Source organism: Gobio gobio (genome assembly GCF_949357685.1).
Source record: "Gobio gobio genome assembly, chromosome: 24".
Classification (NCBI taxonomy): Eukaryota; Metazoa; Chordata; class Actinopteri; order Cypriniformes; family Gobionidae; genus Gobio; species Gobio gobio.
This window is the reverse complement of record NC_137120.1, coordinates 35,781,130-35,911,129: the sequence shown is the minus strand read 5'-3', so window position 1 is coordinate 35,911,129 and position 130,000 is coordinate 35,781,130. Positions and strand designations below refer to the sequence as shown.

Genomic DNA, 130,000 nt, shown 5'->3' with positions numbered 1-130,000 from the left:
ATGAGTTGATTCTTGTATAACTTATTTTGATGAGTTAAAGCAATGTAAAAAAATATGTTGTCATAACTTAGGATCACTTCAGCTTGCGTAAACCGTAGTGCCAGAGCAATCACCTTCAATTTCATATCTTTCCGAGAACGTTTTCTAAATGCGTGTGTAAATCGAGTATAAATATTAGGCCTATACACATGTAATCAAAGAGTATAAATGTTTAGCGCACAGGAGTGTGTTTATAAGGGGAACGTGCTTGTGTTTTTCATGCATTTATTTTTAGCATTTATCCCAAATACTGAGTAACATGTATTTGTTTAGCACTATCATCCAGATGAAATGTCGCAACAAGATGTTTCAGAATTGCTTGTAGTACTGAGATATATAGGTGAAGACCTGTATATTTCTTCTCAAAACTAGTGATTTTTCTTTGACAAAACGTTTTAAAGACTTGGCTGTCTGTCTGCTCACCGCTGTCTGGCCAATGAGATGCAAGGTGGCCAACAACACCCATTGACCGTCTCCCGGAATGGAAATCACACTGATATTTGTGACCTGCCAAGAACAAACGTGATTGGCACAGAGGATGTTGTTGGTTTTCAAGTTGGCAAATAATCACACAGGTGTGTTTTAGTTCCGCGCGGGAGATATTCTGTGTGAACATAGTGTTCAATGTTTACATTTAAAGTAACATTTTAATTTGTTGCAAAGCACTGAGCAAACAATGATTTAGACTATGTGGGCTGTTTTATCAGATGCTTGTGATGACCTTGAGTGGACTGTGATGATCAGAAAGGAATTATTTATGAACGTAAATTAGATTCAAAAGTTTTAAATGTTTTTAGAAGAAGTCTCTTATGCTCACCAACGCTGCATTTATTTGATTAAACATACAAAAATGACAGTAATATTGTGAAATATATTATTAAAATGTAAAATAACTGTTTTCTATTTGAATATATTTTAAAATGTAATTTATTCCTGTGATGCAAAGCTGAATTTTCAGCATCATTCCTCCAGTCTTCAGTCACATGATCCTTCAGAAATCATTCTAATATGATTATTTGCAGCTCCTGAAACATTTATGATTATTATCAATGTTGAAAACAGTTGTGTAAAACATATATATATATATTTTTTAGGATTCTTTGATTAATAGAAAGTTCAAAAGAACTGAAATAGAAAGCTTTTGCAACATTGTACTACCGTACAAACATTTTGGTTCAGTAAGAACTTATTTATTTATTTATTTTTGGGAAATAACTTTAAAAAATTGATTCAGCAAGAATGCATTAAAGTGATCAAAAGTGACAGTAAAGGCATTTATAATGTGACAAAAGATTCTATCTAAAATAAATGAGGTTCTTTTGAACTTTCTGTTCATCAAAGAATCCTAAAATAATATTTTATTTCAACATTGATAAATCAGCATATTAGAATGATTTCTGAAGGATCATGTGACACTGAAGACTGGAGGAATGATGCTGAAAATTCAGCTTTGCATCCCAGAAATAAATTATATTTTAAAATATATTCAAATAGAAAACAGTTATTTTACATTTTAATAATATTTCACAATATTACTGTTTTTTGTTAGTATTTTAATCAAATAAATGCAGCCTTGGTGAGCATGAGACTTCTAAAAACATTAAAAAACTAATATTTAACATATTTTAAAAAATATTATAACAAAACATGTTCATTTTTAACATTTAAGGGCGTCATGAATTTGACCCCCCCTCCCCTAAAAAAAGAAAGAAAAGAAAAACGGCAAAGAAAGACCTTGAGAAATTGATTTTCTAGACTCTCAGGGGCCTCACAAGATTTGTAATTGTAAGTGATGAGTCAGTGTGGGGGTTCCTGGCCTGTTATTGGTCACATTAGTTCTTACCCCGCCTCTCTCGACCAATAGAATGTCGCTGATTTGCATAAGGTCCCGCACTGCAGGATAAAGACACGCTTGTAGCGGTACTGATTTAAACTCTTGAGAGAAACTCTGGACATAACACATCTAAAGCAGCTGGCTACCCCCAACTGGAATATTAATATACTGTAACACTGTAAATACCCGGAGCTCAACGGCTTTCAATTCTGTTAAATAAGTTGCTCCAGCGTGATTATTAATACCTAAATTAATATGGGCAGAGTAAGCAGCGCTTGTTTTATACTTTGGATGCATTTCGTCTACTTTTCCTCCGGTTTTGAAACCACAATTGAGCCAACGAGTGAATTTACCGATTTTAGTAAGTATAACGTTTATTTGTTTTATGAAACTTGAATGAAATGCATGTTTTTATAAAGTTGAAAAAGTGTTAAAGGTTCACCTTTCCTCCGACGGACTTTTGATAAATATTAATATACACAAATAACGGAAAGCGATTTTATTGGACCAATAACCGCATGTGTTTATTTTTTCTGCACGAGTTGATCTTTTTGCGTTTTATTGTATTTTTATTTAGTATCATTATTGATTCTTTGTATCAATGTATACCTTTGTATTTTATTGTACTTATTATCTTGGAAAATATTGGATAATGTGCAAAATATTAAGATTTTACAAAACATATATATATATATATATATATATATATATATATATATATATATATATATATATATATATATATATATATATATATATATATATATATATATATATATATATAAACAAAAAAATGTGTTTTATATAATCTTATAAAAACATATCTCACAAAACATGGTCTATATATATATATATATATATATATATATATATATATATATATATATATATATATATATATATATATATATATATATATATATATATATATAAACAAAAAAATGTGTTTTATATAATCTTATAAAAACATATCTCACAAAACATGGTCTATATATATATATATATATATATATATATATATATATATATATATATATATATATATATATATATATATATATATATATATATATATATATATATATAAACAAAAAAATGTGTTTTATATAATCTTATAAAAACATATCTCACAAAACATGGTCTATATATATATATATATATATATATATATATATATATATATATATATATATATATAAACAAAAAAATGTGTTTTATATAATCTTATAAAAACATATCTCACAAAACATGGTATATATATATATAAACAAAAAAATGTGTTTTATATAATCTTATAAAAACATCTCACAAAACATGGTCTATATATATATATATATATATATATATATATATATATATATATATATATATATATATATATATATATATATAGACCATGTTTTGTGAGATGTTTTTATAAGATTCTATAAAACACTTTTTTGTTGTTTTTATTAAACTTTTGTATTTTTAACTACCATTTATTGTTAATATGACACTTGTAAATGTCATATAAATCCCCTAAATGTCTTTTTAAATGGTCGGTCTGTTTTGTTTTAATGGTGATTTGTCTGATTTCATCGATGTTTACCTTCCAAATTAATTTTTTTTTAAATTAGGCTTTTGGGGAAAACTCATAATTATCTGTTACATAATGGTAAAATGTTTGTTTGCGTACATGTATTTGACATGCTAGAACGGTCAGTTATGGAGATATACTGAAGGACATTATAGCAAAAAAAAAAGTTTTATGTAAAGTCAGTCAAACACTGGGAAAGGATCCAAGCTGGCCATTTGGAAATAATTCCTCGTATACAAAATAAGGGGAAAGTATAAGCACATGCGAGATAAGCTTCTTTTAAACGTTAATTTGCAGAATTATAAGCAGATTACAAGTAAAGGCAGTGTTGTATATTGTTGTCTGGAAAACTTATTGTCGATCTGGTTTTGCACAGGTAACTTTATGGAAAATGCCACAGAATGGATGATGGACTTCACCGACATCGAGTCCAAGTTTTCCTTTAGGACTAGCGAGGAACCCGAAGAAGATCTGTGCTACATCGTTCCAGGTCAATCCGAAACCATCAAAGAGTGTAACTTCAATCCAGACTTCAAGACTTTCATAGTTATTCATGGATGGACGGTAAGTGCTCCTACTACACTTGTTGAAGACATTAAATGAATGTGCGAAGCATGACGCCGATGATTTCGCCTCAGGTCACCGGTATGTTTGAGAGCTGGGTTCCCAAACTGGTAACAGCCCTGTATGATCGAGAGCCAACAGCCAATGTGATTGTGGTGGACTGGTTGTCCCGAGCGCAACAACATTACCCAACGTCAGCCGCCTACACCAAACTGGTGGGCAAGGATGTGGCCAAGTTTGTCAATTGGTTACAGGTACGAGATGTTTTGTGCTAGGTCAAGGTGACAAGAAAGAGTTTGTTTTCTGCAGGAAACTTTATCTTGCATGTCTCGTTTCTTCATCCAGGCTGAGATTAACTATCCTTGGGAGAAACTGCATCTGTTGGGCTATAGTCTTGGCGCTCATGTTGCAGGAATCGCTGGCCTTCTCACCAGACATAAGGTTAACAGAATCACAGGTAACTTGATTTTTTTCCCTAAGGCCCCAATATACTCACGGCAAAGTTCTTTTTCTCTCTTTGCTTAGGGGTCGGAAGTAATTCAAAATACGAATAGAGACGTAGATATGTTTGCACCAGCTCTGCAATTCGGCTCTCCAATCAAGTCAGGTTTATACAACAGATTGCTTAAAATCAAGCAGTTTAGAGTATTAAACATGAAAAATTAGTGTCTGTCACTTTCAATTAGAATTACAACTTTAATTTCTGCTATAAAGCGGCTCTCCGGTGTGTTCATGTTTTACTTGCGTCTGACCTCGACGGACCAAACAGGAGAAATGAACCAGAGAAAATGTCCACGTCAAAGAAGGCGGAGCCTCAGAGCCACGCCTACCTATTTCGTAATCGCTACGGACCAATGGTAGTTCAGAGGTGTTTACCAGCCGGAGTACACACTTCCTTGAAAGTTTGCTTTGGAAATGTTTAGAAATCGCGAAATTTCATTTTGCCATGATTTTGTTCGAAGCGACGCCACACCAGTTAGTTCTTCGATTTAGCTTGAAGTATATTGAGGACTTTAGGGTGTCAACCTTCTATTTGACCATTCAAACCCTTAAAAATGCATTAAAACGGGTCAATCTTCTCGGATTTTCAGGCATGGATCCTGCTGGCCCTAGCTTTGAGTACGCAGACGCCCAAAGCACTCTTTCCCCAGATGATGCCCTTTTCGTGGACGTTCTTCACACCAACACTCGCGGTTCTCCGGATCGCAGTATTGGGATTCAGAGGCCGGTGGGCCACATAGACATCTACCCCAATGGTGGAACCTTCCAACCTGGCTGTGACCTCCAGAACACTATGTTGATGGTGGCCACAACTGGCTTAAGAAGTACGTATGTCCTCCATTGCCCTCCTCAGACGTTCTTAGATCGAAGCTTACATTGTTTCCCTCTGTTCTCCGCAGACATGGATCAGATCGTGAAATGCTCCCACGAGCGCTCCATCCATCTGTTCATCGACTCGCTGGTGAACCAGGAGCAACAAAGCTTGGCTTACCACTGCAGCTCCAAAGACACCTTCAACAAAGGCATGTGCCTCAGCTGCCGCAAGAATCGCTGCAACAACGTGGGCTACGGCGTCAACAAAATTCGCACACGCAGGAGCAGCAAAATGTACATGAAGACCAGAGACATGATGCCATATAAAGGTGAGGAGCGTCAAAGTTTAAGATTAGTATTGTTAATTTATATATATCCTTTCTTAATATAACCATCTTCCCACAGTTTTCCATTATCAAGTGAAGATCCACTTCTTCAGCAATAAGAAAATAAGCTACAACGACCAGCCCATGAAGATCTCATTGTACGGAATCCACGGCGAGAAGGAGAATATCCCTTATATTATGTAAGTTAATCGCATTTCCTGATCTGGACAGGTTCTGAATTCACTCCCAAAAGCCTAAAAATGCAATGTTAAGATGTTCACTAGGATCGAGAGCTTCCTTGGTTTCAGTGATTATGACCTTAACCCTCTGGTGCGCTTCCCTTTTATTTCAATGAAATGAATGGACTATATTTTAGTTCAATAATGTTTATTAATTAATATTTTGTATGTTTAGGGGATTGTATGGTACTAAATTATATTTATGCTTTAGTTATAATCCATTTATTCACTTTTTCAGCGTAGACCGGAAAATTAAATCTCCAACTTGAACTGTTGTAAATATAGACGCACCCCAGCGGCAGCAAATGTAATTTGCAGCCAGGGGCATCTAGCAACTCTCCGTTGGCTTGCGAGCTGGAAAAACCAAACTCTGGTCAGGCCAATCACATTGTGTATAGAGTCGGTGGGCGGGGTTAACATAATGACGGCAGAGTTGCGGCGGTTTCGCGTGCTACTTGAAAACAAAGAAGCTGACGAACAGCGGTCTTTCGAATCGGCTTTGGCCCGCTTCACCTTCTTCGTTGCTCTGGTTGGTTGTAGCGCTACAACCGTTTATCCCACCCCTCGGATTGAGCCCTGCCAAGAGCCCAGATCTTGATGCGGGTCTGGCTTGTCAGGCTAATGCTTTAGAGCACAAACTTAAAGGGTTAGTTCACCCAAAAATGACAATTCTGTCATTAATTAATTACCCGCATGTCGTTGGACACCCGTAAGACCTCCGTTCATCTTCGGAACACAAATGAAGATATTTTAGTTGAAATCTGATGGCTCTGAAAAGCCTCCATTGGCACAATGCACGGTTCACTCTCAAGACCCTTAAAAGTTACTAAAGACGTCGTTACAAAGTCCATCTCACTACAGTGGTTCTACAATAACTTTATGGAGTGATGAGAATAGTTTTTGTGTGCAAAAAAACCCTAAATAACGACTTATATAGTGATGACGATTTCAAAACAAGGCATCATGAAGCTTCGAAGCGTTATGAATCAGTGAGTCGATTCAGCAGTTTGGATCGCCAAAGTCAGCAGTTTTGCGGTTTGACACGCGATCCGAATCATGATTCGACTCACTGATTCATAACGCTTCGAAGCTTCATGATGCCGTGTTTTGAAATCGTCATCACTATATAAGTCGTTATTTAGGGTTTTTTTGCGCACAAAAACTATTCTCGTCACTCCATAAAGTTATTTTAGAACCACTGTAGTGAGATGGACTTTGTAACGACGTCTTTAGTACCTTTTATGGGTCTTGAGAGTGAACCGTGCATTGTGCCAATGGAGGCCTTTCAGAGCCATCAGATTTCAACTAAAATATCTTCATTTGTGTTCTGAAGATGAACGGAGGTCTTACGGGTGTCCAACGACATGAGGGTAAGTAATTAATGACAGAATTTTCATTTTTGGGTGAACTAACCCTTTAAGTTTGGTCTCTTTTCAAAGAAGACACGTAGCAGATTATTGCTGAAGTGAAAAAAGTTTTAGAAAGTGACAATTTTATGTTTATTGTTATGAAAATTCACAAAAATACTATTTTCAATTTTTATATGAAAAATATATTTTCAAAAACACATTTTACTCTAAAACTGCTAGGAAATCACAGCCATATATCTAAACAAGTTGTGTTCCAAATTTAAGCTTGACATCTTAAAAAATGAGCTTTCAGTAAGAATTTGTTTGTGCGCAAGTTTCCACTAGATGAAATTCACCTCCGATTAATTTCCAATGCGGTCATTTTTGACCGCGAGGAGTATAAGTGTGACAATTTTTTTTTTTCAGGATCATTTAACCTTTTCGAATCATGTCCATGATTTTTCGTGTGTTCACATAGAAAGTGCCAAAACCTTCACCATAAATGTTTTTGTTTTTTTTAATATTTTGGCCAAAACTGACCGAAGAACACCAGAGGGTTAAGTAAAAAAGATCATGCAAGTATTTTAGAGTGTGTTTTACCTTAGATTGTGGAGATATCTGTACAGTTTTGACAAAGATGATAGAGATGTTTTTGTTCCACAGGCCAGCTTTAGACACAAACACCACCGTGTCCTTCCTTTTGACCACGGATACGGACATCGGAGAGCTGCTGATGGTGAAACTTCTCTGGGAGAAGGACTCACTCCTCAGCTGGCCCTGGTGGAACCCTGATATCTTTCACATTCGCAAATTACGCATCAAATCAGGAGAGACACAGTCCAAGTAAGCAGAGAGAATTATTCGTTTTTTTCACATATATATGCACATTTTATTGCATTTTTAGATTACCTTAAAATGTATGTCTTTTTTTTCGATCCAGGGTCATCTTCAGTGCAAAAGAAGGTGAATTTTCCTACCTTTCACGTGGAGGCGAGGCCGCCATCTTCGTGAAAGACAAAGAAGCCCAGTCGAGCCGCAAAAACCAGAGGTAAATTTCCATCCGCCGTCCTCTTGATAAAGCTCCATGAAATGACCTTCCATGTTCAGTTATGTTCTTTTTTTTATTTGTTGTGTCGAGTTTTGTTTGACTAAACCCTCTGCACTTTACTCTCGCAGATTGCACAAGTTGAAAATGCATGGAAGTCTGTTCAAACAGGACACCGAGTAAAGAAGCACGTCGAAATCCACCTCTGCTGGGATCTGGCACTGAATCTGCCGGGGGAAACTGGAATGGTAGAAATGGACTTCTCCCGTATATATTTGGACTAGTAGCCTTCACCCGACCCAAATCCAGAAACACATCCTGCAAGAAACCGCATCTTGAAAATGTTACTGCTGTGCAGTTTTAAAACCAAAAACATCCCTTTGGATACTGCTCAAGAAACATCGCAGGTCTTGTGAGACAATCTTTAATGAATATCCGTAAAATGATAATCACGTCTCTATGCAATATATTTATACAAGTAATCAGTTCTAGTCTGAAAGGACTTGCACTTAGTTAACAGGGTTTGCTAGTTGACCACCAAAGAGACTTTCCTTTCTGGAGAAAGATGCCGTTCGAAACATGTTACTGTTCGTTTGGTTTATCAGTATTACTCTTGAAATTCCACTTAAAGACTAAACAGGTTATTAAGTTTGTTTGGTTGTACTGTGAATTAGGTTGTACCGAAGCGGTTTTCTAATCCTCTTTGCCTCAGTTCCAAAAGCGAAACGTTCAGATTTGCCTTTGCCTTCAGTCAGTCTCAATGAAATGCTTTAGCAAAGAATATGACCAAATGCTCGCTCTACTGAATGAAGATGAAATGATTACTGTAAATATTTGTAATTGTCATTATATATACACTTACAAACAGCTCTTCAGATGTCTACCTTTCTTTCATTTTTTGGGGTTATTGTGTCCGGCACAGGTCACTTTAAAGGCTTTGCCTCCATTTGATTCAGTTTTATTTGGTAATTCTGCCACATCACCCCTTTCAAAGCACCTCAAAGGTCGTTTCATCTGGATTTTGTAAAAAAAAAAAAAAAAAGTAACGACGCTTTCGTTCACGCGGCCAAGAAGTAATCTCAAGAAATAACGGTAACAGTTTTTTCTCTCAGGCCTGACAGGGTTGACTGTCCCACATAATAGCCACACACACATCAAAAATGTGCCTTTTTCCTATTTATTGAATGTATATATTTGTATATTAAGCACATAATATATGTATTCCATGTTACTGAAGTGCTCTTTTCTTTTGAGTCGTGTAGGCTCTCTATTTTTATATTTACAAACATTGAGTGAATGAAGTTACTGGAACTGATCGTTTATTTGGTCGCCTGTTGTGATCATTATGAATCTATAAGCCGTGCACTGTATGATGTCATTTTAATAAACATTATGTTACGCTATGTGAGCACTTAAGATTTTATTTTATGTGCAAATTCCATGTCTTTATTAAAGGGATAGGTCACCCAAAAATGAAAACTCTGTCATTAATTATTCCTCTTCGTGTCGTTCCAAACCTGTAAGACTTTCGTTCATCTCGGAAGTCGGAACATAAAGATCTTTAAAAAAATCTAAATCTGAGAGCTTTCTGCCCCTCCATTGACAGCTACGCAACTACCATTTTCAAGCCCCAGAAAGGTAGTTTACTAGCCTAGTAAAGTTAGGCCCCGTCCACACGAACACGGGTATTTTCAAAACCGCAGCAGTTTGGCCATTCGTCCTCGCGCAAACGCAGTATCCGGACACTGAACCCGAACTTTTTGGAAAACTCCTGCCAGGGTGAGCATTTTTAGAAACTCTGCTTGCAGTGTTGTCGTGTGGACAGTGAAACCAGAGATTTTGGCTTGTTGCGTCAGAACCGGAACCGGTAATTTCCAGGCTTCTGATTAGCCAGCATGGCTTTACGTTTAGGGTTATACACTCTAAAAAAAAAGGTTCTATATGGCACCAAAAATGGTTCTTGGCTCTTCTTGGGAACCATTTTAAGTGCTATATAGCACCAATTTTGGTGCTTCAGTGGTTCTTCAGAGGTGCTATATAGCACCTTAGTCAAAGAACTGGTGAAGAACCTCTGAAGCACCAAAATTGGTGCTATATAGCACTAAAAAAGGTTACCCTATGATTACGAGCCAAGAACCATTTTTGGTGCCATATAGAACCTTTTTTTTTTAGAGTGTATTGACACCTGTTGGTTTGGCATGCTCTTGACGGTTCTTCATAGCGTGTTTTGCGTTTTCATGTGGACGCAATTTTTTGGGGGAAAAACTACCCGTGTACGTGTGGACTAGGCCTAAACGCAATCCATGCGACTCCAGTAGTTTAACCTCAGATTTATAAAATGCAGAAGTTAAATATTTTGTAAATAAAGTGGTAAATTATTAGCCTGGTCTTACTAGACTCTCATACATTTCATTTGTACAGAGAGTCTGGCCACTCTCCATTGACAAGCGTTAAAGGATTAGTTCACTTTTAAATAAACTTTTGCTGATAATTTACTCACCCCCATGTCATCCAAGAAGTCCATGTCTTTCTTTCTAAAGTCGAAAAGAAATTAAGTTTTTTGATGAAAACATTCCAGGATTGTTCTCCATATAATGGACTTCAATGGGCTCCAAACGGTTCAAGGTTCAAATGACAGTTTCAGTGCAGCTTCAGAGGGCTTTAAACGATACCAGACGATGAATAAGGGTCTTATCTAGCGAAACGATCAGTTTCTGCGAGAAACCAACAATGAATAAAATCATATAGAGTGTATAGATGCTGTTTAAATATATATAATCTTACACATTCAATCTAATCTAATAAAAACTACCTGCCATTGTTTTGTTTACCTTAGCTCCATTCATATAAGATGTTATGTGAATGGAGCGTCATCCATTCAAATAACAACACGTGTGTGTAAAACACTCAAATGACTCGCATTGTTTAGTGAGAGAGCGACTCACGTGGAGTAGCCTCGAATCAAAACACAAGGAGCTTGTTTTTCCATATACCCACCCCTTTTTCGTGGAATGGAGTTCTTGGAATGAAAATAAAACATTCCGATTCTTTCATTAGTCCTTCTGCAAGGAGACTGTTGTGAAATTTCACTGTTTAATATTTGATATATACCCTACTTCTGGCCACATGTCACGTATAGGGATTCAAATGTTAGATATGGAGATTTAAATTTGATCTTGGCTTATCACACTCCTCTGAGAAACTGTATGGTGGCCAATGATTTCTAGAACAGTTTCCATCTGCTAAATAGCATGTGACAGGTCATTAGTTATGTTTTTGTCCTTGAAGAACATTTCGGACGATAGAGGCGGCAAAAAATGGTCCTTGTTACGTTATTACAGACGGAAGGAATGAGCACAGCACAGTTGTCATTGAGAGTTTTGGCAGGGTCCAAGTGTTATGGTACGACTATGACACAATGTGTGCAAAGAGCGTTTAGGGTACTGGCACATGATGAGTTATACATTTTTATGGTCTCGAATGGCAAGGAAAGACAACATTTGAAGTAGAAGGTATATGTTCTTTATTCACTCTTCTCCATAATAATTTACATGAATATTGACATCACCTGTTATGTCAATGTCAATATTCATGACATAACAGATTGTTGTCACAAAAGGTCAGTTTGAAGTTGTCTGACCCATTTGGTTATTTAATCTAAGCTTATATTCATACTGTCTGTGCAGTTTCTGGGACGTTCCCGTTTATAGATACATTACTGGTCAAAGACTTTGGGATAAGTAAGATTTTTTTGATCTAAAATACAGTAAAAATTGAAATATTGTGATTTTTTTCTCTGATGGCAAAGTGCTTTTTTAGATAGATAGACAGACAGACAGACAGACAGACAGACAGACAGACAGACAGACAGACAGACAGACAGACAGACAGACAGACAGACAGACAGACAGATAGATAGATAGATAGATAGATAGATAGATAGATAGATAGATAGATAGATAGATAGATAGATAGATAGATAGATAGATAGATAGATAGATAGATAGATAGATAGATAGATAGATAGATAGATAGACAAACAGATGATAGATAGATAGACAAACAGATGATAGATAGATAGATAGATAGATAGATAGATAGATAGATAGACAGACAGACAGACAGACAGACAGACAGACAGACAGACAGACAGACAGACAGACAGACAGACAGACAGACAGACAGACAGATAGATAGATAGATAGATAGATAGATAGATAGATAGATAGATAGATAGATAGATAGATAGATAGATAGATAGATAGATAGATAGACAAACAAACAGATGATAGATAGATAGATAGATAGATAGATAGATAGATAGATAGATAGATAGATAGATAGATAGATAGATAGATAGATAGATAGATAGATAGATAGATAGATAGATAGATAGATAGATAGATAGATAGATAGATAGATAGATAGACAAACAAACAGATGATAGATAGATAGATAGATAGATAGATAGATAGATAGATAGATAGATAGATAGATAGATAGATAGATAGATAGATAGATAGATAGATAGATAGATAGATAGATAGATAGATAGATAGATAGATAGATAGATAGATAGATAGATAGATAGATCAGGTGACAACTGTATGTTTTATTATGGTAAAGAAACCTTGTGAGACTCGATATCTCCTGACCGATAACAAATGTGTGACCGTATCACCCCGCCTGTGTGTGGGCTGAGACCAATGGCGCTCTTAGTAGTGCTATTTAGGAACTTAACTGAAGTCTGAGGCTCAGATTTCATTAGCCAGGTTTTCAAACAACAGGAGTTTGGCAGTATTTTATTTTCTCGGTATATTTTATAGCAGCCGATAGGAATTGGTGAAGGTCACAGGTGCACAAAGTTTACGCAGAAAAGACATGAACATTTTCTCATTCCAGTGCGTTTCGTGGCTCGTATTAGCTTCACTGGTCTGCTACTCGTCGCTGCTCTGGAGGAAGAAAACTTCTCCAACGGACTCTTTGGTAAGATGTTTGTTGATGCTCCGTGAGAAGGGACTCGGATTACCTGAGGCGTTATTTTATTTGGGTGCGGTGCGATTCTTTCATTTTGTTTCAACTCCTACCGCGAAATCCTGCGTTTTTATGGGCAATCTTTAATATCCGGCATCTGTCTGAGGTTTTAAATCCTCGAATTAGCATGTAGAAGACGAGTCGACCAGACGTAGTTGAGGTTTTATGCTGTTTTAATTAGAGGATTTCTTGAAAGTACGTTTCAAATTCATAATTACATGACATAAGTAGTATTTACATTGCAATTTGATATCGCAAAGGTGTGATAATAGTGTAGTAAAGATATTATGGCTCCACCTACCTTGTATCAACTGAGTTTAACTATTTGGAAATATTTACTGTCCTTTTGTAACCTATTTCATAAAGCATGCCAAGTATGTCACATCTGACAGCATATTTAATATTTGTTTACCTCATAAATAAAAAAAATTAAATGTAAAATACAATTCAAATGACATTGCCAATTACTAATGCCTTAGTAATATATATAATAGTAACTGTATATATAATTTTATAATGATAAAAAATGATATTTGATATTACACTTTTCATTTGACTTTTGAACTGTTATATTTCACTATTTTTATGTATTTTTTTAATGGCTATTACCTTTACATAGATAATTTCCTGGAGGATCTAAGGGACCTGTCAGATGTCAACAAAGCCAATGTCAAGTTTTCTCTGAGAAACCCGTCCCAACCGGACGATGATGTGTGTTACATTGTACGAGGCAAACCAGAGACTCTCAACAGCTGCGACTTCAACAACACTTCAAAAACCTTTCTGGTCATTCACGGGTGGACGGTGACTCAACACTTTCACATACATTTAATAATTTCAACTCGTCCCATGTGCTAGTGTTAATTTAGCTGTTTCCCTTTAGGTAAGTGGATTATTCGAGAGCTGGGTTGAGAAACTGGTTGCTGCCCTTTATGACAGGGAGAAAAACGCTAATGTCATTGTCGTGGACTGGTTGGACACGGCGCAGAACCATTATGTGGTGGCAGCCCAAAACACAAAGATGGTGGGACAAGAGATCGGACTCTTCATAGACTGGCTGGAGGTTTGTGTTTGCAAACCAAATATGTTGCGCAAGTTGTCGTTGCAGATTGCTAACTTGTATTATTGTGCTTGAATTATAAGGAGACTGCCAAAGTTCCTCTGGAGACGTTGCACCTCATTGGCTACAGTCTTGGCGCCCACGTTGCGGGTTTTGCAGGAAGTCATGCAACGAACAAAGTTGGAAGAATCACAGGTAGGTTCACTGGCTTTCTTTTGGAAATGAATCGTCTTAAATGCGTCGTATATGTGACAACACATTTTTGTTTTGTTGTTGCAGGTCTAGACCCTGCTGGGCCGGACTTTGAAGGGGTCCACGCCCACAGGCGGCTGTCCCCAGATGATGCCCATTTTGTTGATGTCCTCCACACATTCACCCGAGGTTCCCTGGGTCTCAGTATCGGTATCGAGCAGCCGGTCGGCCATGTAGATATATACCCCAATGGAGGAAGCTTCCAGCCTGGCTGCAATTTGAGAGGGGCGCTGGAGAAAATTGCCAGTTATGGAATACTTGGTAAAGACCTTGATCATCTAAATGTGTGATTTACCTTAATATTTCACCAAAATTGATTGAAAATATATAGGAAGAGTAAGCATACATACACATGGGGCCACGGGTTCTTGAATTGTTTGTTGGTGTAAGTTTGACAATTTGACATATACAAATATAATTATTTAAAAATATTAATATTTTTTAATTGTAATAATTTTTAAATATTAAACATTTTATGATATCTTTTTATATAAAATACTTAAAAAATGGACAATATATTTTCTTATTTTTAATAAATAAATGTTTAATAAAATATATAAAAAATAATACAATTAATATAATAAAGTCTCATTTTTAATAAATAAATAATGTTGGCCATGAATCCTAATAACACAAAATAAAATATAATTTTGTATTATTCTTTTTAAATGTAAAATACAATTTTAATGACACTGCCAATTACTAATGCCTTAGTAATATATATAATAGTAACTCTATATATATTTTTATAATTATAGAAAATTATATTTGATATTACATTTTTATTTGGACTTTTTAACTGTTATATTTCACTATTTTTATGTATTTTTTTAATGGCTATTACCTGTACAAATGAATTTTCTGGAGGATCTAAGGGACCTGTCAGATGTCAACAAATAAAAATAAAATAAAAATATAATTATTTAAAAATATACATTTTTAAAATTGTAATAATTTTTTAAATATTAAACATTTTATGATATCTTTTTATATAAAATACTTAAAAACAGGACAATACATTTTCTTATTTTTAATAAAAAAAATGTTTAATAAATAAATAATGCTAGCCATAAATCCTAATAACGCAAAATAAAATATAATTTTGTAAAATATTCACACACAGACAAATGATGTAAAATACTAAATTTTAATATATATATAAATTACTTTTTTATTTATTAGGAATTACAGTTTTAATTAATAATAAATGCAGATTTTTCATAGCAATTCTATGCATTTTTCCCCAAATAAAATGTTGCGTTTTGAACCATGACACAAATTTTCTAGAAATGGCTGTTTTTTGTAACTTTCCCAAAGATGGAAAGAGATTATATATCAGGAGGTTGTGACAGCGTTTCATAATCACATTTTTCATAATCTGGCTTTCTGATCTGTTTTGGCATCTTACAACAAACCTTTGCTTCAACTGATTCAACCTTTCGACAATGGGATCATTCATCTAAGAGCCGAGATATTTACTCGTGTGACTATAAAGTTCAAAATCATATCGGTTATGTTTCATTAATACCCTCAGCCATGAATAACGCCATCAGATGCGAGCACGAGAGGTCCATCCACCTGTTCATCGACTCCCTGCTGAACGAGGAAGAAGCTAGCAGGGCGTACAGCTGCGGGAGCAAAGACATGTTCGACCGCGGCATGTGCCTCCAGTGTCGCAAGAACCGCTGCAACAGCGTGGGCTACAGCGTCAGCAAAGTCCGCAAGACACGAAACGTCAAGATGTTCACCAAGACACGAGGCTCCATGCCGTACAGAGGTCAGTGTCAAGTTAGATTCAAAATTTTATTTTTCTATTTACATTTTTTTATTATTATTGTTTTTTTTAGTTTATTAAGTTTTGGATATTTTAGTACTTCAACTTAATGAGAACTGTTCAAAGTGTTCAAATGTTTTATATTTTATTTTAGTAAAGTTTTATTTCAAGTAATTCATGTTTTTTGTTAAAGTGCCCCAATTATGCTTTTTCGAATATTGCCTTTCATGTTGAGTGTAATAGCGATAGATACAAAGCAGTTTGTGAATGTAAAAGGTCTGCAAAAAAGCTTTTAAAAAACAAAGTGCACGAAAAAAAGAACCAATTCTGAACTGCCTGAAACGAGTCTCACATCCTGTTACAAAGCTACGTAGGACTAGATTGTGTTCACCTACGTAGGTTTGTAACAGGATGTGAGTTACAAACCTAACAATGTATTACAAATGTTACAAACCTATGTGGACACATTTACAGTGTTCTTTACACAGGTACCTACACAAACCTGTAACACTGCAAATGTGTTACAAACCTTCATACACTCTCAGACAAAAAGGTACAGTGGATGGATGTACAATTTTGTTCCTTGGGGAACAAAACGTATAACTGTACCTTTGAAGGTACACAATTAGTCCTTAGGGTACAATTATACCATTGTTTTCCTCTCCTTAGAGCAGGGCAAGTTTTCCAAGTCCTAGTGAGCCGCTGATTTGCAAGAGACGCTGTTTAGATGTTGATGGTTTATTGAAAATGTTACCATTATGGTGATCAGTGTTTCCTTTAGTTGGGCAGTTTAACTCTTGGCTTATTTGGTTTGTGGTTTTTGTTAGTGTTAACAAAACATATAATCTGTTCAAATCAAAAGAAGCCATAAACTAAGGGCCCATCCACACGGAGACGTGTATCACTGTATACGTATAAATTTTTTATCGTATTGGCGTTTCGTCCACACGAATCTGGCGTTTTGGGAGACTGAAACCGCTATTTTTTTAAACCGGTTCCTAAAGTGGATAAATCTGAAAACGACACCCTTGCGGTTTCGTGTATACAGCCAATCCGTATATTTTGTGAAACGGTGATGTCATCACACCACGTCCTGCGCGGGGAAGACTAGAAGGGATACAACTACGGGCACTGGGCATGCGCACATCAATACTGCATTGTTTAATTACTGTATTTGCATTATTGTAAGGGTATGTTTAGGGTTAGGGTAGGTGTATGCGTTAATAAAACACATCTGGTAAGTAGCAAATTTATTTATTGTTATTTTATTGTGAGATTTTACCTCACCTCCGACTGTTGCCGTACCCCTTCTAGCCACAACTCTTCTTCTCCGTTTTTAGTGTATTTCTGTGGCAGAATTACAGTGCCACATACTGGCCTGGCATGTATACTACATCGTTTTGAGCCGTTTTCATGCGGAAAAAAAAGATTGGATAGGGAAAGTTCTGGCTACGTGTGGACGGGGCCTAAAATGATCATGAAAAAAACATTTCACCTCACTCATCACTGACTACAACTATTAATAAATAATATTCACCAACAATACTTTCTTGCTACAATGGTGGCATACTTAAAGGGTTAGTTCACCCAAAAATGAAAATTCTGTCATTAATTACTTACCCTCATGTCGTTCGACACCCGTAAGACCTCCGTTCATCTTCAGAACACAAATGAAGATATTTTAGTTGAAATCTGATGGCTCTGAAAGGCCTCCATTGGCACAATGCACGGTTCACTCTCAAGACCCTTAAAAGGTACTAAAGACGTCGTTACAAAGTCCATCTCACTACAGTGGTTCTACAATAACTTTATGGAGTGACGAGAATAGTTTTTGTGCGCAAAAAAACCCTAAATAATGACTTATATAGTGATGACGATTTCAAAACACGGCCTCATGAAGCTTCGAAGCGTTATGAATCAGTGAGTCGATTCAGCAGTTTGGATCGCCAAAGTCAGCAGTTTGGCGGTTTGACACGCGATCCGAATCATCATTCGACTCACTGATTCATAACGCTTCGAAGCTTCATGAGGCCGTGTTTTGAAATGCAATGCAATTTGCAATGCATGCTGGGGGCCATGAGTTTTATACTATGGTGGCTTAGTAGGGATGGGTCTAAACTCTGCAGGACATCAGCTCTCTAGGACCGAACTTGCCTACCCCTGACTTAGACCCTGTGCCAAATGGCACCCTAAACCCTCGCTTTCTTCCTCTGAGTCCGCACTTTCATGACGTAACGCCGCTTTGACTGTCGGGAAGAAGTCCGCTGCGGAACCCGCACCAGTGCGGACTCGGCAGAAGTGCGCATCGAGGGCGCATATTTTGACCGCAAAAGGGGCGCTCGCGAGCACCCTTCTGAGACCAAAAATGACAAATGGGACACCCTGCGATCTCGTGGACTTAACGGATACACGGATACACCATTGTACTCACACTTGAATTGATGCAGTAAAACGGACGCCATCGCTACAGTTCTTATCGCTGTGTTTACAAGCACTAAGGAAGATCCGGTGCTGATATTCAAATTTGGCAATAGGCGTTTTGTTTCCGACATGCACATCACAACAGACTGAGCTGTCTGACCAATCAGAGCAGAGTATGCTCTCGGAAAGGAGGAGTTTAGAGAGGCCGATTCCTTTATCGGACCGTTTCAGACACTGCGAGAAAAGAGCTGATGCTGCATATTAAAAGTGATTTTTGACCTGGGATGCATGTGAATCTGTCGTAGGAGACCTACAAGACAAAATAAGGAACCTTTAAAATAGCATATTAGGTGCACTTTAGTTAACGATAATAACCCTGGTTGTGTGTGCTGAAACATTTTGTCTTTTTTTAGTTTTTCACTATCAGCTGAAAATCAACTTCCTTGGAAAAATAAATCAATTAGAGATGGAACCAGCCCTGACCGTCTCACTTTACGGTACCAATGGTGAAGCAGAAGATCTCAAGTTGAACGTGTGAGTAATCAATAGTTATATCTTCTAAAGATGACTATATTGTGTTCCAGTCATATATGTCAATGCTAACTATCTTTAAATGATTTTAACAAGCAGACAGGAGAAGATCACCGCCAATAAGACGCATTCATTCCTCATGGTAACCGAGAAGGACATTGGAGATCTTCTCACACTGAAGTTTAAATGGGAGGAGTCCACCTCCTCTTTACTCACTCTGCTCTCCTCGTGGTGGTTTGGAGATTCCACAAATTCTGACGTACAGATCCATAAAGTCCGAGTCAGAGCTGGGGAGACACAAAAAAAGTATGTTCTTACCAGTTTAGCTAGATATAATGAACCTAAAAAGCTTAAATTTCACATTTTTGCTCAATGACTTGAATGATTTGGTCTCAAGGATCACTTTTCCTCAGGTTCACACAGGTGTTCTATTAACATAGTAACTCCACTAACATTTCACAACTAGAAAATGTTACAATATGTCTTCATTTTTAACTTATCTACTGTTTTATTGTTTCAAACCTAACAAAATTCTATTTTGCTAAATGCTTTTGCTTTCTTTACAACTGCCACCTAATGCGATGTTATATCAAACGCAGTGATATTCATCCAGTTTTAAGTGTCTGACAGCTTTCATTCTTCGTTTTTTTTTAGGATTGTGTTGTGTTTGAAAGATCACCGAACAGGAAATTCGGTTCAGGAAGCTGTATTTGTGAAATGCAGGGAACCATGGAGGTCTTTATCTAAAAGGTTATAATAGCATACTATAATGAATATCTTCACATTTAATCTAAAATAATTCTAATGCAATTGTCTTTGTTCCAACAGGCCTAAGTTGAAGAGCCAATGAAATGATTTGCAAGAGATTTTGATGAAGCACTTCAACAAATGTATTTATACAGATGTTATTTATTAAGATTGCAACTGCACTGAGACTGGAATGTATTGAATAATGTATTGCTATGAATATGATTCATGCAAATGAATTGAGGACTTTTGTACTATCATATGGAATAGGCTTAAAAAGCCTTGAAATGTGATTGATTCCATTGAATACCGGTGGATTTCTATTTGAATGAGGTCATTAGTTCATTCAGTTTATCATATGTGATGCTGATTCTTCTGGCTTACAAACACTGTCCAAGAAACATTGTATTACATTACTTATCGATCTGTTCTGTTTTAAACATTAACCCCCGGTTTCACAAACAAGGATTAAGCCTAGTCCCGTACTAAAATGCAAGTTTGAGCTGTTTTAACAAACAGCAACTTGCCGGAAATATCTTCAAATATGACAGTGCCATTGTTTTGTCTCAAGGTACTCCAGTAATGCTTTTTCTCTAAGGCGCGTTTTAAAAAATGCCCGAATTTTGAACCTTAATCCAAGCCCTGTCTGTGAAAAACCAGGCCTAAGTGTTTTGTAATAAATTATGCTCTAACGTTACGAGTTTCGTGTTAAAGGTGCGGTCACATTTACCGTTGTCATTTCCAAATCCAGTCATTTTCAGTAGGAATCACGCGACGGAGAATATCGCCTGAGGCGAAAGATTTCCACGCACAGATTTCGTTCAAACTGGTCACGCGAATTCACCGCCTTAAAAACAGAAAGATGCTTGGTTAGATAGTGACTTCTGTGATGCTTCATACGGTATAGCCTACTTTTGACAATAAACCTTTCTTCCCGCAGAATTTCGCTAATATGACTGCACCTTATTAATTCCAGTGGTTCTTGAGCCCTTCCGGTAAATATTATTAGATAAAATCATAAAGAAACAACTCTAGAAGCAATTTTGGTTTACCTTTGACTAAATTGTCTGTAAACATGGATAACTTTTCGATGGTACGTTTCCACTGAGGAAAATGTATACAGCGAGGAAAATAAGTATTTGAACACCCTGCTATTTTGCAAGTTCTCCCACTTAGAAATCATGGAGTCTGACATTGTCATCGTAGGTGCATGTCCACTGTGAGAGACATAATCTAAAAAAAAAAAAATCCAGATATCACAATGTATGATTTTTTAACTATTTATTTGTATGATACAGCTGCAAATAAGTATATGACCACCTGAGAAAATCAATGTTAATATTTGGTACAGTAGCCTTTGTTTGCAATTACAGAGGTCAAACGTTTCCTGTAGTTTTTTACCAGGTTTGCACTGCAGGAGGGATTTTGGCCCACTCCTCCAGATCTTCTCTAGATCAGTCAGGTTTCTGGCCTGTCGCTGAGAAACACGGAGTTTGAGCTCCCTCCAAAGATTCTCTATTGGGTTTAGGTCTGGAGACTGGCTAGGCCACGCCAGAACCTTGATATGCTTCTTACAGAGCCTCTCCTTGGTTATCCTGGCTGTGTGCTTCGGGTCATTGTCATGTTGGAAGACCCAGCCTCGACCCATCTTCAATGCTCTAACTGAGGGAAGGAGATTGTTCCCCAAAATCTCGCAATACATGGCCCCGGTCATCCTCTCCTTAATACAGTGCAGTCGCCCTGTCCCATGTGCAGAAAAACAGCCCCAAAGCATGATGCTACCACCCCCATGCTTCACAGTAGGGATGGTGTTCTTGGGATGGTACTCATCATTCTTCTTCCTCCAAACACGTTTAGTGGAATTATGACCAAAAAGTTATATTTTGGTCTCATCTGACCACATGACTTTCTCCCATGACTCCTCTGGATCATCCAAATGGTCATTGGCAAACTTAAGACGGGCCTGGACATGTGCTGGTTTAAGCAGGGGAACCTTCCGTGCCATGCATGATTTCAAACCATGACGTCTTAGTGTATTACCAACAGTAACCTTGGAAACGGTGGTCCCAGCTCTTTTCAGGTCATTGACCAGCTCCTCCCGTGTAGTTCTGGGCTGATTTCTCACCTTATTTAGGATCATTGAGACCCCACGAGGTGAGATCTTGCATGGAGCCCCAGTCCGAGGGAGATTGACAGTCATGTTTAGCTTCTTCCATTTTCTAATGATTGCTCCAACAGTGGACCTTTTTTCACCAAGCTGCTTGGCAATTTCCCCGTAGACCTTTCCAGCCTTGTGGAGGTGTACAATTTTGTCTCTAGTGTCTTTGAACAGCCCTTTTGGTCTTGGCCATGTTAGTAGTTGGTTTCTTACTGATTGTATGGGGTGGACAGGTGTCTTTATGCAGCTAATGACCTCAAACAGGTGCATCTAATTTAGGATAATAAATGGAGTGGAGGTGGAATTTTTAAAGGCAGACTAACAGGTACTTAATACTTATTTGCCACTGTATCATACAAATAAATAGTTAAAAAATCATATATTGTGATTTCTGGATTTTTTTTTTTTTTAGATCATGTCTCTCACAGTGGACATGAACCTACGATGACAATTTCAGACCCCTCCATGATTTCCAAGTGGGAGAACTTGCAAAATAGCACGGTGTTCAAATACTTATCTTCCTCACTGTATGTACATTAATATCACTTGAAATATTAAATGTTTAGTGTGTTATTTGAGCAAAAGCAACAATTACATCCACAAAACACCTTTTAAAGTCCAAATGAAATATGATATTCATTATGAGTCATAATGAGATGAAAACATAAATGAAACATCTAGTGTGTGTTGAAAGCGTTTTTATTAATGGTACATTATATTATTTTGTACTTGTTTAGTTAATCGACATTCATAAGCAGGAAAAAAAAACAGCAACTGACATTTAATCTGTCTACAACCAACTGCAATAACATTTTATACATTTTTTATGAAAATAATGTGATGTACATCAATGAAACGAACTGTACTTAACTGTAAATGTGTAAAAATTAAATTAAATTCTATCTTTGAGCTAAATGTGTGCCTTTTTTGTCTCGAGATTTCAACTTGAAATGTTTTATACATCCATTTTGCTTTTTAGAATTTCTTAGATCACATAATACAAATTATTTACACATTTATATCAACTCTAATTAAATCGTTTTTGACCTTTTTTTACACCATGCACGCTTACATGTCACTTAGTTCTCTGTGCTTATCATGTGGTAACAACCCCAAGGACGACACGAAGAGATAAAATCGTGAAAGCAAATCCAGCCACTCAAACAAAGTGGTGTCGCGACATCACTCATCATAGCCAAAAGTTTTGTTGGCTGATATTGCTTTGAACCTGTGATTTCCGGAGGAACCAAATATGCAGAGTATATTATGCCGAATATATATATTTTTATCGTAGCATTCCCAAAAACCTGTTGTTTATTCTAGCTTTCAATGAAACTACAGCCATCTGTTGTGTATGTTGAGATTATCAGAATGTCATGTTCTTGGATTTCTCTGAAATAAACGTAGGCGACAAAGTTATCCAAATCTAAAAGTGTCCAAAGTTATTGAGAGCAATGATTTACAGTTGAAAATCTGGACAGTATTCAATCCTCAAATCAACATTGGAGTTAAAATAACTTTGTAAAGACTAATGGTGTGAGACACATGGAGGCGAAGTAAACTCATGTTTGGACAGATGTGGTGCATGACTCTCAGCTGTGCATCAGTCAGATGTTTTGAACATTCATAAGTTGCCTCAGAAGCAATGTTTTCTTGCTTGCGGGGGTTTCTTGCCAGTTGGAAGGCCCCAAGTGGAGAGATGTTTACCTGTCGTCATTAATCTCAAGGGCCTGTCCAAAAACACAGATAGTCCCAGCCATTACTGCTGAAATGGCGAGAATAGCCAGAAGAATTGCCCACCAATGTGCCTACAAAACAAGAGTTTTTAAGGTAAATGAAGGAAATACAACAACAAAAAACAGCCGATGCTACATCCGACCGTTTTCAAATGCTAACAAACCTTCATCCAACCGGCCAGGTCATCGAACTCATCCAATTTGAGGAAAGAATTTTTGAGCCTTGCAATTGGGCCGTCCGCATCTAAAATTCGGCAGGCTTTAAACTTGTCGCAGTAGCCTCTGTTTCCAGAGCAGGGCGATCCAGGAACCAAAGCCACACGTTTCCCGCTAAAGTAGTGCAGAAGAACCGAAGAAGTGGTGCTGGCGCAGGTATTGGGTTTATCTACGTAGAAAAAAAGTTGGATACAAGAACATATGTGCTTCATTTATGTTTTTATGAAGCAGTAATGTCAGCACAAACGGTCCAATAAAACAAACTAATTTATTTGGAGCAGTAAACACGTTCTGTTGCGGCGGAACATTGCGGTTACCTCTTTGCTGGCAGCACATGTGGCACTTTTCCATCTTGTTCTCTCCCGGACAGTCACATTGCACCATGTCGTGCAATGCGCAGAGAGAAAGGCCACATTCCTGTGACATCAAGCCACAAGACATTGGTTATAGGGGACGTCACATTGTATAATAGAAGAAAAAGCTATCTTTTGGATTTCTCTTGTCTTCTTATTCCCTAATCTCTACCCAATCTTCTTCATCCAAACAGATATTATTTATGACAATATGATGTTTTTTATGACTTTGGCCAAAGAAAAAGAGATGTTTTCAATTATATCACAAATTGGATGTCCTCAAGGCTATGTGAGTATCCAACTTAAATACACCGTTTTTTGTATTCTGAATGGCTAGAAAATGCATTAAATCTGATGTCAACAATATCAAATGTGATCCAAACTACATCCGTATGTGTTTTGAAACCGGATAAACGTGTTTCAGTCTGAATGGTCTAACCAGATATCAATGTAAATATGCAGATACACTGAATATGGACTACATTGAAGATTTTATCACTTTTCTAAAGATTGAACTTAAAATCGGATTAGTACAGTGTGAGCACAGCCAAAAAGATATAAGAATAGGCATATTCTGTTGAACGTACCCCGTTGAAACAGACACGTGTGTCATCACTGCATATTGTCATGTCAGGCTTGGCGGCAGGTTCTGGACATACAGCAGAGGAACCGGAGCATACACTTTGGTTGCGACACTCAGTGTCTCGTTCACACATCAGCCCAGCTTCCTTGAAGACACAATGGGAGCTGCAGCACAGACCCTGGCTAGGACTGAGATAGATAAAACTGTAAGGTAGACTTCAAGAAGGTAGGTTTGGTGGACCTGAAAACCTATGATAAGTTCAGGCATTCTTAGTGCCTGTCCCAAATGGTGCTGTTGATGTAGCCTTTGCTTGTTTCCATGTAGTCCACAAGACCCTTCGAAAGTGGTGTCCAACCCAGCTCCTGGAGCGCCACCTTCCTGAAGAGTTTAGCTCCAACCCTCTCCAAAACACCTGTCAAGACGTTTCAAGTAATTCTGAACACCTTGATTAGGTGGTCCAGGAATGTTTATCTAGAGTTGGAGCTGAACTTAACAAGAAGGTAGTCTGTCAAAAGCATGATGGCAGGGATGTCCAGGGATGGCCAACTCACCTGTCTGGAAGTTTCAAATAACCCTGAAGACCTCCATTAGCTGGTTCAGCTGTCAAATTAAGATTGGAGCTAAACTCTCCAGGAAGGTGGCAACTCCAGGAGCAGGACTGGACACTCCTGGCGTAAGGTCTCCCATTTGTCATTTTATCAAAAGGGATCTTACCATTACCCCCAGCACCATTGATACATCCTTTTGGAAAGTTCCCTCTGTCCTTTTAACAGTGGTCTGCTATCCAACAGTCGATGTGACTTTACATGACCAAGGTAGGGTCTTGTGGACCGCAAGGGTTGACGGCACTACTTGGGACCTTAGAGTAAAGACGTTTAATTTGTCCAAAAAGTCCACAGCTCATCCTACTAACACAAAATTGACTGGTGCAAACCTGCATTGTTTTTCGGGCTTCAGTCGACATTCAACGCCTGAAGGTTCCTTCGAGCTGTAGCAGCATGGATCTCTTTCATCGTGACCCACATCGCACTCCTCGCCCTCTTCTACGATGCGGTTTCCACAAATGGGCTGCTCACTATCTGTCAAGACAAAACATGTACATCTCCAGTCAGTTAGGTTTACCTCACGCCATTGAGATAAGCCCCACTGCAGGAATGATTTAGGCCTGAGATAAGCTAACATTCATTAGGATATCCATCCCATCCCAGAATTTAGTCAGGGGTCTTACCTACAAAGCATCTGTCCTTCTTGATATTCAGAATGCGACTCGTGTGGCTCAGGCTGCAAGGGGAGAACTTGTCACTGTTCTCCTCGATCTTGCTAGTGGCTTGAGGGAACATCAAGAACCTTCCTTTGCCACCAGTGATCTCCAGGCCTCCACAGTCAGTACCCTCATCGTGCTGCCACAGACAAAGTAAAGTAAAATGTAAACGTTGGAGATTTCGGACTTGCACACAAACGTCACTGCAATCATTTCCCAAAATGTCATTTGTGTGGAAATATGAGAAGTCTGTAAACAGGCCAGAGATGGGACATGCTGAAGACGGATGCAAAGAAGAGAACACAGCAGAGCAAATACTGTACAAGCTCACTGCTCGTAATGATCGAAATATAGGAAGAAAAATATAAAAATTGAATTATAGGAATCTATCTCTGAAGGGAACTGACTGTCGATGGACTTTTCTTTTCCTCTTACCTTTGAAGTAGTGTTTATAACTTCATATAATGCATCGCTGCTACCCAAAGAAATCGCTGCTGTTCTATAAGCGCCACCTACTGTCTAAAGCCACACTACACACCGTGCGATTTTGGCCACAATTTTTGGCCAAATCTTGCAAGTCAAGTCAAGTCAACCTTATTTATATAGCTCTTTTAACAATGCAGATTGTTTCAAAGCAGCTTTACAGTGTTAAACATGAAAATAATGCAACAGAATTTTATTCTGCCGTCTAGCCATTCTGGAAAAATCGGTTATGTCATCAGTTCATTTCAATTATCATACAGTGACAGTGTGGGCTTTAGATCAGTAATTTAGTTTATATGGTTCATTTAGTTTAATAATTAAATTTATTTGGATATTTAGTTGAAAAATTTAGAAAAATTGAGTGTCCCCAACTGAGCACGCCAAGCCAGAGGCAACAGTGGCAAGGAAACCAAAACCCCATCAGGTGACCTAATGGAGAAAAATAAACCTTGGGAGAAACCAGGCTCAGTCTGGAAATCCTCAGTTGCAAAACCTGAAAGATTCCTCTGATCCTAGGCTAAAATCTGACATCTTTGATTGTTAGTAGTCAGCCGATTAATGACCGTTGCGATAAAATTTTACCTCAATCGAAATTCTGCCAGTGTCAGAAGATTTGTGACTTCTCCTACGACGACTGTCAAAATGTCTTCATTTTTCAAGACAAACTATGACCAAAATGAGCGCTAGAGATTTCTTTGTAGCCACCATTTCAGTCCATTGATTGATGATATAAAACATCGGACGAGTTTTCTTGCATGTATCCGTTTTCAACGCGCCTTGACTATCGTACAGTCTGACATAATGACAACTGAGATCTTACCGTGTGACATGGCTTACAGCAGGAATCATGTTCGTACAGTCTGACAAGCAACAATCGTAAAGTACTATTATAAATCGCACAGTGTGCACCCGGCTTAAGAGTGAATTTGCATTTTCCTTCAGTACATCTGCTGTTTTTTTTTTTAAATGAAGCGGTTGCCTCTAATTTCAGATGTTTAACCCCATGATGTGGATTTTTACTTTATGTTTCCTGAGGTGTACTTATATTGTTAGCATGATTTTTACATCATAAAATGTCATAATTTAGAAATACCAGGCATTTTTCTATCCTGATTTTAGTCCTCTGGCTTGAATGCTCTGTTTGAAGGGGCGTGTCTGCTGTGAGACTTCAGTGTAAACGCCCACTGTTGTGACTGGCTGACATCTTTGCATTTGAAATGCGTATTACATGTGGAACCCCTCTCAAATACTTTTACTAGTTTTTTTTTACTATTACAGCTGTTGAGATTAACAAATCGTCAAAGTGGCAGTTTGGGCAAGTGTGCAGATAGTACTCGCGACGTGTGATTGACAGATCCGAACATTATAAAGAGGGTGTTCTTTGATCGCTCTCTGTAGTTTAATCACAATTTATATCAACAGATTTGTTTCATGCTACTAAGAGAAACAATGTGAAGTTTAACGTTAGTCACTGGCTTGATTCACTAATGCATAAACAGTATTAAACGATTTAGAAAGAAAGTCTGTGTGAACTTGAATAATTAGCTACACATCAGAAATCACTGATCACAGATCAGGCATTAATGAACACTGTTACTCACTGTTTGTGGCGGTGCTGTCGAATCTATATCGTTAAAGTAATTTTGTCAAGCCTGTGCTGACATTGCGACTGAATTAAATCTAAAAAATACACTGAATCCATTTTCTCCAAATTCTCTGGGCGGGCAGAGCAGAGAAAGGGGAGGTAACCTTTCCCCGTATGAAAACATATAGGGAAGATTCCAGATTGGCCCATCCGAGTTTTAATTTTCTCAAAGGCAGAGCAGGACACCCAGGGCTTGGTCTACACCTATCTCCATTTCTAGCCACTGGGGGACCATATAGAGACTAGGGGAACTCTAGGGGAATATTAATGTTAAAAAACCTCATAAAGGGAAAGGTTCATGTCATGGGACCTTTAAGGCCAGTTTGGCCTGAGCAAATTAACAACAAATAAATTTGCTTTAAAAAAAAAATCAGAATCGGACATGAAAAATCATGATCGGTGCATCACTGGTAAAACATTCTAGATCAGGAGTCTCAAACCTAAAATGACCTACTAGTTATTTGCCATTCTCCATTGGAGAACAGTCGCAACAACAGATTTACAAGCATTATTTTTTAATACTATATAGTTATTGGTCCGTTATACAGTTTTCTATACATATTTGACCTCAGTCAATACTTATAAACTAGCATAAAATTGTGTATTTACATGATTTTCAGTCCTGTAAATAAATGTACATTGTCTTATCTAAAAAAATATACATCATTATTATTTATAATTATTAAAAAACATAAACATATAAAATATTACCATGGCTATAAAGTAGTTTCAGGTATTTTTTAAATAATATCAAATATATAATATTAATTTTGGTTTTACTTGATTGGTGTTGATAATATCTATTTCCATGGCTATGAAGCACTTACACAACTACTTCCAGGTATACAAATTAAGCTTTTCATTCACACAAGCTCTGTGGCTCCAGGAATGAAATGAGATAACTGGGCCAAAGGCCATTGGCCCCTTGCCCAGGCCTCACTATGAATCACAGGTGATGTGGATCCACTGATCTGTTCTGCATCCCAAATTCAGTCTGGAAACAATGAGCCATGCTTGTCAGCCCTCTTCTGTCAAACATGACTGAACATGTAAAGAGAACATGGACAGCCGGAAAAGGGCAGAACTAATCTGCCAAAGAGTCCTAGGAAGTGTGAAGAACATGGCTACTACAGGTGGAAAGGCTCAAAAGATCACTGAAAGCATTTAGATATGCAACACGCATAGTGGTCTATAGTGTGGCTATGGTAAAGCCTGCAATCAAACAAAAATAAGCTAGCATTTGGCAGCAGAAGTAGGAGCATGCATTTTCACAACAAAACAAATGAAGCTAATGAAGATTGCAGCCATATTTGATTCGCAAACCCAGAGTGGAGGCAGACATAGGACTCACAGGGGCTCCAAGACTATGGCCCAACTCATGGGCAAAGGTCAGGTGCACGTGTTTGGGAGAAAGGTAGTGGCCGTAGTTCTGAATGGTGATTAGACCCGTGTTATGGCTGGAATTGCTATCATCCTTCACAATCATCTCAGAGCAGATTCCTCCCCAGTCATCTGAGAATCAGACAAAGGAGAGAGAGGGATTCAACCTAAAAACATCCATCCACAATCTTGAAAATGCTAACTCCAGGCATGTGTTAAACAGGGTACCTGCAGGTTTCGCCAAGTCAAATTCAAGACTTTTTGACCACTTTTTCAAGACCATTATGAATTAAAGGGTTAGTTCACCCAAAAATGAAAATTCTGTCATTAATTACTTACCCTCATGTCGTTCGGCACCCGTAAGACCTCCGTTCATCTTCGGAACACAAATGAAGATATTTTAGTTGAAATCTGATGGCTCTGAAAGGCCTCCATTGGCACAATGCACGGTTCACTCTCAAGACCCTTAAAAGGTACTAAAGACGTCGTTACAAAGTCCATCTCACTACAGTGGTTCTACAATAACTTTATGGAGTGACGACAATAGTTTTTGTGCGCAAAAAAAAACTAAATAACGACTTATATAGTGATGACGATTTCAAAACACGGCATCATGAAGCTTCGAAGCGTTATGAATCAGTGAGTCGAATCAGCAGTTTGGATCGCCAAATTTCAGCAGTTTATAAGTCGTTATTTAGGGTTTTTTTGCGCACAAAAACTATTCTCGCCGATTCATAAAGTTATTGTAGAACCACTGTAGTGAGATGGACTTTGTAACGACGTCTTTAGTACCTTTTAAGGGTCTTGAGAGTGAACCGTGCATTGTGCCAATGGAGGCCTTTCAGAGCCATCAGATTTCAACTAAAATATCTTCATTTGTGTTCTGAAGATGAACGGAGGTCTTACGGGTGTCCAACGACATGAGGGTAAGTAATTACTGACAGAATTTTCATTTTTGGGTGAACTAACCCTTTAAATTTAAGGCCTATAGCACGCAATAAAAAAACACACACACACACGCACACATCTTTTGTGGGGTTTTTTTATCAAAATGACTGATTTTGTGGTGGTCATTTCCAGAAATGTGTGAATTTTTTTGTTTTTTTGTTTCATAATTAGGATGCCACATTTACCATATTATGTTAGATGCACATTAGTCATACATGGCAATATAACCAAAAAAAAATGCAAGAATCTTGTTTGGTGTTATAAAAAAGGTTGGTCCAGTGGTGTGCTATAGCTTTAATAACATGATTGCTTAAGTGAAGTGAGTGAGTGAGTGAAGTGACGTGTGGCCAAGTATGGTGACCCATACTTGAAATTTGTGCTCTGCATTTAACCCATCCAAGTGCACACACACATTAGTGAACACACACACCGTGAACACACACCCGGAGCAGTGGGCAGCCATATTGCTGCTGCGCCTGGGGAGCAGTTGGGGGTTCGGTGCCTTGCTCAAGGGTCTCACCTCAGTCGTGGTATTGAGGGTGGAGGAGAGCGCTGGTATTCACTCCCCCCACCGACAATTCCTACCGGACCTGAGACTCCAACCCGCAACCTTTGGGTTGAAAGTCCGACTCTCTAACCATTAGGCCACGACTGCCCCAAAAAATATGACCAAAATTATGTGGGAAATATGACCAAAATCCTATACTGACACACGTCCCAAACTTTTTTACACACGACATAACCACCAATATGGACATAAGCATAATAATGTGTGTGTTTGATCGATCAAGGGCAATAAGCCTAGAAATAGACACATTCGTATACTCGCGCAAACGCATGCACAGAATCCACGGTCCGTGTGTCAGTAACGAACTGAGCTCGTGGTTTATAGCGCTTTTATTAACTCTTTTTTAGTGCTATCAGGCATATCATACTTTTATTTGGTCATTATGCGAGATGACAGGTGAGAAAGATTCGCCTTCGCTTTCACGATCGCGGAACTGGAGCTGAAAAAAATAAAATGTGTTTTATGTGTCTGTGGTACAACCCGAAAGAGACCCGCGCCAATAACACGAAAGCTGATTGGCTGCAATAGAAGATGCATGTTGGTCTCATTAGTAGTAGTAATACAGCGAACTACAGTTGGACTGGTGAAAGAAAGAACTAGAACACCCCGGAATAAAACACACACACACTCTGCTGGAGCATTTCAATGAGCAATAGAGGTAACGTTAGCGTTACATGCACGTAGGAAAATTAAGACCTGTTTAAAATTATTTCAGACCTAGAACTCAATACTTCAGCGAAGGCCTAAAAACGTAAAACTTTTTTAAGGCCTAAAATTTTGATTTTAAAATGTAAGACTTTAAGACCCCGCAAGAACCCTGGTTAAAGTAGGGGTGTCCAATCCTGCTCCTGGAGGGCCACTGTCCTGTAGAGTTTAGTGCAAACTCTACATTTACATGTTTCTTGGAAATCGATGTGGTGGTGAGGTTTAGGTTGGCTAAAATATCTTCTGTCATGATTTACACACTGTAGAGAATGAAAAGAAACCCCTAGCAGAGTTGCTTACTTTTCTCAAATGATCTCCCCTGTGTTTCGAGCTTATATAAATGCAAACAGACAACTTTACTGCTGATCACAAACAGCTGGTCTTTTTCGCACAGCCCTGACCGCTTACATCATCGCTGACTAAAGTCTGCTGGTGGGAGGTCAGAGGGGTTAGACTTTGGTTAGACTGGTCCATCAAAGTCCTGGATTGTTTTAAACCAGGCTGTGAACTTTTAGTCAAGCAAAATCAAAGGTCAAGCTTAAGACTTCCTCAGATGTTGTCAGATTTGTGCTCGCAACCAGGCTGCTGGATTTTTTTTCTTCTGTGCCTGTCGGAGGGAAATTTACAAGAACCATACATTGTGGCTGGATAAACTGTTAAACATAAAAACATGTGAATTGTGGGTTTGTAGAGGTTTTTACGACCGTCATCTGTATCTCATGTACGCCACACTACTCACAGGAGGAATGGGTCTTCATTTTTGAAATTGCTGAGTCACTTGTCATTGGTTCTAATTAACAGAAACGTAGGAGTTTTAAAATAAATCTTTCAAATGTAATGTCTAAAAATGCCAAATGGCAGCTAAATCAACCAACTAAAGGCTGATTTATACTCCTGCGTCGGACCTGCGGCGTAGCCTCTATGCCATGGGCTACACGTCAATTTTCACTTATACTTCTGCGTCCTTGTCCGTGTCAACTTGCGTAACCCTGAGGGAGGGGTTCTGGCAGACCAATCACAGCGCTTGCGGTCTGCATAGAATTGAGGCGTTGTTAAATTTTTGGAGAGGTGCACGTCAGGGTACGTCGTAGGCTACGTGTGCAACACACAGCTACGGCGTACACTCGACGCAGAAGTATAAATTGGGCTTAAGAATAGGATGTAGTTTATTAAACATTATACACTCACCTAAAGGATTATTAGGAACACCTGTTCAATTTCTCATTAATGCAATTATCTAATCAACCAATCACATGGCAGTTGCTTCAATGCATTTAGGGGTGTGGTCCTGGTCAAGACAATCTCCTGAACTCCAAACTGAATGTCAGAATGGGAAAGAAAGGTGATTTAAGCAATTTTGAGCGTGGCATGGTTGTTGGTGCCAGACGGGCCGGTCTGAGTATTTCACAATCTGCTCAGTTACTGGGATTTTCACGCACAACCATTACAAAGAATGGTGTGAAAAGGGAAAAACATCCAGTATGCGGCAGTCCTGTGGGCGAAAATGCCTTGTTGATGCTAGAGGTCAGAGGAGAATGGGCCGACTGATTCAAGCTGATAGAAGAGCAACTTTGACTGAAATAACCACTCGTTACAACCGAGGTATGCAGCAAAGCATTTGTGAAGCCACAACACGCACAACCTTGAGGCGGATTGGCTACAACAGCAGAAGACCCCATCGGGTACCACTCATCTCCACTACAAATAGGAAAAAGAGGCTACAATTTGCACAAGCTCACCAAAATTGGACAGTTGAAGACTGGAAAAATGTTGCCTGGTCTGATGAGTCTCGATTTCTGTTGAGACATTCAGATGGTAGAGTCAGAATTTGGTGTAAACAGAATGAGAACATGGATCCATCATGCCTTGTTACCACTGTGCAGGCTGGTGGTGGTGGTGTAATGGTGTGGGGGATGTTTTCTTGGCACACTTTAGGCCCCTTAGTGCCAATTGGGCATCGTTTAAATGCCACGGCATACCTGAGCATTGTTTCTGACCATGTCCATCCCTTTATGACCACCATGTACCCATCCTCTGATGGCTACTTCCAGCAGGATAATGCACCATGTCACAAAGCTCGAATCATTTCAAATTGGTTTCTTGAACATGACAATGAGTTCACTGTACTAAAATGGCCCCACAGTCACCAGATCTCAACCCAATAGAGCATCTTTGGGATGTGGTGGAACGGGAGCTTCGTGCCCTGGATGTGCATCCCACAAATCTCCATCAACTGCAAGATGCTATCCTATCAATATTGGCCAACATTTCTAAAGAATGCTTTCAGCACCTTGTTGAATCAATGCCACGTAGAATTAAGGCAGTTCTGAAGGCGAAAGGGGGTCAAACACAATATTAGTATGGTGTTCCTAATAATCCTTTAGGTGAGTGTATGTTATTACTATAAGAAATAATCTTCGCATTGAAATTTTAAGGTCATGCAGACCATGTCTATCCAGCGATAATGCTATTAGTAGGAGAATGGTGTGGTCCAGATTAACACATTAAACCAACTATGTGAGCTATATTGAATTATGCAATGGGATATAGATGCAGTGCATGGTTGCAGAGCTTACTCATCCCAACTGACTAGGAACAGGGCCAAATGGAAGGAAGGTGAACCATTTACTCCAGTATACTCTAGTTCACAGGCATCTTAACAGAATGTTGAGCTCATTCAACAACATGTAAGGTGACCAGGATGGTGCCTTAAGGACGTCACTGCCTTTCACAGTTGCTATATCAGGCTCTTTTTCCACTGGACTTGCATGGAGCCATTTTTATCACAAGGTTTTTAGGACACAAGGCTGTTGATTGGCACCACAACAGTCACTTGAGATCTAGGTTTATACTCTGCGAAACAATCCAAACCAAAAGTCCAAACCAACCACAAAGTAGTATTTAGGAAATGCAAATGCAAGTCGGACTTGATTCCTGAGGACTATGGGAATATTTATATCTTTAGGGTTTGTTGTACCAGTGCTGCAAGAGATGCTATGCTATCACTATGGTTCCACTGACAAAAACCAATAGGATTTTTCCATTGGCATTATTGCATAAAATAAACTCCCATGGCCAACAAAACTTTACGATTCGTAAGGTATGGTCACATTTACCTTTGTATGGTGAAATTCCGCAGGCGAAAATTTACAAAATTTCCAAGCGGATTTCACATCGGAACTCTTAAAGGAACGCTCATTTTCCGACTCCCCTAGAGTTAAACAGTTGAGTTTGACTGTTTTCGAATCCATTCGGTCGATCTCCGGGTCTGGCGGTAGCACTTTTAGCATAGCTTAGCATAGATCATTGAATCTGATTAGACCGTTAGCAACTCGCTCAAATGACCGAAGTGTTTTGATACTTTTAACCTTTTTAAAACTTGACTCTTCTGTAGTTACATCAGTAGTTTACTACGTAATGATATTACGCAGCGCCTGAAAATAGTCCCCAGCACGCTCCCTGTGCAAGCAGGTTTTCACGTTGGTTATGTTGACGGAAGTTAGCCTATTTTTAGGTGCTATGTAATATCATTGCGCTGCTGCACCCATGGTACGGCTGCAAAGTTCCTTGATTATTACGCAGGAATGAGAGTATAGTTCCTAGACATATAGACAATCTCAACTTTTCATTTTCCGTCGGAAAGTACACAATGTAATTAAAGAAGAGTCAAGGAAAAATATTGAAACTCTCTGGTCGTTTTTGAGCGAGATGCTAACGGATTCAATGATCTATGCTAAGCTATGCTAAAAGTGCTACCGCCAGACCTTCTTTGCGCATGAAGTTCTGCTGAATCTTCGCTAATGTGACCACACCATTAAACATTTAGTTTTTCTTCGCAAATGAACACAACTTTGATGAAATCTATTTCCCGGAACTATCCTCGGGCCGGGCCCTTGATCGTTTGTGGGTTTTTTTTATCATTACTTTATTAGCCTAATTGGGTGGGCAGAAAGCTATGCCATAATCAGAAATAATATAGATTTTTAGCAAAGTAATACTACATCTAAGAAACAAATGTGTACGAATTTGCACAAGTCAGGATTAGTCTAAAAATGCGTGATAAGATGATTAAAAATGAAGCGCAGCATTCAGAAACGCTCTGAGACGCCAGTCATGAGCTGCTCGCGTTAAGATTGCTTAACTAGTCTATTTCTTTTCTTAACTAGAAGTTAAAGAAAAGTAGACATTTCAAGCTTTTTATACACATATTTCTCATGTCTGTGAGGCAAGTAGCCTTCTGAGTTTCGTTTATTTATGAGACGCACTCCAGCTCATGTGCAATGCATGTGATCGCTACCGCGCGACTTCATCTCACCTTTATAATCTGCTATTACTCTATTTGCTTGTTATTTATTAAATCCAAGCAATTGGCTGACGAAACCTTGATCAAAATTAAGATACAATTTATACAAAACGAAATTCATTTTAAAGAAGGTTTCAAAGTTAATATTAAACAAAATATAATAACCACCAAAATCATTTCTGACCCACTCGCATCTTTGCACTTTTCATAATCAGATGAAATTCAAAAATAACATTATAATATTTAAATATAAATATTAAACAAAATACCGAGCGTTGTTTTACCAGTGAACGGTTCATAAGCGTGCGCCTGCATAGAGCGGACTATTGAGCTGAGCGTCACACCCATCCGCTTCGCTCATTACAGGCTTGTTTTCAGAACGCCCACGTATTAAAAAACGGTCGGGTTTAAATTAGGCTCGGGCTCATAATTACAGTTAATGTGTCGGGCCGGGCTCGGACACAACGTGCACGGGCTTGGGTAGGGTCGGGCTTGATTTGTTTGAGCCCGATCTAAGCTCTAGTGTGATTATAAACACAACAAGGCTGTGGAAGAAGACTAGAGAGTAGATTAGATTCCCAGTTAGCCTCTTGTTAGCAACTGCCTTTTACAAGACAAGTAAAGGCTCTAAAACAATCAATGGTGTATTTTATGTTGTAGAGTAAAACGTGAAAATGTCTTGAGCTTGTGTTAACTACAGACCTTATTTCAGGAATTTAGTAAAAAACCTTACAAATCTTACAGATCAAAAACTTTTGAATCTAATTTACATTCATAAATAATTCCTTTCTGATCATCACAGTCCACTCAAGGTCATCACAAGCATCTGATAAAACAGCCCACATAGTCTAAATCATTGTTTGCTCAGTGCTTTGCAACAAATTAAAATGTTACTTTAAATCTAAACATTGAACACTATGTTCACACAGAATATCTCCCGCGCGGAACTAAAACACACCTGTGTGATTATTTGCCAACTTGAAAACCAACAACATCCTGTGTGCCAATCATGTTTGTTCTTGGCAGGTCACAAATATCAGTCTGATTTCCATTCCGGGAGAGAAAAAAAAATCCATTGATTTCAGGGCTAACTCGTTTCTTGGTTTTTGGCCTACAAAAATACGTCATCCCAGTAGAACAAAATGGGACGACACATTAAAGTAAATATGGTCCAAGTCATAATGCATTAAAATGCAAAAATAACCACCCATCTATCAAAAACATAGACTCTACAATGTCCCAAACTGGTAAAGTTATGCACCTTTGTTGGGTAAGTATGTTTGACACAAGGCAACCCCTGTAGTCTACTACACCCTGGAGTAAATTTGGTCTTGTTAAGCCTAGTCAAAACAAGACCAAAAGACTGTTGTAGGTCTTGCAAATGTCTTGGTTAAATTTCCCAGATGTTAGCATTAGCATCCCTCGAGTTTCCTGACATGTTTGGGAGCCAAATCACTAGAAGTCACATCAAAGTCATCACGGCTGTGAAGTTTATCCCAAAAAAAAAGCCTGAATCAAAAAGTTTACACAAGGCCTATCCCGTACGGAATTGAACGCAACTTGATACTGGATTTGCATGGTGTTTAAATGCTAATGTGCGTGTCTAATGAAACCTCCTCACGTGAAGGCTTTGCCATGGAGGCCATTGTGGGAAAAGGAATGTGGTTATCCTAGTTTTTGTGGTGGGGGCAGAGGTCTAGCGTGCATAGCTCTCTGGTCACATGTCACCATTGCCGTGGACTCACACCCCCTTTCTAAGCCAATCACAACGAGCCCATGGCAACATTCTAGGATCTCAGCTGGTGGTCTGCACCTCCAACCTCAACAATAATAATCAAAACAATGACTGCTCAGTTTTCTGGCCATATGAGATCCCAGTGACACAGAGACTGTAACCAAATTGAGGCCAATATTTACAAAGCACTACCTCTGTGAAAGCATCCACTCGAAGAGGTGTATGTGTAAGGAATCTGTTGGTATATGAGGGAATACCTTGCTGAAAAGACCAGGGATGTAACATGGACACAAATTGGTAAACAATAGTTTTGTTAAAAAAAGCTGTACATTTCAGGGTTATCATGTTATGGTAAGATTTCAAAAGGGTAAAAACAAAAAATAATTCCACTTAAATATATATACATTTTATAAATAAAAATTATATTGATATATAAATATATCATGACTATATATATATATATATATATATATATATATATATATATATATATATATATATATATATATATATATATATATATATATATATATATATATATATATATATATATATATATATATATATATATATATATATATATATATATATATATATATATATATATATATATATATCATTATAATACATCTTATTATATATAATCAGGAAATAAATTATTAGTATATTTATATGTTAATTTTTAGGAACCATACCTAAAATAAATACAAAAAATAAATGGGAAAATAAATAAATAATGCAAAATCAACTAAAATGGAGGGGCAATAAATACATACTAAAAAACAAACACCCAATAAATAAATAAATATATTATGAAATTATCAAAATGAAGAGCAATATATAAATGCTATAAAAACTGAATTAGATATTATGAAATGATGTAAAATTAAGAGGCAAAAAATACTATAAAACATAAATAAATACCAAAAAGGGTAAATAATAAATAAATAAATATATTATGAAATTATCAAAATAAAGAGCAATACATAAATACTATAAAAACTGAATTAGATAATTAGATATGAAATTATGTAAAATTAAAAGGCAAATAATACTTTAAAACGTAAATAAATACCAAAAAGGTAAATAATAAATAAATATATTATGAAATTATCAAAATAAAGAGCAATATATAAATACTACAAAAACTGAATTAGATAATTAGATATTATAAAATTATGTAAAATAAAAAGGCAAAAGTACTATAAAACATAAATAAATACCAAAAAGGTAAATAATATATTATCAAAATTAAGAGCAATACATAAATACTATAAAACCTGAATTAGATGATTAGATATTATGAAATTATGTAACATTAAGAGGCAAAAAAATACTATAAAACATAACTAAATACCAAAAAGGTTAAATAATAAATAAATATATTATGAAATTATCAACATTAAGAGCAATATAGAAATACTATAAAACCTGAATTAGATAATTAGATATTATGAAATTATGTAAAATGAAAAGGCAAAAAATACTATAAAACGTAAACAAATACCAAAAAGAAAAATAATAAATAAATAAATTATCAAATTATCAAAATTAAGAGCAATACATAAATACTATAAAACCTGAATTAGATAATTAGATATTATGAAATTATGTCAAATAAAGAGGCAAAAAATACTATAAAAAGTAAATAAATACCAAAAAGGTAAATAATAAATAAATAAATAAATAAATAAATAGGCCTATATATATAATGAAATTATCAAAATTAAGAGCAATACATAAATACTATAAAACCTGAATTAGATAATTAGATATTATGAAAATATGTAAAATTAAGAGGCAAAAAATACTATAAAAAGTAAATAAATACCAAAAAGGTAAATAATAAATAAATAAATATATTATCAAAAATAAGAGCAATACATAAATACTATAAAACCTGAATTAGATAATTAGATATTAGTAAATTATGTAAAATAAAGAGGCAAAAAATACTATAAAACGTAAATAAATACCAAAAAGATAAATAATAAATAAATAAATTATCAAAATTCAGACCAATATATAAAAACTATAAAAATTGAATTCGATAATGAGATATTATGAAATTTCTTATATCTAAATAAAATTAAAAGACGCAAAAATACTATAAAAATATATATATAACTATATAAATTCCAAAAAGGGTAAATAATAAATAAACATATTATGAAATTGTGTACAATTAAGAAGCAATAAATAAATCAATCAATTATATCTATAACATATTTATGTTTAAACAGCTACACAAGTCCAGTGGAAAAGTAAAATGGTGCAATGCATATTATGCAAGTTGTAACTTGTCACACAACTATGCTAACTATAACTTAGTTATACTGAGGTGTCTCCAGCAGGCTTCATAACTAACCAGCTCAACCAGCAACAGTTCCATGGTCAAGCTGGACCATGCTGCTTGACCGCATGGTAATGCTAGTTAGACCAGTATAAACTAGGGAATTCATGCTGTTCCTTTACGAATGAACTGATCATTGAGATAGGAGGTGTCCCATTTATGACAGGATTCAGGATCTTGTTGAGGTCCAGATTAAAGGGAGCGACAGCTGAGGTCATGTCCCGTCATGTAGAGAAATGTGCTAATGAGGAATGCAGCGCTCATTGTGTTTGCGGAATGCTAATTGCAAGGTCAGTTTAGCGGTGCTACAAATAAACCAACAATACTTTGGTTAAAAGAGATTCAACTGATATACTGTAAGACGTTTTTTACACTTCCTTGCATTACTGTATGCTAGTCTGCTTGTGCCATTACGTAGACAACTCAATTGTGTCTGCTCGTACAATCGGTCCACCTGTTTCTCATAAAACTGTACATGCAATTACGCATAAACTCCCAGGAAGGTTGTTTCTCTGAATTTTACACGAGAGTACATTCTTTCCTAGAAGAACTTCCCAAAGAACCAGCACTCCACACCCGGACCCCCACTGCAATTTTTCAATAGGGTGTCTGAGTGATGTTATCGGATAACTTCGCTTCAATATCACGTCGCGTCAAGGACAACTGTGGATAGAGGTCACATACCAAAGGCCTAAATGACATACAAGCTCGGTCGGCCACTGTTGTGTATAATAATAATCTTCCACGTGACATTTGTTGTGGGCGTCAATGAGGCGGCTTTGTGATACCGATCCCGTCTAGAGCGGATGGGCTGAAATATTACCTGCTTTCCCTTCCCAGGCCAGGCCAAGAACCCCGCTGAAGTCTCTGTCCGTCAGGAGATAAGAAAGGCAGTAGTCGCTCCAGTCCATCTCGGAAAACAGACTCAACAGCTTCTCAGGCCCGATGTAAGTCTTGGCCAGAGAACTGCTGGGATCTTCTTGTGTGATCACCTGAAATTATCAACCAGTTTTACGTCATTCCAGACCACTGTTGCCAACTACTTCCGATGGAAAGTAGCTAAAGCCTGCTTGAAAAGTTGCTAAATATGGAGTACCAAATTACTCAAAATGAAATAATTCAACAAATAATGAATTCAATAAAACAACAATTAAATGTACCAGTTTTTTCTGAAATGATTTCATAATTCATTCATTTTATAATTTCATAATTAATTGAATTAATTAAGGGCTTTCAAAGGATTAATCGCGATTAATCGCATCCAAAATAAAAGTTTGTGTTTACATAATATATGTGTGTGTACTCTGTTAATTATTATTTATATATAAATACACACACAAGCATGTATATATTTAAGAAAAAAATATTATTTTTATGTATAAAACATTTATATTTATATATATTATAGATTATATAAATGTATATACATGCAAATATTTCTTAAATATATACATGAATGTGTGTGTATTTATATATAAATAATAATTAACAGAGTACACACACATATATTATGTAAACACAAACTTTTATTTTGGATGCGATTAATCTTTTGACAGCCCTAAATTAATTATGAAATAAATAAATGTATCTATTTATTTTGTAAAATTACACGAAAACACAACATTTATTGTTTAATATATTTCACAATTACCTCTTCCACACACACTATTGTTATGTTTAAAAATCTATTTTTTCATTATTAAATGTGCTTTTTCAAAAAGCTGTTTTTCATAATAATATGCAGCATTTACGAATGACACCTATTTGACGAATCATGCATTTCCAAAGCACGATTTTCCCAAAGATTTTTTTCATAATAATAGAGGACATTTCACAAAAGCCAATCAACAGGCAGTGGGCGGTGCTTCGTGCTGATTGGTTTGAAGTTTGAAGTCGACAGACATGACAAATCGATCTTTGTGTTGTGTGGTGACATCACAGAACTCCAAGGGTGCTTCTCATTTCTTATTTGTGCCTGAAAATGTATTCTGACTCTATTGAATTTTCTAAAAACCTGAAAACTATGAGAACTGTGGCTGTGTTTAAAGGGTTAGTTCACCCAAAAATGAAAATTCTGTCATTAATTACTTACCCTCATGTCGTTGGACACCCGTAAGACCTCCGTTCATCTTCAGAACACAAATTAAGATATTTTAGTTGAAATACGATGGCTCTGAAAGGCCTCCATTGGCACAATGGCACTTTACACTCTCAAGACCCTTAAAAGGTACTAAAGACGTCGTTACAAAGTCCATCTCACTACAGTGGTTCTACAATAACTTTATGAAGTGACGAGAATAGTTTTTGTGCGCAAAAAAACCCTAAATAACGACTTATATAGTGATGACGATTTCAAAACACGGCATCATGAAGCTTCGAAGCGTTATGAATCAGTGAGTCGACTCAGCAGTTTGGATCGCCAAATTTCAAACGCGATCCGAATCATGATTCGACTCACTGATTCATAACGCTTCGAAGCTTCATGATGCCGTGTTTTGAAATCGTCATCACTATATAAGTCGTTATTTAGGGTTTTTTTGCACACAAAAACTATTATCGTCACTCCATAAAGTTATTGTAGAACCACTGTAGTGAGATGGACTTTGTAACGACGTCTTTAGTACCTTTTAAGGGTCTTGAGAGTGAACCGTGCATTGTGCCAATGGAGGCCTTTCAGAGCCATCAGATTTCAACTAAAATATCTTCATTTGTGTTCTGAAGATGAACGGAGGTCTTACGGGTGTCCAACGACATGAGGGTAAGTAATTAATGACAGAATTTTCATTTTTGGGTGAATTAACCCTTTAACTTCTTGAGCAACTACATTAGCTCGTCTGTTTGATCGAACCAAACGGGCCAGCCTTCGCTCCCCACGTGCATCAATGAGCCTCGGCCGCCCATGACCCTGTCGCCGGTTCTCCGCTGTTCCTTCCTTGGAGCACTTTTGATAGAGACTGACCACTGCAGACCGGGAACACCCCACAAGAGCTGCAGTTTTGGAGATGCTCTGACCCAGTCGTCTAGCCATCACAATCTGGCCCTTGTCAAACTCGCTCAAATCCTTACGCTTTCCCATTTTTCCTGCTTCTAACACATCAACTTTGGGCAAAATGTTCACTTGCTGCCTAATATATCCCACCCACTAACAATTGCCGTGATGAAGAGATAATCAGTGTTACTCTTCACCTGTCATAATGTTATCCCTGATCGGTGTATATCCAAATGTCCTGTAAAGCAGTTCTCATTTACATATTTTCTGTCAGATGAGTATGACATGTTAACCAAAAAGTCCCTAGATTTGTCGTTAAGTCTGCCAACACTGATCCAGACTTTATATCTTTGACAAGGATTAAGTCATGAGGGCAGTAAAAAAACACTTTATGGCTGAAATGATATGTGAAAAAGGGCAAAACAAGGATCTTACAGTGAGGAATTTTACTTTGAAGTTGACCAGCTCTATGCCGTCAAAGTCAGCTTTGTCATAAACGTCGTTTACTGCTTTCATGTAGGAGGCGACCTGCAAAACATACATTGCATTTAGCTTATGATTAACTGATTTCATCATCTACTCGACACCTTATTAGACCGAAATAGCGGCAGACCGGTAAACAGAACAAAAGACAGATTCATTTTGCCACAGTAATCTTATCAAATTGTTTGATCAATTGAGACACTGTTCTTAAGAGCTTCAGTTGCAACAGTGAAATCTCCAGACAGTCGCTTGCCCCAGTCCCTGTCAGAGGATTGAGGCACATTTCGCCTCTGAGGGAATGAAACCACTCTGGGGTAAAGTGTCTGGTAAAGAATATGAGTGACAATCTAGCCGCTGCTCCTTACAATGAGCAGGCCAAGACCAACATATTAGCACACAGCACTGGGTGAATATGGTAATGTGGAAGAACACTGTGACATGGCACACAGCTGGAGAACCTACACCCATTTACACAAACACTTCTGAGTCTGAAAAAGACAAAACAACTCAAGTTATTACAGGTTATCTAGATGCACATACATACAGTATGATATTATGAAAAACTAGTGGAATTTGATTATAATTTCATATTAAAAAATGTTATTGAAAAAAATGAAAAACAAAAGATCTGCACTCGCTTGTGTCTTAATGAATTATTCTTTTTTTTTATCCTGCAAAGGCACATATAGATCAATCAGACTTCTTCAGTGAGTCATATATGGTAAAAAAAAAAAAACGATTGAGCGCAGTGATTCTTATACTGAGATTATATATATATATATATATATTTACAGTGTCAAGAAAAAGTATGTGAACCACTTGCAGAATCTGTGAAAATATGAATAATTTTAACTAAATAAGAGAGATCATACAAAATGCGTTATTTTTTATTTAGTGCTGTCCTAAATAAGATATTTTACATAAAAATTTTTTACATATAGTCCACAAGACAAAAAAAAAGGCTGAATTTATTAAAATAACCCATTCAAAAGTTTATGAACCATTGATTCTCAATACTGTGTGTCGTTCCCTGGATGATCCACGGCTGTTTTGTGATGGTTGTTCATGCATTAAGAGCTGGGGGTGAAAACTTTTGAACAGGATGAAGATAACTTTTATTTTTTTTCCATTCAGCACTGCCCTTCAGAAATAACAGAAGATACTTGCATGTTTCCCAGAAGACAAATTGAGTGCAATTTACCTTGATCTTCAAATTCAATAAGTTTTCACCCCCAGCTCTTCATGCATTGTGTTTCCTTCTGAAGCTTCAGTGAATGTTTGAACCTTTTTTAATAGTTGTGTTTGAGTCCCTCAATTGTCCTCAGTGTGAAAAGATGGATCTCAAAATCATACAGTCACTGCTGGAGAGGGTTCAAATATGCAAAAGATGCTGGAAAACTGAAGAATGTGCAGGACCTGGAGGATTTTTCTGAAGAACGTTGGACAGTTGAACTGCTCAGGAGACTCATGAACAACCATCACAAAACACAAAAACAGCCGTGGGTCATCCAGGGAACGACACACAGTATTGAGAATCAATGGTTCATAAACTTTTGAACGGGGCTATTTTAATAAATTCAGCTATTTTTTTGTCTTGTGGACTATATGTAAACATTTTGTATGTAAAATATCTTATTCAGGACAGCGCTAAATAAAAAAGAACACATTTTGTATGATCTCTCTTATTTAGTTAAAATTATTCATATTTTCAAGTGAATTCACACACTTTTTCTTGCCACTGTGTGTGTGTGAGTGTGTATGTATGTATATATATATATCAATCTTTATTAATATAATTTAAATTGTGGGATTTTATTATACACTACCATTCAAGAGTTTGGGGGTCATTCAATTATTTTAAGGAAATTAATAGTTTTATTCAGCTACAACGCATTAAATTGATCATCATTTATAATGTTACAATTATTTCCATTTCAAATAAATGCTGTTCTTTCGAATATTCTATTCATCAAAGAATCCGGAAAAAAATTTAAATGTTTCCACAAAAATATTAAGCAGCACAACTGTTTTCAAGATTGATAATAATAATAAATGTTTCTTGAGCAGCAAATCATCATGTTAGAATGATTTCTGAAGGATCATGTGACACTGAAGACTGAAAAAATTCAGCTTTGACATCACATAAAAAAACGAAACGTTAAAATATATAAAAATTAAAAATAACTATTTAAATTGTAATAATATTTCACAATATTATACATTTGTACTGTATTTTAATCAAATAAATGCATAAGAAAGCATAAAAAAAAACGTCCTTCAAAAACATTTTTTAATTATTACAGACTTTTGAACGGTAGTGAATTTTTTTTCCTGCTAGGCACTAATCATGCAAAAAGCAACTAGATAAAACATAACAAAGAGGCATGGTCATTTAAAGGGCGTTTTTCAGTTGTTGTTGTTTTTTGGGTTTTTTTGGGCCGAAACATTGCTTTTCAGGAATATTGTACATGCAGTGATTTGGTAAAACAATAAAAAACATCTCCAGCTGTGAACAGTAAAACGAAAACATTGCGTAACCTTCAAAAATAATATGCAGACAATGGGAACTACCCCCCAAATTATGCGCTCAGTGAGCTCAGGGATAAAGCAGGCGTCCCAGAACCCACCAATCTGGAAAACTCGTCAGATAAAAGATAACAAATGGTTACTTTAACTTGTGGAAATCCTGTGTTTTATCTTCAGCATACAAACGTTACATAACATTACGTTGTACCAAAAGCAGCCCGAGACCTTTGTTTTTCACAGCCATAGTAAAGAACTTGGCTTTGGTCCATTGGTGACACACAACCCCACAATTTCGCAGAAATCTCCAGTGGGATTGAGGAGGGAACATGCTGTGAATCCCACTTCAGGGAGATCGGGGGCAAAACGTTAGAGTAAATATTGTGCTTTTCACCCTTTAGACGTCGAATCAAGGTTAAATGAATCTTTTAAGCACTATGGGAACTCACCTGAGCCACAACAGCTTCAACACTTCCGAAGCGTTTGTAAAAGCGGTGGTCTGCATGGAGGTGCAGAAGACAGCTGGTTTTTGACTGGTCGACCTTCCGCTTTGACCTGGAGACTGATACCTGTTGTTTGAGAAGGCGTAAAGGAAGAATGTAAGGAGAAGGTTCACATCTGGTTTTTCAATCCTGCCACCGAACATGTGGAAACGACGTGTTGTAGTAAATATGAGCTTAAAATATAACAGAAGCGCGTTATCTGATTTAAAAACACGGCAGGTTGTCCTTGCACCCATTTTGGGTAAATGACAACATGGCTTTAACCCAACAAGGACCTTCAAACAATAGACAGATCAGAGAGATAGTACTCGTTTCCATGTAGTAGCTTGGGTCGCCTCTTAAAAACAGGACATGGTGGTGGGGCGAAACAATCAGTGAGTGACATTATGAACCGTTGATGCCGATTTTTAGAAAACTCTGAACATCTGATTTCTGAATTATTTCCAGATTTAGTGTAGCTCTTAAAGAAATGATTTGGGAATGTAAGGACACACTGTACGGGGCTGAACTGGAAATGAGGTGAGATCATGTCTGACCTCTTGGTGGTTTTGGACAAGACGCTGCAGCCGCTCGGCACCACAGAAGCCAACATGACCGCCTCTCAAGGGAGCGCTGTCTGTGGGAGAGAAAAAATAAAGGGTTACGATATGGGAGTCAACTACCAAGGGAATGGGAAACAAGGGATAAAAATGCTATAATTAACAGTGTTGTGAATTGTAACTAAAACTATTAAAAATCAGGGTCCAACTTTATATTAGGTGGCCTTAACTACTAAAAATAAGGACAATGGGCCTCATTCACGAAACGTTCGTAAATATGAGCAAATTCGGAGTAATTTGCGTGTAAAATGGACCTTTACGAAAACTCTCCTCCAGATTCACAAACATTTCGTATACCACGGATTCGGGAGTTAAATGTGTGTATATTAATGAATTCCAAACATTCGTAAATAGGACGCGAGTGCACGCTCATTCATAATGCACCCTTTGCGCAAGTGTGATTGACAGGCGATCTGACCAATCACATCGCAGAATCTGCCGTTATGTCCGACAAAGCAATAAGTAGAGTTAGTACCGGTAGGTTAACGTCGGCGGACTTGAACTTGGAAAAACGGTGTGTACTGTCGTCTTTCCACGGTTAAAACAACATTTCTTTTAGTGTTCATTCATGTTTATTTCATGCTTATCAATGAACTAGAAGAAAGAGAGAATCGACTCACGAGCAGTGTTGGGGGTAACGCATTAAAAAGTAACTTGAGTTACGTAATCAGATTACTTTTTCAAGTAACTAGTAAAGTAACGCATTACTTTTCAAATTTACAACAAAATATCTGAGTTACTTTTTCAAAAAAGTAACACAAGTTACTTTTTCACATTAATTTGACTGACAGCTCTCCTGCCCCCATGTTGAGAAAAATAAGTGCAGAGGCGTTGTGTGTAAACATGAGGGTTATTGTAGTTCTAGACTAAATGTGAGCATTTATTCATCTCACTTGCACAATAAAGATTCAGTACTTCTCAAAATTAATAAAATCAGTCAAATGCAAAATCAAAATACAATACAAACCTCCAATAATTAAATGTTAAATAAAACAAATATTTGTATGCATTTAATCTACCTTTATTGACCAATGTCGTGAACCATGTCGTAAGCCAGGAGCAAAAATTACTAGATTTTTTGTTTTTATTGGTAAAACTTTTTTTCTCCTGCGTCCTATTCTTCCATTATGGTAGCACAGGACAGCAGAGCTGCGCCCTCTACTGTTCATGCGTGAATTTGCATTTTTACCTCAGCTTGAGGCTTATTATTTCAATTTTGGTATGAAGAGGTCTTTACATTTGCGCAAAAATATAACTTTTTTGTTATAAAAAAAAAAAAAAAAAAACAAGCCCAGCCTAGTAACGCAAAGGTAACGTAACTCATTACTTTTCTTAAAAAGTAACCAAGTAACTCAATTAGTTACTTTTTAAGGGAATAACGCAATATTGTAATGCATTACTTTTCAAAGTAACTTTCCCCAACACTGCTCACGAGCAGCTTTAACTGAGGCGCTACAGCGATCACGACACATTAAAGAGCCACAAAACGGTATTTGTTGTTTAAATTTCTTTAAAAAAAATGAATTTTTCAAAGTTGAGACTTTGTTTCATATCAAAAGTAACCTGCTCTGTCCTGTCTGTCGGCGTGTTATCAGTGTCCTCTTTGCTCCGCGATGTCTTTTCTCTACGTGAGAACGTGTGTGGTGAGAGAGCGCCATGGCTTGTCGGACATAGCAACAGTTACTAAAGGAGGAGGGTCCTTCCGCACGGTCAATTAGCATAATCCCACCCATGAGTTACAACTGCAAATGACGTGGCCAGGAACGGTGTGGAATCTTCTGGAATTCTTTCTCAGGTTTGTCTTCAGTATTTTGCATAAATGCTAAAGAGACTAACTGACCATAAGCCTTGCAATAAATATTCAATTATCGTGTGTCCAACAAAGCATTTTTAGCCAGCTAAAAAAGACCTGGTGCTCTTCTCAAAACGGCCAGCTGGTGGCAAGGGCAGCGTATTTCCAGCTGAGATACTTTGGTTGCTATGAAACAGAATATCCATGGCAGTAATGTTACTAGTATCTCATTTTGAAGAATATTACTGAATATAAAAAATGCAGTAAAAAGCAGTATTAACTTCTCCATTATTGTTGTTCAGTCGTTGTACAAGTAGGATGATTGGTCGGTGTAGTTTTTGTCCCGCCCCTCCGCCACTGTGATTGGACGGCGTGGTAAAAAGTGACAGTGACGAGCACTGCCTATTACCCAACGTTGAACAGTAAAAAAAAGAAGACAAAAAGACGGGACAAAGCAACTCTCGAAATATTATTATGGTACATAGTGCATCAAAATGTAATGTCATCAGTTTGCCTAAATTAGAACGTTCAAATGTTTTACGCACCATTTACACGTGGTTGGAAAATACGAAAATTTACGCCAGAGCGGCTTTACGAACGATTTACACACAAATTCGTTCTGCTCGAGTTTCATGAATGAGGCCCAATGTACTTAATGTGTTCATATTGTACAACAGTGTAATTATAAATGTAACTACAGAAATGAATTACAGATGTAATTACATGCAGGTATTTTTTTTTTAAATGTAAGTACAATGTAAAAAATGTATGTACACAATAAGTGCATTGTATCAGATGAGTAATTGAAATGTTAGTACATAGTAGTTAAGGCCGCTTAATATAAAATGGGTCCAAAATCATTTTCATTCATTGAGATAAAGCTGAAATGGGATAAAACATTTAGTTGAAAAACTTAAACTTAACAAAAAACCTAAATGAAAATTAAAAATGTTGCTTTGGCAGCAAACTGAAATAAGTAGTAAAATTACTAAAACTAAAAATTAAATGAATAAATTAAAACTACATAGAAATATAAAAAACGAATAAAAATGACAAAAGCACATTAGAAAATGACTAAAAGGTAAATAAAAATGAAATATAAAACTGAAAATATACACAGCCAATTCAAAATATTAATAAATACTATAATAGTATATATAAATATTACTAAAATAACACTGGTAATGTAGAATATTGATTTGATAAGACAAAGGAAGACATTCAGTGGTTTCTGGCACCCTCATGATTTTCTTTAAATTATGTTCTTCACAGATACAAAATACAAACAAACAAGGTTCTCATAAATATCATACATTTTCAAAAATAACTCAGTGGGCCTCATTCATGAAACACAGACCAAAATGTGTAATTCACCCATGAAACTGTAACTTAACAGAAGATTTATGTCAGAATGGTTTTATGAACAGTGCACAATGAAAATTGTTCTGTTTGTGCATCACGAATGAGGCCCAATATATTTCTTATTGGTGTCCTGCGAAATGCAGGCCTAGATGATACACAAACAATCTGACAAAGATTGCAAAAATCTTGGACCCGCTTTTACAGTCTTGAAATTATGAATATATTGCAAAAACTGACGTGCTTGCTCAACAGAGACTTGAGTGATTGTATCTTTTCTGACCTCTGTTGCAAACCCTCATTGTGACATAATTGCTAACTGTACTAAACTTTGGTAGACGTGACGCTAACTTGCACTTAATAAAAGAAAAAGTATAAAAAAGTACAACCTTTTATGTAATTTTTTCTCTCTCAAATTTTCTCTTGTTTTATCACTGTCTTAATTTAAAAAGAAGAACAAGATTTGCACATTTCCTGGAGAAAACATAAGTGGGGCTGGCTGGACCATGCAAAAGTGTTGTGGGTGGTTGCCAGGGTGTTGCTAACGTGTTTTTAGTGCATTGCTGAGTGATTGCTAGAGTGTTCAGGGTGATTTCTAAATGGTTTCTAATTGGCCTACCTCAAAAGTGATAACCCCAAATCTAGCTAACAGTAAGTCAATTGTTTATTTCGGCCATTTTATCATCTGCTTGACAAAGAAAGTCTGAACGGGAAGAAACATAAAAGCAAATGGGTGTACAATATTGGTTATTAAGAACATACCCTTAAGGCCCTTTCACACCAAGGATGATAACTATAATGTTTTAATAATAGCTTTAATTCTATGCAGGGCTCGACAATAAGGACTGCCTGATGGCCTGGGGCCAGTGCTGCATTTTCACTGAAGTTGATCATTTGCGCATTTTTAAGCCTTCCCAATTTAAATATTCAAGCACACGTAGACGCGAAAGTACCCGCGTCTCTCAGTTTGGTACTCGCACGCTGTGTGATAAGTTTTGTATGTGCAGCAACACACATCCAACAGCGCACAAATATTCTGCCTCGTCTTTCTGATCTAGAACGGACATATTCACACAAAATGATGTCCAATTGCCTGTCTTGCCAAGTATCATAGTTATAGGTTACGTCTTAAGTGAATGTAACACTGTGTCCTAACTACACGCGACAAATCAATCAAAAACCACAGCCAATCAGAACAGTGTGTGGGCGGGCTCTCGCGGCAAGTGCGCGGCACCAGAGATTACGCTGCCTTCACGTGCTTTCGGAAATTTGATAATTCCCATTTCTGAAGTCGAGATTACGAAAGTGGAGTGCGTTCATGTGCAATTTTTACCTAGGAAACTCGTATTTACAATAATTCAGAGAGCACGTGAAGGCAGCATTAATCTTGACGGCACTCACAAGGAAATGGATAAGTACATAATCAAATTCACAAATATTACACCATTTAAACCTTACTAAAATACATACTAAAACAATCTTTATCATAGAATATACTTGTTTGTTCACAGTTTGAACGTTCTTGTTCCCATTTGTTTAATTTCAAGATCTGAGGTGAATTATCCATTGTTGCTTTTAGTTTTTTCCACGTTTTTTTAACATTAAATAAAGCACATAAACATTACCTGAGATTATGTTTTGTGTTGTTGTTCAAGAAATAGAAACCGTATCTAAAATAGAATCGTGTGTCGCCGTGCGGCTGGTTAGGACAAAAACTCAAATGAACATGAAAAATATAGCTTTTATCGCATGTCGCGGCGTCGCGTGTAGTTAGGACACGGTGTAACATGTGAGATAAAATGCACATATAACAGGATAGGATCCATGCAACTCTTAAAGTGACAGCAACCTAATAATCCTGCTGCTGTGTTTTTATGTTAATCAACAAAAGGCAGAAAAAAAGGCTCACTGCTCTTGACTGAATAACTTTAATTAGGATTAATATATATTTATACAGTGAGTAATATTTTACATTTGATACTATTTCTGTACCTGAAAATCTAGTTTAAACCTGAAAAACCCCAAAATAACTGTTTATTTAATTTGTATAATGCCCGTCTATGCGAAAAACTTGACCCGCCCTTCAACGCAGGATTTGCAAAACGCTTGCTCTTAAAAGATGGGTCAGTACCATAGAAAGTAAAAAAATATGGACGTAGTGTCCGTGACGTCAACCATAGAATTCTGATGAGCTTTTTTGAAGTTCAAAGTAGGGTCGAGCTGGCCATCGCCATCTTGACAGCGCGTCACTCCCGGATAACAGAAAATGGGCAAAAAGGCGGGACGTGGGCGGAGCTGAAGTGACGCGATGACTAACAGACAGCATATAAATGGCTATCCACCTGTCACTCAAAGTGGCCACGCCCTTAATTATACAGAACTTTAAGGCTTTATATAATGTAAACGAACGAGTTATGAAAAAATTCACCCCCTCACAGTTGTCATAAAGGGCAAAATTAGCCGTATAGACCAAAACCACAATTTGTACCAGACTGTAAACATGTTTTTTTTCTGCTGTAAAGTTGGGCATTTTAACATGGGGCTCAATGAGATTCTGCTCCCTTCCCTAGTGGCCAGTTGATGAATTGCAGTTTATGTTACTTCCGTATTGGCTTCAAGAGAAACTGCGGGAGGTTGCCGCTTGGTCAGTACCCAGTTTATTTGAGCCAGCTTGCTCCACAGAATCACAACCTGGAAGTATGAATAATTATTGATGTATATGTTTTTCTACCGGGTGCACCGCAATAAATTAAGAATATACACATCGGTTGGTTCATTTCAATTGGAACATCTCAATGTACATCAAACTGAGTAGCGTATCACTAAGAAATATCCTGCTCAAGTCGTCCTTGCGATGGAGGTTTGGGTTGAATAACTAGTTCTTCAAATGTTTCATTATCAGACTCATGCTCGGATTGATATGGTAAAATCAATGTCATCGTTACTGTCTTTATAGTGTGTACAAATGCTGAGGACTGAGGAAGCCTCCAGGGCTGATGTACAGTTATAGTAATGGGTTTAGCTTATGACAAGCGTTGTAAGCAGCCAATTACAACAGACTGGGCCATTTAGCCAATCAGAGCAGAGTAGCTTGTGGAAAGGAGGGATTTGGAGAGACTGATTCATCTGACAAGTCGTTTGAGAATCATTGAAAAATGTGGTGATGTCCAATGTATATTATGAGCTTTGATACATGTAAACCTGCTATAGGAGACCTCCACAACAAAATTAAGAGCCTTTAAAGTAGCATAATAGGGGCTAAGTTTAAAGAATAACTTCACATGGTAACTTCAATCAACTACAAAGAATAGCAAGGTCATGCTGCACTGATGTTTGTGATAGCGGTGCATCATGACCCCAACCAGACACAACAATAGTGGTATGTAACTGACTTTCAGACTTCAATAAGTAGGTTTTGCATTATGAATTCACATTCAGGACGGTGCCAACTGCCAAGAATAACATAAATCAGATGAAACATTCATTTGAAATAAGTTGAGGCGAAAAAACAAGCTCATGCAGAGTCAGGTGATTGACATCCACAACAGCCTGGTTAAGTTTGACCTACACTGTAAAGTTTAGCTTGGAGTAAATGTCAGGATGTTCCTTGACTCTAACTAGACTAGAGAAGCAACGGGATTGGATCACACCATCCTGGTGTGCAAGAATCAACCAATGAGAATTCTTTCATGTAAATGAGGTGGTCCCAACGCTGGCCTCAGATCAGGCTTTAGAACATTATCATAGTAGAGTCGTTCCTGGATCGGTGAGTTTGAGTAGAGAGAAATTGAGCATGTGAGAGGGAAGGGTAAATGTCGGACATTGACCCATTAATGGAATTACTTCCAGACTTTGGCTTCATCCTGCGTGCCGCTCTTTCAAGTTGTGCATGTGGAGACCAGGGCAGAAAGGTTTCAGGAGTTGTTATGCCTGAATTTATTGAGAAACAATCCACACCAGAGGGGAGCGGAAATTAAAATGAATGTTTATCCAAGAACACTAATCGAAGGATTAGATTTTTTTTTTTAATCCAACCAAAACCAAATCATTTTATTTTTAAATTACATTCGCATTGCGTCATTTCAATTTATTAGTATTTAAGTTCCCTGGGAATCAACACCCAAGACGTTGGTGTTGCTAAAACTATGATTTTAAAGACGTTTCATTTCCCGTAAAGCTGCTGTGTGTATAGTACAAACAAATTCGACTTAAGATTTGACAATAATGAAATTCAACCGGGAAGCCCCCTGAACTCTGTGTTTATATCCATGTTTCTCATGCATTGGTTCTGATTGGTTGTTTCCTTTATACAGCCAGCTGCAGTGAAACCTAATCAAAGCTGCTCCTCTTCCTGTTAGTTTTAACTTCCAGATGGCAGACAAACCACGGCATTGTCCAAAAATGAGATGAATCGCTATATAAATAACAGATCTGTACAATCAGCTTCAGTCATCAAGGGACGGAAATCCGTCACTTAAAATTAAAGCGCAATTAGTACACTGTATAAAACATGGTCACAACTTAACTTTTTGCAATGGCAAATTGGTGCATATTTCTTTGAAATTCTTCTAGCACATTCTTTAACTGGTCTTTTACTGAAAAGTATGAGGAGAATTATTTTAATAATTTTGTACTGTAAAACTACATGCGTAATTTTGTTCGATTTTCCCATGAATTATGTGTCATCAATCAAAGACTTTAGATATACAAAGATAGTGCAGTCATATTACTATGAATGGGAGAAAGTGCAACACACGGCCACAATATGGCTGGCCTTCTAAATGAAAGAGCCAATCGGCAATTTATAAAGTCATCGAGTCACTGCAACTACCTTTAGAAGCTCCAGTTTTACTTTTGCGGTTTTATTTTTTACAGTATTTAACAGTGAAAACTATTACATTTTGTACCCAATTACAGTTAACTAATAAACAGCTTTTTACTGTAGCATTGATTAAACTTTTTAGTTAAAAATACTTCTTTTTCTTTTACTGCAACTGATTCAACTTATGCTGATTCTGTTCATATTTCTTATACATTTTGACGTTCCTGGCACACTATAGTTACATCGTGCACCTTTAAAAACATATCCAAAGCTTTAAATATGTGAATAACGAGCCCCTGGATCCATGGGAAACTTTGTAACCTTGAAACCACATGGGCATGGTGTGACTTCAACCACGGGATCACATGACCATCAATATCCACAGACTATACTTGACTCTCTGCCAATGTTTACCTCCTGCTACACAAAGACAGGAACACATGATTTTTTTTTACCACCCCAGCGAAGACAGACACTAATGCAAATCCCAGAAATTACATCCAAAACAGTTCAGGGTACAAAAGTCTAGGACCACAAATGAATATGCACCTATTTTGCTTTTTTGTCTAATGTCATATTGATGTTCATCTGAAGCAAATCTGACCTTTTGTACAAAAAAAGGGGGGGGGGGTCATATGTTTAATGTGGTCTCAGACAGACACATTGAGTAAATGTCAGTCTATTACTTTACAGGATTTGGCAGATATCTTTAATCCTTGTAAACTGGTTCTGCTCTCCAGGATTGCTACTTAAAACAATCATTTCCATGTCAGTTGGCAGAGGAAGAAGACTACTAGGATTTAAAAATGCCTTGGCTGAACAAAAAAAGCATTACGGTAATTATCAACCTTCTTTATTACATTTATCATGGTAGCTTCAGGTGTACTTGTGAGACTTATATTTCTTTTTTTTTAAAGAATCAATAAAATGCGCAACACGTGCAGCTCCTTTGTGTGTAGAACTGTGCATATTAACAGGGCATTGAACTGCAGTAAATACCCCACGCAGTTCACTGAATTCATGTTTGGACAAAGAGAAATCGAATACAATAACAACAACGGCACTTGAAGTACAAGTCTCACTTTTAAAACTGACTTTCTAAATGAATATGATAGTTTATCTCCAAACGCAGCTGTTTCTACCACCAAATGTTTTAATCACTATCGTTAAAAATTTAAATGGCATTGAATTAAGTTCAAAGGCAAATTGTTTTTACATACATATACATACACCGGTCAGACATAACGGCATCACGGCACCTGTGGGATATACACTCACCTAAAGGATTATTAGGAACACCATACTAATACTGTGTTTGACCCCCTTTCGCCTTCAGAACTGCCTTAATTCTACGTGGCATTGATTCAACAAGGTGCTGAAAGCATTCTTTAGAAATGTTGGCCCATATTGATAGGATAGCATCTTGCAGTTGATGGAGATTTGTGGGATGCACATCCAGGGCACGAAGCTCCCGTTCCACCACATCCCAAAGAGACTCTATTGGGTTGAGATCTGGTGACTATGGGGGCCATTTTAGTACAGTGAACTCATTGTTCAAGAAACCAATTTGAAATGATTGGAGCTTTGTGACATGGCGCATTATCCTGCTGGAAGTAGCCATCAGAGGATGGGTACATGGTGGTCATAAAGGGATGGACATGGTCAGAAACAATGCTCAGGTATGCCGTGGCATTTAAACGATGCCCAATTGGCACTAAGGGGCCTAAAGTGTGCCACGAAAACATCCCCCACACCATTACACCACCACCACCAGCCTGCACAGTGGTAACAAGGCATGATGGATCCATGTTCTCATTCTGTTTACACCAAATTCTGACTCTACCATCTGAATGTCTCAACAGAAATCGAGACACATCAGACCAGGCAACATTTTTCCAGTCTTCAACTGTCCAATTTTGGTGAGCTCGTGCAAATTGTAGCCTCTTTTTCCTATTTGTAGTGGAGATGAGTGGTACCCGGTGGGGTCTTCTGCTGTTGTAGCCCATCCGCCTCAAGGTTGTGCGTGTTGTGGCTTCACAAATGCTTTGCTGCATACCTTGGTTGTAACGAGTGGTTATTTCAGTCAAAGTTGCTCTTCTATCAGCTTGAATCAGTCGGCCCATTCTCCTCTGACCTCTAGCATCAACAAGGCATTTTCTCCCACAGAACTGCCGCATACTGGATGTTTTTCCCTTTTCTCACCATTCTTTGTAAACCCTAGAAATGGTTGTGCACGAAAATTCCAGTAACTGAGCAGATTGTGAAATACTCAGACCGGCCTGCCTGGCACCAACAACCATGCCATGCTCAAAATTGCTTAAATCACCTTTCTTTCCCATTCCGACATTCAGTTTGGAGTTCAGGAGATTGTCTTGACCAGGACCACACCCCTTAATGCATTGAAGCAACTGCCATGTGATTGGTTGATTAGATAATTGCATTAATGAGAAATTGAACAGGTGTTCTTAATAATCCTTTAGGTAAGTGTATTAGGCAGCAAGTGAATTTGCGAGTTTGACAAGGGCCAGATTGTGATGACTAGACGACTGGGTCAGAGCATCTCCAAAACTGCAGCTCTTGTGGGATGTTCCCGGTCTGCAGTGGTCAGTCTCTATCAAAAGTGCTCCAAGGAAGAAACAGTGGTGAACCGGCGACAGGGTCATGGGCGGCCAAGGCTCATTGATGCACGTGAGCGAAGGCTGGCCCGTGTGGTCCAATCAAACAGAAGAGCTACTGTAGCTCAAATTGATCAAGAAGTTAATGCTGTTCTGATAGAAAGGGACCTTTCTAATACAGTCCTATGGTTTTATTTATCGGATCATCTGGTCCTTGGCAGGTCTTAAATTTAGGCAAATACAACCTCAGTGAACAACAACACATGACATATCACACTGTGTCATTATTTATTTAACAAAAACTAGGCCAAAATGGAAAAGCCGTGGGTGACAAACTATGTACACCCTTCCTGCTCCCATAGGGATTAAGAGGGTAAGTAACGGTCAGGCGCTGCTAATTAAATGCCTTTGATTAATTTATAATCAGCGAGTGGGATCACCTTTATATAAGCTGAAGTTCTGGCAGTTTGCTGGTCTGGAGCATTCAGGTGTGTGTTAAAGGGTTAGTTCACCCAAAAAAGAAAGTAACGTCATTTATTATTCACCCTAATGCCGTTCCACACCCGTAAGACCTTTGTTAATCTTCGGAACACAAATTAAGATATTTTTGTTGAAATCCGATGGCTCAGTGAGGCCTGCATAGCCAGCAATGACATTTCCTCTCTCAAGATCCATTAATGTCCAAAAACATATTTAAATCAGTTCATGTGAGTACAGTGGTTCAATATTAATATTATAAAGCGACGAGAATATTTTTGGTGCGCCAAAAAAATGAAATAACGACTTATATAGTGATAACCGATCTCAAAACACTACTTCATGAAGCTTCGGAGTGTATCGAATCAGAGTATCGAATCATGATATGGAGCACCAAAGTCACGTGATTTCAGCAGTTTGACACGCGATCCGAATCATGATTCGACTCGCTGATTCATAACGCTCCGAAGTTTCATGAAGCAGTGTTTTGAAATCAGTTATCACTATACAAGTCGTTATTTAGAGAAGCAATTGTTGCTGCAATAAATCTGAGAAGGGTCATACGACCATTTCCAAACTACTTGAAGTACATTATTCTACAGTAAGGAAGATTATTGGAAAACATTCAAGACATTTGACAATCTTCCCAGGAGTGGACGTCCAAGCAAATTCATCCCAAGGTCAGACCGTGCAATGCAAAGCACCCAAGAACTACACCTCAGACTCTACAGGCCTCAGTTAGCATGTATTTCCGATAGCACGTGAAGGCAGCATTAATCGCAACTTAAACTAAGACCCTCCCCTTGAAGAAATCAGGACGTCAGTCAAGTGAGAGTCAAGTGGTCAGAAAGTGGTTGAAAGTGGACAAAAGACAGAGATGTGAGGGTGTAAATGGGAATGTGTCTCCCTCATCTATTTGTGATCCGACCAACCAAAACAAAGGTTTATCCAAGAACACTACCAGGTGTAAACGGGGCCTAAGTGAAGAAAGAACATTTTATAATCACTTACCCACATCGTCCTCATGATAAATGATGGAATGGTGGTCAGATTTGGAGGTGGCGTGTCTGTCAGTGGGCTCAACATAGAACGTCCCATTGGCTGTTGTGATAGAGCCTTCAAACTGACCCTCAACAACAGAACCTTGACATGAGGATTTACTGTCATCTATGAGACAGAAAACATTGTTTATCTTAGTAACATTAATGAACATTAACAAACTGAGCCAAAACAAGAAGTCCTACCTTCGAGTACTCCTGAGTATATGTGAGAAAGATCCACCATCTGAGTTTCATCTTCTGACTGGACCTTGAAATCTTCTGTGAAGTCATTAACATCTGGCTGGAGACGCAGGTGGAATGGCCTACAGGAAACCAGTGCTTAATAAAAGTTTGTAAGTGGATATTCAAGTATGGTGGGATAATGCAGGTGTCTGGAGGTCATAGGTAGCCTACCTTTGAAAGGCGTTGAAGTCTAGATGAAGCTCTTGGTTGTTTAGATGTGCATCGCGTCTGATGCGCTGGTGTTGTTGTTTTAAGAGCTCTCGGTCATAAGACAGGCCTTCATAGTGTTTTATGTACTTGCTAATGTCTTGTAAAGCTTCTGAAATATTTGGAACAAAATAGAGGGTTAAATTCGAGTCCAATTTATTTACCACACATTTACAGACAACTAAACCCTGAGGTAGTTTTGTTTTATATTGAGTAAATCACAACCTATGAGAGCTTTTGCGTATTTTCTTAATACTGTTTCCAAATAACATTCAGGCAGGCAGGCGTAGGACGTCGTTGACGCACCTCTCGCGCATTTTCTTCTATCAGAACGCATGTCAAATTAAAAGTTTTTTTTAATAGAACATTTTTAATTTACAAACTCAATAAACTCATGTGAAAAAAATAAATACACATAATTATATATCCAGTCATATACTGCATCTACGTTTAGTGTACATATTCTTACACATAAATAGGCTACTAATTAGACTAAGAAGCAAAAAAATTATATGAAAACACTAAAAATCAAACATTAAGGGATTGTATGTATATTAATAAGTTGTTTGACAGCTCCTCGATGTCAAAACTATGGAAGCTTGTTTCTGTCAAAGAATAAAACGTTTAAAAAAAGATAATTCTGACTTTTTATCTCAGAATTGCGTGATATAAAGTCAGAATTGTGAGAAATAAAGGCAGAATTGCGTGTTATAAAGTCAGAATTGCGAGAATTACGAGAAATAAAGGCAGAATTGCATGATATAAAGTCAGAATTACGAGAAATAGAGGCAGAATTGCATGATATAAAGTTAGAATTGCAAGAATTACGAGAAATAAAGGCAGAATTGCGTGATATAAAGTCAGAATTGCGAGAAATAAAGGCAGAATAGCGTGATATATATAGTCAGAATTACGAGAAATAGAGGCAGAATTGCGTGTTATAAAGTCAGAATTGCGAGAATTATGAGAAATAAAGGCAGAATTGCGTGATATAAAGTCAGAATTGCGAGAATTATGAGAAAAAAAGGTAGAATTGTAAGTTCTTACAAACCTGACTTTATTTCTCACAATTGCGAATTTATATCTTGCAATTCTGAATTTATATCTCGCAATTGCGTGTTATGTAGTCAGAATTGCAATATATTAAATCCCAATTGTGTTATAAAGTCAGAACTCGCTATTGCGAGAAAAAGTCACAATTGTGAGATAAAAAGTCGCTATTGCCTTTTTTATTTTGTGGCGGAAACTAGCTTCCATACAAAACAGCGGGCCAATCAGAAGAAGCCGGGGGCGGGGCAAGCATCACATGCACACTTTCTGTTGAAGAAAAATTGTATCTATAAAGAGGATTTGTTGACCTGTTGACTGGGGCACTTTTCAGCTGGTCAAGCTGGGAGACTATGCTCGCCCCCAGCTAAAACACCAGCTGGGGCAGCCTGGGAGACAGGCTTGTTTAAGCATGTTTTTTGTTGTTGTTTTTTGCAACTGTCAGTTGTCAGCCATTTCCGTTTATTTCATAAAATGCATCTCGACACCCCTGTTCTGTGGTGCACTTTTGTCATATTTCAAATGCAAGAACGCATTCTGTGTGAACAGCTCACATAATGCTAGTGTTTTGAGTGGCTCAAGTCAAAAGAACCTACCAACTTTGTCCATTTTATCATCTATAAGATGAAAATCGGTTTGCTTATATAAGTTACAGCATACCTCGCGACCACAAGCCGTAGCACAAACGGTGCAGGTCAAGTTACATGCCAAAGTGTAATACTGGGGTTTGTTCAAATCCCTAACTCTAAAAGTATGAACAACAATAGTATTGCTTAGACCACTAACTGTGATTAAAGGTTTTCTTATATCTGAGTAAGAAAGAACGTCTTATTTGGATGCAGGCAAGTCGAGGCAAACTACAATGAAAGAGGCCAAAAAAACTTCAGTAATCTAGACGAATGTCCTTACATTGACCTCAGATAAGCCCACCACCTGCAAGACAAAGCATAAAGAGACATCTTACCTGTAAAATGTCCTCTAGATAAAATATAAATCAGCAGACAAATCTTGGAAGCACTCAAAAGTGTGGCTACCATGTCTTCTTAGCTCATAGGTGCTTGAAACCTATTCTGAGAGGAATGTTTCTGGTTTCACATGCCTGAACTTCACTAACTAGGCATATACAGACTTGTTAATCGGTTTTGAAGGAGGAACACAATTTGAATTCAGTTTCTAGAGTATAATGGGAATCTTTAATGAGGTTTGTGAAGGGGAAACACAATGACATGTTGGGGTCCCAACACTCATGTTCTTCCAAAGGCTTTTTTCCCTTTTTCTTTTGGGAAACTTCCAGAACTTTCATTGTATAGTTGACTGCAGGGGAGAAGAGAAATCCTCATGGGTGTGTAGTACAGTAATTGAATTTCCAGCTCTGCTCAGGTTCTGTTCCAAATGGCTTGGTCCACATGTCGACATATATGCAGAAGAGAACATGTGCCAGTTTAAACAGCCAAACATCGCTCAGACCTGAAACAACGGACAATATCATTACAACTGAGGACAACCAGCAGTTCTTGGACAATAGTTCAGACAGTATTGAACGGAGCACAAATTTATGAAGGATCTCTTGGCACATTTCAGCAGTATGATATATAATGGAAGTTTTATGGCCCCCAGGCTTTTCTAGGAATGAAATCTGTGTCTGGCTCCACCTCAAAAACCGTCAGCCTGGATGTGATTGGCCACCAATGCACGGCCTGATCTAAGTTAGTGACATCATTCAAGATGCCTCCCCAGAAGGCATCACTTAAGGCAGAGGTTACTTTAGGACATTGTGGAACTGACTTCACCAACTTCACCTCCCAGGTCGTTGTCGGTTGCAAGTCATTGGAGTCGAACCAAAGGTTCTCATTGATCTTTATTGACATATTTATAGGAATAACCCTACAACAGTTAATCATATGGAATGACCATTACAGTTATGAATTCCCAGCCCCAACCAAAAGTTTCACTGCAGTGGCTTGTATTGAAGAATTAAACATCTCACAACATTACCATGGCTAATTTCAAGCTAGCAATGCACAATATCCCCTGTGGAGTAAGTTTGTTGTCCTTATGGTTAACTGAAAACAGATTCAGGAGTGAATGCCGAGCCTCAATTTTGGGACGACGCCCCCCCCCAACCAATAATTTAAATTCTGACAACATCTGAACTATATGGAATTACCTCACAAGATCTGGAAATACACCAAAATAACATTCAGGAAACGGTTTAGTGAGAAACAGGAACTTGAGGGTTATTATTAGATATATTGGTGATTAATACTTCAGTGAATAGACTTGCACAAGGTGACCTTTTGATTTCTGACGTGACATTCAAAATCCATGTAAAAAGTGCATTTATTTATAACAATTTATTCGATTAAAAGCCAGAGTCATCCTACAACATGGAAGTCAAGCTCTGAATAAATCAAGATGTATTGAGCAATCGGCTGGTGGTCATGATGATGGTAATGCCATCCGTTTGCTTCATTTAGTGTTGCAATATGCCAATAAAACATCTCAATCTGTAACCAAGACTATAGAGATACCACATCTTATTAACTGTTTGCCAAGGCAAACATCACTTTTACATTAACCCCAAGTACTAAATTGACCTGTTCAGATTGGATGGTATGAAACACTAAAAATGTAAAAATCTACTTGCATTCTTCAATTCCTCTAATATTGCTTAGACTAAGAACGCCACCTAGTGGCAACACAATGCTAGAGTGCATCATAAGAAAACGAATGTACCTCCTTTATGTAAAGAAAACTCCACAATTTTATTGAAACATCAAAAACAATTGAACAAGTCCATGGTTTCAAAGACAGGTTTCATTTTAGCAAAACATTCCTGAGCATTCAACAAGTCAAAAACAGAAAAGCCTAAAATCTAAAGATGTGGAATGGAGGGGAGGAAGAAAAAAAAAAAAAGTCAAACTTTACACAATGTAACCAATTATCTGTTTGTCTTTACACCATGAAAATAAAAGTGGACTTAAAAATACAATTACAAAGCATGATTGGCAATGTACAAGCTGCAAAGTTTCTTTTCACAGAACAGATACACAAGGGGTTTTAAGTTAATAGCGTCGACCAAAGGCTCCGCCACCCTGTATTCCACTACCCTGAATCATCTGATTCGGTCGATTTAAGGCTCCAGCGAGTGCCTGGGTCGTCCCTGTCTGCATGTATCCACCTCGGCTACAGAGTAACAAAAGAAAAAAAAACAGAGCATTATATTTCCATTTACAAAAGTTAAGTCTAGCCATCACAAACAAAAGCCTAAGTCTTGATACCTTGCCATTCCACCTCGTGCCATGTGACTCTGTCCCGGGACACCTCGGTCTGCTCCTAAAAAGAAAGGTAGTAAGTTAGACAAGAGGATAACATGTCTTCTTTTGATCTTAATAGAAAAAAATATCAGACATACCTTGCCAGTTTCTGTCCCCGTCCATTTTGCGACCAGGCTCCCAGTCCCTGTTGTCACGACTTTAAACAGGAAGCAGAGCAAAAGAACTGAGTGAGGGGAATTCACGAACATTTAAATGAAACGGCACGTCTGACTAGAGGAGATAAAAAGACTTACCTGCCTGGCACCGGCCTCATCGGATTTATTCCACGCTTGTCGAAGCCGCCACCCCAGTTGTCACGACTGTCCCGGCCATGTCTGTCCCGATCTGAAAAGTGCTATAAATTGAGAAAGGAGGATGAGACGTTTTCCAATACCTGAGGAACAAATCCAAATTCGGTTTTGTGAAGGGCTTATCTTACCTGGTTGTCTCTGTCTCCTGACAAACCACCTCGGTTGTCCCTCCTGTTCGTAAGGGGGATGAAGATCATTACGATATAGGAGCAAAATCTATAGACAAATATCTAGATCTAGACCAAGCTGGCGTTACCTGTCCATCCCCGCATCATCCTGGTAGCGGCTGCGGTCTCTGTGGTCAAAGTCTTGGTAGCGGTCTTGGCGTCCAAAATCCGAACGTCCATAGCGATCATCCATAGTCATTCTCTTCATCTGCCAGTCATCTTTTCTGTTTATTCAAAACAAAAAAAATGGGAATACAGATACTCTGAATCCCAGTCTAGGGCTGCACGATATATCGAAATTATCAAAATGTCCAAATGTTCATATTGCGATATGCATATGACAATTAGACTGGGTAAACCCAGCCTAAACTGCCGGCGATTTGATTTCGCCCTGCAGCTCAGTCTAGAAACCTGTACATTTATTTATCCTGCGTCTGTTAAGCATTTGTGGGAACCAATCACAGACTGGCTTATCCACCTGGCACACTATTGGCGGGTTTAACACAATGACGGATAGAGAAAGGAAGGGACAATACACGTTGAACACTCCTCGTGGTCTAATTGGTTGAAGGACTATCCAATTGCATACAGAGTCATTTGAACGATGCCCGTTGATCACGCCTCTTGTGGTCTGATTGGTTGAAGGACTAATTGAGAGTCATTTGAATTATGCTCGTTTATCACACCTCTTGTGCAGTAGAAAAAGCATAGCTGACTCCCCAGACCAATGTTCAATCTTAAATTGAGCTTGGTCTGGTGATAGCCAGACAATATGGGAATGGCTTATGATAACGGAATGATTTTAATACTTCAAAAGAATCCGAAAAGCCTACGTTTTAGGTCAACGCAGACTGCAAATGGAATAGACTGGACACATGCCTGTTTCACACACGTGACATGCATTATTATGTTATTAGACGCAACAAGTGACCATAGGAAGTCACCTCTCGGACTTACTGAACCTAAAGGCACAGGGATATGTTCACAACCTGATTGGTAGGCTTTTATTACATGCATTTCGTGATGTAACTTACTGAACATCCGAAACAATGCTGTGTGCTGGGCTAAATGCGCTCATTGTATGTGCATATCCTACATATGGTGGTATTTTGATCAGCTGGAAACTCGTGAAGAGCTTATAAAATGTGTAAAGGATTCAAAACAGCGGCAGGAATCCTTCTGTCAGACACACAAATGAAGATCTGCTGCAAGGAGACGCGGCTCTGACGCCTGTACCGAACTGTGATGGGAAACATCTTGACTATGACAAAAAAAAACAGGTATGCTTGAGCATTTTGTCCTTTTTAGGTTCGCATCTTGTGACATCACGTCCCGTTTATGGTCCATGCTGCGTTCATATTTCATTTGAACCGCACCTGTTTGCTTGGAAGAGGACTGAGACCCATATTTTCGTCTCTTTCTCGGTGTCCAGGGTTCGGAAGGCAGTGTTCACACGTATTCACTTGAACCCCACTAACGGAGCAATCGCACCGGGTTCCTTTTAATCAAACCAAACAAGCCAAGTGTGAACACTAGGGGTGTAACGGTACACAAAACTGACAGTTCGGTACGTACCTCGGTTTTGAAATCACGGTTCGGTACAGCAGTTTTAAAAAATGGCTTTTTATTGATTTTTTTTATTAAACAGTGGTTTACTGACAAAATATTGTCTGTCCTTAAATTAATTAAATTATAACTAAAAGTGTCTTAAAGATAATGCTGTAAACTATATAGGGAGCCCTTACTTGCACATTACTATAATATTAAAGGTTAACAACAGAGCCCAAACTATGAGCCTATATTCAGCTGATATTCATGTTTAGTTATAGGATAATCAACACTCAAATAACACATTGTGTGCAAACATGTAAACTTCACATAAGGCAGTTTTTGCATTAACTCCTAAATCTAATTATAAAATTATGTTTTTTCTCCAATTCGTTGTTGAAATATAATCTTAGTGACTGTCCTTTTCATGACAGATTTATCTAAACATAGCATTAAATAATCAAGACATCACTAACAGGTTAAGTAGAATTAATATATATATATATATATATAGGCTAATATAGTGCATATATTTAGTAAAAGAGTTGATTTCTCTAGTGAATTAACAGCTATGGACACTGAAGGACTTCTGACTCTGAGGTAAATGATGCTACGTGACATTGTTTACAAGCTGTTTGACGTCTTTCCACGATTGAAACACTGAGCGATTACACGACATATGATACGTTTCAGGAAGTGTTATCCTCAACATGCCTTAAGATATTAATTCATGTTTATTCTTCTGGAAGAGATGATCGCGTTCACTTGCCGCTTGAATTGACGCGCCTATACAGTGATCAGTCGTCACAATAAAGAGCGTCAAAGCGGCATTTATCGTTTGAATTTCGTGATAAAATGGACTGAATACTTAATATGTTCGAGTGGGTACTAGGATTGTAGTGTGTTCCGCGCATAAAACAAGCCGACTGTTAACTGCTAAAGATTGCATTCGGAACCGTTCGGTACACACGTGCACAGAACCGTAAGGCCTGTACCTAAACGTTTCGGTACGAATACGTGTACCGTTACACCCCTAGTGAACACAGTTAAAGCATTATCGTATCGTATATCGATATATTATTGCATAACTCTTCAATATGGTGCAGCCCTACCACAGCCAAAGCTGACAAATCAAGATGCTCCTGCTTAGTGGACTTACCCAAGGAGTCAAGTAGAGTTGCAAGTGGGTGCGGAAATCTTGTCTTTTACTGGTTTGGCAAAACTGTTCGGCAACCCTACTCTATGCATACCTGCCATCCATGTCGTAAGGCCTCTTGATGGGGCGTCGGTCCTGTTCAAAGCGTAGCTGATCCTGTTGCCGCCTCAGCTCCTCCCTCTCCCGATGGATGCGTTCCTGCTCGCGCCGCCGCTCAAACTCGATCCGGAGGCGTTCGCGCTCCAGGAACTCGCGCTCCCTGCGGTCGGCATCCAGACGCTGCTTCTCCACCTCCAAAAAGTTGCGCTTCCTCAGTAGTCTCTCCCTCTCCTCCCGCTCCCGGAAGAGGCGGATGCGCTCGCGTTCCGAACGGCTGTCGCGGTCTCGCTCGCTGCATCGTAAATTAACATCAATTGGACAATTGCTAGATAGATTTTATATCAAGACTAGATCAGGGCCGAAAAGATAGAAGCATCAAATTTACCCAGAGTGCCTGCGTCTCTCCACCTCTCTAATCTCTCGTTCCCTCTGCCTCTGACGCTCTCTCTCTCTCTGCTCCTTAATTTGGTCAAATGACAAAATGTCCTTCCTATCCTTGCTGGAGGATTTACGGTCACGACTCTTAGTGCTCTGAAACAAAGATTGCCGTGTCATTTTAACACTTGCAAAACAATACAAAGCAGTGAGAATTCAAAACGGTTAAAAACACAAAACATACTCGTTCTTTGCTTTTTGTTTTCACGCTGATGACTGGCTCTCCTTTCGACTTGTCCATCACGACAGTCCTCTCACCTCCTACCTCTGTAACGGCAAGATTGAACCATTAAGATCTGGATACCTTTGCATAGTACTTAAGATAATAACAAATGTGAATGCCAGCTAATCTTATTACCTTTACCTTCAGCGTTTTCAGACTTCTCATCCTTGTTATCAGATCTGTAAGGAAGAAGCCATATGATGTGACTGTTACAGTTATTTGACATGCAGAGATGTCTGTATATACCATGGATCTACAACTTACTTTTCGGTCTTCGAGTCCGTGGAGTGTCTTCTATCACTGCCAGGCTTTTTGGGATCGCTTTTGTCAGCAGGCTTCTTTCCAGCAGGCTCGTTCTTGGCCTGAATACAGATCAATCAATTAGCTTTGTCTCCACACTTCACGTCAATAATGCTGTCAGCCACCTAATTCTGATGCAAACGAGTTTAGAAATAAGGGCACTTGCACACTAGACAAAGCTTTTGGAAGAAGAGCCATTTTAAGGGAATGAAATGTGCATTTGAAATAGAATGGCAATAAAACCAATCAGATGTCCAAAAGCAGATATTGTCATTGGTAAATGATGTGATCTCTGGCGAACTCTAGTATGTTAGCACCCTAATAATACAGAGGGTATGCATTGACATCAATTTCCCGCCGGATCATGCCCCCTCAGCCAGACTGAGTGGCAAAGAGCTGCTGCATGAACTTGGAAAACACGGGTAAAACAAACGGTTAACAGTTTAATCTAAAGTTTGGACTCCATATAGTGTTCTTTACAACTTATCAAAGATCCAGTGATCCATGGATATTGACATGCAGCCAGGAATCATGTTTCCTGACATTTATATGAGCCTGATTTCGACGCCGAGGTAAAACAAAGCAAAATTGCCTGTGAACGCTTTATATAAATACAATATAGGTCTAAATGCGGGTGATCACTTATATCAGCGTTATATAGAATCGCAATTTCGTCCAGCCCGGTCAGTGTTTATTAAAAAACAACAATATAAGATGGTAAATATTTAACTGATGCGTTATCAATACATAGGGTATGATTTTACATAAAAATTTAACATATTGAGACAAAATGATAACCGTAAATCCATGTTTTGTGTGTTTTTCGCGACATTCACACTGAAAACCAATGCTGCCGCTCAGTCTTCTCGCAGTCATTCCGGCCAACGTTGACGTCACATGCATACCCTATATAAGCAAAATCACATACCCTTTCTACTGAAATCATCCGGCCATGCAGTTCGGTTCTGTGCAGATGGCTGATGCACTTCGTAGCTTCCTCAGTGGAGCACATCGTAACAAACCCATAGCAGCGAGCGCCTGGGCTTCGGGCGTTTGTTACTACTTTCGCACCAACAACCTGCAAGCAGTAGCAAACATGGATCAAGACACTGCCCAACCTAAGAATAACATTTCCAATGTGTAGTTTTCTATAATATGCAGACCTTGCCATATTTGCTGAACAGATTCTTTAGATCTGTCGCTCTGGTGGTCGAAGAGAGTCCACTGACCCAGAGGTTCCTTCCGCTAGCAGCAGCATTACCTGATGGGCCACAAGATCAATTTACCAGAGTCCAGAAACAATTTCTTGGTCAAAAGTAGTAGTTCATTGCACACCCACCTTTATCGTCTTTCGACTCAGGCTTGGTTGATGTATCCTCATCACCGCTAGAGAAAAAGAAAATGGTATTATGAGAAATTGAATGGGCAATATGAATGGGATCACCAGTGTTGATTAACAAATACCCACCTGGTGAAAACACACAACCTCAGTCAATGAACAAAGATTTGGATATTACAACTTGAATAGTCATGTGAAGCCCAATTACATTAAACATACCTTGGACTAAGATGGCAAAGCAAATTTCTGGTACATTACTTTTTGAAGGTAGAAAAAAAGACAAAATGGTAGACGAATTGCGCAGTCGTTTACACCTCCCAAGAGCACCCATACTTGTTAACAAAGGAGCCAATGAAACAGAGAAAGCCATTGTTCTAGTAGACAGAAAACAACAAACCTCTTTTTCTGATCATCACCACCCTGTACAGAGGACTCTTTGACTTCTGAGGACTCAGCAGGTTCAGTCTTCTTGCATTCCTCGTCCGCTTCTCCTTTAGACGCCATTTCCGAATCAACTGCGCTTTCGATATCGCGCAGACATGTTTCGCTAGCATTAGCGGCCTGAGTGGATGTGCTCTCAGAGTCCACCAAATTGTCCTGAACGTTTTCTTGGTCCTTGCTTGTCGGATCGACTTCACTTTGCTTTGATGCGTCAACATCCATTTCGCAGGCTGACGATTCTGCTTCCAAATTGGCGGCCTCCTCTGCGTTAGCAAGGTCGTGCACATTGTCTTCCTCTTTGTGAGAATCCCAGACTGAAGATTTCTCGTCTTCAGTCGGCTCTTCAGCGAAGTCTTCCTTAAGCGGCTCTGATATACAAGACCCGGCTACTTTCTCACTTTCTACGGATTTAACAGGAATAGAATGGCACAGAGTTTAATCACTTCTGAGACATTGCAAAGTTATCGTGGAACTGGAATAGGACGTGGCCCTCTGCTTTCTCATACACAGGCAAAGGCAAGCTACCCTATGAAGAGACTGGAAAAACCAAAGCGAGAACAAGCAACAAGCTTCCAGACAACAGGCCATTTCTTTTCAGTTCACCTGCACCCTGAAGCAGAGGGCGCACTGTTGACCAGGGAAAGCCACAAGACCTCCACCACATTCGAGTGTCCATCGTCGACTTTAGTACTTGAAATGTCCATGATAAGGAAGAAGCAGCTTGTGCTGTCTTTACAGGAAATGTGTTTTTCAAACAAGCAAATGGTCCATAAGTGAAAATCTCCAATTAACAAACTTTTGAGTCCTACAGAGATTTTGCTTCAGCATGATCCGGGTCTTCTTGTCTTCTCTTCGTTGTCTTCTTTAAGCAACCTAGAAACACTAAATTGCATCTGCAACAACCATTTAAACCAACCAATGTACTAACTGAAACGGATTACTGGCTCTCTGCATATCTGTGCCTTCCAATAAAAACAAGCATGCGAGTGACTATAACATGGTTCTAAATTAATAGAAATGGCTAAATTGTCAGCAATGCAGAAAGCCATTAATCAACTTTGGATTTCCAGTCTCTTTCTTGAATAACCTGATACATTTACACTAAAAGGACCTTAAGGCTTCACCCTGACTTTAAGAGCAATTCCAGAACCCCATACAGTACCTTTTTCGCTTTTGGTGTCCTTGCATCCATGCTCTCCATCCTCCTCCTGCTAAAGATAGAAAATGAGTGTAATTTGGTGTAATTTGCAGGTGGGACACGTCCCCACCAATTTTTGCCATGGTCAATATTGTCCCCACCACTTTTTTGAAACACCTCTCGGCACGGATGCACCTAATACAAAAGCAACATCTGCAGCTGATTAGCAATTTGTTCGTTTGTGTTAAATAAGAGGCGATCTGATGCTGGAATGTGTTTCTGAAATCATACTGAGTGCTCGTTGCCACTGTTATCACACAGACGAGCGCTTCAATCTATTCGCTCTCTATTCATTCTAGTGAAATCACAAAGCAAGATGCACACAAACTGCTCTTGATATTGTAGGGCTGAAAATAATCAAAGATATTTGAAAATGAACAAAGACATTTACTTTACTGTTTTACCCCCCCTCTTTCTTACCACGAGGGCCATTTGGAATTCATAAAGACAGAGGTGCTCAAATCCTGTAGGCCAACGTGTGCACATCGGGGGTCTACGAATTGTCACACTTTTAGTACAGTGGGGAAAGTTGTAACTATCTGATTGGTCAGTTTGAATGTCTTACATTTGAGTTTCAGTCAAGGAAGGGATAAACGAAGATTGAACTGTTCCTCTACGGGTCTCCTTTCCTTCTTGTCCCTGCTCTTCTTTTCTTAGGGCCTGCTCTTTGCGCATTTCTTCTCTCTGCTCTTCTTTACACTGGAGCTTCTTGGCTCTTACTCTCTTCTAAAGCACTCCTCTCTCCTCCTGTCTCTCAGGTAACATTCTACATATATGCTGGGTACGCTTAATGGTTTAAGTTTATTATGATCCCATACATCTATTCTGTAACTATTTTAAGTAACCATAACCATATATCATTAAACTCTTTCAATTACAAATAATGTGCCAACTAGTTTTGACTTGGTATTAACTTTGATGAGCTACCAATTGCAATGCAATATCGTCACACTATTGCAACTAGGGAGGGGCATTTTTCCAAAATATTGTATTTGAATATTCGTTTATTTAAACAATGAAAATGACGTTGTTATTTTTTTTATTCATCAAATTGTCGTCCCCATTTCTAAACAAACGTACGATTAGGCAATATTGACAACAAGCCGTTACATCTCAAGGTTTTCTTTCGGTTCAAAACATTAAACAATATGTAAACCAAAAATATAGGCCTAAAGAAGCATTATAAGCTAAAGCAGTGTGAGCGGGGAAAAACACTAATAAAGCAGACTAATTTTGCTATTATAAAAGTTATCTTGCTCTCACATGGGGTACAGCTGCGCTTACCTGCACTCGTGAATGCAGTGATGGACAGCAGTCTTTCCTCATTTGCCTGGAGTTTCGATTTCATGTGATTTCTCATTGGGGTCGTGATATTATGATAGCTCGGTTTCATCAAAAGTAACTCCATTTTGTAAGAATTTTAAATTATTTTATTTCCAAACATCGCGAGGCAGACGACGACATTATGTGATCAAATTATTAACATGCTCCACAGCGCCAGACAGTGGATTTAATTATAACTTTTAATTATACAGTTTTAGCGGGATTTATCATGGATTTACTGCATTTAAATATAGCAGGGCTCTAGACTCATTCTTCCCACTGGTTGCTCTGCTACCCTTTTTTTTTATATTAATCATAATAACCTTGCATGTTGATGAATTGTTCTTTTGAGCTGATTTATACATGCTGGTTTTTTGTTGTGTTTTGTTGTTGAAAAATATAATGATCATGTTAGTTGATCTATAATGCGTGAACACCATGTTAGTTTTAGTTAATTGACGTATGACAACACCGGTAATACCCGTAATACCGGTATCACCGGCGGGGGCTTTCAAATCGCTCATTTTAAAACTAAAGTATAATGCACATGGACGCTCGGGCATTCATAACGGTGCGGAGCAAAGCAAAGTTGAGCTTCCGTAGGAATGAACTGAAAACGTGCCAGTGGACACGCACCGTGAATGACAGTGCGGCCGTGAATGAATGAGTGTGCGAGAGTAGGGAGTCACTGTTGACCGTCACGTCCTTCTGTACGCGTACACACACAAAAATTCAATGCAGCATTTAAAATACTTGCACACGTGAGTTATTGCAGGCGCATATCAACACGTTATAAAAATCGGCAAGGCATATCAGCATCATTTTTTCATATCCGATGTCGTACCGATAATATTGTGCGTCCTAATGGGACCAAGTTTTACAGCTGGAGCACACAGGTCCACAGGTCTTGATCTACCAGGATCTTATTACTTGTTTATTCTATGTACTTTAAACAAGCAATTCTTTTGTTCAGTACAATCACTTGTTTGGAGGGTTTTTTGGACCCGTGGTTAATTATGATTCAAAATAAACAGCCATCTTACATAATCCAGTGCAGAATACATAACTATGGCGTACTTGCTTAATTTTTCCTCGTGTCTGCTGCATGAGCCGCACGCACCTCAAAACTACACACTCTAAAGAAGGCCTTGTAGTGCTGGGCGGTATGACCAAAAATTTATATCACGGTATTTTTCTAAATTATACCGGTTTAACTGTATTTTTTCCCCCTATGCATGACAGGGTGTTAACCACATTTTTTACTGATTGAGAGAGGAAATACTGCAGTAGATTGACTAGAATGCCCTATTTTACTGTCATAACGAGTGAATATTGTAGAAAAATTCCACACGAGTTAATACAGGTTTGCAAAGCCCCACAAAATGATGCTGTGGGGAGACAACAACCAATAAAACACAGACCTGTAACACGCTCATTACAGACACATGAATATTAAAATATGAGTTGAGGACAACTTATGCATTTTAAAAATCTAACCCTACAAGGGAGAAACGCGGAAAAACATTTAAAAGGCCTAAGGATATTTTCAATACATTTAAGAGCACTACAGTCTCTGAACAAACACCACATGTCAGTTTAACACAGAAAGAATAAAGCAGTTACTTTTTTGTGCCTCCTTTGAATTGTCAGTCTATTAACTTACATAATTGTCTTCTGTGTATCAGAATAATCCATTATGTCATCGCGGTCATGATCAGATGTACGGCTGTATCAGTGTCATTGTTTGCACATATTTCATTTGAAGAAGACGTGATGAAATGTGCGTGCATATACGCTGCCGGTTCGGGTTTTCAACACTAGAGTATATGAAATATCTCCATAAAAAACTTAAGCATGCTCATGCCGATCTGAATCTGATATGATCCATGTGGTGAGCGTTGTTAATCTCATCGTGGTGCTCCACGCAGAAACCTTTCATGCGCGCGCATGTTGTTTGAATTCTCCGGTGTTATCATAGGCTGTATCCGAAATCGCCCCCTAAACCCTCAATCACTATTCCCTACATTAGTCCACTAATACAGTTCACTTAAAGGAGTGAATGAAATCGAATGAGTGAATCCGGACAGCCGTTGAGTGTACATCGGCTGTACACTCGTTATTGCGGTGCAATGTGGAATTGAATGAGTGCACTATGTCCACTATGGTTTCAGACACCACTACAAATGGCTGTCCCTTCAAATAATGCCCTATTTGAGGGTATAGGGGGCGATTTCGGATACAGCCATAGGCTGTATTGCGATCTCAGCTGTGCCCTCAATACAGTGCAACGGGACACCTCTCAAACAGTGTCGAGCTGTGCCGTGTTCCAAACGTTGTTTAAAGGGATCGTTCAACCAAAAATTTAATTTAGCCCATGATTTACTCAACCTCAAGTCATCCGAGGTGTATATGACATTCTTCTTTCAGACGAATAAAATCTGAGTTATATTAAAAATGTTCATGGCTAATCCAAGCATTAGAATAGCAGTAATAGTTGCTCTGTTTTTGAAGTCCATAAACAAAATGCATCTGTCCGTCAAATAACGTGCTCCACGCTGCTCCGGGGTGTTAATAAAGGCCTTCTGAAGCGAATCGATGCGCTTGTTTAAGAAAAATATCCATATTAAAAAATGCATTTCATTTTTTTTCTATGGCTCTGCATCAGCCGTCGCCACGCCATCACTTCTGGCGAATAAGGTCAAAATACATGCAAAATACTGGTGCGATCATAGATAAATACATTGAATCCTCATTAGTGCCTGCGTGGATCGGTCGAATGAGGCATCCACGTGTATATATATATCTATCTTTGATCACGCTAGTATTTTGACCTTATTCGCTGTAAGTTATGGCGCTGGGAAAACTAGATGACGTGTCTGATAAGAGGTAAAAAAATTACATAAATACTGTTCGGTTTTTTAAATCGTTTCGTGTCTTAAGACATCAATGTGTCGCCACGAGCCACATGGTTTAATAAGGATTCGTATGTCTATCTGTTTTTACTCTCATACTCTAAAATATCCCCAATGACATGCACTATACGACGATCACACTGCAACGGTTGGAATCTTCATTTGTGTTCTACTGAAGAAACAAAGACAACCTATATCTTGGATGCCCTGGGGGTAAGCTGATAAACATACAAATTTCGTTTTTGGGTGAACTATCCCTTTAAGCGACATATACCGGTTTTGCGGTATCATCAAAATTCATATTCAACAAAAATAAACAACGTTTTTTGGTATGAACCGATATACCGCCCAGCATTATGACCTTGCTTAATCGACACGTTTTATCGAGGAAATTAACGTCAGTTAATCGATCGTTGATTCATCATTAGCATCCCTACACTGACGCCAACGGAACAAACCCCCTCCCCACAAAAGGTTAACTTCCTTGAATACCTGACACGGAGCTTCCAGGTTCTCATCCATCTCTGCGTCATCAGCCTTCATTTTCTAAAAGCCAAAGAAAGCATCACTCAATGTGCAATAAGAACTAGGGTTAATATTATTAAGAAAGAACATTTGTGTTAATTGAAATAAAGCTAAAATAAAATAGAAGTCAGAAAACTAAACTCATATATATATATATATATATATATTGTCTAATGTTAAAACCTCACCTCAGATTTACTCATGATGGCATCATCAGCGTCCTCCGCATCGTGGTTATTTGTGGCATCCTCCCTCGGGCTGTCTGCGTTTTCATCGTTTGACAAGGTGTCAAGAACCTCGTCGTCATATTCTTCTCCATCAGTCCCACCTCCATTGCCCATATCGGCTTCATCCAGAACATTCATGTCCATGATATCCATCTCATGAAGGTTATCTGGGATAGCATCGGAGTCCTCCTAAAGGAGGTAAAGATAGATGTTAGTTTTGACAACCCTAGGCAAAATAACTCAACGCAGTCCAGATCATATCCGTCAAAAACTTGTGAGTACCTGGCCATCAGCAGAGTCCTCCTCAAGGGTGCCATCTTCAGGTTCATCAGGTTCATCTTTGCCCTTTCCTATAGACAGAAAGAAAGAAATACCATTGAATTCAAACCAACTTAAACTCACAATGAAATCAAAATATCTTCCCCTCCCTATCTGCAGTTCTAGCTAAAAATAAGCAGAATCATGAATATTTCCATTCTGGTGTAATCAGTGCCTGATGTTCATACCTGATGCAATACCAAATTTAGCATTTTAGTGAACAGTAAAAGGGCTAGCTTACCCAAAAATGTTCCCATAATAGGTGGGAACCACAAGCCATCCTAGGTGCATAGGACTTTCTTTTTCAAGCAAACACAATCAGAGTTATATTAAAAAATATCCAGGCACTTCCAAGCTTTATAATGCCGGGAGTGAATAGTACCTAATAGTGCCCAAAAAAGCACATCCATCCATCATAAAAGTAATCCATATGGCTCCAGGGGGTTAATAAAGGCCTTCTATAAATCATTAGCTTCCTGTAACAGGCGTATGCGAGTCGAGTTCCAGTTGAAGACTGACCTCCGACCCAGGATATTTTTTTAACATAACTGTTTGGCTGAAAGAAAGTCATATAGCCTACACCTAGGATTAGGCCTGTAGCGATAGTCAATAAATCAATCGCACGATTTAAAAAAATTAGCTCGATAATTAGCTCGAGCGTAACATTATATGATGCCTGTCATTAATGTTCATCAAAGAACAACGGGAACAGAGAAAATTGTAGCTTTAATGATGATTAATCTATATTTCACTTATTATTTATGCAGTTAAGAAAAGTGTTTGATAACTATTACATTTCTGTACATGTCTAACAGGGGAAGGCACAGGTAAAAATATCATTTATTATTTTGGGTTTATGTAAAGATTGTTTTAAGTTCACTTAAATTAAAAGTTGTTTTTTTTAAAAGCCTAATAAATGTTGAAATTGGTATCTTTCAGTTATACTGTAATGTCAATAATGTTTCATAGAGACATCAGTGATACTGGCCTTCATTCATAAAAACATGCCAATACAACACATTTAAAATATGCTGTCAATAAATTGTTTCTACATTAATTTGGAGAGTCCCTGAAATTATTACAATATCAAAACATTAAAAATGTATTACTCGCGATTAATTACAGAATTTTTTTTTATTAATTAGTTGTTTTTTTATCGATTCCCAGCACTATCTAAAACACAATCATCCGTTGCAGTTTATTCAAGTCCATTTTTTGTTAACAGACTGAGAATCCATTGCTTTTTTTGTTTTGGTCATTTATTGTGGATATTTAAAATGCTTTCTATTTTCAGTGTTAAATAGTCTTTGGAAATAAAAGTGTATTGATCTTTGAAAAGGTGTACCTGCATTATTATGCCATTATCATTATTTTAAATGACAATATTGTTCGTTTATCGCAATAATTTCTTGGCCAATTTATCGTCCAGCAAAAATTTATAGTGACAGGCCTACCTAGGATGGCTTGAGGGTGAGTAAATGGGATAATTTTCATTTTTGGATTAACTATTGCAAGATCAGTATAGTGTACTGTATAGAGTATTGAGTGCATTGTTACACCCCTAATATGTGAATGAAAACCATTAGAACATAAATATCAACATGAATACGTCTCGCCTTTACCTTTTGGAGTTCGCCTAGGTGTTTTCTTGGGCGTTATCTCAAGATGTACAATAATCTCATCTGGATTCCCGCCCTCTTCTTCAATTGCCTGAAACGAAAGCATGACACAGTCAAAAGCAAGAATGAATGTAACCCATTGTTACTTTTTGTTTACAGCGTCACAAAAACCCATTTTTATTCTACACAGACATTCATACTATGCATATTACGTAAGCCTTTAATTCAAAGCATCCTGTAAAGCCAGTTTGATGTCTGAAACAGTCGTGTTATATACACAAACCTATAACGTTATATAGCGCGCATAACAAATGAATAGAAACAATTCAAAACAGCATAGAAATAAAAATAGAGCACAAATATAAACAGCACATTTACCGCGGTAAACATCCACCCCAGTAACTCAGACCATACAAAGCCTGTTTATTCATATGTAATATAGAGTTGCAAAATGATCATTTATGGATATATATCGGAGTCCACTTGCCTTTTTGAGTCTCTCTGAAAGCAGGCTTTTATTGCCGCTGATGTCGAGATTTCGGCGCTTCAGCTCGGCCTTCAAATCGATCACTCTCAGCTCCGATAACTTACGAACCCCCGCCTCCACAGGCCCCACATCTGCGGTCGAAGAGTCTGACATGTTTTCGGGTTGTGAATTTTACCGTGGAAATACACCAATGAGTCTCTTTCTACCCCGCGCGCACTCACCGGATTTCAGACAGAACACGACAGCCAGCGTTTCTCTCTCGAAGCAAAATGGCGCAGTCCACTACAGCCCTGCGCATGCGTCTGCCTTGGGGATTTTTGGCGCATGCGCATAGACGCCATCATATTCGCGGTCGTTGACTGGAGCTTAACCAGCGCGGGAAAGTGAGACTTTCTTGCTGATATTATTTTGTAACTTATTCCAAGAATGTTTTAAAATTATGTTTTATGTTTTATACATTCCAGGTGGGGGTAGATATAGAATATTATAGGTGCAAGATTTTTTGACAGTTTTAGAACAGCTGGGAATTTTTGCAAAAAATAGCCTAGTCATTTATAATATAGTTTCACAAACAAGTGAATTTAGTTTATCCCAAATGAAAATTTCCTGATAATTTACTCACCCCCATCTCATCCAAGATGTTCATGTCTTTCTTTCTTCAGTCGAAAATAAATTAAGTTTTTCGGAAGAAAACATTTCAGGATTTTTCATCATATAGTGGTTTTCAATTGCAACCAAAATGCTGAAGGTCCAAATCAATGCAGTTTCAAAGGGCTTCGATTGGCTTCAGAGGCTCTGCGTGATCCCAGATGAGGAATAGGGTCTTATCTAGCAAAACGATCTGTCATTTTCAACAACAAAAAAAAAATAATAATATACATTTTAACCTAAATTGTTCATCTTGCGCAGCTGTGCGAGGTGCTAAGGATGAAGTAATCACGTTGGAAAGGTCACGCTAGACGTAGGCAGGAGTATCGACCCCGTGTTTACAAAGTGCTCGTGTGAAGACTAATACAAACGCCCTTTAGCAAAAACACTAAATTTTCAACTTCAAAATCGTCCGATATCGTTGTTTTACCTTTTTTTTGCTAAAGGACGTTTGTATTAGTCTTCACACGAGCGTTTTGTAAACACAGGGGCGGTACTTCTGCCTACGTCTAGCGTGACCTTTCCAACGCCCTTGCCTACATTTTTATTTTATTAAATAAATAAAAATTTGGGAAAATGACCGATCGTTTTCTAGGTAAGACCCTATTCCTCATCTGGGATCAAGCAGAGCCTCTGTAGCCCATCGAAGCCCTCTGAACCGGCATTGATTTGGACCCTCAGCATTTTGGTTGCAATTGAAAACCATTATATGAGGAAGAATCCTGGAATGTTTTCTTCTGAAAACATAATTTCTTTTCGACTGAAGAAAGAAAGACATGAATTCTTGGATGAGATGGGGGTGAGTAAATGATCATGACATTTTCATTTTGGGGTGAACTAATCCTTTAAGCCTAGTCCCAGACTAAAATGCATGTTTGAGCTGTTCTAACTGAAAGTAGCTTGCATTGAGCTATCTTAAAATATGTCAGTGGGATTGTTTTGTCTCAAGATGCACACCAGTAATGTTTGTTTGTAAGGAACATTTTTAAAAGCTACTTAAATGTCCTAATTGAACTGTGACATCGGGTCATATTTAGGCAGATATGATAGAGATACAATCACACATGCAATATATTATTTAACACTGACACTATGACAGGATTGCGGGAACCTAATACAATATTTAGCATTTTATGGCAAAAATAAAAGTTACTTGGTACTTTCTAGTTGGTAAAAAAACATTATATTTGTATTTGATTCTTAGATTATTTTCAGCATGTCTAAATTCAGGTGATAGATACATTACAAGCATTACCACAGACAAAATCATTTGTGGTGTAATTGAATGAAAAACCAAACAAATCCAAAATGAGATCATTTAATGCACTGGTAGATTTATCAACAAAACAATACTGTAAGCTGTAAGAGTACTTCAACTTAGAGTACATTTCAATTATATTACATTCTTAGGCTTCTGTAACACATGGCAGGTAGAGTGGGAAAATTACACTGTAACATATCCATAGTTTGTAACGCATCCGACGAACAGCATTGAACACTTTCCTGTTAAATGGAATTTGGCAAGTTGCTAAATTTAAATGGGAGTTCCTCAGAAGAAGAACTAGGCAAACTCTTGATGGCAGGAGGTTCTTCAGACTCAAGAAACTCTGTACTTGTAGTTTCCTCAGGTTCATTCTTTAAACCAGTGTGTGTGGGTGATTCCACCTGTCCCTGACTGTAGGACCAGGATGTAGATGCAGGTCCAATGGAGAAAAGGTTTGAGTCAGACAGGTTAGCTCTGAAGCTTTCACTGAAGGATGAAGACCCCATTATACTGGACATTTGTAGGTCAGAGGAGGAAGCGGGAGAGAGTCGTGGCTCGTGGAGGTTGAGTTTTGACACTAGAGGTTTGCCTACAGTGACCCTTTGCTCTTCCAAGAGATCTTCATCCAGATTAGCGTACTTGTAGTGTAGACCCACAGTAAACGAGAGCTCTTTCTGTGAGGGGAAAAGCAAGTTTAATATGCCTTATAATATACATTCCATATACACTCACCTAAAGGATTATTAGGAACACCTGTTTAATTTCTCATTAATGCAATTATCTAATCAACCAATCACATGGCAGTTGCTTCAATGCATTTAGGGGTGTGGTCCTGGTCAAGACAATCTCCTGAACTCCAAACTGAATGTCAGAATGGGAAAGAAAGGTGATTTAAGCAATTTTGAGCGTGGCATGGTTGTTGGTGCCAGACGGGCCGGTCTGAGTATTTCACAATCTGCTCAGTTACTGGGATTTTCGTGCACAACCATTTCTAGGGTTTACAAAGAATGGTGTGAAAAGGGAAAAACATCCAGTATGCGGCAGTCCTGTGGGCGAAAATGCCTTGTTGATGCTAGAGGTCAGAGGAGAATGGGCCGACTGATTCAAGCTGATAGAAGAGCAACTTTGACTGAAATAACCACTCGTTACAACCGAGGTATGCAGCAAAGCATTTGTGAAGCCACAACACGCATAACTTTGAGGCAGATGGGCTACAACAGCAGAAGACCCCACCGGGTACCACTCATCTCCACTAAAAATAGGAAAAAGAGGCTACAATTTGCACAAGCTCACCAAAATTGGACAGTTAAGGACTGGAAAAATGTTGCCTGGTCTGATGAGTCTCGATTTCTGTTGAGACATTCAGATGGTAGAGTCAGAATTTGGCGTAAACAGAATGAGAACATGGATTCATCATGCCTTGTTACCACTGTGCAGGCTGGTGGTGGTGGTGTAATGGTGTGGGGGATGTTTTCTTGGCACACTTTAGGCCCCTTAGTGCCAATTGGGCATCGTTTAAATGCCACGGCCTACCTGAGCATTGTTTCTGACCATGTCCATCCCTTTATGACCACCATGTACCCATCCTCTGATGGCTACTTCCAGCAGGATAATGCACCATGTCACAAAGCTTGAATCATTTCAAATTGGTTTCTTGAACATGACAATGAGTTCACTGTACTAAAATGGCCCCCATAGTCACCAGATCTCAACCCAATAGAGCATCTTTGGGATGTGGTGGAACGGGAGCTTCGTGCCCTGGATGTGCATCCCCAAAATCTCCATCAACTGCAAGATGCTATCCTATCAATATGGGCCAACATTTCTAAAGAATGCTTTCAGCACCTTGTTGAATCAATGCCACGTAGAATTAAAGCAGTTCTGAAGGCGAAAGGGGGTCAAACACAGTATTAGTATGGTGTTCCTAATAATCCTTTAGGTGAGTGTAAGTACACATATTGTACAAACATGAGACACTATACCTTCAGCCTTTGCAGGGCACTGATACGAGTAAATAGCCGAGGTTGCTCCACAGGCTGTATATCATCTAGGGTCAGTAGTAAGCTGCCAGCCTCACGGAGACTCTCCTGATTGCTGTGCTTCAGGTCTACTTCGGGGCCCTGAAATGATATCAGTCGAAAATAAATACAAAACAATGCGTCTTGTACTGTTGACAATCTACCAAAGATACACAAGTTGAAACGGTAATGAATCTTATTCACAGGAAAGCAATTAATTATAAATCTTTGTTATATTTTCTCATGACTAACTCATTAAATTCTTTGCAGATCTACAAGAACGTCAGTTTACCTCTGTAAAGTCAGAGAGCTGAGCAGAGCATGACACAATGTCTTTAGGAGTCTCCAATATCCGAGTGTAGATTATCATGATATTGGAGAACTCTGCAGCGAAACCGAGCTGTACCTTGACACCACATTCAAACTGAAGACAGCGGCTCTGTGGGATGACTGGAAACATTTACACAGAATCATTATGCTTGTATATTGTCTGCATTTTATCTTACAGCCATTGTACTTTGCATAAGGATAAAATCTAAAGGGGTTGTATTATCAACAGGTCCCACCATGCGCGATGGCCCATTGTAAGTTCCGCGTTGATGCTGTGACCTGGCACGTTGGAGCCTGAATGTTGTCCGTCAGGGCACGACGCTCCGAAAGATTACTGCGAAGTTCCAGAGCCTGCCGGCCACGAGTGATTTTACACCTTCCCATGTCTGCAATGGACATAGACTCTGCGGTCACACTTGACGTCCAAGACTTTCATTTAGTAATTCTATGTGCTAGCCAGGTCTGCATTTCCCAAAAGCATCGTGAGCTAAGTTGATCTTAGAGAACACTGGTGGCAATGGTCTCAATGATCAACTTGGATTCAAAATGCTTTTGAGAAACCCAGAGGAGTTGTTTATGATGTATATCTAGGGAACATCTTTAACCCCAAACCTTCTGCTACTTTGTCAAGTATGACCGTGACCTTCTCTGGCTCCATCAGTCTCTTCTTAAGAAAGCTCATGAAGATTCCATTAGAGAGATCGTCTTTATTTACTTCAAATGCTTCGGCATCAACACACCTGGATCCAGAATGCGAAGATTGTAATCACAAATTCTAGGCATCAATAAGATTACTTGTCATTGCATTAGACTCACGTGGCATAGCCAAACACAATGTTTGCGGTCACTCTCAAAGGGCCAGGTTGTGGGATGCTCTCATCATTCGGGTTTCTGTATGAACAACACAACAGCAGTCAGATTCAAGTAAAATTTTAAGTAGAACTAATACACTTATGAATCAAACCACACCGTTTCCGACACATGTCCAAAAGAAAGACGTTGAGTCCCGTCTGGCGCTCTTGCATGCGCTGCAAAACGTCCTGCACCCAGAGACAGTGCTTGAAGGTATAAGAGGCTGGAGCATCGATGGGTACCATGAAACTGTTCCCATAGTTCTCATAGCCATGTCCAGCAAAGTACAACAGCCCTTGAGATTAAAAGAGAGATCAGATGATCCAAACATATTCAATAAACAAACAATCAGGATGTTTAAGACTTTGTAAATTGGTGTAACATTCGACAGCTGAAGAAATCCAACTGATGCAACAAGAAACTAACCATAAACGCCTCGATCCAACAGCAGCAGGAACTCAGTAACAGCACTATGCATCTCCTGCCAGTTGAGGTCCAGCAGAGAGACGACTTTAAAGTCTAACTGGCGTAGAAGGTTTGTCAACTCATGCACATCTGCCATGGGAGCTCTCAGCTGCCGGTGATGCTGGTAGTTCATATTTCCCATAAGCAGTGCTACCTTATCAGTGGCTATAAATTTGTGAAGTGACAAGATTGACATAGCAGATCCCATGAATAAAAGAAATACAAAGAGTAATCTTCTTATCACTTACCGCAACAATCTCCCATTTGCCTCGGACCCGCATCAGGAGTATCTGTAAAACATAAGGTGCATGTGAGTGACAAGAAAGCATCACATGAGCTAAATCATACAATTGAACAGATCGTTCTTACCCACTTCAGTTGTTTCCCAAGAGATATCAGAAGAAGAACCAGGACCTGAGTGGAAAAAGGCCATGCTATAAAGAAAAATATTTTCGATTGGATTCATATATATTTAAAGGTCCCCTTCTTCGCGATTCCATTGTTCAAACTTTAGTTAGTGTGTAATGTTGCTGTTAGAGCATAAATAATACCTGTAAAATTATAAAGCTCAAAGTTCAATGCCAAGCGAGATATTTTATTTAACAGAAGTTCCCTTTCAAAGCCTACAGCGAACGGCTGGCTTGGACTACATCCTGGTACTTCCTTCTTTAATTACGTCAGTAGAGCAGTAGAACAGACTAACCTCCGCCCACAAAGAAACGCGAAAAAGGGGGCGCGGTCTTGTTGCTGTCCCACGTGGAGAAGCGGAAGGTCGCGTGGAGAAAAGGAACTGTTGCGTTGAGTGTGTTTATCGCCATGTCATCGAGACGCTGTTATTTTCATCCAGGAGTCAAATCACCTTTGTTTGGCTTTCCCAGGGACACTGTAGAGATTATTGAACGCATACATCTCTCCGTTAAGAGGCGTGACCTTTCCAACGTGCGCTAAGCTGCTGTCAAATTACAACACAGGAACCGCTTTCACGTGCGCTAAGCTGTGGTCGAATCACAGCACAGGAACCGCTTGCACAATCAGAACTCGTTACGTGTTTCTGAAGGAGGGACTTTACAGAACAAGGAAATCACCAGCCGTTTTTAGGACAGTGGAAACAGCGGTATACAGATAAGTAAATAGTGTGAAAAATACTGTGTTTTTTTACACGCGAAACATGAACACATGTTATATTGCACACTGTAAACACAATCAAAGCTTCAAAAAAACACGAAGAACGGGACCTTTAAAGGGTTCGCCCAAGAATGAAAATTCTGCCATTAATTACATTAATTATTTTTGATGAAATCCGAAAGCTCTCTGACCCCTCCATAGACAGCAATGTAATTAACACTTTCAAGACCTAGAAAGGAAGGAAAGACATTGTTAAAATAGTCCATATGACTCCAGTGGTTCAACCTTAATTTTATGAGGTGACGAGAATACTTTTTGTGCGCAAAAAACAAAAAATAACGACTTTATTCAACAAATTCTTCTCATCTGTGCCAGTCTCCTACGCATTTTACGTTCCAAGTCAGAACAGCGGCTCACCATTGGCCGATGCGGTTCATGTGAGCAACACGGCGCCAGCGTGTGATGCTGACGCAGGAGCTAGCCAATGGTGAGCCGCTGTTGTGCCGTACAACTCGTAAGCGCTGCACTGTTTACACTATGTCAACAGCATAAGAGTCTAGAAGAAGACTTAGACTAGAAGAAATTGTTGAATAAAAGTCGTTTTTTTTGTTTGTTTGTTTGCGCACAAAAAGTATTCTCGTCGCTTCATAAAATTAAGGTTGAACCACTGTAGTCACATGGACTACTTTAACAATGTCTTTACTATTTTTCTGGGCCTTGAAGGTGGTAATTAAATTGCTGTCTATGTAGGGGTCAGAGAGCTGTCGGATTTCATCAAAAATCTTAATTTGTGTTCCGAAGATAAACGAAGGTCTTATGGGTTTGGAACGACATGAGGGTGAGTAATTAATGACAGAATTTTCATTTTTGGGTGAACTTACCCTTTAAGGCAGGGTTCCTCAAACTCGGTCCTGGAGGGACTACCTGTGATTTTCTAGTGATCCTGAACATAGCTATACATAATAAAGGCTAGATGTCTCGTCCGCACTGCTGGCCAATGGAGGTCGACGTCTGCATCTGGCAGCCATCTTGTTACAGGCAGTTACAAGATGGCCTTGTTACAGGCCATCTTGGTTACAGGCACTTGTAACATTGTTTTCATGGTGCTTGCACTTTTTAAATAACCATAACTTGCTAAATTTTCTACAGATTTTCAAACTGTTTGGTTTGTTATAAACGTCAGAGATGTAGTTATGACACTGCATACTTATGAAAAATTATTCATAATTTGTTCAAGCATCCATAATTATAGCCACGTTAATAACGTTTCTAAGAAACCAAACCATTTGTAAATCCGTCAAGATTTCAGTGAGATAAGAGTATTTGTGTTCATGCAGATCACTCGCCTTACATCAGGTACCACAGAGCCCTGCCTGTGACAAGATGGCCGCCGGTGATGACGTTAGAGACTCCGCCGTAAGACATCTAGCCTTTATTATGTATATCTATGATCCTGAATACATTGATTAGCTTGCTCAGGTGTGTTTAATCAGGGTTGGAGCAAAACTCTGCAGGACAGTGGCCCTCCAGGACCAAGTTTGAGGGACCCTGCTTTAAGGGAATGATTATGGATCATGTTGCATCAAGTGCCTTACCGATGTTTATTTGGACCTGATCGCTCCACACTTCATGATAAAGGTTGTAAATCCTGCAAGAATATGTACCTCTGTCCGCTGTGGTAATGCATGGAATCTGTGGACAAGCCCATGTAGATGCCCAATAAGGTACAATGTACACCAAACTTTGGCATAACCCCTTGCATTTTCTAATAAAAGATTCTACACGTTCAACTGTGAGACTTCTAATTCAACTTGATGAGTACCTTTAAGAAGCTTCTAGTACACTTTGGCATTGGCAGTTTGTTAAGATACCATTGAAACTGTGGAGGTGGGTTGGCCTGAGCAGCACATTCGAGATAGAGAGTGTCTCCCTCCATCAACACTTGAGGCTTGGGTTGTTGAGTTATAAGCAACCCACTAGCTGAAGAAGGGAAGTAGCTACCGCTGGGACCTGCAGATGACGCAATGTATCAGTGTTGAAGGAAGTTTGATTCCTTCAAGTCTGAAGTAAATCTTCACATACCTGCACTTGCGCCTCCAGACCTCAGCAGACGTACGTGGGCCCAGTTGGAGAAGATGTATTTGTCCCCAGAACTTATACGGCAGATGTAGGGGCCCTGATGAGCTGGACTTACAGGATTCAGCATCAGCTCTGGGCCACTGCCTCCTGGCAACTACAAAGAATGTAAAGAATAAGACAAAGGAGGACATTTCAAATCAGAAGTGCAGCAAGTGCAGCAAACCTCATCTTTGCCCTTGAACCACTGGTAGGTGAGCTCCGCAGGTCCGACTGCTCTGCAGCTCAGAACCATGGCACCCCCCTCTGGTACCCGCTGACTCTGTGGCTGCTGTGTGATGCCAATCTGCTCCATCACTATCCAAAAACACAAATAACTCATGGGTGATATGACCCTTTGGGTTACCACCTCGAATTAGATTAGATCATCATGTTTTCCTTTGTATATTTAGCTACCATGTGCAGTAAGAAATCCAACAGCCTCTCTGTGCTCAATTTTCTTCAGGCACTGAAGCAGGAAAGCCAAAGAACACCGTCTATCTGCAAGGAGGGCCAGCAAATATCGGCCAGGACTGCCATGTGGACTTAGCACTTTGATTGAGCAGTCAGTCAACTCTTTGTCACTGCAAAAAAGGAGATTCTGTACTCGTGAATCAGTCATAACCATGCACAATTTCAGCTAACTATTCCACACAAATTAGCCTATAACAGACTTACCTACAGCAGAACTGCGGTTGCTCAGCCACTGCCTTTGCCAGCTGTTTCCAACCACACTCTAGATTGTCTAGCATGTAACCAAGTCTGTTTAGCGCTGCCTCACTCAGGGTCTCTACACCCAAATTCTTGTCCTCCATAATTTGATAAATGATTATCTAAGAGATAAATGACAAGAGGTTTATTTAAATGTATCATCAGGCAGGAACATTTTTCGTTCCAAACCCCGTATGACCTTCGTTCATCTTCGGAACACAAATGAGGATATTTTTGATGAAATCCGAGAGCTTTCTGACACCACATAGACAGCAATGTAATTAACACTTTCAAGGCCCAGAAAGGTAGCACACCTCTCTTCATCTCTCTGCACTGGCTACCACTCGCTGCTCGCATCAAGTTCAAGGCTTTGACACCTTTTGCCACCCCAAGCTCAGCACCCGCATATTTCGACTCTCTCCTACGAGTCTACACTTCCACCAGAAGCCTTCGCTCAGCTAAGGAGCGACGGCTTGTGGTACCATCACAGAGAGGCATGAAATCCCTTTCCAGAACATTTTCATTCACCATTCCCGGCTGGTGGAACAATCTTCCCACCTCCATCCAGATGGCAGAATCACTGACAACATTCAAAAGACAGCTGAAATCTCTTTCGTGAGCACTTAAAGGGATAGTTCACCCAAAAATGAAAATTAGCCCATAATTTACTCACCCTCAAGTCATCCTAGGTGTATATGACATTCTTCTTTCAGTCGAATAAAATTTGAGTTATATTACAAAGTCCAGGCTAATCCAAGCATTATAATCGGGTTCATAGTTGCTCTGTTTTTTGAAGTCCAATAAAAGTGCATCTGCCAATCAAATAACTGCTCCACGCGGCTCTGGGGTGTTGATAAAGGCCTTCTGAAGCGAAGCAATGCGTTTGTGTAAGAAAAATATCCATATATAAAACTTTATCAAATAAACTTTCGACCGACCGCCTTCCCTGTTCAATTTATGGAAAAATTGTTGAAAGTTCCCCTGCCGATCGAAAGACTAACGCCAACAGGTCCGCTCGTCATGACGTCACGAACGCATCTTGAGTTTCACTTTCAACATTCAACACTTTTCCACGGAAGGTGGTGGGCCGAAAGTTTATTTCATAAAGTTTTAAATATGATTATTTTTCTTACACAAACGCGTCGATTCGCTTCAGAAGGCCTTTATTAACACCCTGGAGCCGCGTGGAGCAGTTATTGAACGGACAGATGCACTTTTTATGGACTTCAAAAACAGAGCAACTATGAATCAAATTCTAAAGCTTGGATTAGCCTGGACTTTTGTAATATAACTCAGATTTTATTCGTCTGAAAGAAGAATGAAGAAGTCCGCTGCGTAACCCGCACCAGTGCGGACTCAGCAGAAGTACGCATCGAGAGCGTATATCGACCGCAAAGGGGGCGCTCGCGAGCACCCTTCAGAGACCTAAAATGACAAATGGGACACCCTACGGTCTCGTGGACTTAACGGACACGTGCACGCGGCAGCCATTGTAAGTCCACAAGAACGAAAGTGCATATGAAGTGTGACATTTGGGACAGGGCCTATGTCAGAACAATGGCTCACACCACACGCATGCACCATAGGGCTCACATAAACAGCATCAGCCAATGGTGTTTGTTTTTTTTAATCAAAAAATGTTCTCGTTGCTTCATAAAATTAAGGTTGAACCACTGAAGTCACATAGACTATTTTAACAATGTCTTTACTACTTTTCTGGGCCTTGAAAGTGTCAATTAAATTGCTGTCAATGGAGGTCAGAGAGCAGTCGGATTTCATCAAAAATATCTTAATTTGAGTTTTCCGAAGACGAACGAAGGTCTTACGGGTTTGGAATGAATGATCACCCTTTAATCATTTACTCTAGGTATGGGCTAATTTTTCAGTAAAACTTAACATTTATTTTTCTTAACGTTTATTTTAAAATAAACAATCAATCAACTTTCAAAACCAAATCTTTACAGAACTTTGTCCTAGACAGTGTATGAATTTCCTAACAAATATTGTACAAACCCTACCACAAAAGGGGAAATGTTGATGAATGTCTAGCCTGTTTTAACCCACATAACAAATATCAAAACTAAAGTCAGACACTTACACCATACGGGTATTTTTTGGGGGACTTAAAGGGATAGTTCATCCAAAAATGAAAAATTCACTTACTCACCCTCAAGTTGTTCCAAACCTCTATGAGTTTCTTTCTTCTGTTGAACATAAAAAAATAATGTTAATCCAACAGTTGACAGTAGCCACTGACTTCCATAGATGGAAAAAAATAATAATACTACGGACGTCAAAGTATACGTCAACTTCTGTACCAACAATTTTTTTTAAATATCTTCTGTGAAAGAAAGAAACTCATACAGGTTTGGAACAACATGAGGGTGAGTAAATGATGACAACATTTTAATTTTTGGGCGATCTATACCTTTAAAGTTCAAAAATGCCTAGGTGGTGTAACTGTACAAAAAGAAAAAATCCCATTTAAATAATGCTATTATTGGGGGGGTATTATGAATAACATTTTATTTTGAGTAATCATGTTATAAAATATTACTATTATTTGAAAAACGTTTGACTGCCAAACTAAAAGTTTATGGTATGAGGTGTTATATAACCAATAATAATAGGCCTAAGGTTAAAATATTTTTTTCCCCAGATGATGGAGGTTACGTTGCTTGACATTCTTAAAGTTGGCCTAATTAAATCCAAATTGTGTAGACAATAGGCCTATAAACGTTTTACAACATCAACATGGATATGATTACATTTCTGTAATTTGTCCCACGTGGTTTAATCTAGATTTGTGAAGGACTTCTCTTTTTTATCATCTCAGAAATCCTTATTTGTTATTGTTATAAATATATATATATATATATATATATATATATATATATATATATATATATATATATATATATATATATATATATATATATATATATATATATTTTTTTTTTTAAATCAAATTAACACCGTAATCTAAATGAACATATCTCAATACGTCTTTAATTATCTTTAAACGTTGACTTTATTCATGCAAATCAACAGATATAAAGTGGAAAGGCGGAACTGAATGTATATTTTTTAATTTACGACACATTTGGCACTATAGTGCTCCAAGAAAGTTTTGTTTAAATAACCAATCGTAGAGGTAATTAATAAAAAACTTTAAGTCTGACATCACTGCAATGCATTATCATAAAAGCTCGATATAGATTATTGCTTCTATCATTAGTAGCAATAATGTAGCCTACGATATCATTTTATTAGAAAACGAAATATGTAAAAATGAAAAGCTCTTAAATAGTTCATCTTCACAGGCAAACAGAAGTACATTTACCTGTTATACGGTAATTTAGACTCCAGGAAGTGAGTTTATCCCGGCTTCGTAAAACGTAGATTGTGAAGTGATAATTAAAGAAGATTTCGCTGTATTCACTATGATTTACCCCACTAAATTCAATCGGACTCTAAATATCCGTTTAACTTACTTTGAATGTGATTTGCTTCGACTAATGCTTATCAGAATCCGCAAATCAGTATGGTAAACATCCGCAACAGTTCTTTCTTTTTCAGTCAGTAGTTCCTCTTTCTAACGTGTATTTGCATGCACACCCACCCCTCGCAGCAAGAGCTTTTTACTTTCACCTTCTTCCGACCTATAGCAGCAAAGCATCAGAGTCACTCCTGCTGAACAAGAGCTGCAACACTCAGGCATAAACTCACATAAGATAGATAGATAGATAGATAGATAGATAGATAGATAGATAGATAGATAGATAGATAGATAGATAGATAGATAGATAGATAGATAGATAGATAGATAGATAGATAGATAGATAGATAGATAGATAGATAGATAGATAGATAGATAGATAGATAGATAGATAGATAGATAGATAGATAGATAGATAGATAGATAGATAGATAGATAGATAGATAGATAGATAGATAGATAGATAGATAGATAGATAGATAGTCAGACAGACAGACATGATATATACATGGATAGATAGGCAGACAGACAAACAGATGAATAAATGACAGATAGATAGGCAGAAAGACATACAGATGATAGATAAATAGGCAGACAAACAGATGATAGATATATAGGCAGACGGACAAACAGATGGATAGATAGACAGTTAGATAGATGGATGGATAGATGAATATACAGACAGATGATAGATGGACATACAGATGAATAGACAGACAGGTGATAGAGATAGACAGACAGACATACAGATGAATATACAGCCAGATGATAGGCAGACAGACTAGATTTACAGATGAATAGATAGATAGACAGATGGATATAGGTAGACAGACATACAGATGAATATACAGACAGATGGATAGATAGATAGACAGACAGACAGGCGGACAGATGAATAGATAGACAGACAGATGGATAGATAGACAGACAGACAGACATACAGATGAATATACAGCCAGATGATAGATAGATAGGCAGACAGACATATATACAGATGAATAGACAGACAGACAGCTAGATAGACAGACGGACAGATGAATATATAGACAGACAGATGGATAGATAGGTAGACAGACATACAGATGAATATACAGACAGATGGATAGATAGGCACAGACATATATACAGATGAATAGACAGACAGACAGCCAGACAGATAGATAGGCACACAGACAGACATACAGATGAATATACAGACAAATAGATAGAAAGATAGATAGATAGTCAGACAGACAGACAGACAGACAGACAGATGATATATACATGGATAGATAGGCAGACAAACAGATGAATAAATGACAGATAGATAGGCAGAAAGACATGCAGATGATAGATAAATAGGCAGACAAACAGATGATAGATAGATAGGCAGATGGACAAACAGATGGATAGACAGACAGTTAGATAGATGGATAGATTAATATACAGACAGATGATAGATGGACATACAGATGAATAGACAGACAGGTGATAGAGATAGATAGACAGACATACAGATGGATAGATAGGCAGACAGACATACAGATGAATATACAGCCAGATGATAGATAGATAGGCAGACAGACGGACATATATACAGATGAATAGATAGACAGACGGACAAACAGATGAATAGATAGACAGACAGATGGATAGATAGGCAGACAGACATACAGATGAATATACAGACAGATGGATAGATAGATAGATAGATAGGCACAGACATATATACAGATGAATAGTCAGACAGACAGCTAGATAGACAGACGGACAAACAGATGAATAGATAGACAGACAGATGGATAGATGGACATACAGATGAATAGACAGACAGGTGATAGAGATAGATAGACATACAGATGGATAGATAGGCAGACAGATATACAGATGAATATACAGACAGATGGATAGATAGATTGGCAGACAGACAAATATACAGATAAATAGACAGACAGACAGCTAGACAGACGGACAAACAGATGAATAGATAGATAGGCAGACAGACATACAGATGAATATACAGATAGATTGGCAGACAGACATAAAGATGAATATACAGACAGACGGACAAACAGATGAATAGACAGACAGATGATAGAGATAGAAGGGCAGATGGATATACAGACAGATGGATAGATAGGCAGACAGACAGACATACTGATGAATATACAGACAGATGATAGATAGGTAGACATACAGATGAATAGATAGACAGACAGATAGATGGGCAGACAGACCAATAGACAGATGGATGATAAGATAGATAGATAGGCAGATGAATCGACAGATTATAGATAATTAAATTTTGTATGATTAAACATTAAAACAATTTTGTTGAAAACGGACAGAGACAGATGTATAGACGGGTGATAGATAGATAGATAGATGGATGGATAGACATACAGACAGATAATTTAATTTTGTATGATTAAACATTTCCACAATTTTGTTGAAAAAGACACTTTTTGACTGCACATTAGAATTTTATTTTTTCATGTTACTGAAATGAGACAAATAACACAATGACAATAATAGTCATACAAAGAATGACAACAAAACTTGGAAAAATACGACCACTTGATCCTCAGAAACAGGAGAACCAACACACCAGCAAAATTGGCAATGTCCTGCTGGGAAAGCCAATGTTCACCCAGGCCTTGCTCTCAAAGACGCACGATTCTGTCCATGCCCTCTACATCTTTTTGCCTTTATGCAGTTTATTATGTCTCCAAATATGCTCCTTCCTTAAAAGCTTACTGTATTCCCAACTGTCTGGTTCCAGTTCATTGAGTTTTTTGGGTGGGCCGAGGTCCAACTGAAACAGCCTGAAGGGAAGGGGCAACAAATGCAACTTGACATACAAGCATGTTATTTTTCTAGCTAATCTGAGATGCGATAAATGCATTAGCACAACGTAAATACACCTCATACCATTCTGGATACTCCTCCTTAGGTTTAATAAGAGGGTCTTCTCCCTGTTTGAAGACGTTGACTCCCACTGCATGCATGCACAGTTTCACCGGATCCTTGCAGACTTCAGGACCCTTAAGAACTTCCTTTACCATTCCTTTACCTTTTCCTTTCATTACTATGAGACAAAAATATTTTATGAAAGTAGCTATTAAAATGTTTTACATAGTAAGAGAATATTACAATATGAATACAAAACAATATAAGTATAATAATATTATATAAAAGACAAATGTTTTGAAAATTGGTACTCCAAGGTCAGAAGAAAACTAATGTTGACATGCGTACAAAACAAACATTACCTGGTTTCTTAGCATAACCACGGCATTGTATAAAAATAGTGTTAACAAAAAGCTCGTTATAAGCATTCAGAACAGGGAAGTTTATCCTCTTCAAAGAATGCAGTACAGTATGTGCCATTGTGTCGGATCTTCCACCATGCTGTCTGAAGGGAGACGAACTTCCGGATGAATCTGCAACACGCATGCGCGCTTTGCGTACAGTCTAGTCTTGAAACTTTACTGTTTATAAAAACAAAATTATAAATAACTTGCAGCGTAAAATAACATAAATCAAGACGGTGCAAATATACAATAAATAAAAAGTAAATAAATAGATTTATTCACTCCTAAATCTTCCACTCCTGTTCTGTAGAGGGCAGTAAAACCAAGGCTAATGTATAAACACCACCGACCGACCGTCTGTTTACGTTGAGACGAAAGCAAAGCAAGCCAACATGTCGGAGTACAAGTCTGTCCAGAAAGGCTCTTTAAAACTGAAAGGAGTCGCTTTAGCCAGTAAAAAGTATGTATTTGCTTATCTTCATGATTTTCCAAATATCAAAACGTTTTTAGCTCTTGTTTTGTTGTGAGGAAATGTTGGCTTTGCCTGTCACGACAGCCGTTAGCTGTTATGCTAGCTTTGTGTTGATGTTGTTCCAGTTATAATGCTATTAGTTTGCACTTTTACTTATGTTTGCTCTTTCCTATAGAAAAAAGAAGAAGGACAAGGAAATTAAGAATTTAGAGGAGCAGGTTATGAATCAAAATGAAAATGGAACCAAGAAAGTTTATGCTGACAAAAGGACGCCAGCGCAGATGTCATTCGACAAAATACAAGAAAAAAGGGTATTTATAACATTTTATATTTGTCATCTATTATTTTAGAGGCATATACAAAATAGTAAGTATATTTTATGTGATTTTATGTTGAATGCTATGTAGTAAAATGTCAATTTCACTCAATGACATTGCTCTGACTTGCTAGTAGATTATAAAATTATATTCTTTCTTTATTGTTTTTAGCAAATGGAAAGAATTTTGAAGAAGGCCTCCAAAACGCACAAGAGAAGAGTTGAGGTAGGCCTCAATGGTGTTGATATAAAAAAAAATGTAAAGGCACAATATGTAAGATTTTTAGATTGAAATATCCAAAAACCACTAGAAAAGTATATTTTGTTGACTTGGCTACTTACATTATCCCAAATGTTTCCAAGAATGTTTAAATCCAGTGAAATAAGCATTTTTAACCAGGACATTGGACCGTGCGTTGCCTATCAGGTCCCTCCAGAAAAACATAATTATGTGATCGCGTAATTCAATGCATAATCAGCCAAAGTCCGCATATTTATGCGGGGGCCGCATTTTTTCAAATATGCCGCACTTTCGCCACATAAATTGCCGATTTCCACGCGCAAAATATGCGGGGCTTGCATGATTTCATAATCCCTGCATTTTCGTTGCAAAAAAGTCACATGTATCTTAGCAGAAAGTTGAAAAATGTTGCGTTTACTTCACACAAGAGCAACCATTTCCCCCTACTGCCATGGGAACATTATGAAGTGATGTAATTACGCGATGTGAACATCATCGAAAATCTCCAAACCCTGCGATCATTTGCGCGTGCTTCATCATGGTTTCATTCTCATTTGCCAACATAAATAAGCGCAAAAAGCGGTGTGTTACATGACATTCAGGAGTTGATGCAACTTTACAGTTGTAAGATTGCGCTTTTTTTGTTACCAGTGGGTTAAATCATACTAGTTTCAAAAACCTTACAGTTGTATATTATATTAGCAGTATGTACATTTGTTACAGTAAGAGATTGCACTTTGTGCATTGGAATCACTTATTTTAACAGATGTCTGTTTTGTGTAATTTACCTCTGTAAAACAGGAAGCACACATTTAATTTTTTTATATATTCATTTTTACAGAAGTTGTAGCATATTCCTTTAGTAAAGCTACAGAACTTGTTCAATCAACTTGACTCATCAATGTTTTGTAAGTTTGAGCCATGTGTTTATTAAGGTTTGAAATAAAACGAGATGAGAACTTAAATATTCCCAGCACTTTCTGTGATGTAGTATGTTTGCTTATCATAGGAAGTAATAAGAAATGACTCTTTACATTAAGGTAGTAGCCTAGTGAGAACAGGGTGTTGGGGGAATCACTTTTTTTCCCTCTTTTTTATCAAACCGCAGTTTTTGCGAGTTCCCGCAATTTCATCGCATAAAATTGCATTAGTATCCCGCTTATTCCATGGCATTTTTTAAGAAAAGTGCTGCAAAATCAAGGATTTTTGCCCGCAATAAATCCAAATTTTTCTGGAAGGACTGCCTATCAATGACATCATACCCGCGTTACCCTCAATTTCCGGTTTTATTTTGTAGAAACCATGGAAACACGCTTTAATATATATTATTTATTGGTTTTATTAAACAAGTGAGCAACTGTTTGGATGAATTCATCGACAGAAAACGAATCATTGTTATATAGCTCAACAAAGTTAGTGTTATTGTTTAAATCTCGCTTTCTTGATTTACTGCGAGTACCATGTTTTACCATGCCTAATATCGATCTAGCTTACTGTAGTGTGCTATAAGTGTCTCCTAGTAGCTGGCGAGCGAACGCACAGAGTAGCATTATAACAACTTTCAACACGCTTAAATATAATCTGAGAAAAGCGCTGCGTTACCCCACATACACATGAATGGAAGAAGCGGAAACGTCTGTGGCATAAAAGCTCCGCAAAATCAAGGCGTCATCAAGCTACGAAAAATTACATATTGTGGCTTTAAGTAACCTATGTGTGTTTATTATTTATGTGTAATGCGTGAATAACGTTTCTTTGTTGTGTTACAGGATTTCAACAGGCACCTGGACTCACTGACAGAGCATTACGACATTCCCAAAGTCAGCTGGACAAAATAAATATCGATGGCTTTTCAGCTGGATGCTCTCAGAGCAAAAACACTTGCCATAATGCAGATTTTCTAACAATGAGTACTACAACAAAAAAAGTCGAGCGAGATTTTAATGTGTTGCTGTTATACTCTGTGATAGATTTTTTCTTTTTAATTTCGATTTTCAGAAAACTGTATGGTAAAAGTTTGATTTTTCTTAGTAAGGACCACATGTGGTCACTAAAATTAAAAAACTATTTAAAAAAAAAAAAAACCTCTTTACCATGGCATATACGTACAGGGTGTTATTTTGCATGAATTGCATGTTGTAATAGTTGTTGGTTTAAGAGTGACTGAGTTGAGACCAGTGGATTTCACACTATTACTTGTTTTACATTGCATATGGACAGCTTTACCTTTTTTATGACTCAAACTTGTGGATTATCTTTTTTTTCCCTCCATAATATATTCATCCTGTGTTCATTAAATGTCTCAGATTGGCCAATCAGAGTTGCATACTGAAACCAGAAGCTGTGTAATAATTTCAAATAAAGACTATAAAAATATATATTTTTTCCCTTTATTCAAATATTTCATCTAAATTGCATCAAACATTACATCCCAAATCCAAGTCTAACTTGCCTGTAAAAAAGAAGAAAAAAGGGATTGGCTGCGTCCGAAATCGCATACTCTCTTGAGTTGGTACTTATTTTGAATAATTACTTTGCGACTGCTGAAAAAGAATGTTCTGTAAATGTGATCTGGACCTACTACATCCTCCATGTTGTCATTATCATGTGACCTACAAGTGTCAGTTGCATTGGTTCACTGCCATTCACAAATCCTCTCCTGTGGCCTTATGGGACAGTAAAGTGTCCATCCTATGCACACTTCAGAATCTCGCCAGAAGTAGTATCTGGGTACTTTTTGCTTACTCTTTTATGAGTACTGTGAATTGGGACATTCGTCTTTTGTCATAAACAGTTTTTTCCTACTATGTAGTCGGGAAGTGTGCAATTTTGGATGCAGCCAATGTTGTGCCAACTAAGTGCAACTGAGTCCGATTTTACAGACAAGACTTAGATTAAACCAGGCGTAGGCCTTAGTTCAATTAGAACATTTAAGTAGCTTTTATAAATGTGCCTTAGGGGGGAAAAAAACATTACTGGTGTGCATCTTGAGACAAAGCAATGGCATATCTTAAAATAAGTCGGTGCAAGTTGCTTTCACAGCTCGAACATGCAATTTAGCCTGAGACCATCATGTCTGTGAAGCCGGGGGTATAGGTAGCGCAAAAGCGCCATATTTAATGTTTGACAGAAATGAAAACGAGGCTGTGTGAGGGACAGAATACAGTGTCTGAATCCGAAATCACCCCCTATACCCTTAAATAGGACACTATTTGAAGGGACAGCCATTTGTGTCCGAAACCAGTGCACTCATTCAGTCCTAATTTGCACCGCAATGAGTATTCAGCCGATGTACACTAAACGTCTTTCAAAAAATACAAAAAAAATCACAAGGCGAACACTCCAAAAAACAGTTTTAAGGTTGTGAACATTACGTTATGTCCAGTGTGCTAAGACTGCCCATCCCTCAATTCGTTTTCGCGTCTGCGTTAAATTCAAAATGGCGTCTAACTTGACTATGCCTTTAACTGTAGTATTTATATGATCGTCGTTGCTGTTATTTAGTTTCATAAATGCTTTTGTAATAACTACAATGTAATTTGACGTAGGCACAGAAAACCAAATTATGTTTGTCATGTGGGCCAAAAACCATGTTGCAATACAGACCAATTCCAGCAGATAGCGCTGTTGGTTTAGTTGTGAGCGAGTTAAAAAAAAAGAAAATCACGCTAACACGTATTGACGTTTCAAGTTTCCTTAATGTGGCAGGAAAAGGCTAGACTAAGATATCTAAAGTATATTTTATACAAATAATTACAACCTTTATCCAGAGCAACTCGGTGTGCAATCTAAAAAATTTTTTCAGTATGCTTTCCAAGGGAATCGAACCCTTGACCTTGGCATCGCTAGCCAGTCGATCAGGTAAGTTAGGCCAAATCAAAAAATACAAGTTACGAACCCCACATTATGTATAATTATTGTTTAACTAGTAAGTTTGACTTTTTAGGATTATTTGGATACTCAGCCAGTCAAATATTTGTCTCGCATGTCTACCCAGCACTGCTAGTCGCTGTTTAATGGCTCTTTAATGCATTATAAGGCTCTACCACACTGCAAAATAACACTCATTCATGTTAGTTATTAAATATTTGTTTGATGCTTTGGACACGTCATGCTGATCTGTGATTATACCCTGTGGTGCAGCTTTGATAGTCAGTTTATGAAGGTGTAATTAACAAGGTGATTATGTGGTTTTCCGTGTTTTATGTTTGTTGAACTCGTGTGTTTTCAGAGTAGGTCTGCACGTGCACAGGCCTGGCCCGTGTAATTAAAGCACATGGCTGGTAAGAAGATCCTTGTGACATGAGGTTTCACTGACTGCATATGATTCCTAATGGACTAGGGGGATTTTTATTATTATTATTTTTTAATCTAAAAACGAAACAGCCCGAATTGCGTACAAATATGTTTTGATATAGTCTACATCAAATCAAATCAGCTAGAAACTAGAAATGGCATGAAGACAAATCCTTGATCATTTGAAAATGATAGAAAATGAAATTTCACTGTTACATCTATTCATTTTCCAATTACATAAAGCACTACAAATCATGTATATTTATATAAGGCAGTAGTTTATGACAAGGCTCGTTTTAATTAAGGTGTGTCTGCAGTTTGTAGTTAAATAAAAACAATTTTTATTCGATTGACTTTTTGAGTTGTGCTGTTTGAAAGACCAAAAATGTCAGGTGGTGCGACCGTCCGAACTTGCAAGCAGAAAACAAAACTGCAATAAAAAGGTCATTTTTATCAAATAGTTTGACATGATTTTACGTTAAATTCCCTATAAATGAAGGAAAACAGTGTATCAGTCCTTTTACTTAAAAAAAAACAAAATTCCCCCGGAAAATGCACTTCTCCAAATGTCAGGGAGAGCGACCGACATAAAAATGCCATTTTATGCAATGTTACTTTAAGAAAACCATATGAAGACCCCAGAGGACCTCTTTGATGCAGTAACAATGTTAGTCAACCCTCCCATAAATATTAGATCATTTGACATTTTTGAGTAATGATGAGGTTGATCTTATCATGTCAGGTGGTATGACCACTGGAAAACTTTGAAAATGTGTTATTATAAAAATGTGTATATCATTTAAAAAATTTAAAACCTAAAACCTTGAGCATATGGTCAAACATTTGAATAGGTGTCCAAGTTAATGCCTGCTAGATTTGAATTGAGTTTGAAATGTCAGGTGGTGCGACCAGCAAACTTACATTTAAAAGTATCAATTCTTACTGCAATTGCAAAATGAAGTAAGAAATATTACTGTAAACCACTATATAATGTATACAAATAATTTATACAGTTAAAAACAAAACATAAAAACTCCTTTTTGGCTGGAAAATTGGCTGTTTGAACACATAGAAAAGTGTCCGTTTATATGAATTGGACTAAAAGGGCAATACATAAAGAAATGGAAAGGGAATTTGCCATGTGATATGCATGTTAGACACAAAAATGATTCATATGTATATTGTACATGTATATTATTTTAAATTAATATATGCTCGCACCACCTGACATTTTCTGGGTGGTAAAATCAGAAATATTGTTTAATAATGAATTAATGCTGTCTTAAAAGCTGTAAAAACCAATATGAATCAACACATAAAAGTGCTTTTGCTTAAAATTATTAGTTTTTTATCTTAAAAAAACCTTATTTGTCATTGACCCATATATTATAGCCTATATACACTCTACATTTCCCATTTTTTGAGTCAATACAAAGCCTCAAACACTACACCTTAATTATATGCTAGTCATAAATTATTGTATATATATCAATTACATAATTTGCGATGCTTTATTTTAGTTTTGTTTATTTAAGTTTTTTCATGCACTAAACTTTCCCCTGAGTCAATATTCACGAAACCCCAGACGCTGCACCTTAATTAGATGCGAGTCATAAATTACTGTTGCCGTGGCGAGCAGGGTGGATTCTCTGTGTCTGTGACACTGGAATGATGTCACATATGGTTCTGATGAGAATGTGAAGTATGGATGTTATCTGCCATCTGACTTCACAAGGTTCAACTGTTCTGCTGTTGTAATTCTTAGTCCTATATTGTGCTCGTCTTATCTTTAAGATTTAATACACAAGTTACCTTTTGGCTAGTACAGTTTGCGGCGTTTTAATTTTCAGTTCAATTAAATATACTTCAAAGATATGGCGGCAGCTTGGGAGGGCTGCAGTTATTTCAGTTATTACTAAATTATGCAATCTACGCAGTCACACTGTCTAGAGATCATCACAATGGAAATTCCAATTGAAACTGTCACTTTTGATTTTAGCGAGACTGCAGTCATAAAGTAGAGAGAAGTGCATACAGCTTGCTTAAGCAAAAAATGGTTTAGTTTGTACAACCCAAGCTGTTTGCTTCACAGCCGTTATGAAAAGCATTGAAATTAACCCTCTGGTGCTCTTCGGTCATTTCTGCCTGGAAAATTTTCTGTTTTGAAATTTTAAAAATCACTGCTTCATCGGAATGATATGAAACTTGGTGACTTTTCTAGCATTAGGTATGTAAACACACAAAAAAATTGGGGTCATGATTCGAGCATGCTAATTGGTCGTAAAAAAAAAAATAGTAGTCTTCATTGTCTTCAGTCATAAATGACCGACCATAGGAAATTAATGAGAAAAGGGCAAATACACAAAAATTCACTGAATATTTGTGTGTGAAATCTGCAAATCGGCCACGATGCTGTAAAAAAGTACACAGCAGTAAAGGGGTGACACTCTACAACATCAAGAGTGTGATATTGACACATCCACTTACTCACATACACACACGCACTTATACACACACATACCTATGAAAAACTGAACCTATGAACCACATTTTGAATTTTTAAAAATCACAGCTTCATCAGAATGATATGAGACATGGTGACTTTTTGAGGGCATGATTCGAGCATGCTAAGTGGTCGTAAAAAAAATACTCCCACTTGTGCTCTTCGGTCAAAAATGACCACCATAGGAAATGAATGGGAAATCTGCAAAAACACAAATTCACAGTAAAAATCTATATTTCTAACAAAAAAGAAAAATATCTAAAACTTTATAATAAATAGTCTTTGAGATTTTTTTAATATATATTCAAATCCATCAACAACAAAAAAATCATTAAATGTGTTCAAAAGAGAACTAAGGAATAGAGGTCTTCACGGAGCCCCCGAGACCCGTGGACCCGGGACCTGTACGGGTTGGGGTCTATATTTTAAATGATCAGCCGGGTCCGGGTCGGGTCCCAATCTATTACTACGGGTCCCGGGTCTGTTTAACATTGTGTGTAATACCCGAGTCGATCCGGACTCTGAGAACACCTGCCCGTGATCAGAGTCAGTCAGCACTGCTTGTGTGTTTTCTGTAACTTGCAACTGTAAAATTAGGATAAGAAAAGTGTGAGCCGGGAAATAAGGTTTAAAAAAAAGAAAGAAGAAAAACACAAGCGATCTCTCTCTCTCTCTTGCTCGCTCCTCACGCGCTCGCTCTCTCTCTCTCTCGCTCGCTCGCTCGCTCGCTCTCTCTGCAAGCGCACGGTAATAATAATGGATACCTCCATGAGTGATGTACGAAAAAAGCTAAAAAACAACGAATATAAAGAAGTTAAACCCACGGGCACCTCTTCTGTCCGGGCATCCTACATGCATATTGTGGACAAACATGAGAAAAAAGTCAGTGCTCTCAAGTGTATTAGCCTACGTGTGACGCACTGTTGAAGTTTGATTTGAACTTATATAATGCGAGTTAACTTGGCGAAATGCAAATCTGCAAAGACGCATTTGCCATCCGTCACTGTGACATAAAGTGGTATTTTAAAGCTGAAATGATGAGTGAATTAAGCATGCTTGGAATAACAAGAGAGGAATAACATGGATTTAACTTTTTGGCAAGGATTAATGCATCACAAGTAACGTTACAAAGTAGAGCCCGACCGATAAAGGATTTTTAAGGCCGATACCGATACAAATATTTGGTCACTTAAAAATCCGATATTCCGATATATCAGCCGATATATATAAAAAATAAAAAAATAAAATAACAGAAACGCGTAAATAAACACAAACAGATTTCCCTTATACATCAGTTATTTGTAGTTATTCATGATCCCTCAGCCTCTCTAAAATAATATGATAATGCAGTTTAAAAATAAACTTGTTTGTTTTATTGTTACAACAGAACAGAGGAACATAAAATATATTAAAGTTCTGATAAATAAAATGTATAAAAATACAAACTTAAGATATGAAACTTAAAGTCGTTTGGACGAAAACACAATAGGCTAACAAAAACAAAAAATCTAAGTTACCAGTATTAATAGATGTGGTAAGCTTTATAAATATAACTTTTAGCAAGACTGGAAAAAAAAATATTCAGTTAAGTTCTAGAAGTTCTGATAAATAACAACAACAGCAAAACATAAACTATATACAGTATAAATATGAGCCACCTTATAATTACAATGTCAACTTGCTTATCCCTTTACATGCACTTTTAATTCTATCCATCAAGCTACCACAAACCATTTTCAATCATCATTTTCTGCCTGCCTTCTAAAATCTACTAACGTTACTGATGATGACTCGTGTAATCCATTATTTGACTCGTTAATGCGGCGTCTGAACGAAGTCACGCACTTTCGTTCACTCTTCACGAGCCTAACTTACGATTTACAATGCAGAGACTGGAACTACAAATATACTAGTTATAAATACAGTAATCATTACTTTATTTAGGCAGAACAAGTTTGTTGTGATTTCCAAGGCGCATTAATGTTAGCGGTCTCCCACTGATAGCCATGGCATTAGCTAGCTTTGTGGTTAGCGTCTATGATAAGTTATAATTTAGAAATATGTATACTTTTTCAAAATAACGGGCAGGGGAGAGATGATACGTCTCATGATGTCAAACTGTCAGACTATTAAAGAAATACATTTTATTCAGTCACATTCCGAGGTAAAATAAGTCAGTAAACTGTAACCTAGCGTAATTACCAGCTCTCTTGGCTTACATGTAACAGCAAAACTGGACTTGGCAGTTACAAATTGTGTCATGTTATTTGAGTTAAGAGAACTGATGGGGATGTTCTTTTAACTGTTATTCAATTCAAGCAATGTATGTCTCGCTGCCAACTTACATGCATTTCGCGGATGATCTGTGTTGTGAATGCAGCGCTCAGAGCGCTGAAGCTCAGCATGACTCTGCTGGATCAGCTGGTGGTGTTGCCAGCCGGCACGTTGTAGAGCGCCCTCTGGTGGACAAACTATGAAACGCCAACACTCAATGTGTTTGAGAGGTGTTTCGTCCGGTTTTTTTATTTTTAAAAAAATATTCATTTATCGGCCATCATAAATGCCGATACCGATAGTTTGGAAAAAGCCTAATATCGGCCGATAATATCGGCCCGCCGATATATCGGTCGGGCTCTATTACAAAGGGAGACGACGGCTATAGGTAAGACAAAAGTTATATTTTTCGTAACTTGTTTATTGACTTGTTAATATCAGTTATTGTGGAATATGTGACAATCGGGTCCAGTCGGGTCTGTGTCTTCGCGCCGGGTTCGGTTCCAGCTTTTAAATAATAGACGGGTCCAGGTCGGTTCCGGGTACTACATTTTTGGCATTTCTCGGATCTGCACGGGTCCGGGTCCAGCTTTTGAAATAATAGACGGGTCCGGGTCGGTTCCGTTAAGCACATTACGGGTCTCTTCGGGTTCGGGTATGAATTTTTGGACCTGTGAAGACCTCTACTAGGGAATTCTCAAGCCTCTCCATAGAGACCTCTAGTGGTTACACCCATGGTTGCATGATTTCTTAAATAATTCCAAAAGAGGGCGCTAATCTGCCTAAGACCTAGTCTCTATTTTAACCTGAAATACTGCAATAATTTAAAAAGAAAATTACAAAAATGGCAAAAATAGACCATAATTATTGCTTAAATATTAAAAAAAATACCATCAAATCATCTCAAAATACAAAATTAAAATGAAAAAATATTATTGAAGAAAAATGAATTGCATTGGTTTTACTGGGGTGGAGGAAGTTTAATTTTTAGGTGTCCGGTCACTTGACCGAGAAGACAACCAATGCAACCCCTAAACGAAGAGCACCAGAGGATTAAAGCAACACTCCACTACTTTTGAAAATAGGCTAATTTCCCAACTTCCCTAGAGTTAAACAGTTGAGTTTTACCGTTTTCGAATCCATTCAGCCGATCTCCGGGTCTGGCGGTAGCACTTTTAGCATAGCTTAGCATAGATCATTGAATCTGATTAAACCGTTAGCATCTCGCTCAAATGACAAAAGAGTTTCGATATTTTTCCCATTTAAAAATGGACACTTCTGTAGTTACATCGTGTACTAAGACCGACGGAAAATGAAAAGTTGTGATTTTCTAGACTGATATGGCAAGGAACTATACTCTCATTCCTGCGTAATAATCAGGGAGCTTTGCTGCCGTACCATGGGTGCAGCGGCGCAATGATATTACGCAGCGCCTGAAAATAGGCTAACTTCCGCTAACATAACCAACGTGGCAACCTGCTTGCACAAGGCACAAGCCTTGTAACGATGGAGACATGTTAGAGATGATTCAGAAGATATTTACTTTAGCCGCGATTCCACCGCAGGAGCTTTCCCCAGGAACTAGGAACTTTGGGCTGGTACTCTGTGTGTTTCGACTGCAGGAACCAGGGTCTAAATGAAGTTCCGGGCAGTGTTGCCACAGTTACTTTGAAAAAGTAATCTGATTACTGATTACTCCTTTAAAAAGTAAGTTAGTTACTTTACAGATTACTTGATCTAAAAAGTAACTAAGTTATATTACAAGTTACTTTATTAGTTACATTCAGCAGTTGCTCAACATAGAAATGACAACCGTTTTTGCCAACACTCACTTTATTGGAAGTGCATTTTTAACAGTAACATCAACAATGTATCTCCTGACATTTTAAGTTGAAATTAAAAAATATTTCCTGAAAAAAAAACTAAATATGTTTTAATAAAAAATGTAATAAAGACAATCTTTCTTGACTTTACTTAATATAAATACTCTCCCCGAGACGCAAGAAGAAAGCAAAAATATATTTTTACTAGGGCTGTCAAAAGATTAATCGCGATTAATCGCATCCAAAATAAAAGTTTGTGTTTACATAATATATGTGTGTGTACTCTGTTAATTATTATTTATATATAAATACACACACACACATTCATGTATATATTTAAGAAATATTTGCATGTATATACTGTAAATACATTTATATAATCTATAATATATATAAATATAAATGTTTTATATATAAAAATAATATTTTTTTCTAAAAATATATACATGCTTGTGTGTGTATTTATATATATTTTGGATGCGATTAATCGCGATTAATCTTTTGACAGCCCTAATTTTTACTAAGGAAAATGACTAAAATAGTAACTCACAGTGACTTGGATAAATTACTTTAATCTGATTACTGGTTTGGAAATAGTAATGCGTTAGATTACTCGTTACTGGAAAAAAGTTGTCAGTTACTAAGTAACGCGTTACTGGCATCACTGGTTCCGGGTAAATATTTCCCCCTCCGAAAGTCCCTGCTCGCGAGGTAGTACTTTTTCAAAGTTCAGGAACTTTTCGGGGGTGGGACTTGGGCGCTGAACATCTTTTGCGAGGTTCGTTCTGCGTTCAGTAAATATCAGTTTTGCTCTTTCTGTCCGATGGCGCGCGTTCGTCTCAGCCATCTCACGGTCAATGTCCGTAATAGCTGATAACATACCTTGTCTTATTTTAAATAGCGATTGGGTTGTTTTAACCCTGCAATTTGGTTGTTTTAAGCAAACATTTAACCCAACAGCTGGGTTAGAACAACCCAATTGCTGGGTTAGTCCATTTTCAACCCAACTTGGGTTATTTTTAACCCAGCATTTTTTATAGTGTACGCTTTAGTATCAGGGCTCGTCACTTTTCTGCCGTTTTGTTAATGACCTCTTTAGTAATCCAAAATATAACCACCAAAAGCAGCGCTGCTTGCATCTCCTCCATACTTGTTATTATTGTCGCGCAAAAATGATTACCGTCCGTTGCTGACTGGGAGAAGCAGTCCTACATCACCGGACTAATTTGCCTAATCTTCACTGTACTTTAGACCGCAGTGGAAACGCAGACAGTAGCAGATCTGGGGGGGAAAAAGTTATTGTAAAAAAAGTTCCTGGTACAAATTGTTCCGGGTTATTTCGGTGGAAACGGGGCTTTTGGTGTAGATCCTGAACTGTATCTATTTGAATCGGAATACCTGCAACTACACAAACTTAGTGCCGATCACGTTGGAAGTTACCTAGCTGGGGACTATTTTCAGGCGCTGCGTAATATCATTGCGCCGCTGCACCCATGGTACGGCAGCAAAGTTCCTTGATTATTACGCAGGAATGAGAGTAAAGTTCCTAGCCATATCGGACTAGAAAATCGCAACTTTTCATTTTCCGTCGGTCTTAGTACACGATATAACTACAGAAGAGTCAAGTTTTAAATAGGAAAAATATCGAAACTTTGGTCATTTTTTTTGCGAGATGCTAACGGTCTAATCAGATTCAATGATCTATGCTAAGCTATGCTAAAAGTGCTACCACTAGACCCTGAGATCGACTGAATGGATTTGAAAATGGTAAAACTCAACTGTTTAACTCTAGGGGAGTTGGAAAATTAGCCTATTTTCAAAAATAGTGCCGTGTTCCTTTAAGTAATGCTGATTTTTTTAGTGTACTACTATTCTATTTGGGTTGAAGGGGGTACTTGTTCTGTCCCACTATTGCAATTCAAGAATTAATCTTAACCCCCGATGAGCCCACAAAACTCATCACCCAGGATGGTCTCTAATCATGAGCGCACTGCCTGCACAGGCCATATGGGCTAAACGCAGAGCTCCAACCCACAGACATAATGAAAGTGCTGGAACTGAGATACGAGCCTCAATGAAAAACAGAAGGACTTCAGAGCACGATCCACATCAGACTCGTGTGCCGCCGTCTTATTTTAGGATAGTTTAAACAATATACTGCTCTGTTTTCAAAGACATTTTGATGCATTCGCAATTGGTGAAAGTTGTATATCAGAAGTTTAAACAAATCTGAAAATAATATTGTATTACAGTGGTGTACCACCGTTTTTTTGTTTGTTTTTTGACTGGGGTGACCTAAGACTCATGGTGGTATACGGCAGGACAACTTTGAAAAAAAAACAACAACAAAAAACCTTATTAGTAAATAAATAAAAGTAAATAAATCTATTATCATAAAAATAATGTTTTATATATATATATATATATATATATATATATATATATATATATATATATATATAATTTGCATTAAATGCATTCATTATTATTTTTTGTTCTAGATCAAATGTATAAATACATTTTTATACAGTTATTTACTTACTGATAAATATTATAAATGCATTTATTTATTTCTATAATAAAATAAATCATTATTCAAAATACTAAATGTGTTTTTGTCAAAACAAACATTTATAAATACATGTATTTACTGATAAATCAATGCATTTATATCTTATAAAAATAAAGTATCAAATAATTATTCAAAATAATAAATGTGTTTTGTAATAAAATTTAAATTCTTTTATTTTAAATGTATGTTATAATAAATTAATAAATGTAATAATATTGTTATAGAAAACAACTGAAATACATTTATTTATAAATGTATTATTACCTTATTAATAAACAAACAATGGATTTATTATAAAATAAAGTAAACTATAAAAAATTTGATATTTTGTTATAGATAATTATAAATACATTTATTTATAAAATAAAGTAATTATTAATAAAATAATAAATGTGATATTTTGTTATAGATAACAATATTTTAAAATCATTTATTTATAAATGTTTTATTTACTTACAAATAAATAATCAATGTTTTTATTTATTTATTATAAAATAAAGTAATAAATCGTTATTAAAAATAAATTTGTTATTTTATTATAGAGAACAATTATAAATAAACATATTATTTTCTTACTGATTAATAATCAATGCATTTATTTATTATAAAATAAAGTACTAAATAATTATTAAAAATAATAAATGTGCTATTTTATAGATAGCAATTAAAATACATTTAAATATATTATTTAGCTAGTCATTCAAATATCAATAAATAAAATAATATGTGTATTCTATTATAAATAAAATAAATTTAAAGAATAAAGGTACACCGACATTTTAACTTCTAACTATTTCAATTATGCTACACAGGAGAGCACATAAGACAGATTGCTGACACCTCAAAGTCTCGGCTTGTTATTCTTCTTCTTTTTTTTCCCCCGACAAAATAATCCCAGTGGAATTCCTGTCAGTGTCCAACCTTGATAAAAGTTGATTTAAGTGACCGGAGAGGGAAGTCCCCGTGAGTTACGGACATCATTCATAATCGGAGTCGACGTTAACCCTGTGACATCGAGCAAGGGGTCAGCAGGACTGTATTGAACAGACCAAATGGATGCAGCAAATGAAAACACTCGAAAAGCAGACGTTGATGTTATCTCTTGCAATAACTAATAAGCGAAGAAAACAATAGGGAGAACACAGAAAGCTCAGGGGGAATAAGGGCGTAATATTGCCAGCCCGCTCGCGCAGACGGAGCTGTCTGCCAACAGGATTGAACTTTACAACTTAAGGGTCATTGATGACGAACGTTGCGCTGCCCTGTGGGACTCCAAACACATGACTAGATGTTTATGTTTCACATTCATGCCTTGAGGTTGCTGAAATTGTGATATCATACTGCACAGAAACACGCTCTCTGAGAAGTTTGACATTGGCAGGCATAAACGCAAGCATTTAAAGTTATCCTTCTAAGATTTATGGCAAACCTCCTGCGCATAATAGTTCAACATGAAACAATTAAACAACAGCTTGTGGCTCAAATTGTTTTTAATTTACTAGCGGCACTAATTCAATGAAAATGAGTCCAACTGCCACATGCTCTCAAATCTTTGCAGAGCTTGAGGAGGAAAGAACTTCCTTTTGGGATAGTTCACCCAAAAATGAAAATTCTGTCATTTAATCACCCTCAGGTTGTTCCAAACATGTGTACATTTCTTTGTTCTGCTGGACACAAAGGAAGATATGTGGAAGAATGTTTGTAAACTTACTATCATAGTATTTTTCCCCTATAGTCAATGAGGGCAGAGATCTGCCCATAAATGATGACAGAATTTTCATTTTGGGGTGAACTATCCCTTTAACATTGTAATCAGCTGCACTGAATTGCTTTTGTCGCATTTTGGTGCTAAAATTTAAGTGTTCAAAAGAATAATCAGGTTTTTTTCGGAGCCCTTTCTTGTTAAAGGAATACGCCGACTTCTTGGAACTTTAGCTTATTCACTGTATCCCCCAGAGTTAGATAAGCCTGACGCACCCACCGCTAGCCTAGCTTAGCACAAAGACTGGAGGTAAATGGCTTCAGCTAGCCTACTGCTTAATAAGTGACAAAATAACGCCAACATTTTCCTATTTACATGTTGTGATGTGTATAGTTACATCGTGTACTAAGACCGACGGAAAATGAAAAGTTGCGATATAGCTAGTAACTATACTCTCATTCCTGCGTAATAATCAAGGAACTTTGCTGCCGTACCATGAGTGCAGTGGCGCAATGATATTACGCAGCGCCTGAAAATAGGCTAACTTCCGTCAACATAACCAACGTGACAACCTGCTTGCACAGAGAGCGTGCTGGGACTATTTTCAGGCGCTGAGTAATATCATTGCGCCGCTGCACTCATGGTATGGCAGCAAAGCTCTTTGATTATTACGCAGGAATGAGAGTATAGTTCCTAGACATATCGGCCTAGAAAATCACAACTTTTCATTTTCCGTCAGTCTTAGTACACGATGTAACTTTACACATCACAACATGTAAATAGGAAAATGTTGGCGTTATTTTGTCACTTATTGAGCAGTAGGCTAGCTGAAGCCATTTACCTCCAGTCTTTGTGCTAAGCTAGGCTAGCGGTGGGTGCGTCAGACAGAGTTATGGCATGGAGATGAGAATGGTATGTATGGACTAACTCTGGGGGATACGGTGAATAAGCTAAAGTCCCAAAAAGTCGTTGTGTTCCTTCACTCTAAAAAAAAAAAAGGTTCTATATGGCACCATTTTTGGTGTTTAAAGGGCTTCTAGTTGTTTGCATTAAAGGAATAGATCCCCTCAAAATAAAATTCAGTCATTATTTACTCTATTTACAATTTTAGTGAGTCAAAGTCAAGAACCATCAATCAATGAACAAATCGTACACTGTAAGAAATTATTGATTAATAAGTAATGACAACATATATTTTTACTAGGGCTGTCAAAAGATTAATCGCATCCAAAATAAAAGTTTATGTTTACATAATATATGTGTGTGTACTCTGTTAATTATTATTTATATATAAATACACACATAAGCATGTATATATTTAAGACATTTTTTTTATTTTTATATAAAAACATTTATATTTATATATATTATAGATTATATAAATGTATATACAGTATATACATGCAAATATTTCTTAAATATATACATGAATGTGTGTGTATTTATATATAAATAATATTTAACAGAGTACACTTGTATTATGTAAACACACACTTTTATTTTGGATGCGATTAATCGCGATTAATCTTTTGACAGCCCTAATTTTAACATAAACTCATCAAAATAAATTATGATTTTATAAGCTATACAAGATTCAACTAATTTCTAACATATGTTTTACATTAAACTAAAGTCAGTAAAGTCAGTTTAGTTTTACATTAAACTAAAGTCAGTAAAGTCAGTTTAGTTTTACATTAAACTAAAGTCAGTTTAATGTAATATAAGTTGAAATGACTTAAACATCCGAGTTGACTACTTAAAAATTTAAGGCAGAAACTTTTTTTTTTTTTTTTACAGTGTACTTTTGAACAGGTTCATTTCAGCGATCCTTTGACTCGGTTCACAAATGACAATGATTAATTCATAAATTGAACTGATTCATTAACAAATGGGTCTGATTGTTCCGATCCCAGAAGTTCCTGAGTAAACAGATCACTTGATATAGGACGTTTAATAGTTAAAGGATTAGTTCACTTCAAAATGAAAATGTCCTGATATTTTACTCACCCCCATCTCATCCGAGATGTTCATGACTTTCTTTCTTCAGTCGAAAGAAATGAAGTATTTTGAGGAATGTAGAGTATTTTTTGAAGGTCCAAATCAATGCAGTTGAGGCTCTGCACGATCCCAGACGAGGAATAGAGTCTTATCTAGCGAAACAATCGGTAATTTTCCCCCAAAATTTAAAATTCATAACCTAAATTGCTCAACTTGCGCTGCTCTGCGACGTGCCAAGGATTACGCAATCATTTAGATGTAGACGGAAGTACCGCCTCAAGCGTTCGTGCGAGGACTAATGCAAATGCCCTTTACCAAAAAACACTCCATTTTCCACTTCAAAATTGTCCAACATCGTTGTTTTACCTGTTTTTTGCTAATGGACGTTTGTATTAGTCTTCACATGTGCGCTTTGTAAACACGGGGGCGGTACTTCTGCCTACGTCTAGCGTGACCTTTCCGACGTGATTACGCAATCACTGGCAGCGCAAGATGAGAAATTTAGGTTAAAAAAGTATATTCATTTAAAATTTTTATTGGAAAATGACCAATTGTTTCGCTAGATAAGACCCTATTCCTCGTCTGGGATCACGCAGAGCCTCTGAAGCCCTTCCTTTGAATCTGCATTGATTTGGACCTTCAACATTTTGGTTGCCATGGAAGTCTATGGTGTGGAGAAAAATCCTGGAATCTGGAATTTCTTTTCGACTGAAGAAAGAAAGACATGGACATCTTGGATGAGATGGGGGTGAGTAAAATATCAGGAAATTTTGATTTTGAAGTGAACTAATCCTTTAATAACGACTTAAATTATCGTCTGTTCCTCACACAGAGGTAGGCTATACGACTTTAGAAGAAAAATGGCACACGTATTATATGGACAATGTTTATGGTTTTGTTTGTTTTGTGGGAATTTTTGGGTGAGTAAATAATGACAATCTTATTTTTATATGAACTAGGCCTTGTATTCACGCCAATTATACCCAAATGTAGCATATAAAACCTAGTAAATTACAAAAGGATTTTACGCGTAATGAAAATGCACAGATCTGGACCAAAATATCATCATCTGCTTGTGCATTTTCTGACCCATCTCTCATTTTCCCCATAAAAGCTTTGTACTGGGTTGAGGGGAGGGTTGTGGTACCGGGCCAAATTACAAACCTTCCTCCATCATCTAGTTGAGGCTGCTAAACTCTACCTACCAATTACAGCTACAAACCCCCTGAACGCTAAACCATCCTGTTTCAGCCTTTTTAATGTTCTTGTCTCACAACCCCTCCAGGAAGCCGGATTGTTTGATGGCTCAGCAGACAGTCATTTTAGAGGATCCTTTGGGAAAGAGGAAACAGCAATTTAGACCCATTGTCTAGACATAAATGAGGAGAAATGCCTAGTTTAAAATCAATCCTTTAGAAATGTACGCAATCACTGATGTAATACGAACATGATGAGTATAAAATGAAGTGTTTTTTTTAAATATCCATAGCATTAGAATACACATATGCCCTTAATTGTTCTCAAGCACGTGTTTTGAAAGCAAACGAGAGCCAGTTATCCTTAAGCCTATAAGGGAATGGCTAACTGTCAACACATAATCCTCCACACTACAACTCTAATAAAACCTAATGGCAACCTTTCGTTGTTATTGTTATAGAGAAATCGTCACATTCTTGAAGCATAACCTTCCCCATATGGTCTCCTCCAACAGCTGGTTTGTTCTCACTGTGACAAATCCAATGGCAAACATGCGCACGCGGCCTATTGTTTGAGCCTGGGCCGGACATCAGGTTCACCTCCACCGCTGGTCTCCAGATCCCAGTGCAGATAGAGCTAACGACTTGGCTCGAACGTTAAGCCTGCAACTCAATACAGCTGTTCCTTCCGAGCTCTTACGAGCAGATCTTGCTAACATGTCCTCAAGTATGATTACAAGATGATACAAAACAAAAGCCGTCTTTGAAAAATATCCAGACATGGTTTATGTAGTTAGCCAGATAAGTTTATGCTAAGCAAACTTAGAGTAAAACGTGGTTACTGTAGGCCTACGCTCTTAAAAATAAAGGTTATTTTTTGACATTGATGATCCATGAAGAACCTTTGTACAATGTACATTGAGGTTCTTTATAGTGTAAAAGGTTTCTTTGGACTGTGAAAATGTATGCAAGAAAAAAATATGGTTCTTTTAAGAACTGTTCACTGAAAGGTTCTTTGGGGAAACAAAATGCTATATGGCATCAATTTTATGTGTGTGACCTTTCCGACGTGATTGCGCAATCCGTGGCGTGTCGCTGAGCAGCGCAAGATGAGCAATTTAGGTTAAAAAGCATATACATTTTTATTTTTATTTTAGAAAATGGCCGATGGTTTCGCTAGAGAAGACCCTATTCCTCAGCTGGGATCGTGCAGAGCCCTCTGAAATTGCATTGATTTGGACCTTCAACATTTTGGTTGCTATTGAAGTCCATTGTGTGGAGAAAAATCCTGAAATGAGTTCCAAAAATTTTTGAATTGAACTAATCCTTTAATGGTCTCACACCATGTCCTAACTACACACAACGCCGCGACACGCGATAAAAGCTATCTTTTTTATGTTAATTCGAGTTTTTGTCCTAACCAGCCGCGAAAAAAACCAAAACATTATTGCCAATAACCAATCAATCAAGTCATGAAAAATGTATTACAATGTATTTATTAGGGCTGTCAAAAGATTAATCGCGATTAATCGCATCCAAAATAAAAGTTTGTGTTTACATAATATATGTGTGTGTACTCTGTTAATTATTATTTATATATAAATACACACACATTCATGTATATATTTAAGAAATATTTGCATGTATATACTGTATATACATTTATATAATCTATAATATATATATAAATATAAATGTTTTATTTATAAAAGTAATATTTTTGTCTTAAATATATATACATGCTTATGTGTGCATTTATATATAAATAATAATTAACAGAGTACACACACATATATTATGTAAACACAAACTTTTATTTTGGATGCGATTAATCGCGATTAATCTTTTGACAGCCCTAGTATTTATATTATTTTTGTCTTTTATTTATTAATTCCAAAATCGAAAAATAATAAAAATGAAACACTGTGAAGTTTTACATGCTACGAGTGATTTTTTTTAGCCTGACAAGCCAGATCAAGATGTTGGGTCTGGAAACACACCATTGTCAGGGCTCAATGCGAGGGGCGGGATAAACGGTTGTAGCGCTACAACCAACCCGAGCAACGAAGAAGGTGAAGACAACACAAAACATAACCTCAGGTAATGTTGATGAGCTTTATTTAATGTTAAAAGCGTGTAATGTGACGTTGAATATCATTTAGTGCTGCCAGCTTTGTAACGTAATCGTACTAAAAGCAACAATGGATAATTTACCTCAGATCTTGAAATTAAACAAATGGAAACAAGAACGTTCAAACTGTGAACCAACAAGTAGCCTATATTCTATGACAAAGATTGTTTTAGTGATTTAGTATGTATTTTAGTAATGTTTAAATGGCGTAATATTTGTGAATTTGATTATGTAGGCTACTTTCCATTTGCTTGCGAGTGCTGTCAAGTTCAATTTCAGGTGCCGTGCATTTTCCGCCAGAGCCCGCCCACACGCTGTTCGGATTGGCTGTGGTTTTTGATTGATTTATCACATCTCGTAATCACATCACGTCTCGTCTGTTGTGGACAGACAAGTTGCTTGTCGCTGGAATTGTATCATGTCGCATGTAGTTAGGACCATAGATATACATAATAAAGGCTAGATGTCTCGTCCGCGCTGCTGGCCAATGGAGGTTGACGTCCGCATCTGGCGGCCATCTTGTCACAGGCAGCTCGCTCACTCGTAACATTGTGTTTTCATGGTGCTTGCACTTTTTAAATAACCATAACTTGCTAAATTTTCTACCGATTTTCAAACTGTTTGGTTTGTTATAAACGTCAGAGATGTAGTTATGACACTGCATACTTATGAAAAATTATTTATAATTTGTTTAAGCATCTATCATTATAGCCACGTTAATAATGTCTGAAAGAAACCAAACCATTTGTAAATCCGTCAAGATTTCAGTGAGGTAAGAGTATTTTTGTTCGTGCAGATCACTCGCCTTACATCAGGTACCACAGAGCCCTGCCTGTGACAAGATGGCCGCCGGGGATGACGTTAGAGACTCCGCCGTAAGACATCTAGCCTTTATCATGTATATCTATGGTTAGGACACTGTGTTAGCTAGCTAGCTGTTGTCCATTTGGTTGGCCTAAAGTTAGTAAACACACAATAATCAAAAAGTCCCTAAAATCCCTTTACAGCCATCGAACAAGTCTGACTAACTTTTTCATATGTTAACTAGCTACCACCGCAAAATGTTGAATTTAAAGCTATTCTAGTTGTTTTGCTAATGACAAGTTTGGATTTTAACTACATGATGAATACCCTGTGCTAGGCTCCATCTGGGTCTTGTTTCATCTTGGCTTGATTGCTGAGAGATTGATTGTTGCTTTGGGCTCTGAGGAGGTGCTGTACACGCTAATTTCTTATTTACATATGTTTTGGATCCAAAATAATGTTCTGATTCTCCCTAATCTATCCTTCCACTGCAATTCACATTGTGTCCAACAGCGTTAGCTAGCCAGCCGTGGCAGTTGTATGCAAGACGTCGCCAAGACCATAAAGTGATCATAAGCGAGTTGATCTGTTGATTATGATTAAAGCGCATATTTTCCCCCGAATAAAAATATTTTCTGTATGGGCAAAAGGTCAGCACTTCCGTAAGTTGGTTTGCTTTAGTCTGAGAGAATCCAAACTAAAATATGCTAGGATGAATCGGGGGAAAATGACCTACTAGCGCCTTTCCTTCCAGCTAACCATGGAGGGCTATTTCAGGAGCTGAGGTCAGCAGGCCTCATTCACTTGATGTCACCTCCTGCGTTCTGAAGTGGCGTATTCAGGAGCGCTGGAATGTGGTTGAGGAAGCGGTTTAAAGCTACTGTCTGCCAGGCTCTTCTCGGACACAAAATAAGGACAGGACACAATGAATGGGAGAGTTTTACTGTCCAGACACAAAGGGGTTGAAATGAGCAAGTTTCTGTGTGAATTCATCTTCTGCATATGCTAAAGTTCCTTCTACTATAATATATTATACTTTTTGACAATTTCCAAGAGTTTGGTTCTATCATGCTCTATAAAAGGAATAGTACACTGAAAAATGAACATTTTACTCATGATTTACTGACAATTTACTTACCTTCATGTCGTTCCAAAATGTTTGCTATTGCTATTTTCCATATAACGACAGTTGTTGTGAAGCACCAAAAACGAGAGAAAAGGGTCAATACCCGTAAATGGTGACATTAATATGTATTAAAATGTATTTATTTAATTTATTCGTTCTAAAGTCTAAATGTAAAAATAGGGAAAATTATTATGGAGTTAAATATCCAATATTTACATATAAATAAAAAAGTAATATACATATGCACCAAAAAAAAAATCCTAAAAGCATTATGACTAATAACCAATCATCTAAGAGATTTTAAATTTAATAAAATGTATTTACATTTTTATTTATTTATTATAAAATCAAAATATATACAAATAAAACACTACAATATATATATATATATATATATATATATATATATATATATATATATATATATATATATATATATATATATATATATATATATATATATTTAGCATGAGTGTTAGATGACGGCAAAGTTAATGATGTAAATGTAAAAATAGGGGAAATTATTATGCAATTAAATATCCAATATTGACGGATACATTTAAAAATTAGTAATATAAATCTGCTTTAAAAAAAAAACATAAAAGCTTGTTATGACTAATAATAACCAATCAACTAAAATGTTTTGAATGTATTAACATTTATTAACATTTTATTTATTTATTTATTATAAAATCTAATCTAAAATGTAATCTAAATGTAAAAATATTGACATATACCACTAAATTCTAAAAATCTGTTGTATAAATCTACAAAACTCCCAACGCGTAGAGAGAAACACACACACAAAAAAAACTTTATTGCCAATAACCAATCAATCAAGACATAAAATTGTATTACAATGTATTTATATTATTTTTGTCTTTTATTTATTAATTCCAAAATCTAAATGAATAAAAATGAAACACTGGCGAATTTAAAAATTTTCAAGTTTTACATGCTACAAGTGTTATTTTTTCTTACCTGACAAGCCAGACATTGGCAGGGCTCAATCCGAGGGGTGGGATAAACGGTTGTAGCGCTACAACCAACCAGAGCAACGAAGAAGGTGAAGCGGAGCTAGTTTATAGATTAAACTTTTGCCGTATCCGGCCGGCAAAACTCCGAACACATCTTCCTTTCTTAAGAATGACTTCAGTGTCGTTCTTTGTTCTTTTCTCAAAGAAAAGCTTAATTCCAAGTCTTCCAGAGTCGCGGCCAAAGCCGGTTCGAAAGACCGCCGTTCGCCAGCTTCTTTGTTTACGAGTAGCACGTGGAACCGCCGCAACTCTGCCGTCATTATGTTAACCCCGCCCACCGACTCTATACACGATGTGATTGGCCTGACCAGAATTTGGTTTTTCCAGCTCGCTGCTAGACGTCCTGGCTGCAAATTACATTTGCTCCGCTAGGGTGCGTCTAGATTTCTAGGCTAGATTTTTTTAGCATCACAACATTATAACACACAGCATGAATATTTGTTTTAACCTATACCTTAAGTCAGCATTAGCTCCGATCTAATGTAAAAACAGTGCAATTAAATATCCAGTATTGAGAAATACCAAGATAAACCAAAATTATTTGGTCGAACTATCCCTTTTAAAAGCAGCCGAAGTTGCATTTGATGCTTTGAACTTGTGAAAATATTCCCCAAGGAGCAGCACTGGAGAAATCTCAGAAGTCAGGACCAAGTGTTTGCCTGTCTGATACTGGTATTATGATTGTTTGAGTAGAACTTTGTCAAGCAGACGTTTCCCCCAAGTATTGTGTGGTTATCTAATCTCAGCGGCTCACTTCGGTATGTGAGGTGCTTGTGGTCAATGCGGCTGTAGCGCACATGCACAGACAGCCATGTTTCTTCACAAGAAAGACAGGATGAGGAGATTTCAGTAAACGCCTTGTCTGATACTTCGGAGTAATGAGAAGATTATGGTGAGACACGTTTAGTTTCCCAACTCCAAGTTGCCCACACATAAGACAATAGCATTGCGTCTTGTAGTTTTTGGTAGTAAACAAAGTGTTAGCCTTTAGCATTGAAAAGGTTAGGGTTTGTGCACTTTATGTACAATATCTGGGAGGTCAAACTGCAAAAGAAGCCTTTAGAATAACATGCCATAGCCAAAACAATCCTGTAGAGGTCACTGTTCCCCACACACTACTTAAAATCTCCCTCCAATTCAGGTTGGTGAGTGATAAGCAGCTAGCTGCAAGATTAGCCTTTTAAGAAAAGGCACATTAGACCCCAAGAAAAATGTTGATGTGAATGAAATGACTGAAAACACTAAACACTCTGGCCTAAATTACGGCTTTCCTAGTGTAGCCCAAACAAATGAATGAGCTGGAGCAGTTTGCTGATTTCTTAATTTATATTGCATTGCAGCCCACTTAGCTTAGTAAGCTAAGCATAACATTTGTAATGTTATATTACTAGCATATTAGCATTATATTAGGGCCTTGAGCTAGATAGAAAATGTGATGTTTTTACGTCCATTTTACTACAGCATCCTTTTTGTTTCTTTACCTTTGAGGTAATCGTACTAAAATCAACAACTTTTGCAGGTATCAGCTTTCATTGTTTTTGTTAGCGTATATAATTTGGGCTAGCGGACGTAACCCTGCCCTGTAGAGAAAAGGTCTGTTTTAGAAACCAGGTCATAAAATACCAATTACGAATGTGCTGGTATTTATCGTGTCCCTCTGTTTGCTTTTGACGTGAGATAATTACGTGCGTATTGAGTTGCACAGGACATCGAGTGCCTCTCGGCTCTCTATAGGTGTGTTGCGTGCTTGGGAGTCCTGCTGTTTGTTATTCTCTGAAGTTGTCGCCTAGCAACCAGCTTTTTTTGAGGGAAATCCTTGTGCGTGTGAGCACACCTGGTTGTGTGACGTGAGCAGGGAGTCATTCCTCGAGCAGCTCGGCCGTATTAACTGATGAGGGACCGTTGGATGCCAGCCACAAAAATATATAAGTAATAAGCAGAGAGGCTTTAGTTTATGGAGTGTAGGGTTGGCGAAAAGATTTTAAACAGATCCTATTTAAATACTTCAGCCATGACATAGATGTGTGGGTGACTCTACAATGTATTGTAAAGGAAGAGGCTAGAGTCTGAAGTAAGACTTTAGCCTGGAGCTCATCGCTGGGAAATATCTGTGCATGTCCTGAGCTTGCTGTGTCCTTGGGTTTCATTCCGATGCACATTCACTTTCTGGTATCATGGCAGTAAGATGATGACTCTGTAATCATAAACTGCATTCTGTGTGTCACAGCACAGTGAAGTAATGTCATTAGTCATAGACTTCTTCACCTCGGATGACTGCAATAGATGTGCACCTGTGACAAGAAAACACTTGTCAAGAGTGATGCTGACAATAGCCATTGACTGTCATGGTAGGGAAAGTCTATTGACTATGGAAGTCAATGGCTAACGTCAACTGTCTGGTTACCAACATTCTTCAAAATATCTTTTGTTCAACAGAAGAAAGAAATCCATACAGGTTTGGAACAATATGATGACAGAATTTTCTTTTTTGGGTGAACTATCCCTTCAAGTAAACTAATCAAGGCAGCAGCTTGAAGCAAATATAGCACCCAGCCACATGCTAAAACCACTAGTGATCACCCACAACGCTCAGGCAATGTTCTAGCAAACATCAAGAAGACCCTTAGCATAGCCATTCTCTAGCAACCATAGATATATAAATACGTAGATTCCGCATCCGACCACTCCAGACATGCCGACGCGTCCGCCATCTTGGAACGGTTAACATTTCAGGTGCATTTCAAGATGCCAAAACATTGCGCATTTACATTCCAGAAGATATGGGATAGCCTTTCACATGTGAGAATATGTTAGTTTGTGTTTTTTATATTCTAAATATATTATAGTCTTAACTCAGTATTAGAGGTTTTTAAACTATGGTAACTTTTTAATGTTATTTTAGCTGACGCCTTCGTCTTGTTGTATTGTGGTAATGATGTACTAAATTCTATGAAAATCATCTGCTTAAAGGGATAGTTCACCCAAAAATGAAAAGGTGATGTTACTTTTTTACATAAAAGTATGTTCTATATAGAACATACTTTTCTAGCGGTTGTTCAAAATAAGAACCTACTTAAAGGGATAGTTCACCCAAAAACGAAAATGTTATGTTTTTCTGCTTACCCCCAGGGCATCCAAGATGTAGGTGTCTTTGTTTCTTCAGTAGGACACAAATGAAGATTTTTAACTCCAACCGTTGCCGTCTGTCAGTCGTATAATGCATGTGAATAGGGTCTAATTCTATTAAGAGTAAAAAAAACATGCACAGACAACTTCAAATTAAACCCTGCAGCTCGTGACGACGAGTATTTATGCTATTATTTCAGCTATTATCAGACGAATTTCATCAGCTCTCCAGACCGCCATAACTTCCTGCGAATAAGGTCAAAATACCTGTGCGGTCATAGATATATACATAGTTGCCTCATTAGTGCCTTAGCGGATCGGTCGAATGAGGATTCTACGTATATATTTCTATGATCGCGCTGGTATTTTGACCTTACTCGCAGGAAGTTATGGCGGTCTGGAGAGCTGATGACATTCGTCTGATATGAGGTGAAACAATAACAAATACCATTCGGTTTCTCGCAGAAACCGATCGTTTCATGTCTTAAGACATCAATGTGTCGTCACGAGCCGTAGGGTTTAATTTGAAGTTGTCTGTGCATGTTTTTTTTACTCTAATAGAATTAGACCCCATTCACATGCATTATACGACTGACAGACGGCAACGGTTGGAGTTAAAAATCTTAATTTGTGTCCTACTGAAGAAACAAAGACACCTACATCTTGGATGCCTTGGGGGTAAGCAGAAAAACATTGAATTTCCGTTTTTGGGTGAACTATCCCTTTAAGTCTATTGCAGATATAGATATTCATATGTGCGTATATTATAACTTCGGTTGCAGATGCAGGCAGCGTCCAAAATCACATACTTCCCTACTATATAGTAGGCGAAAACAGTATGTGACAAAAGTGACCAATGTGGTGACTTTACTATCCCATAAGGCCACAGGAGAGGATTTGTGAATGGCAGTGAAGCGACGCAACTGACGCCGGTAGGTCACATGATAATGAAAACATGTAGTCCAGATTACATTCATACTATATAGAACATACTTTTTTAGCGGTTGTTCAAAATAAGTACCTACTTAAGAGAGTCTGCATTTTCGTTTGCAGCCGCAGTCAACATGCTCTCGAGTGTTTACAGACTCGGAACATCTTAGCAATCACACTTGCTCAGCAAGTTAAAGTCAATACGTTTTAAGATAGCTGAGTAAAAACAAGTAGCGGCGTAATTTAATGGCACAGGCCTTTGAAGAAAAACTATTGCTCCCTTGAATACTGAGGTTTATTACCACCAGTTCAAAGTAATAGCATCTGCATTTACACATATGAGTTAAGTATGTCTCTTAGGGTTATGTCTAATAGATACTGGTACTTTAATTATTATCGAATGAGAAATTAAAAGCAATTACAGCTCGTACAGCGTGCTTTTTGGTAAACACAGTGTCCTTTAGACAAGAACTAGGTGCATTCAATTGAGCCTTGAAGTTTTAGAAATGTGTCTCAGGAGATCAGCATCATTATGCGGCATATCAATTATCATTTGATGTTGTGTAATCATGCACCAAGCCCTACAGCAACTGTTGTTCTGTTAACGGATAAACAGATTTATTTGAGACATGAAAAGGTATGACAGCAAGCGGTATTTAGCACGGATAGACGAATGTCATCGCATGCTAGGAATGTTTAGTGAAGCCAATCTTTATTGTCTATTCCTAAGCAGCCAGAAAGGTTTCTAGCTGTGTTCTTTGTGACTGCAATTCACATAGCTCGGCTGAGGTAAAAGGTCACAGTCCAGGTGCACACCTGGAGGATGTCACTAATGCTAAGGCTAACCCTCATGCTTTTGCAGCTCCACGTCCCCATCTGCCTTCTTTAATACTTCCCACGGTGGAATGCAGGAAAACCGCCAGGGTGACATGTGCGCTCCGTCCCATAATTTCGTCCCCTCTGTGCAGCGACCACTCTCCTTTAAAGCCATGAAGTGGTTTCTAGGCCTTCTAACTGCTTTAAAGGGGAGTAAAAATAAACCCTGGAGACACATGTGCTTTCCATTTGACTTAAAGGAGGAGGTGAGGGGGGTGGTAAAGAAAGAAAGAAGCACTCATTGTGACCTATTTACTTTGAGTTGTTATGATTAAGTCTAAACCAGCATGCAATTTACAGATTATTCCCTTTAAATAAGAGGGTACGCTCGACACAAGAAAGGGCCCGAGATGAGTGAATGAGGGGGGGAGGCTTTTTTCAATGAAAGAAAAGTTAAATATAACATATGCCACATGAAGATAGCCCAAAATAGCATATATAAACCAATGGTATAGCACATCATATGGAAGGCATACATGTGTTTAACTTCTGTCAAAAGACTGACATGCTAATTGAAACGCACCCTTTCTGCATCCCTATAAATATCACACACACAATATAGAATAGAACCATAATTACATTTTTTAAATAAAATACATATTTTTTAAAAACTTATTTACATTTTCAGAGGAAAATAAGTGGTGCTTGCCTCTGCAGAACTCATCACCACAATGCTAGTGTGTTCTGAAGTTGTGTCCCAAAAAAACTCTGGTACTCATATATAATGTACTCTAGTTTATGAATGTTATAAGCTTATTTTGTCATCCAACAAAATAGTATGATTTTGTTTAATGAAGTTACTTTTTCTTGTTGGAATTTTCATTGTGAACACACAACACTATTTATACTACAAAACGGCAGAGGAGAGTGCACAAGTAAGCGAATTGGGACACACCTTTAGTGTTTGTTTTTTAGCATTGCTAAGCTAAGGGTGTAGACAGGTGGTGTTTGCTAGCATAGATATACATATGTATACATATCTATGTTTGCTAGAGTGTTGTCAGTGTGTTCTGGACAATTGATAGGTGATTGCTATGGGGTTCTGAGTGTTTTCAGCACATTACGCGACTATGTTTGTGATTTCCTGTAGCTCAAACAGTAGAGAGTGGCGCTAGCCAAAGCTATGGTCATGGGTTTGATTCCCAGGGAAAGCAAGAACTGACAAAAATATAAAAATGTGTATCTTGAATGCAATGTAAGTCGCTTTGGATAAAAGCGTCTGCCAAATGCATAAACGTAAATGTAAATAGTGTTGCTAGCATATTTTGAGTGACTGTTAGGTGGTTAAGAAATTCTGATTGTTTTTAGCACACATTATTATGCTAAGGGCATTCTTGGTATTTGCTAGTTTTCTGTGAATAGAATATTCTGGGTGGTTTTTAGCATGTTGCTATGCTAAGTGTGTTTTGTTGTTTGCTAGAGTTTTGTGAAGGTGTTATGAGCAATTGCTAGGTGTTTGCTAAGAAAATCCGAGTGGTTTTTAACACATTATTATGCCAAGACTGTCTGCTAGCATGTTGCAAACATGTTCTGAGTGATTGCTAAGGGGTTATGAGGGTTTTTAGCACATTACGCGACTATGTTTGTGATATAGTGTTGCTAACATATTTTGAGCGACATTCAGATTGTTTTTAGCACATTATTATGCTAAGGGCATTCTTGGTATTTGCTAGTTTTCTGTGAATAGATTATTCTGGGTGGTTTTTAGCATTCTTCTAGCATGTTGCTAACATGTTCTGAGTGATTGCTTAGGGGTTCTGAGGGTATTTAGCACATTATTATGCTAAGACCAGGTTTTTTATATAGTGCTAAGCATGTTCTGAGCGACTGTTAAGAAATTCAGATTGTTTTAGCTCATTATTTTACTAAGGGCATTCTTGATATTTGCTAGTGTTCTGGGTGATTGTGCTAGAATATTCTGCACGGTTTTTAGCTTGTTGCTATGCTAAGTGTGTTTTGTTGTTTGCTAGAGTTTTGAGAAGGTGTTCTGAGCAATCACTACGTGTTTGCTAAGAAAATCTGAGTGTTTTTTAACTACTAATATTATGCTAAGACTATGTCTTCTAGCATGTTGCTAACATGTTCTGACTGATTGCTAAGTAATTGCGTTAGAATATTCTGCACGGTTTTTAGATTGTTGCTATGCTAAGTGTGTTTTGTTGTTTGCTAGAGTTTTGAGAAGGTGTTCTGAGCAATCGCTACGTGTTTGCTAAGAAAATCTGAGTGGTTTTTAACACTTTATCATGCTAAGACTGTCTTCTAGCATGTTGCTAACATGTTCTGACTGATTGCTAAGTGAATGCGCTAGAATATTCTGCACGGTTTTTAGCTTGTTGCTATGCTAAGTGTGTTTTGTTGTTTGCTGTTGAGTTTTCCGAAGGTGGTTACTAAGAAATTAGTTTTTAACACATCATGTTAAGACTGTTCTTGATATCTTCCAGCATGTTGCTAACATGTTCTGAGTGATTGAGTTTTCTAAGAAGTGTTTTAGCTCATTATGGCCATTCTTGATTTTTGCTATAGTGTTCTGAGCAAAGAAAAAAATTACAAGTTTGATCGCAACACAGTTTAGCACTCTAAGTGTCAACAACACTATTAGCGCATTAGCAAGCACCACTTACGATAGGATTCTATAAAATGCCATTAGGGATTGCTAATCGATTAATCTTTCAAAACACTGCTATCTCATGTTCAAGTCAAATGTTGCAGAGCATATAGACATTGTTGCTTTAAACATTTATCTTGGCCATGGGTGACTCAGTGTTCAAATAGAGAAACTAAGTGTTTAATCAATATCCTTGGACCAAGGAGGGAACATGCCTTATCTTTAAGCTATACGCCAACTAGGGGATTTAGAGATAATATTTAAGACAACACAGTGATAGTAGCTTCTACCTAACTACTAATGATTAATCTTTATGGGATTCTAGGGAAGACAATGTTTCCCATCTGATGCTCTACAATAAATGTGAATACCGTTCAACAAACGGTGTGTAAACATAACATCTCAAAAATGTTGTGTACTGACATATGGCCAGGGGTTAGGCCAGAATAATCCGGAACGATGTTCCGGCATCGTTTGTTAAACCACTACACACATTTAACAAGTATATTCTACAATTGAAAAATGTAACCTCTAAAATTGAAATTCTAGCATAAAGGAGCCATTGGACGTTTGGCAACTCCAAAATATGCAGACTACAAAAGATCAGGACAAAACTAGATGAACTTGTTCGCATAATGTCTGACATGCTCATTCATGTATTCGGCCTAAAGAAAGTAGGCACATCCTGTTCCTTGCGGTTTGTGTTATAAGCAGAGATCATGCGAGGCTGTGCCAGCGATGCCGCAGGGCATTGTGGAATATGCGTACAGACAGTTGAAGACAGGTAATCGCAGCGGCCATGTGCCAATTCCTGTGCTAATCTTAACTCAGTCTCTCACCAAACAAGTTTTAAAAGGCTGGGAACAATCAAAAGACAAAGTGTGCAGTTCACTGAAGGTGCAGCTTTTATCCACACACTTTGCAATCGCGTGGAAACACTGTCCAGCTTGGAAAACCAGTCGTGTTGCCTTATAGTAGCTGAACGCTAACTTCGGCTGTTAAAAGATTAGTTCAACAAAAATTAAAATGGTGTCATCATCATTTACTCACCTTCATGTCGTTCCAAACCCATAATGACTTTATATTTTCTGTGGAAAACAAATAGAGCTATTTAGAAGGTGTTCCAGCCGCTTTTGTCCAAAATGGACAAAAAGATTAATTGATATATACAGTATATACAAGTTCAGTTTTATTTAATATTTAAATATTATAATATGTATTGCATATTACTTATATATGCATATTAAATCAAATGTATAAATGTATATTTATATACACATAAAATACATGTATTAGAATGTTTGTATATTTCTATAAATAGATTCTATATATAAATAGAATATATATATATATATATATATATATATATATATATATATATATATATATATATATATATATATATATATATATATATATATATATATATATATATATATATATATATATATATATATATATATATATATATATATATATATATTAATACACATATATTCTATTTATATATAATCTATATTATATATAAATAATAATAATTTATATTTATTTTTATTATCAATTTTAGAATGAATATACAGTATATGAATTAATATTTGTATTAGAATGTTCATATATTTCTATAAATAGATTATATATATAAATAGAATATATATATATTCTATTTATATATAATCTATATTATATATAAATAATACTAAATAATATTAAATAATAAATAAATAATTAAAATTATTATAATACAAATATTAAATCAAGCACACACACACACACATATATATATATATATATATATACATATATATATATATATATATATATATATATATATATATATATATATACATATATATATATATATATATATATACATATATATATATATATATATATATACATATATATATATACATATATATATATATATATATATACATATATATATATATATATATATATATACATATATATATATATATATATATACATATATATATATATATATATATATACATATATATATATATATATATATATATATATATACATATATATATATACATATATATATATATATATATATATATATATACATATATATATATACATATATATATATATATATATATATATATATATATATATATATATATATATATATATATATATATATATACATATACATATATATATATATATATATATATATATATATATATATATATATATATATATATATATATATATATATATATATATATATATATATATATATATATATATATATATATGCATTTATTCATTTTAAATTACATTTATAAAGTTTATATTCATAAATGTTTGCAAAAGTTATTTTATTACATATATTTAAACATTATGTACATCTCTCAATGTGAGATGTAAAGGCATATTTACTTATGTTAACTCTCTATGTATACACATTATGTATTTATGTGTATTTAAATGATATATATAT

General features: G+C 37.4%; 7 protein-coding genes across 23 annotated transcripts; 3 read left to right on the top strand and 4 right to left on the bottom strand.

The window, feature by feature from the left end:
* The first annotated feature begins 1,931 nt into the window (after window positions 1-1,931).
* lpla (lipoprotein lipase a) lies at window positions 1,932-9,754 on the top strand. Its single transcript, XM_079808610.1, has 10 exons — window positions 1,932-2,234; window positions 3,826-4,013; window positions 4,088-4,267; window positions 4,359-4,470; window positions 5,105-5,338; window positions 5,414-5,656; window positions 5,733-5,853; window positions 7,905-8,084; window positions 8,182-8,289; window positions 8,418-9,754. The coding sequence occupies exons 1-10, from the start codon at window positions 2,129-2,131 to the stop codon at window positions 8,467-8,469; spliced, it is 1,524 nt and encodes a 507-aa protein (XP_079664736.1). The 5' UTR covers window positions 1,932-2,128; the 3' UTR covers window positions 8,470-9,754.
* A 3,291-nt stretch (window positions 9,755-13,045) lies between these two features.
* lpl2a (lipoprotein lipase 2 a) lies at window positions 13,046-23,175 on the top strand. The gene is given in 11 exon segments (XM_079808609.1): window positions 13,046-13,221; window positions 13,224-13,272; window positions 13,940-14,124; window positions 14,204-14,383; window positions 14,464-14,575; window positions 14,660-14,893; window positions 16,167-16,409; window positions 19,241-19,361; window positions 19,458-19,664; window positions 20,013-20,108; window positions 20,187-23,175. Coding segments are annotated over 11 exon segments (1,503 nt in total). The 5' UTR covers window positions 13,046-13,167; the 3' UTR covers window positions 20,209-23,175.
* LOC307121138 (disintegrin and metalloproteinase domain-containing protein 10) lies at window positions 22,946-62,318 on the bottom strand. Its single transcript, XM_079808608.1, has 15 exons — window positions 62,196-62,318; window positions 60,149-60,296; window positions 59,939-60,057; window positions 59,706-59,861; window positions 47,567-47,646; window positions 46,977-47,096; window positions 43,957-44,049; window positions 41,356-41,524; window positions 29,892-30,052; window positions 26,380-26,551; window positions 26,086-26,230; window positions 25,156-25,339; window positions 24,533-24,632; window positions 24,164-24,384; window positions 22,946-24,071 (listed from the first exon to the last, which is right to left on the bottom strand). Exons 1-15 carry the CDS (start codon window positions 62,266-62,268, stop codon window positions 23,967-23,969), a joined length of 2,046 nt encoding a protein of 681 aa, XP_079664734.1. The 5' UTR covers window positions 62,269-62,318; the 3' UTR covers window positions 22,946-23,966.
* Window positions 62,319-63,967: 1,649 nt separating this feature from the next.
* safb (scaffold attachment factor B) lies at window positions 63,968-79,466 on the bottom strand. 2 transcript variants are annotated; one of them, XM_079808271.1, is made up of 21 exons: window positions 79,177-79,466; window positions 78,693-78,780; window positions 77,035-77,102; window positions 76,714-76,941; window positions 76,493-76,546; window positions 71,730-71,778; window positions 70,524-70,968; window positions 70,127-70,173; window positions 69,951-70,048; window positions 69,716-69,865; window positions 68,752-68,849; window positions 68,629-68,666; window positions 68,449-68,531; window positions 68,215-68,360; window positions 67,825-68,121; window positions 65,116-65,250; window positions 64,988-65,030; window positions 64,803-64,903; window positions 64,647-64,705; window positions 64,513-64,567; window positions 63,968-64,417 (listed from the first exon to the last, which is right to left on the bottom strand). In XM_079808271.1, the coding sequence occupies exons 1-21, from the start codon at window positions 79,327-79,329 to the stop codon at window positions 64,297-64,299; spliced, it is 2,556 nt and encodes an 851-aa protein (XP_079664397.1). In that variant the 5' UTR covers window positions 79,330-79,466; the 3' UTR covers window positions 63,968-64,296. The 2 variants fall into 2 exon arrangements, with proteins under 2 accessions (XP_079664397.1, XP_079664396.1); XM_079808270.1 differs by having other exon boundaries at window positions 63,970-64,417; window positions 68,623-68,666; window positions 79,177-79,465.
* Window positions 79,467-80,990: 1,524 nt separating this feature from the next.
* On the bottom strand, window positions 80,991-92,336 carry malt2 (MALT paracaspase 2). Of its 16 annotated transcripts, none has more exons than XM_079808237.1 (18): window positions 92,199-92,320; window positions 90,872-90,908; window positions 88,672-88,826; window positions 88,411-88,594; window positions 88,181-88,311; window positions 87,961-88,111; window positions 87,701-87,888; window positions 87,474-87,570; window positions 85,123-85,167; window positions 85,002-85,043; window positions 84,715-84,918; window positions 84,406-84,583; window positions 84,253-84,327; window positions 84,049-84,176; window positions 83,673-83,822; window positions 83,399-83,556; window positions 83,071-83,208; window positions 80,991-81,762 (listed from the first exon to the last, which is right to left on the bottom strand). In XM_079808237.1, exons 5-18 carry the CDS (start codon window positions 88,307-88,309, stop codon window positions 81,331-81,333), a joined length of 2,115 nt encoding a protein of 704 aa, XP_079664363.1. In that variant the 5' UTR covers window positions 88,310-88,311; window positions 88,411-88,594; window positions 88,672-88,826; window positions 90,872-90,908; window positions 92,199-92,320; the 3' UTR covers window positions 80,991-81,330. The 16 variants fall into 16 exon arrangements, with proteins under 16 accessions (XP_079664363.1, XP_079664365.1, XP_079664369.1 ...); XM_079808239.1 differs by having other exon boundaries at window positions 81,126-81,762; window positions 88,411-88,577; window positions 90,868-90,908; window positions 92,048-92,320; XM_079808243.1 differs by having other exon boundaries at window positions 81,126-81,762; window positions 88,411-88,577; window positions 90,868-90,908.
* A 2,313-nt stretch (window positions 92,337-94,649) lies between these two features.
* mrpl54 (mitochondrial ribosomal protein L54) lies at window positions 94,650-95,599 on the bottom strand. The gene is made up of 3 exons (XM_079807458.1): window positions 95,455-95,599; window positions 95,114-95,270; window positions 94,650-95,007 (listed from the first exon to the last, which is right to left on the bottom strand). Exons 1-3 carry the CDS (start codon window positions 95,570-95,572, stop codon window positions 94,875-94,877), a joined length of 408 nt encoding a protein of 135 aa, XP_079663584.1. The 5' UTR covers window positions 95,573-95,599; the 3' UTR covers window positions 94,650-94,874.
* Window positions 95,593-98,903, top strand: fam32a (family with sequence similarity 32 member A). The gene is made up of 4 exons (XM_079807459.1): window positions 95,593-95,956; window positions 96,144-96,279; window positions 96,457-96,510; window positions 98,295-98,903. Exons 1-4 carry the CDS (start codon window positions 95,889-95,891, stop codon window positions 98,361-98,363), a joined length of 327 nt encoding a protein of 108 aa, XP_079663585.1. The 5' UTR covers window positions 95,593-95,888; the 3' UTR covers window positions 98,364-98,903.
* The last annotated feature ends 31,097 nt before the right edge of the window (window positions 98,904-130,000 follow it).

Coding starts and splice junctions, on each gene's coding strand:
- lpla (XM_079808610.1), top strand. CDS start 2,129: ATGGGCAGAGTAAGCAGCGCTTGTTTTATACTTTGGATGCATTTCGTC. Junction 4,268..4,358: donor AGTTTGTCAATTGGTTACAG/GTACGAGATGTT, acceptor TTCTTCATCCAG/GCTGAGATTAACTATCCTTG. Junction 5,657..5,732: donor AGACATGATGCCATATAAAG/GTGAGGAGCGTC, acceptor ATCTTCCCACAG/TTTTCCATTATCAAGTGAAG.
- LOC307121138 (XM_079808608.1), bottom strand. CDS start 62,268: ATGGTAGCCACACTTTTGAGTGCTTCCAAGATTTGTCTGCTGATTTAT. Junction 41,525..43,956: donor TCAAAGTAAAATTCCTCACT/GTAAGATCCTTG, acceptor TGATAATTTCAG/GTGATCACACAAGAAGATCC. Junction 26,231..26,379: donor GAAGGACAGATGCTTTGTAG/GTAAGACCCCTG, acceptor TTGTCTTGACAG/ATAGTGAGCAGCCCATTTGT.
- safb (XM_079808270.1), bottom strand. CDS start 79,329: ATGTCAGACTCTTCGACCGCAGATGTGGGGCCTGTGGAGGCGGGGGTT. Junction 71,779..76,492: donor ACCTGGAAGCTCCGTGTCAG/GTATTCAAGGAA, acceptor TTCTATCTTTAG/CAGGAGGAGGATGGAGAGCA. Junction 69,866..69,950: donor TGTTCAGCAAATATGGCAAG/GTCTGCATATTA, acceptor TACTGCTTGCAG/GTTGTTGGTGCGAAAGTAGT.
- malt2 (XM_079808242.1), bottom strand. CDS start 88,808: ATGGAGGACAAGAATTTGGGTGTAGAGACCCTGAGTGAGGCAGCGCTA. Junction 88,312..88,410: donor TGGATTTCTTACTGCACATG/GTAGCTAAATAT, acceptor GTTTTTGGATAG/TGATGGAGCAGATTGGCATC. Junction 83,557..83,672: donor ACAATGGGCCATCGCGCATG/GTGGGACCTGTT, acceptor AAATGTTTCCAG/TCATCCCACAGAGCCGCTGT.
- mrpl54 (XM_079807458.1), bottom strand. CDS start 95,572: ATGGCACATACTGTACTGCATTCTTTGAAGAGGATAAACTTCCCTGTT. Junction 95,271..95,454: donor TGGTTATGCTAAGAAACCAG/GTAATGTTTGTT, acceptor TTTGTCTCATAG/TAATGAAAGGAAAAGGTAAA. Junction 95,008..95,113: donor AAGGAGGAGTATCCAGAATG/GTATGAGGTGTA, acceptor CCTTCCCTTCAG/GCTGTTTCAGTTGGACCTCG.
- fam32a (XM_079807459.1), top strand. CDS start 95,889: ATGTCGGAGTACAAGTCTGTCCAGAAAGGCTCTTTAAAACTGAAAGGA. Junction 96,280..96,456: donor ACAAAATACAAGAAAAAAGG/GTATTTATAACA, acceptor TATTGTTTTTAG/CAAATGGAAAGAATTTTGAA. Junction 96,511..98,294: donor CGCACAAGAGAAGAGTTGAG/GTAGGCCTCAAT, acceptor GTTGTGTTACAG/GATTTCAACAGGCACCTGGA.